The 144,179-nt window shown below is 35.7% G+C and overlaps 7 protein-coding genes, 1 long non-coding RNA gene and 1 pseudogene across 14 annotated transcripts; 6 read left to right on the forward strand and 3 right to left on the reverse strand.

Annotated features, from left to right (window-relative positions):
- Nucleotides 1–254: 254 nt before the first annotated feature.
- LOC125664025 (uncharacterized) lies at nucleotides 255–2,675 on the reverse strand. Its single transcript, XM_048896515.2, has one exon. The coding sequence runs from the start codon at nucleotides 2,673–2,675 to the stop codon at nucleotides 660–662; it is 2,016 nt and encodes a 671-aa protein (XP_048752472.2). The 3' UTR covers nucleotides 255–659.
- Nucleotides 2,676–5,666: 2,991 nt separating this feature from the next.
- LOC125663850 (uncharacterized) lies at nucleotides 5,667–27,047 on the forward strand. Of its 4 annotated transcripts, XM_056154658.1 has the most exons (4): nucleotides 5,667–5,711; nucleotides 19,286–19,364; nucleotides 23,599–23,647; nucleotides 25,308–27,047. In XM_056154658.1, exon 4 carries the CDS (start codon nucleotides 25,338–25,340, stop codon nucleotides 26,886–26,888), a length of 1,551 nt encoding a protein of 516 aa, XP_056010633.1. In that variant the 5' UTR covers nucleotides 5,667–5,711; nucleotides 19,286–19,364; nucleotides 23,599–23,647; nucleotides 25,308–25,337; the 3' UTR covers nucleotides 26,889–27,047. The 4 variants fall into 4 exon arrangements, with proteins under 4 accessions (XP_056010633.1, XP_056010594.1, XP_048752213.1 ...); XM_056154619.1 differs by lacking the exon at nucleotides 19,286–19,364; XM_056154578.1 differs by lacking the exons at nucleotides 5,667–5,711; nucleotides 19,286–19,364 and adding an exon at nucleotides 25,121–25,192 and having other exon boundaries at nucleotides 20,377–23,647.
- A 4,240-nt stretch (nucleotides 27,048–31,287) lies between these two features.
- Nucleotides 31,288–39,376, reverse strand: LOC130052048 (uncharacterized). The gene is made up of 2 exons (XR_008800408.1): nucleotides 38,908–39,376; nucleotides 31,288–34,497 (listed from the first exon to the last, which is right to left on the reverse strand). It is a non-coding gene; the product is annotated as an uncharacterized LOC130052048 (long non-coding RNA).
- A 4,245-nt stretch (nucleotides 39,377–43,621) lies between these two features.
- On the forward strand, nucleotides 43,622–70,028 carry LOC125663853 (uncharacterized). Of its 4 annotated transcripts, none has more exons than XM_048896257.2 (31): nucleotides 43,659–43,808; nucleotides 45,557–45,634; nucleotides 46,295–46,494; nucleotides 46,788–46,834; nucleotides 47,599–47,756; nucleotides 48,295–48,411; nucleotides 48,554–48,623; nucleotides 50,838–50,911; nucleotides 51,158–51,327; nucleotides 51,570–51,682; nucleotides 52,019–52,082; nucleotides 52,171–52,263; nucleotides 53,470–53,593; nucleotides 54,733–54,812; nucleotides 56,296–56,386; nucleotides 56,651–56,743; nucleotides 57,223–57,309; nucleotides 57,608–57,686; nucleotides 59,392–59,459; nucleotides 60,023–60,147; nucleotides 61,316–61,452; nucleotides 62,369–62,478; nucleotides 62,604–62,751; nucleotides 65,052–65,230; nucleotides 66,312–66,391; nucleotides 66,562–66,628; nucleotides 67,703–67,864; nucleotides 68,008–68,070; nucleotides 68,396–68,833; nucleotides 69,045–69,230; nucleotides 69,481–70,028. In XM_048896257.2, exons 1-31 carry the CDS (start codon nucleotides 43,782–43,784, stop codon nucleotides 69,610–69,612), a joined length of 3,660 nt encoding a protein of 1,219 aa, XP_048752214.2. In that variant the 5' UTR covers nucleotides 43,659–43,781; the 3' UTR covers nucleotides 69,613–70,028. The 4 variants fall into 4 exon arrangements, with proteins under 4 accessions (XP_048752216.2, XP_048752214.2, XP_048752215.2 ...); XM_048896258.2 differs by having other exon boundaries at nucleotides 43,695–43,722; XM_048896259.2 differs by lacking the exon at nucleotides 69,481–70,028 and having other exon boundaries at nucleotides 43,622–43,808; nucleotides 69,029–69,206.
- A 14,831-nt stretch (nucleotides 70,029–84,859) lies between these two features.
- On the reverse strand, nucleotides 84,860–86,927 carry LOC125665268 (uncharacterized). Its single transcript, XM_048897923.2, has 2 exons — nucleotides 86,805–86,927; nucleotides 84,860–86,495 (listed from the first exon to the last, which is right to left on the reverse strand). Exons 1-2 carry the CDS (start codon nucleotides 86,819–86,821, stop codon nucleotides 85,601–85,603), a joined length of 912 nt encoding a protein of 303 aa, XP_048753880.2. The 5' UTR covers nucleotides 86,822–86,927; the 3' UTR covers nucleotides 84,860–85,600.
- Nucleotides 86,928–90,602: 3,675 nt separating this feature from the next.
- On the forward strand, nucleotides 90,603–99,900 carry LOC125663854 (mucin-2-like). Its single transcript, XM_048896261.2, has 8 exons — nucleotides 90,603–90,756; nucleotides 91,172–97,388; nucleotides 97,517–97,708; nucleotides 97,864–98,064; nucleotides 98,156–98,317; nucleotides 98,511–98,863; nucleotides 99,257–99,430; nucleotides 99,598–99,900. Exons 2-8 carry the CDS (start codon nucleotides 91,178–91,180, stop codon nucleotides 99,658–99,660), a joined length of 7,356 nt encoding a protein of 2,451 aa, XP_048752218.2. The 5' UTR covers nucleotides 90,603–90,756; nucleotides 91,172–91,177; the 3' UTR covers nucleotides 99,661–99,900.
- A 7,512-nt stretch (nucleotides 99,901–107,412) lies between these two features.
- LOC125664031 (G-protein coupled receptor 157-like) lies at nucleotides 107,413–112,202 on the forward strand. The gene is made up of 4 exons (XM_048896530.2): nucleotides 107,413–107,900; nucleotides 107,988–108,202; nucleotides 109,640–109,870; nucleotides 112,197–112,202. Exons 1-4 carry the CDS (start codon nucleotides 107,465–107,467, stop codon nucleotides 112,200–112,202), a joined length of 888 nt encoding a protein of 295 aa, XP_048752487.2. The 5' UTR covers nucleotides 107,413–107,464.
- Nucleotides 112,203–120,891: 8,689 nt separating this feature from the next.
- Nucleotides 120,892–123,856, forward strand: LOC130052173 (G-protein coupled receptor 157-like). Its single transcript, XM_056156434.1, has 4 exons — nucleotides 120,892–121,366; nucleotides 121,449–121,663; nucleotides 121,919–122,008; nucleotides 122,854–123,856. Exons 1-4 carry the CDS (start codon nucleotides 120,940–120,942, stop codon nucleotides 123,166–123,168), a joined length of 1,047 nt encoding a protein of 348 aa, XP_056012409.1. The 5' UTR covers nucleotides 120,892–120,939; the 3' UTR covers nucleotides 123,169–123,856.
- Nucleotides 123,857–141,809: 17,953 nt separating this feature from the next.
- LOC130052152 (uncharacterized) lies at nucleotides 141,810–143,719 on the forward strand (annotated as a pseudogene).
- Nucleotides 143,720–144,179: the final 460 nt, after the last annotated feature.

Consider the following 144,179-nt stretch of genomic DNA (forward strand, 5'->3'; position numbering starts at 1 on the left):
GTTTTAATTAATAATTTAAAGTGTTTTCTTGTATTTTTAAAGAAAAGCAATGAATTTCATTTTTGAGAATACATGATGGTATGAACTGCGACGCTACATGAAGGCATACTTCTGGTTATCCTCGTGCACTGCGGAGTGATGCTTCTCGCAATTAATAACTACATGTAAATTTGAAAATCATTAGAAGAATATTTGTGCAGGTTTGGTGACTAAGTACAGATGTTCTTGAGTCAAAATGAGAAAAAACGCGAACAGACAGATGAGTCAGGACTTTTAATCAGAAAGGTTCTTTTCAGAAAAAATTATTTTAAAAAAAAACCAATACATGTAACAAAATGACTTGTTGACCAGGTTCATATTTTTCTAAACGCAGTGATTTGATTTTAAAAACTAGCAAGACAAATAAATGAGTTTTAAAATATGTTCAGAATGTAAGTACATATGTTCTGCACAGTCTCGCTTTTATCACCAGATTGCAGATCTACATTCGAAAATTTCCTGCAAAGTGATTGCTTTAACATGCGTTTCACACACTAAATCTAAACAGTAGGAGGGAAAATGGCAAATATTCCTTTCCAGAAAAATGTAGACAATGGAGTTGTGCCATTTGGCTACACTGGGTTCTTCTGGTGTAATTTTCCCCCAATTCGCATAACTTCTCAATCGAATTCCTTCCTGGACTTTTGACGAGCCCTGGGAACATAACGCCGCTTGGGAAGAAATGATTCTTCCCCGATATGTACGGGTATTCCAGTCGGGATCCTGCAAGCCCTGACACGATCATTCGTGTCAAACCCGGCTTCAATACTCCCATTACACAGGATAAGATCAAATTTATTAGCTCTCATGACATTTCTGCCATGATTAATCCACATGCTCCAGTCGGATTCGATTCCCATTTCAATATTTTTGCTACTCAGTAGAACATCTTCTCGTGTTGGGGAGAGTCTCAACAACTTGTCTGGACACACGACCTTAACACCCCCCTTTCCGTTCTGAATGACTTTCATATCATTTATATGAATTACGTATCCTCCAGATATGTGCCCGAGTGAATGGTATTGGGCACAGGCGACTACTTCCATGCAAGACTGAACAAGATCCTTATTGGAAGACTTGTTTGACGTAAATAGAATGCTGACGGAACTATTTTTGGAAAGTTTTGCGAAGTCCGGTGTCGCCTCAACATCAATTTTGTTGTCGTTGAATTTGTAACTTTTATCAGAATTACCAAAGATAATGTCTTCCTCCGCCATTTTGATACGTCGTTTCAAATATATGTCAGCCTCAACAACAGACGACTTATGTGATATGATTCCTGCTGAGTGAATTAAAAAGTTATTATCCCCCATTGCGCTAGACGCAACAACAAGATTCTTTTGATGACTAACCAATCTGATAGCCCGGTCTAAGGTCATCTCGACAGATATGTCACACTTCAGTAGAATAGTTACCAATCCATTCTGAGATATATACATCGCTGGATACTGAAAGTTGGTGTTGGTGCCTTCAGAGATCGTAAATGGATGACAATTGTCGGCAACAAGTAACGGTTGTTGCACAGACAATGCCTGGTAATTGGGATTACATCTCGCCGCTTCATTTGATTCGCTATATTGCGGAAAATGACAACTATCGTTATGCTGTTGTTTTGATAAATCAATAACTTTTTCGCAAGATGTTGATTTGTGGTCTTCATCAATGGTCTTTACTCCATTTTCTTCATTTTCACTGCCTTCCAATATATACGAACGAGAATCAACAGAGGGGGTGTTTGGGTGATTTTCTGTTTGATATGGCTCACAGGAATTGTAATTATTTGTAGTATTGTCAGTGTTTTCAGTCACCACATCTGGGTATCCGTGAGAAACATATTGATAACTTCCATCTATATAATTTGCAGCATTATAACATGGCATCTGGTAATAAATCTGATTTCCGAACGATTCGGTATTTAAGTTTTGAACAGGCTGGTAGACATAACACGTGGTACCCGATTCAAAATAGTATCCGGTGCAAGCTGATGGCATAGGTTGCTTGTTTTCCATGGAATCAACGAAGTCTGGATAACTGTTCTGATTAAATGTTCCATTTGGGATTTCTCTGTTATCTGATGATTCATTAGGTGCTAGATTGTTGTCGTAAACAACACACGTCTGAGCAGGGGCGTGTTCCTGATCAGCACCGTCCTCGAGTTCGTCTGTGACTTCTGGATTCACCGTCTCATGATTTTGAACTGTTGATTTTTTGTCTGCAACAACACTATCCTCTTCATCACTGGAACTCGAATATGGATTTATAATAAACTTGGTGGAAGAAATATTGTCCCAATAATTATTTGACAAGTTAATTTCTTTGTATGGCATATGATTGGAGTCGTCTGTTGGGGTCGGATGTTCCCGAAAAGTTGGCTTGACAAACTGTTGTGACTTGAGTTTCTCGTCGAGCATCGGGTCGTAATTCATATCCTTTCCAGTTGTACAGTATGAGTTGGAAATGTCTCTCTTCTCTTCGAAAACATTGTATAAAGCATTGCTCGTTACTTCCAAACTGTCATCGACTCTAGAAAATACACCCTCTTCACTCTGTTGCTTTGGTTCATCTTCAAAAATTCCCGAAGCTATTTGACTCGCCACAACATTCAAATTTGACAAGTTAAAGTTACCCTCCGCCATTGTTTTCTTTTCTCTAAGACTGTAAAGTTAAAAAAAAATTAGACGTCGTTGCCTGGCAATATCATACAATCACATTTTTACAAGTAAAACGCACCTTCAATGTACATGTTGTCAATAGTGACGTCATAATCACATTACCAGCGTCTGTTTCCTGTAGTTTTATCTAGCAGAATCGTCGGTTACCCAGTGGTGCTTCTAATCGGTTATATCATATACCTAGTAGTGTATCAGCCCTGATACACCTATCTTGGCTAGGGTGAGACAGCTGCAAGTAGGTAGGGCTATCTCGCCCTAAGGGCCGAGATATCTCTGTCTCGGCCCGTTGTCAAGGGGCTGTCTCGCCCTCAAATTTCAAATGGCTATTTCTTCTTTAATCTTTTGAAATCTAACATAACTACATGAAAAAATGATGTTAGACACAATTTTTTTCAAATACAATACTTTCTTCCACGACAAAATTTAAATTTAAGCAGAAAAATTAAATAAAAACGTTTTCAAAAACGGCGCTAAATTGTAGCGAGTATCTAAGCAAAGGGGGGTAACCCAAGTAACAATTGTTTATTTAGAACAATAACACGTTTAACTTCATTTAAAAGCAATCAACGTTCTAGGCGACAGAAAACAGTAGGAGGATTATGGAGGGTGATACTAAAGCATTTTTAGAAATTTAGAAATTTCCGGTCCTAATGGAGATCAAAATGTTAATTTATGGTAATTTTGATGTAGAAAACTGCTTTAAAACGATTTCTGAAATCTAAAATCCCGAGGACTTGGCAATAAAACGAGAAAAGCAGAACCAATATCTTCCGACGTTTTTCAACGACTTATAGATGCTAAACAGATGGGAAACGGTAAAAAAAAAAAAAAAAAAAACTTACTTCACAGGGCCGTAACTGCCGATGAGGCAGACGAGGCAACTGCCTCGTCTGATTTTTTGGCAAAAAAGAAAATAAAATTATATAAATGTTATATTATAGGATATATGTTTAAAATGAAGACAAGCACCTTTGTCTTTGACACCATATTACGATTCTTTACATAGTACAAATGAAACACAAACATGATAAATTGGGATTTAAAAAGTGTCATTTTCAGTCGTAAAGTCAATCGGCGGCCCCCAATCCCCTGCCTCCCCTGATTTAGAACCCTACTTACGGCCCTGCTTCAGTATAAGGTAACATTCCCTAAGCAAATAAATAGCAGCATCAGATCTGTAAACATTTCCGTTCATACGATGACGCCACGTATACAAAGTTCTACAACTCTTACAAATTATATAAAATAATGAAAACGGGCGAGTTTGGTAAATCCGAAAAAAGAAATAAAAATAATTCACTTAATTCACTTAGCATGTTTCACAATGCCAATAGTACTGGAAACATAACCATTAAAGTAAACTCACTGAAGGATAAAATAGTCAAATATCGTTGTATAGTATACCATGTATTTATGTTTGGGTCAATACCTCCCCCCCCCCCCAATTTTTAAAAAAATGTTTATCAACTTGTTGTGTTTTAGGTATATGATATAAACAATATCACACTCTAATGTTGATCTCGGACCTGGGATTGCCCCTCGAGTGATCTCGGCCCTCGCCCGATCAACTCTCGGGGCCAATCCCAGGTCCGAGATCAACATTTATTTAGAGTGTGATATTCTATATATATCATATACCTAGTAGTGTATCAGCCCTGATACACCTATCTTGGCTAGGGTGAGACAGCTGCAAGTAGGTAGGGCTGTCTCGCCCTAAGGGCCGAGATATCTCTGTCTCGGCCCGTTGTCAAGGGGCTGTCTCGCCCTCAAATTTCAAATGGCTATTTCTTCTTTAATCTTTTGAAATCTAACATAACTACATGAAAAAATGATGTTAGACACAATTTTTTTCATATATAATACTTTCTTTCACGACAAAATTTAATTTAAGCAGAAAAATTAAATAAAAACGTTTTTGAAAACAGCGCTAAATTGTAGCGAGTATCTAAGCAAAGGGGGGTAACCCAAGTAACAATTGTTTATTTAGAACAATAACACGTTTAACTTCATTTCAAAACAATCAACGTTCTAGGTGACAGAAAACAGTAGGAGGATTATGGAGGGTGATACTGAAGCATTTTCAGAAATCCCCGGTCCTAATGGAGATAAAATGTTAATTTACAGCAATTTTGATGTAGAAAACTGTTTTAAAACGATTTCTGAAATCTAAAATCCCGAGGACTTGGCAATAAAACGAGAAAAGTAGAACCATTATCTTCCGACGTATTTCAACGACTTATAGATGCTAAACAGATGGGAAACGGTAAAAAAAAAAAACTTACTTCAGTATAAGGTAACATTCCTTAAGCAAAGAAATAGCAGCATCAGATCTGTAAACATTCCCGTTCATACGATGACGCCACGTAAACAAAGTTCTACAACTCTTACAAATTATATGAAATATTGAAAACGGGCGAGTTTGGTAAATCCGAAAAAATAAATAAAAATCAGCAATGGAATAAAGCTACAAAACCCAGACTTTAGCATGTTTCACAATGTCAATAGTACTGGAAACGCAACCATTAAAGTAAACTCTCTGAAGGAATGAAATAGTCAAATATCGTTGTACAGTATACCATGTATTTATGTTTGGGTCAATGACCCCCCCCCCCCCCCCCCCCCCACCCCCACCCAATTTAAAAAAAAATGTTTATCAACTCTCGGGGCCAATCCCAGGTCCGAGATCAACATTAGAGTGTGATATTCTATATTTCTCCATCGCCACTCATCCGTCATCTGAGGGGGCGTGTATTGTATGGACTCAAAACCGTGGTTTGCGACGATTATCTAGCAGATCTGTATCTATAACTTATTGAACTACGATTAAGCATAATCGTATAAAAATGAATGATTTCATTTACTCTTGAAATTGAGATTTTTTAAAATATGTGTAAATACAATAGACTACTCTCTTCATGGGGTACTAGAAAAACTATAATTATAATATAGCATGTCACAAAGGACAAGCCATATCTGAAAGTGAAAGTAGGTCTTAAAAAAGTAAGTACATCTATTTATCCATAAACCTAAAGCTTTACGTCTATGATAATGATTTATCTAACGATTTATATATATGTTGTATATAGTTCTTAAATATATAAAACTCGTGATTGTATACTGCCATTTCAATGCATTTATACATATGTATTTATAAAGGCCTATTTCGCAGTTAGACCGTGTCATCAAAATTTCTAAAACGAGCTTTGAATCAGCTTCCGGGAGGGTCTGATCTTGTGATATCAATTCCATGTCTGTTCTATACTCGTAAAATGTATTTTCAAAAGGATAATCTTGGATAGGTCTACATGTACACCGTTAGATTAATAGCACAGATACATAGAACCTTTTGTAAGGTGGACCATGATTGCGAAAATAATAAGAATTTATAGAGCACCATAAACATAAACTCAAATAATTGAATTTGAAGATATCGTCAATTCATTTGATGCGTGCAACAATTAAATTAAAAATTTCTTCAAATAATTAATGATATTTTCAATTCTGAAGCATATTACATGTGTAACAGGAAGGGGGAAAGCTCCTGGACTTCACAGATTTTATAGGGCTTCAAATAGTCTCCTACGTACCTATTTTTTGTCATTTTAAATAAGGTGAAATTAATAAATGACGCAAATTTTAAGGGTTTTGGAAAGAAATGTAAGTTCTCTAAATAAAAGTAATTCAATAAATGAAAAGATTTTGTCATTATTTCTCCAAGAGTGGAGGGAATTAGTGCCTCTTTTATCGTTTACATTTTGTAAAAACAAGAGACCACGATTTCCCTTAAATTTGAAAATTTTAGGGGGAGTCGGCGCCCCCTTCAATCCACCACTGGTGAGCAACTATATAATAATAATATCCTTTATTTATACATGATTGCACAATTAGTTATATTAACTAGTTTACATCGTGGTTCTGTCTGAGCTATATACTTAGATAGATCTTCAATTCAACATATCCATAACTGAATTGTTGCACTCATTAAAAGAACTGATGCGTGCATTGATTCCTTATGAAAAAGTGTTGTAAATAATTAAAGATATTTTCAATTGAATCAAAGAGATCATCAAATCATTTACATGTATACCGAGCTCCAAATAGCATGGAAAAAATGTTACAATATACTCTGGCTACATAATCCTAATACAAAACGTAGGCCAAGGTTTAAAGACAGCTTTTTCATGTAATGTACTAAATTGTGTACGTGACAATATTCATACATATAGCATTATAAATTCATAAAATTTTAGTATTGTATTCTAATTATAAGTTGCTCGAATAACTTCCATTTTATTCAAAATAGTTGTTTCTGTTTCTTATAGCTAATTTCAATTCTATATTGTGTACATTTGACAAAGTCAGCTATATATACTGTATATTGATTTAAACTATATTTAAATTATAAAATTGTATTTCTCTTCGCTCTTTTTACATAGAAATCGTTATTCTTTAGTTATTATAACTACAGTGTATAATTATGACACGCACTATCATTTTACACCTCGTTTTAAAACTTTGCGTATCTTTATGTCATAATTACTTTTAAGACGCCTTAGTGTAGGATAATCCTAAGACAGCTTTGATTTACATCCAAAGTTTGTCTAAAAATGACCTTAAAATTTCCCTAGATTTCAGATATGTCCTATAGGAACTTTTTGAAGAAGAATCTTAGGAACTTTGGTAAACAAGGCTGCTGAGGCATCGTAGTGTGCAAGACGTGAATTACCTATATACAGTTCCCAAAAATTTCATGTATACTTTATACGATTACCGAACCAGAAGAAACACATTCTTTATTACATATACTAGTAAACACTTTTGTTACATTGTTTCATTGTTTACAATGTGAAAAAAAAAAAACGTGCATGCAGGCTACACATAACTTGAAGGTTTATGTCAGTTCATGTAAACTTCCGGTGATTTTCAAGCTAAAATTATCAATATCAACCGTTTATGCAGAATCCGTATGGCTTCAATTTATCATAAGAGTCTACGTGCTATACAAAATCTGGTCCACTGCATAAGTATTTTCGCCTCTGAAGTTTGTTTCGCTGTCTTGTTTCAACACTCTCTGGATCAATAACTTGAAGCAACAATCGAACACTCTCCTGATTCACAACAAAACCATTCTTGATACTCTTCAAGTGTAACAGTTTATATCCCTGTAACTGACCCGATTTGTCAACTTATAAACATAGCCACAGCAAGAATATTCGAATAACCCTTGCGGCGAAACAAACCCATTTTTGCTAAAAGACGTCTCAAGCTTCTAATGCTAATTACGATCCGATTATAAAAAGCTAGCGACTGCAAAATTTCTTTGTGGTTAAAGGGACTGATTCACGATTTTACCCAAAATTTTGTTTTTCACTTTTAATGATCAAAATCTACTGTCTAATGTGTTTGAAAGATTTCAAATGAAAATTAAGGTTATGCATTATCACAGAAGCTCATTTCAGAGAGTTTATTATTTGTTTTGTAAACAAAGATTGCGGTATGCTATTGTTTACGAAATTTTCAAAAGAACTGGATATCGATCTAAGTTTATTATATCTTTCACATTTCAGGCATTTTGGGGGTAAAATGTGTCATCTAAAAATTAAAATTTAAGACTATGCAAAATTAAGATGCTTTATATTACAAATTCAATATTTCACTTGTTTGTTTGTTTACATAAAAAGACTCGAGTCTTTGTTTATATAACACAGATTTAAGGCTAAAATATTGCTTTCATACTTGCATTCAGAAGGTCAAAATTTTGGCTGTCAACATTAAATGAGTTATATTTTTAATGTTTAACATCAAAAATGAAAAAATATTTTCATCAAAAATCGTGAACCAGTCCCTTTAAATCCTATCTTGAAATAAAACTTCACAAGCACGTCAACTATTTCTACGCCGTCCATATTTGTTGTTTGGTGAAATTATGTCATTTATAAGGCTTAATTATATCGTAATAACGACTTATTATCTCGTTATTACGACTTAGTAACTCGTTCGTACGACTTATTATCTCGTTATTACGACTTATTATGTCGTACGTACAACTTAGTATCTCGTTATTACGACTTAGTGTATGTCGTTCGTACGACTTATTATCTCGTTATTACGACTTTAAGTTAGTATCTCGTTATTACGACATATTATCTCGTTATTACGACTTAGTATCTCGTAATAACGACTTATTATGTCGTTCGTACGACTTAGTGTTTTTAGTACGTACAAGTTATTATCTCGTTCGTACGAGTTAGTATCTCGTTCGTACGAGTTATTATCTCGTCATTACAACTTAATATCTCGTTATTACGACTTATTATGTCGTACGTACGACTTATTATATCGTAATTACGACTTATTATATCGTACGTACGACATATTATCTCGTAATAACGACTTATTATCTCGTACGTACGATTTAGTATCTGCCTTGGAGCTGTCTTAACTTTCTAAGACTATCGCTAAGTTCGTTCAAAATGGCCGTGCTGGTTGCATTTTTGAGGCGAGTAAGAAAATTAACGTGATGTCCGTTGTTGAAGATGTCTGTCCCTACCATGAAGCGGACAAATCATTTATTTAAGAAACAATAGACTGTCGGTAGATCGAAAACAGGATCTTGAACGTTGAAAATCATATAATGAAAAAAAATGTTTTTCTTTTTAAAGCAGAGTATTGACATAAAAAGTTTGCTTACAGGAAAAGAAGTCAAATCCATGTAATCGAAAAGTAACACCGCTAGCCCGGAAAAATTGAGAGCGGGTGTTTTCAAATATATAGGCATAAATATGATTTCTTATGTGATCAAAATATCGCAGGATTGATCGCCCTATTGTCCGTTTCACTGCCTCAACGTAGTTCGTAAAGTAGATGTAATTTACATTGTAAATGTGAAAGTAGCACGTACACATACGACCGTTTCACTAAAAAGTTACGACTACAAAAGTACATGTATTTACCTGACTGAGTTTGTTGACAATGTGGAAGAAGAAAACAATCATTACTTGCAGTCTGCATTTGCACACGAATAATGTGCAGTCCGAGCCCGAATTTGAAATTAATTAGAGTTATCCTTCTTTGCTACATGTATGCACATAGTCGACAAAATAAATAAAGGCATTGAATTTAATAAAATTATCGCTTCAGTCACTCTTACATTTCCACTTTCATTCATTACTACTTTTAGAAATAGGGAGGCGACGGGGTCAATACATCAAAAGTTGTATGTAATAACGAAAATTAGTTTCTTTTTAATAAAGGGGGGGGGGGGTACATGTATGTGCCTGCGTCAGCATTAGTGATCATAAACTAGACGTTTTACACCCAAAGTCAATAAAAGCGTGCAATTGAGGGTTTCAAAATCATGGTTTATCGACCATTCAAAATATATATGGTAACATGCCTTTATTAATGGTAAATATCTGTTGAACACTCACCTCAAATTGTTTCAAGTTAAGTATGACAGATTTTTTTTTTACAGTAGGTCAAAGTATGGTATATTTTTCGAGATTTTTCTCACATGTAACCATCGTTACCGAGTCCTTGACATGATAATATGTAAGATAAACATTGATTTTCCATGTATTATTCCATAACTTGTATTGGAATTGACTGAGCATATATTTTTCTAATTTGCGAAATACAATAAATACAGGTTTTCAAAGAAAATATTTAATCAACACAACAAGAAATTATCTGCTGTAAAAGTCAGCAATAAGATTTTAAGAGCGCAAAATAAACGACTAGATATCACTTTCAATATCTTTGAAATGGCGGAAAATAAAATTGATTAACAAATATTCTCGAACAGTTCAATATGTATGAAACATGAAAACAAAAGACTAGCAATAGATATAGAACGATAGCTTTTATGTATGTAAATGAAGTAGCGCTATAATTATGTAACGTATGTTTCAACACTTACACAACAGTACATCCATGAAAGTATTATGCCAAAACGATGTCATCATCAGTTATTCTTTACGATTGATGTTGCAAAATCATAACGACATCACTTAATTCAATGGAAATACCAATTTTAATAGAAATATAACGTAGACAAGCAAAAAAATTTACCAAATGTGTCTTTTCTTCTGAATTTGTTAATTTGCAATAAATATGCTATTAAAACAAAAGTAAAAGATTGATGTTTCGCTATTCAAATGCTTATGATTCTTATAGAAATAACAGACACATGTTTTGAAACCTGGATTGCTCTTTGTTATAATAAACAATGAAAGTAAGGTATGTTTCTTATTTTTCCTTTCATTACTGTAAACACATCATTTCCATTCAAAAAATGGAAAGAAACATATTTACCCATTTCTAACAATCTGTTTACTATAATAATATAAAGAAAATGTTTAATTTCCCAACATTTTGATTAAATGTATACCGAATCTTATGTTTTTGTTGGTTATTTTGGAATACCTTTCCATAGAAACTGTCAGTATAATCCACCACGCGGTGTTATGAATGAATATTTAACGTGAACCTTAAGACATAGATGTCCCCTATTGATTTTGAGGTCAAAAGGACAACGGTTAAACTACTCTGGACATACGCTATTGTCCGTTGAGAAGTCTTTCCTTGATAGACATCAAACTTGAAACACTGGTGCCCCCTTATGAATAGATGACCCCCATTGGATTTCAAGTCACAAGGTCAAAGGTCGTACAAAATTACTCAAATGACCAGTTGCTTATAAGTATTTTGAGAGACAAAACTTACATGTATCATTATGGTAGCCTTTGACCGGTAGTTAAACCTTTATTTTCACTGTCTATACAGACATTCTACCTTTTCAGTATTGCCACAAGGGGAGCATATAATATTATTTCTAAAACATTTTTTCATGGTTGTTCTTATGTTTTAATGCATTTTTTTTTCATGGTAGTTATTCTGTACTTCTGCTCTCACAAGCGCCATTTCTGAAAAAATAAATAAAAAATTAAGAACAAGTAGAATAATATTACGTAACGGAATTCCTGGTAACATACGTTACACTCAGATAAAATATTTTTTAATGATTTCTCTATAAGATTGCATAGAACAATCATCAGAGATTAATCGCTTCATTTCTAAGGTATATTATGAAAAGATGCTGAATTCTAGCAAATTGATAAATGTACAGTTGCATAGTTACATGTATCATAAATAGGACAGTAGCAGAGAAAAACATGGTCTGTATTTCTTGCAGAGGATATCTGTATATGCTGGTGAATACGGGAACAATAACACATTTGTTTCTTCATAACATAGTTGATATTCAACAAACATATCGTTAATGATGATATTTTGTCAATATGTAGTTCAATATTTGATGTCTAATCAAGCATTTCATTAAGTAGCATACGTTACTTTGAAAAACGTATGTTACCAGCGTTCTACTCAATGTAATTCTTACACCAGAGGAATTTCGAGATATTTGGAATACGATATACATTCTTTGATATCAAAAGAACAAATTCAGACCAAAACATTCCATCTGCTTAATCAATATTGTATATCAAACATTGCAGTTGTTGTAACAGTACTTACCGTATGAGAAAATTAATCCCAATTCTCAAAGTTTAACACGTATTGACTTTCAAACTCAAATGTTCATAGTAGACATTCATGTCGTATACCACATCATGCAGACAGAGAGCAAAAATACGCGGGAAATTGTGATATCATTCCTTTTAATTAATTTCTCGGTAACGAATGTTACATCACGAATGTTACATCTTGACACGTTTGTCAAATTTCAGACCAACCAATGACTTCTGCAAAAGAAATGTTTATATTTTCATTCTCTGTACACTACGAGATTTTCATAAAAGGGGTAACATTTGCTCTGCAAATACGTTTTCATAAAAAAAATTATTGTATCGTATGTTACATTTCTAAAATCAGAATGCAAAATTTTGAGAATAATGATGACTTCTTCTCAATGCCACATCCAAATATCGCTTGATGAATATTTTCCCAAAGTTTTTGAATATTTTAGCGCCAAAATAGATCAAAAACATAAAGATAATACGAAATCTTTGTTCATACATTGGGTGTTTAATTGACCCTATGATCACATAATATAATCTGGCGACATGGAGTAATATATACACCACTGCTTAAAATCATACGCAAAAGGTGTTAAACTTTTATCGAATGAAAATTTAGGAAATACAAATGATATAAACGCAAAGAAAATTAAAAAACACGCTCTCAGATTTTTATATTTGCTTGTTCAATTTTATAAATTGAGTCGGCGACAGTCACGTATGTTACAAAATTAGGGTATCTACGCTTCCTACCAAGTTTATAAGTAAAGGGGAAATAAAAAGTATACCATGCCTAGGGAGGCTATGGGTCCATGAATGTATAGCACACAAAATATATGATTTGATATAGCTTATTTTCTAATAAAGTGCCGGCGACATCGATTGCACGCTTTTATTGACTTTGAGTGTTTAGACACTGACTATGTTGTTTAAGTCATTTATTTTTTTATATCTTTTTGTTACCTCTACGCAAAAGAGTTCCTTGTTGCTATAGCAATTTAAGATTCTAGACTTAATCTTAAGTTAAGACACATTTTCGGGATCTTTGTACAAAAGGGAATACTAGTGGTATAAAAACTACACGAGGCAAACTTATGCGGTAAAAAGCTGGTAGAATTTTTAAAAAAAAATATTATCTATAAGATTATACTAATTGGTAGAAAATTTTTATTTTAATTCAAAACACAAAAATAGCACTTTTTATATCTTGAATACAATTTAAATTGGTTGCCATGGCAACAAAAAATGCATATTGAGCAGCTTTACAAGGTCTAAGTCAGAAAAATTTCACTTTAAACATAATATTTGGACCATAAACATTTAAGAAAGCATATAAAATTACTACCCACCGGGCTTTGTTTCCATGGTAACACAGATCAAAAAGAATTATTTCATTTATGCGATTTGTCACTTTGTTTTATTGTACAACTTTTGAAGAGTGCATTGAGCATTTTCATGAATAAGATACAATTCTAGCCCAAAAATGATAAATGATATTTATTTGTCAAGTATTGTAGTATCACATCTATTAGATGTTGAGGTTTTGTTTTCTTCTTCTTCTAAATTCAATACAATATTTTCAATATCCCGGCGGGGTTTCCACGGTCCTGCTTCGTCATAAACTCATTGTCACATTAGCCCGAACCTATCTTATATATACATGTATACTACATGTACATCTATGAAATAAAATCCCTCTTCTTGTTCCATTGTTTGTTTACATAGTTGAACATATATACAACTGTAACCTTCGCGACAATATAAAACCCGGTCAGTGGTGGATCTAGAAAGGGGGGGGGGGGGGGGTAACGTAAAGTTAGTAAAAATGACACTAATATGAATCTGTTTTATGTCGACGTTATGCAGATGTTCCTCAGACAAAATTTAAGACTATTTTAAGATATACTAGAGAAGAACCCTTTTTTATTCTCTACATTTTTCAAAAATCATGCGATAAACCGCTCTATCAGCGCAAGTAGATGTTATATAGCATTGAAATATAAAGTGTATGTAATTAGGGAGCATTGTCAGGTTTATTTTTAAAAATGCTTGTGAATGTCATAAAAAATTCTAGCTTCGTTGATGTCGAATAACCTTGTCTTTGAGGATACTATTCACAAACAATGATCGGTTGAGAAACATTAATATTATTTTGTCAGAGATTTACACATACGCCGCTGGGCCCGAACTCTATCTCGTGTTTGTAAGCTTAGAGTGATTGGTGGTATCCGAAATGAAGGTCTTTTTAAGTTTACATGATGGAATTAAGTAGCCATGGTATAAACTTTGGGTACTATATACTGATATAATTTCCTGGATTTTGGCTTTGTATACTTACATATTTTATATACATTGCCAATGTCAGAAAACCTTCAGAACATCAATGTGTCACATTTGTATCTCTATTTTATGCTCATGAGAAATGAGTAAAAAAAAATATTGGTTTACAATTTATTATTAGTCTCATAAGCACTTACACAATAACATTAATAGTATAGCACAATTTATGCACATAAAATTATCCTAACTGTTCAGATTAAATTAATAAAACTCAGTAGAATTAAAGTGTTACACAAAAAATATACAACGTATTCCACTTTTGATTATGTTCAGTGAGTTTTCACAGCATGATTCAGAGTCGAATGCATCCCAACAAGACACAACTATCGCTGTCAAATATCAAACAAGTACTGCAAACACAGATCACTCTAACTGGCCCTAGAGAAACTACACTGGGCAGCAACTTGTGCCTGATGATACTTATAGGGTTGTATCCTCTCGTTGTGGAAGTTTGCCGTGTTTGTCACGAAGTTAGGGGGATCGCAGTCTCTATCCAGGGCGTGCGCGATTTCCCAGGAATGAATCTGCGCCTGTAGCCAGCTGCGGAAGTAGTATTGCTTGTAGAAGTACTTCACAGTATGGACCACGGTCTCGCATCCCATGTAGTGAAGAGCTCGTCCTTTTCGGCCTAGCTGGAGAGACCTTTCAATCCGACGTTGGTGTTTCTTAATCAACTTATCTGAAAAGCAAAAACAGAAATTGCATCAATCACATTAAAGTATCCTGTGTCTTACATTAGAATGTTATGAAAGTACATTACACATCATCATGTTTATTGTTGATATGGACTGAACTAAACATCGGTACAAGACATCTAACAATTTTACATTATATTGTTGTCAGATAGAGATAACAAATAATAGATATATACCATATTCTCAAATTCCCAATTATCCCTCAAATTAAGATATGGCTACAATTAAGCAGCTGTAATAATTATTTTTGTTCCTAAGTTGTGAAATATTTTTTTAAGACAAATGTACAGATGATGCAAGTACAAGTAATCCTCTGAATATTTTTTGATAAAATGATATACATGTCGAGTTACACTGTAAATGATAGGAATTGGGGTTGGGTGTAAAGAATCCCGTGTTTCTTATATAAGGTTAATTATACCTTGTATCATTTAACACAATAGCATGTTCAATAAAAGCTTACCTAACAGAGCAATCTCTTGCCTGGCTCTTTCATGGTATCTAAGTTGTCTCAGCAGACTGTGGGTAATATCAATATTTTCCATTTTGGTTCCAGAGGAGAGAGATCAGGACAATATCAGTGTGTGAAGCAAGGTTCAGTTTTGATGCAACTTTAAAAAACACCCCTCTTATATAGGTACGGTGTTTATTTAGAGTTACTCATGGACTCTCATCAATCAAACTCTGGAGGCCACTCCAAACTATCAAAGTTATCAAAACTGGGTAATTAGCCAACTGAGATCAAAGGAGGACTCCCCTGTGTGAACACTGTTCTATAGTCCACAGCTTGGTTGCTTAATTACAGAACCTAATGAGTATATTCTTGTAACTTGTTTGTTACACGGGAAGTTAATGATGGTCAATTTCATACAATTATGTTCCTGCAATTTCAACACGTTAAAGGATTTAATGTGGAGATATGCTTAGTTATTTTTATAAGTGTTAAAAATATAGCTTCTGGGTTGTTTGTTTTTTTTTTTAATTATTATTATAGGATTAAACATTCTTTTTGAAGAATTTATCGATGTGTCCCATACCAAAATTCGCTCACAAAGTGCACATGAGCCACTCACGTGAGAACTAACATAAATTTCTTCATGTGCAATTTAACATGCAAATTAGGGAAAATGCTCACGTGAGCAAAATTATGCACATGTGCAAACAAATTCTCTAAAATTTTGCTCACAAAATGCTCATATGCAAAAAATGTTTGCTCACTTGACACATGAGCCACATGAGAAGGAATTGGTCACTTCATACATTGTAACATAACAAGAACAATGAATATCATTTTTATATTTATTGACATTATTCAAGATTCATGCACTCCAAACAGAACTCACAAATGTTCAGATCAATATTTAAATTAATTAATCAATGTCATAATAATTTGACGTCATTTTTGGATCGTTTGACATCAAGGCACTTCCTGTTAATTATCGCGTTCATCACAGCTTGGTCAGTCTTGAAAATCTGCTGGATATAATCTGTTGAAATAAATATTTTGAAACTTATAATTACAATGACATATATACTCTTTTCTACAATTGAAGCATATGTACAATACATAATAATTAATGCATACCAATATGGCTGGAACAGACATGCACATTTCATGTTAAGGAAACCTGGCTTAATTTTAACTTCTAAAGGAATTGGTATTTAAAAATCAATACAATTGACAATTTAATCACGAAATATTGACACATCAAATCACTTTTTTTCCCCCATACTTGCCTTTAATGGGGCTTATGGTCTCCTCTGGAAGTGGAGGTTTTAGTGATTTCTCTCCAGTAGCTGAGTGGGTTGCTTGAAACTTTGGAGAGAAGTAATAATCTATGAGGGCCTTTAATGTCTTCCTCTCATTTCTTTTACATTTCCTCCTAATGATTGCCAATTTGGTAGAATCTATAAATAGATTATGACCCTCTACCAGCTTGACCTATACAAATAAAAAAGAAAGAAACATTCAAGTTCAGTTTGTATTTAAAGCTGTCAGATTATTAAAGTTTATAATATATGAAATCGTAAATACAGATCTATGTTTACATAGTTATATGACATAATTTGATATGTTAAAATCTATAACCGAGCACCTCCCGTACTGCATGCAATCACCTTGCAGAAAATCAATCAAACATATCACAATGATGCAAGTATATTTTTAAGAAAAAAAAGGAAGGAATAAGTACTAATTGCAGACATGTTTACCGCAACATTATGTTTTCGGGTAACTAATAAAAATTTGGGGCCTTTATCTGAATTTTCCTCCTAGTACCAGGAAATGGAAGAATTTTGAAAATCCAAATTGTACCAGTGTATTGTGTCTGACATTTTATATAGAGTTTAAACTTTTTAACTTACTTAGGGGTGAGATCAAAAGTTTAATGTCTGACAAAAAACTTAAATCACATAGTTTTCACCAAGACCCCCCCCCCCCCCTCTAAAACTAAATATGAATGTTGAGATTAATTGATCAACAAGTAAAAACATAAGATTATGAATAACACTGTATACCCTTTCTACTGAAAGAGTACATTAAAAGTATTTAAATGTTTATTTAAAAAATGTAAATATTATTTTATGTGATTTTTAACAGCCGCTTATCTTTTTTTAAATGAAAGTGTAATTGATGTTGGATGACGGAAACCTACAGGAGATTACCCCCCCCCCCCTTCCTATTAGTGAAATATTATTTGAACTTCAATTTTTATCCGACATCGATCGTTTGATCCTGCTCCTAAACGAATAGATTTGTAACTTTTATTGTGTACAAATATTGTCAAAATATGGATTGTAAATAGGTCTGCAGTTTTATACCATTTTAATTAGATATGTAGTTTTATTTTTTTGTTTTGGTCATTACATTACCTATAAGATTATGCAGTTTTCACAATATATAGAAAATAATACATTAGTTAAAATAGTCACTTTTCCATCTGCAGGCTGGAAATACTTATTTGAATCAAAATATTGAGAATCAGCAGTGGGTTGAGACATTGACAGGGGTATACAGGAAGTAGTTTTGGGAGGAATTTCTTCAATGTCCTGTTCATAATTGTCTACCCCTGTCCATGACACTGGTGCTTGATTGAAAATCAGGGTTTCCCAATTGTTAAGGAGCTCTCTTAGCTCTCTCACAAGTGTATTTGCACTTTGAGCTGTAAAATAAAGGTTGCCTAAAGTAAATTGTAAAACATGTCAAATGGTTCCTATCTGACTATCATTCATAGTGTTATATTTCCTACATTTAATGAAACTTTTGCAGTTTATTTATATATTTTTTACTATTATAAATTAATGATAGTAGGTAATTAATTAAATATCCTTTAATTATAATTAATTAAATCAGAATGCTGAATATTGAAAAAAGTGGTTGATGATTCCTTCATACCATTTCCCCTTTGCGAATTTGAAGTTGATGCCTCAACAGTTGATTTTCTTCTTCCAATCGAGATATCTTGTTCCTACATTCCTCACTAGTACATGTGTTATTGAGTGTATATAAACCCTGTCCAAGGACCTCAGCTAGGAAAAAAATTTATGAAGAAACTGTCACTCAGTTATTTTAAGTTTCCAAATAAAGGTTTAAATTCACATTTTTTAATTTATTTTTTTTGATGAATAAAGTATGTATTCATTATCTTACCTGTGCTCATTATACCCAGGTCATATAATCTGGGTAGGTCAGCTGAACATTGCTTGCAAAATATCCTGGAGCGGGAGCATGATTCTGCACATCATAGTTCATTGTATTCAAATGAATTGATGTTGTGGCCTTGAAACAAATATAAGGACACATTAAAGAATGAAATATTTAATATTATACAATCATTTACTTTTGCCGAGGTAAACACAATGGTTTAGCTCCCCGAGAGGACAATATTCACTGAGCCCGAAGGTCGAGGTGAATATTCTCAAGGGGTAAAAGTAAGATAAAATTGTTTTATTACATGAAGTTTTTAAATCCTTGATAAAAAATATATATAATCATTATTTTCAGACTACAGAAAGCCTCAGTCTCTGTTCCATTTTTAACACCCTGTTGGAATGTTATATTTACCTCGGATGACGTCACTCGGGTAGATATAATGTCTGAGTGTTTTACCGAAATGCCAATGGGAGAGAGAAAACTCTTCCATTCTTGTAATATGATGATTACTTAAAAAAGATCACTTGATTTCAAATTTGGTCTTTTCACAATTGATAAATATATGTATAGTAATTGCTTTAATTAACATGATGGTGAAGGAATGTATAGATACTAAAGTTGGTTGATTATGTAAACTTGCATTATCCAGAACTATGAAGACTCAAGAGTAAAGAACTTTAATAGTACCTTCAAGGTATAATATTGGCAACTGGAAATGTGTCATAATTGACTGTCCTAGTCTAAAATTATGATTTGATCTGTATTTATTTTGTTAATGAGCTCCACGGACAGACACACCACACCATACTATAATACAGTTGTCTACCAATCAAGGAAAAAAGGAGGAAACCAAACAAAAGCTCTTACATGGTTCTCCATCAGTTGGGGAGATCTTCTGAGAGGTGACAGCTGTCTCAAGTTAGAAAATGGATTTGATATTTTGACAGGTGTGGAGTCGCAATGAAGTGATCTTGTGGATTCTGCTGTAGATAGGATCAAACAAAACATTAATTTGGATGATTAACTACTGCTACCAAATAGAATAATTAATTAATTTAAGTGATACATATATTATTCTTAATTATCTTCAAATTTATAGGAGGTTAGCATCCTTGCACCATCCCTCCAATAGTTTTGGCCACAAATTCATTTCAAATATGATACCGTTCAGACCCTATATACAATATTTGGAGCCATTGAATAATTTAATCTTCTAACATGAAGATCTGGTGCACTGAATAAGACAATTTTTGTCCAGCAGGCTGCTCTCTGGCAGCAGAGTTGGGACTCTTCATTTTTCTTATATATATATATATATATATATATATATATATATATAGACAAATCTGTATTTAATAATTAATTCAACAGATTATGCAAATGTTCATATATCACAAATGAGTAAATGTTTATACCTGTACTTGTATACCCAATGTTATAGCTTCCATTATCAGGGTAGGTAGAGATACAAGTTTTTGTTTGTTCGTGATCGTCATCATTGTATGTTGAAACCTAAAATCCAGAAAATAGCAGCAAATTTTGAATATTATGCATTATAATCACATTTTAGTACAGTCATGGCATAAAATGGCTTTTATTGTAACACAATTGTTAAGAATTGAGCTTACATAAGACTGATTCTCCTCTTTAGAGTTTCTCTCTCCGTGTGTTTCTGTTGTTTGTTTTTCTTGAGGAGTTTCTGTTGCTGTTGTTTGTTGTTCTACACTGGCTTTCGTTGGTGTGCTTTTTCGTAAATGAGCTGTACTTGTTTGTTTCTTAGAATGAGCTCCAGTAGGTATGCTCTCTTCTATAATAGCTCCTGCTGTAGAACTTGGTTCATTTTGACCTTCGGGTTTCTCTGCATCATGGTCACTCTGTAACATAAACAAACATTTGGAAACTCTAATATGATTTTAATTTACAGAAAATAATATTTCAAGAGGCCTAAGTAGGCCTATATCACTAAACTAAGGCAAAAATGTGGGTTTCCACTTTCACATTAAAATTTTTAAGGGTCGGTAGGTAGGTAGTTGGTTGGGTTTTTTTTTTTTTTTTTTTTAATTTTATAGGTTGAATAATTTTCTAATGATTTATTCTACTATGCATAAAATACAGTGATCATTTAGTAATCAAATAAAATTTATATGATGAATCAATACATTTCTTCACTTTACTGTAAACAAAAACTGTTTCTGTGTTTTGGAATCTGTCTAGTATAAGTGCATAATAAATAATTTGATAAATAAGTCAATAGATATACTCTTATGAGACGCATACCAGGTAGATACCCCTTTTATTTTACTGGTAACTTAACAAAATGGATGGATCTGACAATCATGATAATAGAAACTCCTATAAACCACCGAAGAAAAGAGTGAGAAAATCGGGATTAGTATATCGTACTTATTTAACGAACAGGGCGCACCTTGAACATGCACCCCTCTCTTTTAAAAACTCTGGTTTGTCTTCTACATCGAACTCCGTCGAGACTGCGAACTCTGGCGACATTGCAAACAACGGCGACACTGCGAATTCCGGTGACACTGTTCATAATCAATCTGTCCCGGCGACTCAGGGTGCTGACGGATCTGAAGGCGATGAGCGAATTTGCACAAACAACGAATTTAATTTGGATCACGAGAACAATTATGATTCAGTAAATTTGGGGTTCTATGATTCTTCAGATGAAAGCGAAGAATCGTCTTTCTCGGATGGCTTAACCGAACCCATTTCTTCTTCATCTGCTGAAGAGGAATTTGATGAAAATGACAAAAATCTCAATCTTCCTGATATGCCTATACATGTATTTGAGGGTGCCCAACTGAAAACTGCAGCGAGTATGTTACTGATTATGTCATATATTCTAGAGCATAATCTGACCGACGAAGCATTCTCGGATCTCTTGGATTTGATAGCTCTACACTGCAAGCAGAATAATACAATTCCAACATCAGTTCATCTTTTTAAGCAATGGTTCCATGATTTGAAAGTTCAACCTAGGAAACATCTATATTGTTGATCATGTCTTTTTACCATTGATGAATCTACAGATGACAGATGTCGAAATCCAGCGTGCGCCAAACCTTTCTACAAAAAGTCAGATAAATTTTTTTTTGTGGAAGTGCCCTTAATCGAGCAAATAAAAAGGTTGATGTATGACAAAGAATTCAGAACCAAGTTGAACTTTCGACTTGGCAGAAAAAAGAAAAGTGAGGACAACATCGAAGATATCTACGACGGAAAGCTTTACAAACAATATGACGAAATTTTGTTCAATAGAAACAATGTTTCGTTCATTTGGAATACAGATGGTGTTCCGCTATTCAAAAGCTCGAAAACCTCGATGTGGCCTCTCTATTACGTTATTAACGAGTTACCTTTCAAAATGAGACGTGAACCAGGAAACATGCTGTTAGCTAGTTTATGGATAGGACCCAAAATATATGAATAGCAAAATTATCAAATATGAATGACATGATTGTCGAATATAAATAACATAATTATCGAATATAAATGACATGATTATCGAATATGAATGATAAGATTATCGAATATGAATCACATGTTTTTGAATATGAATGATATGATTATCGAATATGAATCGCATGTTTTTGAATATGAATGATAAGATTATCGAATATGAATCACATGTTTTTGAATATGAATGATAAAATTATCGAATATGAATCACATGTTTTTGAATATGAATGAAAAGTTTAGAATATGAATAACAATTTATTGAATAAAAATGACATGTTTTTAAATATGAATAACAATTTATTAAATAAGAATAACATGTTTTTGAATATGAATGATAAAATTATCGAATATGAATAACAACTTTTCGAATATGAATGATATGCTTTAGAATATAAATTACAAGTTTTCAAATATGAATAACAAGATTAATATAATAGTGCAACATTTTACACGCCATATTCTCAGACCAAAAACTTCAACATTTAATGAAGCAGGCATTTTTTCCCAGCTGTAGCATTAGTTACCTTTTCTTTCTTTCAACATAAACATTTTATATAGGAATACCAACTGAATATTACTTTTTGTATGCTTTTAAATCGCTCACTATAAAAGTAAACAATGTTCAATGATTGTTCATTATTCATTAAGATAATGATTTTTACCAAAAATTGAATTTCACGAAAAAGTAAATAGAAAATTGAGTGCCTGAGAAGTTATTAAAGATAGGGGATGGGGTGGGCATCAGATATGTAAACATGTATTTAGGTTTTGTATAAAATAATTGATGCATTACTATCCAATGATTCCCCATGTATTTAAGCAAGAAAATCAGTGCGAGTCTTAAAATGTGTTTGTATTTATGATGAATGTCTATTTCAAAATTACATTTTATTCAAACAACAATGCTGAACATGAAGGTGGGTTTTTTTTTTTTTTTTGTTTTTTTTTTTTTTTTGTTGAGATTCCGTAAGATAGATCGAGTTATTTCTTTTTTGGACTAGAAGAAAACAACATGACTGAGATGAACATAGTGTCTGTCTGTAACAACTCGGGATATATTTGGCATTACTGTACTTGGATAAGACGTCTCCATGATTGTACCTCTTCTCTCGTCTTTATCTGTAAAAGGGACTCATTTCAATAAAGAATGACTAAAATAAAGTTGTGTCAATATTTATTTATAGGGTACAAGATGTCTCATTCAAGAATAGTTCCCAAGTGAAAAAAATCATCGTAAGTCAATGTATAATTATAGTATTTTTCTAATAACATGTGCATCTCATAATGTGATTACATGTATATTATTTTATATTTGTAATTTCTTTTCCTCCTATCTTCTCCTGTCCACTCACCTGTTGTTTATCTTATACAATTAGATATATTATGTATACACATGTACATGTACTAGATGTATTCCGATGAATTGTATAATTCGAGGACAATAAAGAATTGAACAAACTGAAATCTAAACCTTACTGTGATGGGCCTATGGGAAACAACTTCCAACCCCCACTTTTCAGAAATTATTTCAAAATTCACATAGAAATTGTTTAATACCATCACTTTTTATTGGAACCCCTTCCCCTTTTGATGTTACATTGCCATACCATATATCACAGTTCTCCAAATATAAGATTCAATTTGTATGGAACTCCAAATTCACATAAACTCAAATAATTGAAGATATCTTCAAATATTTGCAATCTGATTAAAACCAGATCCTGAAATCCGCTCACTTAGATCGCTAAAAAAAACCCACCTGACACTCTAGGATATAATAATATTCATCAGCTATTTGACCCTTGTTACAGATATGGCAACTACTTTCATCTTTTGGAGTACCACGCCATCTTTCAGTCTCGACTGGGAGACGGTGATTTGCAGTTCTGAAAATAATAGATATTGTTCTAGCTTTTTTAGGTAGTACACTTAAATATTTTTCAAATCCAAATTCACTTTTGAAAATACCGTAGATATCACTTTGCCATTTCTGTATATAATGATCTCTAAGACGTTGTTGCTTACATACGTTGGAATACCCACAAAGATCAAAAATATTTTAAATAAACGACAGCCAAGAGTTCACAAAGCTCGTTTTACAAAACTGATCATATAAATACTTATTAAAAATACTAACAACCTTACTCTCTGGACTTTAAAGTAATTTGCCCAGTGATATATCATTCTTGTGTGTGTGTGTGTGTGTGTGTGTATATATATATATATATATATATATATATATAGGTAAAAAATAAAAAAGATACACGAATACGTTTAGTAAAGCTTTAGCTATATATAATACTTAAAGTGGTAATTCATAATATCACTACATGTAATTTTATTCTCAGCACAGGGGTTAAGCCCGTTTTGGGCCCGAACTCTGTGATACCATAAATCTATATTTATGGTATCACAGAGTTCGAGCCCCAAAATGGGCTTAGCCCTTGTGATTCTCAGCACATCCAAGAATATATTATTTTTTAAAAGTTACAACATAAAAAAGCGCATGGTACTGATCCATCCATATACGTTCCTTAAAAACATTTGAACTAGTTCACATTCATACAATAGATGTTCAATACTTTATTTTATCATTTTAGTTCTAGTTATGCGAATTACTCATCAAATTTGTTTATTTTGGACATACATGTAACATCATGACAAGTTGCGATGTTTAACATATCCCAATTTTATACATGAATACAGGGGCGGGCTCAAACATGTTTTTAAAGGGATGCAGGCTGAAGAGCCAGAAATGTTCAACCAAAGGGGACGAGGGTGAAACGATTAACTATATTTAAATCCATTTAACTGAACCAGAACGTGAATGAATAGAAAACAATTTTATCGTGAATAAATATTTATCATAATGATGTACTTTTTATGATTTTAGAAATTGATATAGATCTCAAATTCTGTCATCATGGCTTCGAACTTCAACAACAGAAATGAGCCACAGGCATCTAACAATGTAGAGAAATACGAGATAATAACCCCAGAGTGGCCATACGACCACTGGAAAACTGTAAAGATATCCGACGCTACAAAGAGCATCACAGCTGGAAATGAACAGGGCATTCAAATACCACGCCATCTGCAAAGTGTGCCAAATATCCACGCCAATTCTGCATTAAAAGAACTTTTAGAAAAACTTTCCTCTCAAACAAGCGTCTTGGAAGACGAGAAAAACGCGAGGGTTCACGAAGACGTGAAGAAACTGATGAAATGTTTTGGGAAGAATCTAAAGGCGGCCGGGGTTTTATTTGAAGGATGTAGGTTAGTGGAGGCCGGAAGCGTCGCTGAGGAAACGAAGATAGGGAAATCGGATGAATTTGACTATTTATTAGTTCTGGATGTCTTGTCTGACAGAAAAACATTTCAGTTACATCTTTCTAACCAGTACTTCAAATTTTCATTAAATCAAGGGTCACAAGACTTGTACGAGAAGTTGCAGTCAGAGACCCCACACTTGTTCCATGTTGATGAGGATAGAGTTTTCTTACACTACACCATGAAAAATATCATTCTGAAATCTATCATGGACGTGTTTGATTCGTCTCTGTTTCCGGGCTGGAAAAGGTTTTCTACGAAAATAGGAGATGTTTGCTCATCACACATCGCCACAACACTTCATCTTTTCACGGAGACACACAATATGGACGTCGACATTGACATTTGCATGTGTTTTCCAATATCGCCAAACGATTTAAAAAGTGTTGCAGAAAAAGAGCGAGCAACGCAGACGAAGGAAAACCCGAGCACATTATTCTCCTACTTGCACATCCTCAACCAAGTGAGCCCATTCGAATTGTTTGCCATCATTGGGGATGGGGAGCATGCGTTCTGTGTGAGTAATACCCGTATAACGGCCCCCTTGCTGGAACTCTCGCGGTTTCGTTATTATGGTCAATGCGATGGAAGAGTGAAAACATACAAACTGGCAAAATGCTTGGTCAGTAACTTTTTGCCGAAATATACGAACGTCTTCGGTTGCAAAAGGTGTTGCCATTCACTAGTGAAAAGTTACTATTTGAAAAATATCATTCTTTTTATGATGAAAAGGTACACTGAAGATTCTCTTTGGGTAGAAGACAAAATATGTACTCGTGTTTTGGAAATATTTGCCATACTAAAGCAATGCATTGTGGGACGCCAAGATGAGGTAGCATCAGTATCTGTTTGCTGCCTTCCTGGTCGATTGCGATTGGATGACATTTCTACCAATAATCCTTTCATTAAAGGAGAACCTAACAAAAGATCCGATGTCTTATTCACACCGGATTCCCACAAACCTCTGCACGAAATAAGCAGTTCTCCTTCCTATACGGAACAACTGTCCATCCAAAGCAATGGCGCCAATCAGAAAATTAAGGAATGGTTTCAACACTTAAACGAAGAACATTGGAGTATGTACAAACTTATAGCAGACTTTGAAGGTCTATTATTGTCTCTTGCTTCAATGGAAATGCAGTAGATTTTTTTCTTCTTCAAAATTACGTATGATAATTAATAGCATGCGACATTTGATTCCGGACACGTTTTTTTTTTTTTTTTTTTTGGTGTTATCCATGATAATTATAGCGGTGTTTTAAAAAAAATTAAAACGCAAAATAAAGAAAGTTTTTCCCCTGTATATTACATCTCAATGTTGAACGCTTGTGGAGTCATAAATACAAAAGGAGGATGGATAACGTTTTAGTCCTACCCCAATCCCAGCATTATCCTGTTGGAGACCCCCCCCCCCCCCCAAATATTGTTTCTTATAAGATGGTGTTTCCTAGGAGAAGTTCTCCATGTCTGGTTTCCAGAGCTTTTTATTTAGGATCATAAAAGCAGAATGAACGAAAAATTGATAAAACCGCCAAGCTTTGCTTGAAAAGACATACATGTACAAAACATCAAGCTTATCGCTTTTACATGTAGTAGTGCAAACGTTGTACGGGCGGTAATATTATCTTCTGTTTGCCTTGGTAAAGAGGATACTAATAAAATCCTCGGTCCATGAATTTACTATGTTTCTATACACATTCAACAGTGAAGGCTAACTGAATACTCCCTACACTTTTTACAAAAGAACTTACGACTTACGACAAACTTTACATACTGGAATTTTCAACTTTATTGTAAATCATTCTCTCCGAAAAGAAAATATTGAAAATTTTAAGACTTGCGACTTTGCCTTTAAAGAAAATGTCTTAATTCTTGCAACATGATGTCATCAGGTGCTCACTAAGATTTTTTTTCTGTAAAACCAACATTGTAGGCCCAAACATAATGTTTTGAAACTATTCTTGATTGGTAGGACAAAGTTACAATCTGTTTCATACAAGATTAGAATTTGTAAGTGGTTGATTGGAAAGAATTGACTAGATCTTTAGTAAGGTTGTAAAATGAAATACGCATTTTTTGTGGACTGTACATGTATACATCATGCAATACAATGAAACACCTTATTTCTCAAAGTTGTAAAAAGAAAAAAAGTATCCTGAATCAGTTAATTCAAACTGAATTGCGACAGTTTAATGCGAAATAATATGTTGATTAGTTTGCTAATTAATGTTATTGCTCCTTTCACATGAGTGTGCATCACATTAGTATAAAGCAATAATAGGCCACTGTAGGTGTCTTTAAGTTGTATTTTTAAGCCAAACATACGTCACGAGTTCCTCTTTCTCTCTCTCATGAACAAAAAAAATCAATTTATCGTGTATGTTCTAGAACACGTGTCCTATGTTATGACTTAAATTAAAGCCACTACCATTGGTTACTATTTTTATCGTTCAACCTGTTAAACCGGTATTCAAACAAAGCACGATCTTCCTCATTCGAAGGCTTTTCTTTGCCGCATTTACAGACACACACACACACACACACACACACATACGTGTAACGCGTGTCAAATGAACACCTTAACTCCCCACCTGCAACTGAACACTTCTACAGTTATTGGTATTTTAGTACGAAAATTTACTATTTGGTACTAAAAACAACATAGAAGACATTGCTGCGGTCGAAATTTGTGAAATATAGTTTTATTCACTCCTTGAATTTTTGCTTATCAAGTGAACACTTTCCTTTACACACTGTCAATTGAACACTTTCCTTTACACACAGGCAATTGAACACTTTTCTTTACACACGGTCAATTGAACACTTTCCTTTACACACAGGCAATTGAACACTTTCCTTTACACACGGTCAATTGAACACTTTCCTTTACACACAGGCAATTGAACACTTTCCTTTACACACAGGGGATTGAACACTTTCTTTTACACACGGTCAATTGAACACTTTCCTTTACACACGGTCAATTGAACACTTTCCTTTACACACAGGCAATTGAACACTCTGAAACACGCGGCCAGTTAAACACTCTGATACACACGGGCAATCAAACACTTTGAAACATCCAAACAATCATTCTCACCACGCTAAATACATAAGGCCAATCTCTAAAACTTACAAAAAAGTGTGAAACGATTACATAAATGGAAATTGGGATGGGATAGACAGGGAATCCACACATTTCGTTGAAATTATCGCCTTAAGAAAATCAACAACAAAAAAGGGGGGGGGGATAGTATTGATTGGATGATTGATTGCTTATATAATTTACGTCCCGTCGAGAATATTTTATTCATATTGAGACGTAACCAGCTTTAAGCGGAGTACCTATCCAATGTATCCATAGGGTTCAAGGTCGTAGCAGTGAGGGTTCTTTGAAATATCGTGCGAACACCTACTACATGTACGACCAGGGATCTACGTTTATAAGGTCACATCTAAAAGATCCGTGATTCTCACTTCTAAATGTCGAGCGTTTGGCGAAGGAGCAATCACTACCAATTTCAACGTCTTAAAATTGGGTTTGCGAATGAACGGTGCTTGAACTCACGACCTCCCGGTTACGAAGCGAACTCTCTACCATTGAGCTACCGCGACCGGTCGGGGGAGGGGTAGTAGTGTCCATAATGATAACTTTAATTGTAATAATAACTTATAATAATTATCATTATATATATATATATATAATATATATATAAAACACTAAATAATCACAACTAGGTACTGAAAATTTTCGCCCCAGCCCGGGGTCGAACCAGCGACGTACGGCACCCACCGCCAAGCAAGATTGTCAAACCAGTGCGTAAGTCCACTCGGCCACAACGATTTCCCTGATATATATATATATATATATATATATATATATATATATATATATATATATATATATATATATATATATACTTCTATGATTATAGACTCCCTCGTTTGTCAATACATGCTGTACGAGCCAGACTCGGTAGTAATTCAACCAAAAAGTATGATAAATAAAATCAAAATTCTGTATAATGCAGTGCCTAAAAGATCTAAAAACAAGTATTAATAATTATATACATTTTTTGTATTACTTTTAAGTTTTTTGTTGACTTTTGATATAGATAAACATTAGATATCTTTGTAAAAAAAAAAAATGTTACGCGATATCTTAATTCCACTCCAAAAGGTAACATTTTCATGAACATTCTGTGTAAATGTAACTACATAGATGTGGCCTTACAGAAAACTTTAATCAAACGTTGCAAAAACCATAAATTGTTTGAAAATCCGGTGTATAACACCAGTTTATATAACTTCAGAATCAGGATTTGCTCCAGATTCCTTCATATACTGTTACAAAAATATCTACATGTTTATGATATGTACATGGAAATTATGTCAATTTTGACTATCATCTCACTTTGAAATATGAGGACAAAATTGTAATAGAAAACCCCCAAAAATCACGATTTTCCTTCATCTTAGATATTTTTGTTTAGAGATTTCGTGCTTTAGGCACTCATTACGTCCTCCCCTTGGATAATTCCTGGTTTCGCTCCCGCCACATGCCAACAACTAAATATCCGCTAAACGTGTTGGACCCCCCCCCCCCTCCCACTAAACACGTCTGAAACACACTGAGGACAGGGATGACCAAATTCAAGGGAATACATTACTTTCTGTTTTTGTTCAAAAACTGGACGTGTCCTCTCATGACTTTTGTAATACAAATTCACCAGGATGATTTTTAAAATCTTAATGTTTTACATAAGCTCAAATAATTGAAGTCCAATAATATCCATGTGGTGGAAATATTGCTTGCAAAAATTAATTTAGAGCTCTGTATGAATGACTTGATTATCTCTTTTAATTCAATAGATCTTTTTAATTATATATACAGGGCTATTTCATAAGTAATTAATGCGCACATCGTTGTTTTGTTTTTAAAAAGAGAGCAACAATTCAATTAAAGAAATCATTCATTCAGTTGTGGATATGTCGAATTAATTAAGGATTATATCTCAATTAGATAATTACTCTCACTAACATAATTATTGCACGCATCAATTTAATTAATGATATCATTAATTCAATAGAAGAGAGCAATAATCCATTTATTGCGCACATTAAGTGATGTTAGCATTAATGAATTATTGCTCTCTTCAATTGAATTGTAGCATGCATTAATTCTATTGTTGGTATCATTAAATTATAATTCATTTGAGGAGAGCAACAATTAAGTTATTGTGTGCATCAATTCAGCGGAATAAATAATGATATCAATAATTCAATTCAAATGAAGATATCATTAATTATTTGAAGAGATCTTTGATTGCAATGTTGCGTGCATGAAATGAATTAATAATATCTTCAAATAATTAAAGATATCTTCAAATATCTGAGTTTGTTATTTTGGCGCTCCATAGATCTAAAACTATTCCTAGTGGATTCCAGTGCTTTCTGACTCAAGACATCATACCAGTTCTTGCCACAAATGAATCTCACCATACAAGTGATCTAGCCACCTCTCTTTTAATCTCTTCATAGTATTCATATACGTAAGAGGATTTTTCTCCTTGAAAAGGTGATATTTAAAAATTTGTCACTCTTTAAGGAATTTTATGATCCCCTAATAGTATGTACATGTACCATGATAATTTCTGAACTGTTCGGTGAAAATGTTGACAATCAAGAATCAGTCACTGGTTATTCATGTGAAATTTAGCTATCTCATATGAATAAACTCTTGATTATTTTACTACAATGTACCATATTAACCAATTTCGGAAATAATTCCTTATTTGTCTTAAATTTTAATTTGATATAAAGATCAGAGCAAACTGAAACAATAAACCAAAGTTCACATTGAACACCAGTGAGGCAATTGTATACAAATATCAAATTCATATATTATAGAATTCATTAAGATATTTGAATTATTCTAATCTTTTAATGTTTCATGGTAGCAATGAAAACAGCAGGTCTTTTATTCTCAGTCATATATTTTATTATATAACAGGGGATATTACATGTACAATTAGTAAATATATATGCATCATATATGTAATTGCATGTGCGAGAAAAATGTATACATACATACATAAGTAATTCAACCACAGACATATCCATAAATTTACATTTAATACATTGAATGAATTGAATATGTCCTTTGATTAAATAATCAACAAAGATGGATCCATATGATAATACATGTATTTGTAAAAGAAAAAAAGGAGTTCCATTTCTCATACAAATGATATAGGTAGAAATATCAAAATCAACAAGAGGCCCATGGGCCACATCGCTCGCCTGAGTCATCTTGGCCCTGCTGTTTTGATTTTTAAATGCTATTTTATCAATCTTTATTCTCATGAATAATGTGACCCAAACCTAGCTCTAAAGAACACAACATTACTAAAATGAAATCATATAAGACAAAGATATGACTAGCATGATATTGCTGTTCTGGATAAGACCAAGGTAAAAAGTCGTAGGTCTTGGTATGATATGAAAGACCTTGCCATAAGTAATCAATATACAAAACATAAAAGCCCTATCTAAAATAGTCCTGGATATACTTAATACGTTATACTTTCTTAAAAGTATGTCAAACTCAGAGTTCAGGGTCACAAGGTCAAATAACATAATATGATTGATTGTTTTAACTGTTTTCCGCCACACTCAACAATTTTTCAGTTATCTGGTGGTGCCCAGTTTTTATTGGTGGAAGAGAGAACCCAGATACAATGTACCTGGGAAGAGACCACCGACCTTCCGAGAGTAAACTGGGAAACTTTCTCAATTACCGGTGCGAGCAGGATTCAAACCCGCGCCAACCAGAGGTGAGAGGCTCCTCAACAAGATGAAAGGTTTTATCATAAGAAATTCATAATATATAATATATATGAAAGATCTACCTTAAACACAATGTAGTTCAGGACATACTGAATAGGTCAGATTTGTTTTGCCATAAAAATTGTATATACAAGATATGAAAGACCTAGCTTAAATAGTTCAAGAGATATCTTTAAAGAATTTTCCTTTATATCAGCTAGCATATAAAACTTTGACCCCCTATTGTTACCACACCATAACTCCCGGGGAAATGATTTGAACAAACTTGAATATGCACTATGTCAAGAAGGTTTAATGTAAATTTGTGTGCTTCATACTAAATTTGAAAAGAATTCCGTTATTTGAATCGTAGATTGATCGCTGTGCGGTATCTTCATCTTTCAGTTATAGAATTTAGTTAAAAATGTTCAATTGTTAATGTCGACGGACTACAACAGATGCAGATCAATAGCAATATGTCATCTGAGTTTACTCAAGTGACCTAAAATTGTATAATTTTTCTAAAGCTTTTGAAAATTGATAATGCTATAAAAGCCTAGTCTGATCCCTTACACCCCATTTCAATAGTTAAGCGTAAAAACAGACTGGTGGGGATGGGGACCAAACTTAAGAAAGCTGTGAGATTAGTTCAATATTCAAACCTACAGTATTTGAATAATAAGTATTTAACCCAACTGGGATGATTTCATCCTAAATATTTCACTAAAAATATTTGTGAGGATATTAGTTCACACAGACATTATGTTTCAAAATGAGTATGAGTATGGAAATGAACTGGGGTTCAAATTGACTGGCTACTTAACATGGCTACATCAACAAAGAAATTGAAATCACTTGAAGCTGTTTTGGGGTTATATGTGGGTTTAGAAAATATTTGAAAGTATGTTTGGAAACAAGTATAGTGGGAAAATATGTTGGGAATTATTTAATATTAAATTCATGAGACAGCGATGCAGGAATGCAGTGATAGAGGGACTTAAACATGCACTTTTTTTCTCTGCCATAAATTGAAGTTTTTTTTATAAGGGGTTCATCTGAAGCTCTCTTTTCAAAGAGCTACGGTTCTGCATCTAGTTTTTGAGGAGACGATTTTAAAAGATTTTCCTTGTATATATTTCACATGTAAAACTTAAATCCCCTATTGTGACCCCCACCCTACCCCTGTGAGCTTTTTACAAACTTGAATATGCACTATATATGAATGTAAAACTTTGATTCTCTATTGTGACCCCACCCTACCCCCAGAGACCATGATTTGCACAAAACAGGAACCTTTCGTGTGAATTCAACTTTCCTGGTCCAGTGGTTCTTGAAAAGGTTTTTTAAATGACCCCACCCTATTTTTGCATTTCCATGATTATTTCCTTTTTGAAGGGTGCATGACCCTTTATATGAACAAACTTGAATACCCTTTATCTATTGATGATGCATACCAAGTTTGATTGAAACTGGCCCAGTGGTTCACTCTGGAGAAGAAAATGAAAATGTGAAAAGTTTATAAACAGACAGACGACAGGCAAAGGTGATCAGAAAAGCTCACTTGAGCCTTTGGCTCAGGTGAGCCAAAAAAGTATACAAACATGTTTAATGTTAAACTTGTTTGTTTTATTGCTAAACAGCTCCATTGCCAGCATCTACCCTTACTGAGCTTCCAGTGTCAGACCTTGATATCAATCATCATCACTCATTTTGACTATCCAGGCCAAATTAATCTTTTTGCAAGGGTGAGGCCTGGCTGTCCTGTCGAGGTTGAAGTTTGTACTTCCACACTTGGCGACCCAGTGGATTGATCCTATCCAATCCTGTAAACTCTAGGTCTTGTTCTAGGATCTCATCCCATGTCAGCTTTGGTCTACCTATGAAGTTCTTTTCTGTTGATAATGATGCATAACATTCTGACAAATCTGCAAAAATATTTAGAGAAGTGATTAGTAAAAGGTCTTCATAGAAATAGCAATAAATGTATAAATAGATAAAAATCATAATTTCTATTTCTACAAAGTAAGTGTTTATCAAATGATCAGCTGTAAATTACCTAGGCTGTGTCAAGCTGAATGAGCTAGTTTGTGCAGAACGAACAAAAATTACACCAAACACAGCGACACCTTTTGGAAATTTTATTTTTACAAACTTGAATCTGCACTACAGAGCTGTATGTCAGGAAGCTTTCATGTAAATGTAAACTGCTCTGGCCTAATGGTTCTTGAAAATTCTCTATACTTATTTGAATGTAAAACTTTGATCTCCTATTGTGGCCTCGGCCAACCTTCCCTGGGAGGCATGATTATGACAAACTTGAATCTGCACTATTTCAGGAAGCCTTTACGTAAATTTGTATTTTACTGGCCTTGTTATTTTCCTACTTCTTGTGAAGATTTTCCCTATATATTTGTACATGTAAAACTTTGATCACCTAGTGTGGCCCTATTCTACTCCAGGGGGTCATGATTTGAACAAACTTCAATCTACACTTCTCCGGAAGCTTTCATGTAACTTTCACATCATCTGGCCCAGTGGTTCTTTAGAAGAAGATTTTTAAATGACCCCACCCTATTTTTGCAATTTTGTAATTAGATCTTCCCTTTGAAAGGGGGTGTGGCCCTTTATTTGAACAAACTTGAAAGCCCTTCACCAAGGATGCTTTTTGTCAAGTTAGGTTGAAATTGGCCCAGTGGTTCTTGAGAAGAAGTCAGAAATGTGAAAGTTTACAGACAGACGGACAACAGGGAAAAAGAATGTTCAACTTAAGTGTTACATGAAAATGTACTTCAAAATCACTCAACAACAATTATAATATTGCTGTATGGAAATTTTCTGTCCAAAGAAAACAATGTAAAAAAAATGATGTAATCTACACTCTACAGCAACATGTGAGAATAATGAACGTGAAATATATATTCTGAAAAAAAAAAACAAGAGATGTTTGTAAAACACATATGCCCCCCATGGTGCAAAATTGAAAAGGGTTATACACACACCTCATTTAATTGATAGTATTATCATCAATTCAAAATATTGAGCAGACAATATCTTCCTATGTCAAGAGTGAATTGACCATGTGACCTAAAATTCAATAGGGGTCACCTACTCCTTATGCTGTACCAGTGTACCAAGTTTGGTACGTGTCAATCAAACAAATAATTCTTAAAATATAGGAGACAATATATTACTATGTCCAGTTCAACTTTTGACTTTTGACCTCAAAATCAATATGGGTCATCCTCTCCTAAAGATGTACCAGTGTACTAAGTTTGATGTCTGTCAAGTAAAAGGGTTATCAAGATATTGAGTGGACAGTATATTACTATGTCCAGTTTGACCCTTGACCTTTGACCATGTGACCTTAAAATCAATAGGAGTCATCTTCTCCTGAATATACACCAGTGTACTATTTAAAGTTTGATGTCTGTCAAGCAAAGGGTTCTGAAGATATTGAGCAGACAGTATATTCCAATGTCCAGGTTGACCCTTGATCTTTAAACATGTGACCTCAAAATCAATAGGGATCATCTTCTCCTGAAGATGTACCAGTGTACCAAGTTTGATGTCTGTCAAGCAAAGGGTTCTCAAGATATTGAACGGACAGTATATTCCTATGTCCAGTTTGACCCTTGACCTTTGCTCATGTGACCTCAAAATCATTAAGGGTCATCTTCTCCTGAAGATGTACCAGTGTAACAAGTTTGATGTCTGTCAGGCAAAGGGTTCTCAAGATATTAAACGGACAATATATTCCTATGTCCAGTGTGACCCTTGACCTTTGACCATGTGACCTCAAAATCAATAGGGGTCATCTTCTTCTGAAGATGTACTGGTGTACCAAGTTTGATGTCTGTCAAGCAAAGGGTTCTCTAGACATTGAATGGTCAGTATATTCCCATGCGCAGTTTGACCCTTGACCTTTGACCATATGACCTTAAAATCAATAGGGGTCATCTACTTCTTAGGATGTACCAGTGTGCCAAGTTTGATGTCTTTCAAGCAAAGGGTTCTCAAGATATTGAGCGGACATTATATTCCTATGTCCAGAGTAGATTGACCCTTGACCTTTGACCTTTTGACCTGAAAAACAATAAGGATCCTCTTCTACTCATAACTAACCAGGGTTTGACACTAAGGCACGTCCGACCGACCGAGTCTACTAAATGATAGGTCCGGTCGGGTAAAATGTCGATTTACTAGTCCGACTGGTCATGTTGATAAAATAAACAAGAAACTTTATTTTAAACCATAAGATATCTTATTTTTAACTTTAAAAAATAACTGTAAAGAGTTTGCGAGCAATTTTGAACCGCGTGATGACAAAATCTCTATTTTTAGTTCGAATACATAGTCGTTGTCGGAAGTGATGTTTTACGACATTTACTCTGTTAATGGGTGTCAAGTTATATTTCGGATAAATATATATAAACTGAATTTATTTTCATTTGAAAAAAAACCCAGTTTATTTTAATTGAATATAAGAAAGTGTCTATCACAGGGATCGAAATTAACTTTTTTCACCACTAGCAAATTTTAGCTAGTGGATTATTTTCCAACTAGCAAAATTGAGCTTTTACTAGCATTTTTCAATCGATTACTGTTTTACATGAATTTAAGAAAACAAGCATGTCTCTTTATCAAAATTTTGGGAAAATCTTTTAAAATCTCCTTTAAAGTGCAATAATAAAAATAAGATTGCGAATTCTTTCATTTAAAATTCAATGAATTATCAGACAACATACATGGTGCGGGTCATATGGTACACTTGTGCGGCGTACTCGCTGTCCAGAGATCTACCACCTATTAATAGCATCATGTGGATTGAAATCTTGAAGACTGTTTGCGCCAATTTAAACTATATGTTCAAAACTTTTGGAAATTTCATCTAAAAAAATTCTAGTTGAAAAGAAAACCCCGCGAACTCGAAGTGTTTGACTATAGAGTACAGAAGGACACCGCGTGAAATGGTGACACACTGTCATGTGTTGTTTTATATAGACACGGACGAGATCAATATGCTTGCTATTTAAATCAGACGTCTCTGAGACATCCGAAGTGTGTATGAAGTAGGCCATCGACTGAGATGACCTTGGCCTTAGTTATTTATTCGATCCACGTTTACTTTTTCAATACTTGTATATTCATTCTGTAAAGAGTTTCTATGCACAAGACAAGATTATTGTAAACTTCAAAGTACAGCCAATAAACCGAGGAAATCCGGGAAAAAGATTGGGGTTTTTTCACTCGCAAAAAGTTGCGATCACTTGTGATTTTTTACTTGCAAATTCAATTTTTAACTCGCATTTAGCGAGTATTTCCCCTTAATTTCGTTGCCTGTATCAAATGAATAAATTAAATCGTAAATAGCCATTTTTCGTTGTTGACACATGTGCGGGAATGTCTCGACTTCTCGTCCTCAAGGAAGGATGTTCCGAGAAAAAAAAAGGAGTAGATTGGGAAGTTTGAAAATAAAAGCACCAAATTGAATGACGAGACTAAAGATGTTTTTGAGACAATTAAGTATGTTTTAGTTTAAACTTAACGTTTGTCATTTGAATTAAGTACTTAAATATGGAGAAACCATCAGGGTTTCTTTTCTCTGGAAAGTTGGTCAGGGCTAGTGGATGTAAGGTCAGGTCTAGTAAATATTATTTGAAGTAGCCCGACTGGTCTAGTGCTCAAGAAAGTAAATGTCAAACCCTGCTAACCCACATATGAAATATCATTATCATCAAGTGAATGGTTCTCAAGATATTGAGCGGACAACACATGGTCTACAGACCGACCGACAGACCGACCAACAGGTGCAAAACAATATGCCCCCTCTTTTTCAAAGGGGGGCATAAAAATAAACTCCAACCACCTGTCCATTTTTATTTCCAAACAAAGATGAAAATCTAAAAAATAATTTTATGACTAGGCCAAAATAAAAAATGTGTTTGTTTCAGGTCGCTTGCCCGACCCTAAATATATCCACCGACCCTATTAATTTTTTTCAATTTTCCGATTTCAATTCATCGATATACGAACTATTACCCGAAATGCCAAGACATCTATAATTGTAATATTAAAACTCCATCACATACTGTGTATTTTGTCAATTAAACATTGTGCTCTGAACCCATTTTTTATCTGTTAAACACATTATATTACAACTTTAACTATAAAATTTTCATTGATTCGAAGGCACTTATTTATTTTTATAAAAAAAAATATTTAAAAAAAAAATAAAATAAACCTACCTACCAACCCTTTTTTTAAAAATCAGAGGCGACCTAAAACAAACATTTTTTTTTTGGCCCTATGTGGCCTAAAATATTTTGTATACTTACTAATTTCAAAACTCGAAAGGAAATGTTATCCATGTGAAGCCATCTTGCTCTGTTCATCCTCTGGGGAAGACAATTAATTCTTTGATTTTGCAGTTTGTGTCATGACTACACCATGATATCTTCTAATCTCGTCATACTATCAGAAAGTAATTTTGGCAGTTGGCAAGTGTATCAATGGTGTTACTTCTTCATGATCAGATCTTCTATACTGTGTCATATTCAGCATAAAGTAACAATTAAGGGCTATCATCTAGTTCTGAGGTACTGAGGAAGGGCTGTTTTTCTCAACACATAGCCTTTCTTCTGGTATTCTTAGGGATACTTTATTCATCTTTTAATTACATTTCCTTCTTGGAGATTAAAAGTTGAAGACCACTGAAAGAAAAAGAAGTGATTTAATGAATTCCATGTAGTTTATCGAATGTGCTGACCAGAATATTATCTAACTGTAGCCCCCCCCCCCCCCCCCACCCCCCCAAGCATGCAATGTCATACATGTATCTGAAATCAATACTTATAAAAATTAATTAAAATTAAAATCTTCAAATATACAATCTTGTTACACATCTCCTATATTTTTCACTTACGATAACTCTGAATTTTTAATAAGTGCGTCCTTTTGTCCACAAACTTTTAATAACCCCTCATAAACAATTTACAAATATGATATCAGAAATAATAATCTAAAAAATTATCCTGTTGTTCATAGATGCATGCCATCAACATTAAGAGTATAACAAATAACAAAAGCTCTCCTGACATTGTGCCATTCTGAAAGAAATGAGGTGCTTATACCCCCAAAGGCAGGGGGGTAACCCAGAATTGTGTCTAGAGAGCGGAATAATATATTTATGGAATTAACCAAAAAATTAGTAATAATTTTTTTTTAGCTATGAATTCATGTTAAATAAAGTGCACTGCCATGGCACATGATACGCCCGTCACATATTGTTAACAGTATAGATAGTACCCATTAAAACATTTTTTTTTTATATCACCTTAATTAAATGTCACAGTGACCTTAAAGTAGGATGCGACACACCTTCTACCTAAGATGCATTAGTTGACCAATTTTGGTGATTCTAGGTCTAATAGTTTTCAAGTTATGAGCCGGACAAGTTTTTGCCATATATTGCCATATCTTCTTAATGAAAAGTCACAGTGACCTGGTTTTAATGTGCGACACACCTTCTACCCAAGATGTATCTACAGACAAAGTTTGATGATTCTAGGCCTTGTAGTATTTAAGTTACGAGTCAGACACGAAAAAGCTAACAGACGGACGGACAGACACGCCATACCATAATACGTCCCGTCTTAAGACGGGCGTATAAAAATTGGTCATGGTAGCTCAGTGGTAACACAGTCTTCGACATTAACCAGTGGCCTGATGCCCGAGGCCAGTAAAATCGGGATCGGGCTTCTTAAAATATTAAACCCTGGAGTCCGATGGGCCTGTAAATGTTTTCTTATATGTTCTGTATATATTACAAATAAAGCGTGAGATTGACTCAGACTAAATGTCATGACTTAGTAGTCAAATTTCGCATAGAAAAATTATCAACCATGCTGCCTTTTCTGAAGTATAGGGAGGGGGCTCGTCCGGGAAATTCAAAACCACCCAAGCGTATTTCACAATCACAACCATCCGATAAAAAAACCCCAAAAAAACTGTCGTACGAGGAGAAAAAAACGAAAATTCATGCCCCATTGGACCGAGGGCAGTGTTCAAAATTAACCATAGACCGAGTCTATGTCAAATGGCACTGGTCTATGCCAACTGTAATTGAGATAGACCAAATTGTCTATGCCAATTTTCTAGATTTAAAGCAATAAAGTTATCCAAGAGGGCCTTGCATGGTCAGTCGACGTCTGATAAACATTATGAGGAAAGGATGATATTACAGAAATGGAAAGAAAATACACTTTCTAAGTATATTAGAAGTAAATGAAAATGTTTTAAATTTGTGTTATTATTTTTTCAATGTTGTGGTCTATGCCAATTCGATGAGGTCTAAGTCATCTTATTTTGGCATAGACCTGTGGTCTATACCAAGTTTTAAACCAATTTCGAACACTGCGAGGGTAGGCCTTGGCTAACATTTAAAAAATGTTTTGTACGTGGTGTATACAAAACAGAGTTGAACATGAGCTGCTGATGTATCTGCGAGATTAATCAGTCTATGCGAAAGACATCGGACCGTCGGACCTGACCGATGTGCAGTGCCTCAGGTCCGATGCATCATTTTTTACACCGGATCGGAATGTCAGATGTCTCAATGTCCGGTTTTGAGCTTTACTATCTTGATGCGGAGTTTGTTATAAGTAAAAAAAATAGCACACATCCAAATACGTAAATGAATTGATTAAAACCGCATGGACTGTCTAAAGTATTATACGGGAAGGATTCCTGGAATAGTATTACTAGTATAATAAATAAGATTCCCTTGGTTTTGCATTTTCACGTGTTTCACTTTTTTACATTAGGTTTTTCGGTCTGACAAAATTTGGTTCGGTCCGGTGTGTTCATTGATTACAGTGGACCGAATGTCCTGTGTGGTCCAAAAACTTTCGCATATACTGGATTAATATGTTGAAAAATAATATAATCCTTTTAATGTCAGTTGTTCTTTAACTATGATCATCTTGACCTGTATTTTCCTACAGTAAAAGAACTGTGCATAGAGTAGAATCAGCAAATAACAAGAGATCAAATTAGAAAATAAACATTTTGGGCCTGCAAAATATTGTTCGGGCTTGCACAATTATTATACTGGGAGGCCCGAAGGGCCTGTGCTTTACAAAGTTTTTCGTGAAGACTGGTAACAGGATCAAGAAATCATGGTTTCGAGCCATGCTTGTACTTTATTTAGGGTGAAAATGTAGATAGTGAGGTGAATGCTCCATCATCATATTTAGCATTCAAAAGAGAAAGTTGCTGGTCTTTCAGATGAGACCTTTAAACACCACATGCATGCGTCTAAATGTGTGGCACTTCATACTACTGAAATATTCTCTACAGGTATTATACTAAAATCAAACATACACATACATGTATATTCATATATATGTTAAAAATCTTAATTATCATTTTAGAATTTTCTTCTTCTGACAAAATGATGCGCAAGTACATAAATGGAAGCTATGCCACTATATGTCATGACACTGTACAGCTTGATCAGCTGATACATCACATAAACAGTCACAGATGTAAACAATCAAGAAAAACTCAGTACACAACATCACCCCTTAATTTTGAATTGTAGCTGAAGATCATTCTGCCAAGATCGAAATGCAGCTTGGCAATGATTAGCGAGGGTTATATTATTCTTAAAAAGTAGATTGAAATCAAAAGTTAACTGCCAAAGTTATCAGGAGACAATAATCCATACATGGTTCGAATTTCCTCCACTGCCACCTAAAGTGCACGTGTAAACAACGCGTGTGACATGCACCACACCCCGACAGGCTACATTGTAAACAAGTAAAATGCATTCAGAGTAATAGTTTTACATATGATATTCTGTTTGGTTTATAGTCTTAGTAGCTACATACCTATGTGGTACACCTGTACCATGTGCGTACTGCAAACAGTGCGGCGTAATGTACATTTGCATCCTCGGGGATTTCAACCCGGACAAAGTGGAACATGCCAATCCGAATACATATATATCTTTCGTTTTTATTTTTGCATTTTATTTATTTATCTATTTATGTCATGGCGTTGGGAAAAAAAACTTCAAAGTAGGGAGACAGATGAAAAGGGGGATACGGTCCAATCATCCAAAAAAAAGTCCCGTGTGGAGGGGTGGGGGTGGGGTTGATTCCTAAGGACTTGGCGCATATCTATTTGTTTTTAAATGTGAAATTCTATCCAAAATCAATATGAATTTTTAGTATACAGAGTACATTAACTGCAAAGATTAAATTTTAGAAAAAACCCCAAACAGTTCACGTACTAGATATATCACTTTCATCATCGGAATTTTCAGTAACTCGGGTACTCTGTCGCTTGTACATAACACGATCGGTATGAAACACCATTTAATCAGTCTATCTAATAAAAAACTCATTGTTAATATGCAAACATTTTCTTTCAACCATGTTTACTTACCTCAGATGGGCCAACTTCTTTCCCTGGAAAACTCCATTATGATGACATCACAAATTACGTCATTCAAAACAGAGCATGCGCACTTCGAAAGTGTGTAAGCCATGCTCGCAAGGAAAAAAGATGGACGAGTGCTAAATCTTTACACACCTGTTACACACATCTCATAAATCCTGTTAAGTAAACACTTCAGGATTTTGATGGTAGATGAACTATTTAATGATTTTATGCTGATTTTTATAAAAATCCAACTGAACACCACCATTTTCGTGTTCCTTTGACCGACCCCGTGTTGATTTACACGTGTGCCTTCTTATTCACTGGTTCAATTGACAGGGCTTACAAACACACACACACACACACCTCCCACCCACAGTTTGCACAACGTTACGATATTGTTTTAGTTATGAACGTATCATGTGCTACAATGTAGCTTCTACTAATATGTATTACAGATGAAGTTGAAATGAAAACTGTAATATATTTGTACGTTTAATAAATGCAAGCATATAAGCGCTTCTTTCCCCTAACATGTGTGTTGTTATATTGTAAATAATTTATGTTCGTTTGAGTGGAACGAATTAGAACATAGCATAAATTCTGTTTAGCGCTGAATAGAAATACGAATATTTTATGTACGTCTTAACAAAGGAGAATGTAAACAACAAAGCGAAGACGGCACTTCAACTGCCACTTGATTTTTGGTGTGTGTATCTATAGAAGTGTATCTATAGATCTAATTTAATTTAAGAAGTGTTGAGACATGTCTAGACCATCAACAAACCAAACGGTTGGTTTCAATTTATTTTCATAATGCAACTGAACATGCATTAGAATATTTAGAACTTAGAAGTACTACCAGTTAATTTTATGAGAGATGTATATCTGTAGCTTATAGATAGACATGTCTCAAATTCCGTGAAGGGCTATGATGAGACGGGGGAGGACCCGCTAACTAGGCCTAGTCGTGATGATTGGCGAGCGCTGAAGTAAAATGATCCAAGATCCGTGGCAGTAACAATTACACTGTCGTGACTATGGTGCAGGTAATCTCAGCGAGATTCGTCGAGGCTGGATATTTGGACTGACGCTTCTTCCGAGGCGTCAGTCCAAATATCCAGCCTCGACGAATCTCGCTGAGATTATGGTGCAGGTGGTTCCATTCGATTGATGTTTTGACGAATATTAAGGAGTTCTTATATTGTGCTGATGTTGTCGGGGTAGCTGCATGTAGAGAGCATAGACACTCCATTTAATTTTGTGAATGTCGAATGGCAATCTATGTGACATAGGTCTTCCTCTCTATGCTATAAAATCTCGAATGGTGGGTAGTTGTTTATAGTATGAATTAAGGGGTATACCTATGCAGACTTATCATTTGTCATTTACGATATGAAATGGGGAGTGTCTATGGTAGAGGCTGGCTCGTCTGGTGTACCCCTTTCATTGTTGGAGATAATATTGGTGGTGATACAATTTTAAAAATTTCGCACTGGAATTTGCCTTTTAGGTTGCTTTAGCCAGAATCTGCCCCTCAACCACTTCATAAAAAGATATGAGTCACTGTTGTTGTCTCTTTGATTTCAGTGATGTTAGGTCAAGATCTTGTGACATTGTGATAATACAGCGATTTTTTTCCTTATATAACTGGTACCGATAAACGGTACCATTCCCAATGCCAAAAAACATTGATTTTTCCCAATTTTGAGACTAAAAATTCCCAGTTTACTTGCCGAAAAATAGACCGCCGACATCGTAATTTTCTTAGTCTAAAACGCTGTACAAGTTAACTAAAATGTTCACTTCCAGTGTTAATCGAAAGTACAGATCATGGCAGTGCGCGTGTTTTGTAGAGCTACGACGATTCTAAAATGAAGCTACGATGATTCCTTATGTATCACAATAGCAAATATTACCGTAAAAAGGTTTATAAAGGGATGACTACTTCTTGTTTTGTTCTCTTTTTTCTTTTCTTTTAGTTGAAATTATTTGCCGATACATTGGTAGAAAATTCCCAATTTGTTCGATTTTGACGCTATTTTTCCCAATTGAATGGGTACCGGTACCAGTACCAGTGGGTAGAAAAAAATCGCTGTAATACTTCCTTCTCTGGAGGTGTAGTCTTTGGGGGATGAAACATAACCTTCTTCTTTAGATGTTCTCAATCTTATTTATTTCTGTTGCTGCATAGGGTCCCATATGATGGAACCATGTTTCATTATGGATCTAACTTGTGTTACGTATAGGCCATTTTCCGTCATTCCTGTGGGTAGTGTTGTAAGTCTGGCCTCAGGAATCCTAATTATGGGAAGTGTGTAGTCCTACTTATACAAACTTTCTGTATATCTAATTTATGTTGTGTTTTTCTAATAGGCCTTGTTATCAAATTTTCTTTATTTCAAGGTCAAATGTTAGAAACACAAGTTTATACATCATGCAAACTTTGTTATACAATGGCATACATTGAATTAAAATGTAAATATTTTGCCAAATGCAGAACCTACCACTTCTTGGTTTGTTTTCTTTGTTTTTATTCAGAATCCTGACAGGAGAAGAAATAGGAAAATCAGACGACCTGTCCACCAAGAGACCTTGGAGGAAGAAAATGAGGAGGATGTAAATAAACCACTAGCTTTTATTCTACACTATGATAAATTCATGTACCTATCAGTACTTTGGAAAATTAGTGAATTTTTAAGGGAAATGGTTTTGGTGTATAAATGTTCATTTTGAAACTGATTGCCAACATTTTGACTATAGAATTTTTTGTCTACCTTTTAAATTTTCCAAAACTTGAACCATAGTTTATAAGAGTTCTGAAGTAAATTGATTTATGTAGTTGCTTGTGTATGTGCTGTAAATTCTGTGCCAAAATGTCACTCTACTTATGTACTGATGTACCTATATGATTTTATAAAGATGTAGAGATATGAGTGGACAGAAGATGCAGTGAACACTATCATGAAATTATCAAAGATGCAGTGAACACTATCATGAAATTATCAAAGATGCAGTGAACACTATCATGAAATTATCAAAGATGCAGTGAACACTATCATGAAATTATCAAAGATGCAGTGAACACTATCATGAAATTATCAAAGATGCAGTGAACACTATCACAAAATTATCTAAGATGCAGTGAACACTATCATGAAATTATCTAAGATGCAGTGAACACTATCATGAAATTATCAAAGATGCAGTGAACACTATCACGAAATTATCTAAAATGTTGTAAGCTGTCTGTATGTACATTATACATTTTATTTTTAGGAAATTGATAGACCTCGAGGCTACAAGCCTCCTGCACCAGACTTTAACACTGACCACATGAGGGTCTTTATGGCGTACCTAGAGGAAACAGAGGTGGACCAAAAGTTTCGAGACTTGGTAAAGCAGCTGTTTAGTCTGCAGAGACTGCCATACAATCCTTATCCGGGATTTGTCATGCGCTTTTCTGGGTTAGAGGAGAAGTAAGTAAAGAAGCGAATCTGTCCAATCAGTCAAACAAACTAAAAAGTCTTCAATGGATATCCAAATATTCATATATATTGTAGTGAATGGAATTTCATGACTCTTCACTTCACATGAATGGATTTTTCATACAGTTTGCAATATGCATGTACATTGCTAATGGGATATTTTACATGTATATTACTGAATTTGAGTGATTTAATGACACAAAAACAATCAAAGTAAAAAAAAATTAATTAAAAGTACATTTATTTTCACTGTTACTTCAGTAGAACAAATTTCTTCCTTTCAGATTTCTTCTCAATCTCACTGATGGAACATTAATTCATTCCTTACTGAGTAATGATTACAAGCTCATTTAATAACAAATGGCTCATGCTTAACTAAAATGTGTGTGTCAACATAACTTTTATAATGTAAACATGATTGAAATTATATCAAATGCAGTGTTTTCGATTGAAATGATGCTAAAAACATCATATAAAAACACCGTTGTTATGACTGTTTGTCGGAGAAGAGTTCTGAATGAGAGTCTCTAAGCCCTGTATCAGTTCATGTGTAGCCATTTGCATCAATACCAGATTCATCGTAGCTGACCAAGGGTTGTTTAGATGTGCAGTTCTCATCTACCAGATTGAAAATAAATTCTTAAATGGTCTCTAACATTTTAAGTTGGTGTTATTAATACATTAGGCTTTTACTGCTTTTAATAAGGTTGTGAAACATAAAAAAGACTAGGCTTCAACATGTATGATTAAATGTGATATGAATTACATCACAGATGCTTGATGTTTTAGATATAATGAAAAAAAGTTTTATTTCTGTAAACAAACTATTTAGTGAATTGTGAATAGATTGTTTACAGAAAGACATTTTTTATTACATACATGTATATTTAAAACATCAAGCACCTTTGAATTACATGTACATGTATTGTTGTGTGAAATTTGACTTGTGTGAAGTTTATTATGATTAAGCTAACTCTAATAAAAGTCATTTTGAGTAATTTAAAGGATCATTTTGTTGAAAGTTTTTGAGCAATTTTTCTTGAAATCAGTGCTGTTGATAATTAGCTTGTTTGAGTTTTATTGTCATGGTTACAGACACGGACTTTGACAGCTCGTATCTGGATGGTTTGGTGTCTGTGCGGGGCTGTAACAATGTGTGGGGACTGAGTAATATCATCAGCGCAGTGTCCCCTGCTCATTTACAGAAGTACTCCTGGCTGGTGGCTGACCTCAGTAACTTCCCAGGACTGTCAGTGAGTGCTGTTAAAAACCAACTTATCTAGTTAAAGACCTGTTTAGTGTATACAGTAAAACACACTTACATAACAAACATGCTTAAAATGAATTCACTTATTGTGAAGCAATATTCATTCCCGAGGGAATGGGCCTCTTGTTTTATGATAGAATTTAAAAGAATGGTTTCAATTTACAATGTATAAATCAAGATTAAGATTTTAGACAAAATTCACTGTATTTGTATCCAATTTTCCATTTAAAGTTTCTAGAGTGATCTTGGTTCAAGTTCAGTGAAAACTGCCATTAGGCATTACTGTAACTGACGCCTTTGCAATCCATTACACTGAACATTCCAATCCTTATTTTCATTTTGAATTTCATATTTTTATTGTATCTTTTTTACTTTTTATTCCGACACACTGTGTATTCCAACAAATAAATTTGTCTCCTTATGCATGTCAGATTAGACAAGTTTCAATGTATGTGTAACTATACTAAGTTTAAATGAGGTGTTGCAGCACAGTACGACATTTACTTTCTTGATTCTGTTTATAGAGATCGATGTCACTATCACTAGTAGGACCAGCTGTCTTTGAAGGAACATATTACTCAGAGATTCATGTGCCACAGTTTAGACTGGAAATGACCATCAATCAAACAGATTTAACTTTGGTAAATACATGTAGCTTATTTTGCATTCTGTAACATACATGGTAACGTGTAGATAAACCAAGTGCTGTTTTATTGTTAATGGTGTTGCACATCTTCGGGTGATTTACCAAAGGCTTGTTGAAAATGATTTCTACACAAACAGGGCATTGAGGAATTTGCTGATGGGATCATAAGTCACATGAAGGACCTGGATAAAAGACACTATGTTATGGGTATGATGTTAGATACTGAACGTATACTAATATGTCTTATTATTTAGTCTCCCAAACAAAGTTTTGAGACTTATTGTGTTTGCTCCATTCTTTATTCCCATCCTTTCTTGAAGCTGAACTTGTCCAGAGTAGATCTCGGAAAAGGTAAGGTGCAAGTTCACAATATTTTGTGGGATGGTAGGCTTATGTTCACAGATGATCTTTCAAATTTTGCAATATCTGGGGGGGGGGGAGTATATTTTTGGGGTATCAAAAGGGGATGTTGCTTCAATTTTTTTTTCTATATAACTTGTAAAATACAATTTTTAATACCTCAAACTTTTGCATTGTCCACTGTCAAAGAAATTTGGTATATATAGGGGTAGTTTAAGATGGTGATTAAAATTATGAACTGTACTTGAAATTTGCAAAATATCTGACATTTTGAAAATGGTTGACAAAAATGTGACAAATCTTTAATGTATTCCAATCTCAATGAAATTTGGGCTAGTTAAAGGTGGCAATAGAATTATAGTAAACACAAAATTTTAAAATGGTGGAAATTTTTAAAAACAATGATTCCAAAAATGAATCAATTTTTTAACGTCCAATCTCAACAACAAAAAAAGGTTCTGTTTTGGCATAAATTGGCCCCAAGTAATTATCGAAAACTTAAACCTGCAGTTGGAAGGATTTTTTTGTATGATTTATTATTATGTTACACCTAAATACCAAAACATGTGAGATGTTCAGTACACGTGCTTGCATATTATGTGATATTTAGTGTTTAAAACGGCCACAGTAGGCCCTTACCTTGTTCTTGAGGTAGCTGAGGATGGCACATAAAACTCAAAAATTATTATTTCAAAATGGTCACTGAAAACACATCAGTTTTTATACGCCTGTCATTAGACGGGACATATTATGTTATGGCGCTGTCCGTCCGGCTGGCTGTCCGTCCGTCCGCCCCTCCTGGGTCATGTTTTATGAACTTTTTTCCGTAACGGATGCATGTACAACTTTGAAATTTGGAAATTTTCCTCAAGAATTGTAAGAGTGAGTTTGCATTTCAGCTGGATTGGTACATCTTTGACCTACTTTTGGACTTTTTTCATTATGGATACAGATATGCCCTGATATTTAGTCAAAGGCTCACTGTCTGATGGGCGTATATTGTACCGTTTACGGTACTCTTGTTTAAAAATATTATATGATCTCTACAAAGTTTGGTATGTAGTGGTTGTTGAGGATGGCAAATAAAATTGTAATCTCAAAATTTTGAAAATTGTAAGGGATTCACTCTCGGGGTTTTGCAAGAGGAGTACTAGTCTAAATACAATGTGCAGTTTGTTTATTTTGCAGAAATTAGATCAATAGCAATTTCATTTTTGGGGTAAAGATTCAATTGGTGTTTGTTTGGGAAGCTTTGGTAACAGCATCATCTTACAGTTATTACTTTGTTATTATTGATATTTGTGAACTAGAGGGTCAACAAGGAAAAGACGACAGGTGTTCACTTTGATTAAATTTGCCAACCCTCATCACAATGTCTTATAGAATGGCTTTGATGGTTACTTAGTTTTAAATTATTTTCTGTGAAATATGTTACATGTGTAGATCTATGAAGTGGAGATGTAATCTTTCATATAATATACATGCATAGTAATAACCTTCTTGCAATTGCATTTTTTCATGACAAAAACAATCATTAAAAAAATGTTGATAGCAAACTTGTACAAAGAAACATATATAAAGGAGATTAGCATCTTTTCCAATTCCCATATCTCACAGCACCGAGCACTTTGTGAAAATGCACATTGTGAATTTAATTATGCAAACCTAAATTCTATCAACAAAACATTTGAAATATTATATTTACATAGGATATACATGTATACCACTTCGATAAAAGTGTAGTTTCAAAAGGCAACACATGACCTAAAATTGGCCGGATTGGGAAGATTTCAACTATTGCTAAGAATTTGCTTATTTTTAAGTAATAGTGTATTTGTTAATCACCAAATCATTTCAAAACTTGTTATTTAATTTAATTATTTTACGATAGGAATAAGATAAACTAGATTTAACTTCAGTTTATTGAACCAATGAATAGAAATGAAGAATGTGAAATTGTGGCCATCACATAAAAGTGGTAAACAAGCTCCCAAAGAAGTTGTTCTTTGTTGTATACAGTCTATGTCTCTGATGTAAATGACACTATTAAATTCATTATAGATATACATATTCCACACCTGGAGAAAATGCAGTTTGTGGATAAGTGGGATCTTGAGAGCTTACAAAAAGATAAGGTATATTGTTAGAAAAGAATTATTTAATTAATATCAGCTGAAATAATGTAAATTGTTTCATTAATGAGCAAGTATCGTTTGACCTAATTTTCATATTGAGATGTTATATACAAGTCCCATTGACTGCAAAAGTAAAGATCAGTAACATCAAAACACAATTCTGTATTTTGCTGATTAATTACAGTAGCAGTAACATGATTTTGTGTCCTGCTCTGTATGAAATTTGTAAGCTCTCTCTCTCTGCAGAAGGAGTTTGTCCAAGCAGTGAATCGTGCCGTGTTAAATCATCTGTACCCTATGGTGGACTGTGTGTTCAGTCTGGACCGTGCAGGAGAGAGGTCCACTGCTGGTCAAGTACAATATGCTGTTAACTTTCAACATCCACTAGAGGGCGCTGATAGTCAGGAGGGTGTCAGGTACAGTGGGTTTTTGTCATAATTAATTTTGCATTCAGTGCACCATCACCAATGCTACTCAAGCTAATTATAATGCCCAAGGGCCTCTTGTTTGTGAATACAATGTACAATGTGAATTATCAAATCATACCTACATTGTAGATCCTGAACTAATGCTATAAGTATTAACAAAATCCAGATGTGTATTGGAAATATAAGAATTTTATTTATAAATTTCTATTTGATCATGATCTGTTTGGCAGATTGCCAGAAGCTGGGACACCGATGCTATCAATGTATGACGGGGTGTATTTGGAGAAACGTCAGGCAGAGTATTATCTCGGTCTTTTTACACAGGACCAGAGAGATAAAGCCGGTAATCATTCATTACAGAAATGTAGTACTGCATGTACATGTATATAAGTTCTTCCATTGAATTCCTGTCTTCTAACTTGAACAGCTGTTGTTGTTTTTTTCCCAATCGATGTGGTGAAATATTGCTATAAACAGTAAAACATTGATTATAGTGAAGTGCTTGGAATGAACAATTTTGATTTGCTATAAACATAATTTGTTATATTCATTGAGTTCATGATCTGATTTAAAAGTACAGGATATGAAAATCCCTTCACTGTAAAAGTGAATTCATTATAAGCGTGTTTGCTGTAACAATGTTTTACTGTACTATAGCAGAACTAATGTTATTTTACAGGTTACAGTGGAGTTAAAGACGCTGGGGGTTTCACATCAACCAACGAGGTGGTGGAAGGGGTCCGGTAAGTTGTGGCGTACAAAGCGCTTCATGTTGAGAAGTTTTTTTTCACATTACTGGTTATGTCAATTCCTTATTGTTGATTTTATCAGAAACTACCTGAACAAGAAGATAGCAGGGTGCCTGATGTATGCGGAGTTCTCTGAGGCAATCTACTGGTCCATCGTGCTGTTCCAGATGGACAGGTAAGTCGTTCTGCAAATCGCACTGCTTCCACAAACATACTGAATGCTAGATATATCGCATAATTTTGCGAGAAGTATCACTTGCAAAGTAAGGTTACTGTAATGTTCAGAAATAGAGTTGTTGTGGAGTATAGGGGAAAACGCTTATTTTTAGTCATTTTCTGAGAAAAATCCTGTCTATTTGGCAGATAAGTTGATGTGTGTAAATTATATTAGTATTAATCTAACAGAAAGCATTGATAAAGGCCATTCATTATGAAGATATGTTAAATGAAATTACCACTTTGCCAATCAAACTTTAAGCATTAATTGCGCCTTCAGATTTTGTTTTATACTGATTATTATCCACCATGTTGGATTTTATATATCAGCTATTTTCAGCAATCCCAGTAAAATCGATTGAGAGTAATTATACAGTTTGTTGTGTTTCATTTCTTTTAAATGATTTGCATGTAACATATTAATCTTTCTTCCCCCTTATTTTAATCTTATCTGCTTCCTTTTGGACCATTTAGATGGTCTTTAAAAGTGATTTTTTTATTTTCAGATGCAATTTTTATAAACATCTACATAGGTCAGTTCGGTATATCTGGCAAGGCTAGAGAGCTAACAAGCAAACAAAAATATCAACCCATATTTCTACAGCATATTGCTGAAATACATGTAAAAATTCTTGATCGTCATGAATTGACATCTACGAGTCATTTTGCGATATTAAGTACTTGCATGAAATAAGAAATCTACATGTACAGAACCTAAAAATTGTATGTACATGTACGTACTGTTTGATTAATGCTGCATACAGAAACCGTGTAACATGTGATTGCACAAAGCGGACTCTAATTTTATATAAAGTGTCATTGATCTAACTACAGGTTGTACCATGTTTCAGTTTCTCTCACTGTAACTTTCAACATTTGACATGTGGTGTGTCATATCTTTAAATACGTGTTAAAAGTAGAATTCTGATTTATGAGGTACATTGTACTGGAAAGATTTGAATGTTTGCGACAGTTTATATCCCAGAGAGAGCGTTGTTTTTTATATACATTTAGTCCAGTTTTACCTACCATGTTAAGTGTGGTATAGTTCTTGATATAGATTACACATGTATCAGTAATGTGTCGATTTACTGTATAGATTCACAGCCTAATGGAACACAAGAAAAGCTGTTGCATTAATGATCTGATTTTCCGATTTTCCTAGAGCTTCATATCCTATTGAGATAGCTGAAGAATTGCTCAAGTTGTGTAACTCATCTCTCGGCAAAATCTGTGTTTTATGGGACCAGTGCAAAAGTCTGGTGTTGTTGACTAAAGCCCAGGATGCGGTAAGTCTCTCATGTTTTATTTGATCTGACAGTGCAAGAGTCTGGTATTGTTAACTAAAGCCCAGGATGCGGTAAGTCTCTCATGTTTTATTTGATCTGACAGTGCAAGAGTCTGGTATTGTTAACTAAAGCCCAGGATGCAGTATTAAAGTCTCTATATGTTTTATTTGACCAGTGCAAGAATCTAGTGTTACTAACCAAACGCTAGGATTAGGTAAGTCACTGTGTTTTATTTGACCAGTTCAGGAGTTTGGTCCTATTGTCCAAAGCCCAGGATGGAGTAAGTCTGTGTTTTATTTGGTCAGATTCATTTTCTGAAGGTTTTTGTACATTGTAAACTTGATCATCAAATCAATAATTGATTAATTTTCATATACATGTAGTGTACATACAATATGTATTTCATCTGTATTGCACTTAGATTTAGAGAATCTAATCTTGATTCAATTCTACATATCATCAACATAGAGAGGGAACACTTAGAGACCATTATTATTTACATCTGTAGAAGACAGGTGTTGGATTATGGGATACTAACCATTGATTAATAAGTCCTAAGGGCTAAATCTGCTTTGAACAACAGAAATTTGACCAGTGGTTAGTTACCCAGTGGATACTAAATTTAACGAGTGGTTAGCTTAACCACTGGTCAAATTTATCCAAGGTTTAGAGCAACCCAGTCCTGTTCTCTGTGTGTATTACGTGCCATGTACATTGCTCAGGAGTCGTATGATACAGAGTGCACTTCTGTTCTCTGTGTGTATCACGTGCCGTGTACATTGCTCAGGAGTCGTATGATACAGGGTATACTTCTGTTCTCTGTGTGTATTACGTGCCGTGTTCATTGCTCAGGAGTCGTATGATACAGGGTGTATTACGTGTCGTGTTCATTGCTCAGGAGTCGTATGATACAGGGTGTATTACGTGCCGTGTACATTGCTCAGGAGTCGTATGATACAGGGTACACTTCTGTTCTCTGTGTGTATTACGTGCCGTGTTCATTGCTCAGGAGTGCACTTCTGTTTTGAAGGTGTATGTACATGTTTCTTATACTGACTGTTGTGGAGCCATGTATGTAGTATCTGAAAGGGGGGAACAGTATTTATTCAATCATTATTTTTTGAGTATTTTTTTGATAGGAGGGAAAATTCACCAAAGAAATTGGAAGGCAGTTGGAGGATTATAGAAAGACAACAGCACTAATGTTTGACACCAGTCTGTAAGCTTTGTTTGAAGTCATTGGGATTTCTTAAATCATTGCTCAAACATACTTTCTAAGCTATCATATGAAGTTACCCTTCAGTATCTCAAACTTGAATGATATGTTATTAAACTAATAGAATTCTTCAGTGACACTATTGTCATCGTCGCAAACCACGGGTTATTGTTTCATGCCATTTCACAAACCCCGTGGTTTGTGACGATGTACTAATGTGGGATTGGGAAAGACAGGATTTACATTCTTTGTCAGCAGTTTTGTGCATTAATTCAGGAGCTCAGAAAATTCAAAATCAACAAACCCTCTATTTGAATTTAAATGTAAAATCTAATTAGACAGTCAGAAAGAGCATTATTATACCCCCCGCAACAAGTTGTTGGGGGGGTATACTGGAATCAGGTTGTCCGTCTGTCTGTCCGTCCGTCCGTCCGTCTGTAGACGCAATGGTTTCCGGACTCTAAAGCATTATCCTTTCCACCTACCGTCACCATATCATATATATGGACTACTCATGGGATGAAGATGTTCCCTATCGATTTTGGGGTCAAAAGGTCAAAGGTCAAGCGCACTGGACATCGAAGTAGCAATATGGTTTCCGGGCTTTAAAGCGTTATCCTTTCCACCTACAGTCACCATATCATACATATGGACTACCCATGGGATGAAGATGTTCCCTATCGATTTTGGGGTCAAAAGGTCAAAGGTCACGCGCACTGGACATCGAAGTAGCAATATGGTTTCCGGGCTCTAAAGCGTTATACTTTCCACCTACAGTCACCATATCATACATATGGACTACCCATGAGATGAAGATGTTCCCTATCGATTTTGGGGTCAAAAGGTCAAAGGTCACGCGCACTGGACATCGAAGTAGCAATATGGTTTCCGGGCTTTAAAGCGTTATCCTTTCCACCTACAGTCACCATATCATACATATGGACTACCCATGGGATGAAGATGTTCCCTATCGATTTTGGGGTCAAAAGGTCAAAGGTCACGCGCACTGGACATCGAAGTAGCAATATGGTTTCCGGGCTCTAAAGCGTTATCCTTTCCACCTACAGTCACCATATCATACATATGGACTACCCATGGGATGAAGATGTTCCCTATCGATTTTGGGGTCAAAAGGTCAAAGGTCACGTGCACTGGACATCGAAGTAGCAATATGGTTCGGTTTGTCATGCCATTTGTTTTTTACACTCAGAAAAGAGGTAGTTTATACCTATTACCAACACCCTTTGGGAGATTGGGGTAAGCGGGGGGTATTCTTAGTGAGCATTGCTCACAGTACCTCTTGTTTTCACCATTAACTCATCATCGGAAACCCACGGTCGGTCACTCTCAGTTAGAGCAGCCGACCGTGGATTTCCGACGATGCCATTAACTATGAGAAAAGGTATGACAATAAAAGTTTGCATATTTTACAATAATTATTACTTGTAATGTTATATGGAGCTTAGCATTAGTAAATTATTTACAGGATTGAAAGGAATCATTCCATGAAATGTTTTGGTGATATACTGGTGTCCAGAATCACTCAGTTTATTTCTGGTGACTACACTGCAATAGAGGTCAGTACAATGTCAGGAAAGCAGTGAAGCAGAAAAAGTAAAGCACAGAGGAATATATGTTTATGTAGTAAATTTTTACTGATATAGGAAAATAATTTCTTTTATATATTTTCTTGTTTTATTGTCATCTATGAAAAATGTTCCGTTGAATGTAAGAGTTGGCTGACATGTCTTTAGTTTCTTGTTATATTGTACATTATATGTATTACATGTAGAAAATAGAACAATTAGTAGGTAAGATGATACCAATTTAATTTGTTTTAGTTACACAGAGGTCTATATGCCATGTACTTCTACATCCAAGGAATGGTGATTCAAGTCTCGGAGAATCTCAAAGACTGTTGCCCAGTTTTAACCGTAGGTGTTTAATCTGATGTGATACTGTATAGCGTTTTTTTCACGGGTCTAAAATTTGGCGATTTGCTGGCTCAAAGATGTTATTATTTTTAGTGGAATGAATTTTGGCGGACACGGAAGAGTTATCTCTCTTGCAAATACTAAAGTCACAATTGGGTGCATATTTGGCAAGTGAAATTTTGGCAGAAAGCTGTCTCATTGCTAAAATAAGCCAAATTTATCACCCCGCGGAAAAAAACCCCTGCTAAATGGTTTGTGAATTTTTTTTGTAAATTAAATTGAGTACTGGTTTTAAAAATGTGTGTGAATCTGCCATCTGTATAAAGAATCTATATAAATGTGATAGGAGGAATTTGAAATTGAGTGGGGTATTGAGGTAATACCAGATAATAATAAAACATTAAATGCATTTTAAAAGATTTTAGAATATGTGAAGTGAAATAAAAAAATGTTACCATGTATTTCATTTTTTCATGCAGGCAAAGATATTTATTGTGGCTGTGGGGGAACATCGTGATGCCCAACCCAAACCAATCTTTACAGTGCGACAGAGACCCGATGCTAATGTAAGCTCTTTCTCACATCTACAGAATAAAAATTTATATTCATAAAGTAACTTTTACTATACAGTAAAACATGCTTATAGCGAACCTGCATATAACAAATTCACACATTTTATGAAGTGATATTTATTCCCCTATGAGAGGAATGGATATAACAAAGTTTGAGTATAACGAACTGTTTTTGGCTGGCCCTGGAGGATTGCTGTTACTGTGATTTACTGTATCTTGTAAAAACTGATCAAGGTTTGAAAATTACAAAACAAGCCAATAGATTAGTAGGCTCTTCTTTTGAACATGTCAGGGAGGTGTGAAACACGAAGCCGATGTCGTCCACGGCATGGAAGACGAGAAAATGAAAGATCTGGAGCATGAACGCATGAGTGAGTACAGTTATTATAATACTTAATCCTCGAGTCGTGCAATACAAAGGTAACGCAAAATAGAAATAATGCTACACAAACATGTAGCTTGACTTTTAAACAGTGAAACACAAATACAGTTTGTACACTGCACACTTATATTTACATTAAATTTTCCAATGTTTTTGCCCTGGCTTCGATACCAATTGAAATGGTAGCCATTTCCTCATGAATATGAATAATGTGCATATGAATCTTGGTAAATGTAGTAGGAATTTTCTTAACGACAGGGTATTCTAACATATGAAGGTAAAAAGTTAATGTAAAAAAAAATTCATTTTCGAACATACATGAGGGTTGAATAGAAATGTTTTATTCCACCCTACTTTTCATAAAGTGCTAATGCACTTAATGAAGCATGCTGGCATAAAGCATTACAGTTCATGCCTTCATGTATTTTCAAAAATGAAATTTTTAGATAAGAAAAGTCCAGCTTGAATATGATCGTTTCCTTCCTTGGTAAAAGTGCAATCATTTTCTCATTTACATTATTTAAGTTGAATATAAAGGAATTGAATCATGATATTCCCAACATGCCAGTTTCAAGATAAGAGCTCTTCTTTATAGGAGGTGCATTTAGTGGTATTTTGAATGCTCAAGTGGGACAAAGTGGACCTACAGTCAGTGAGGAAGATGATAAAATGTATTAAAAGCACCTTCTGTTTATATTTATGTAAATGTAAGAAATACAAAATACTATTGATAGAAATGTTTTACTAAAGTGAAAATGTAAAAAGAATATCATATTTGCAAGTATTATCCCAGATATGATAAAATGTATTAAAAGCACCTTCTGTTTATATTTATGTAAATGTAAGAAATACAAAATACTATTGATAGAAATGTTTTACTAAAGTGAAAATGTAAAAAGAATATCATATTTGCAAGTATTATCCCAGATATGGTATGTACATGTAGGAGCAATGAAATAGTGTGATATGATAAGACTTTCATGTATTTAATTAATCTCTGAATACTTTAAAAAGTGTTTCACTTATTTAGTTTGTGTATCAATCGAATTCAGGTGATGAAACAGCATATGAAAACTTTCTGAGCACATTCACTTGTGCAGTTATGGGTGTTTTGTCTCATTCCTTCATGTAAACAAATTGTTTCGCACCTGACTGTATACAAGAGTTCTCTAAAGGGAAATAACTCGGACACATTTGGAAATTGTGTATTACTTTATCCTGGGACACTAAGACTGCAAGTGAAAGACTCTTATATAATGCATGTACAACATAGAATGAATCATGCATGTTCAAAAGATGTTACAATAAACTACCTGTACATTATAACAGAGTTAGGTCTTCAGCACGTTGAAGGAAGTACTGTATGTGTTGTTATTTTAGCTTATGTTGCAGTTCGAGCTGATACACTGTTTGGTGTAATCATGATTTCGGGCTTTTTCTACGTATAAGAATAGAACAGAGATTTTAGTATTTTAGTGCAACTAATAATTAGCACTCTTGCTTCACCACCAAAGTCACTAAAATTTGAATCCTGCTATAAGTTCCTGCACATTTCCCTGCATTCATTGGTGCCTCTCTGGGAATTTCAGTTAACCATTGTTGATTGTCTTGTTAATGGTGACAAATATCACAATAGTTAATGTATATTCAATAATAGACATACATGTTGAGTAATGAAATAAATTTTTTTTTAGTTGTGGATGTTGAAGCTAATGGCAGTGATTATAACCAGCTGATTAAAGTGGAGGGAGTTCTGATGCAGGTAAGTAAATAGGACAATCTAGGTCACAGGTCTCAATTGAGTGCAAGTAGTACACAACACTTACAAGTTTGGCAGAAAAACATATAGGATAATTTAAAAAATCTTAGATTGTAAAAACATGGCATTGTATGTCAGCTTTGTGGTTGATGGTCCACTGGTTCATTAAAGAAATTCTGTCCCCCTTATGAAAGCAGGAAAAAACGAAATTCTAAACAGGTTATTATTTACAGTGGCATATATTTTCATCTTTAATTCACAAAATTTTTTTTTACAGTAAAATTGTTTCAGAGACATATGTGTATAACATTAATACAAATGGAACATGCATCAGCATGCAGATTATTTAAACATTGTACATGACTTTAAATTCACTCATCGCCATTTTCGTTTCTATCTCATTACATTTCATACAATATGAAGTTCATGGTTTTAATATCCATTCTTTATACAACTAGTGTTGCTGGTGATGTGTGGGTTAAACAATAATGAAAATAAGACTGAAAAGAATCCATACGATAAAACCATTGTCTCTGTTGTCTGTCAGATCCTTGTTCTATTTTCAGTATGCCATTGATTCACATTTAGATGAGACGTGGCACAGCTTTCTGACAATCCTGCAGAATAAGGAGTCTCTTCCGCCCAATCCCTACCCTACACTGATCTCACTGCTTAGAAAGCAGGCCATGAAGTAAAGTTAACTCTTGTTGTACAGTAATGTTGTTAGGGCAGGATCTCATTCATGTATTGATAAATACAGTCTACTCCACTTATATTGAAATTGCTGATATTGAACTATCTGTTCTATTGAAGTTAAAATAAATTCCTAGTAACATGATTTATGTAGATCAACATTGGTTTTATCGAACTTTGGATATAATGAACAATTCTGGTTGGTCCCCTTAATTTCAATACATATGTATATCCGTAGTGGACTGTACCAGTTAGAAGAAGTTGTTACAGTAATATTCATTGCTGAACAGTTCATGTGTGAATGGAAGTTCAACTGTTTATCTCTCCTAATCAAAGGATAAAGTGAATTTTTTCTGATCAAAGTTTTTGTGTCACAGTGGTATTTATTTTTAAATTTTTTTTTTTTTTTTTTTTATAAATTTGCAAAAATACAAGTTCTCTAAAATAAATGGATCTTTTTTATTGAAACTTGACACAAACAATTCATGTTTAATGAAATATCGTTAAATGATGTAGTCATACATGCATCTTGTTCAACAGGATCGCTACTTGTATCAAAATATAATACTTAAAATAGAGGGATTTGAATATCCTCAAGAACCACTGTGTGTATCTTGGCTGAGTCAAACTTAAGACATAAAAAAATAGGTAGTGACTTTTCCTTTGCCAAACACATGGCATGTAGAGGTGAGGGTCATAGATCTTTTGGATGAGACGTTTGAAATAACATTGGGACAAAACAGAACTTTCACTGCTACAACCCTGAACATCAGGCAGAAGTCAAAATTTGTAGCACTTCGCACAAAAAGCTGATAACTTCTTTATATGAGTGAAAAATTTGTGAATGTGTTGTAAAATGGCATAAACAAACAAGCATATAAATTGTATTTACAGAGCTAAATATAGGGTTTCAAGTGAAAAAATCCAATGTCATCTGGTTCATTAATAAACACAGAGACTTCAGTCTCCAGTTTAGTATTTCATCATACTGTATACATTGTATGTACAATTTACAAATAGATGATTTAAATATACTTTGTAAAAATTTTTGAAGACTCTCTTTGCTCGGGAGGGAAAGTTCATAATCATTGTATGTAAATTTGGTCTATTGAGAATTATCATTACAATTTCCAAAGTTTTAACTATGAAAACCTCTCTGTTTCCAGGATGGATCTTATTTACCAACCAAAGTCTCATATCATGAAGTCCTTGTTTCAAACTAGTCCATCCTCTGAGGAAAAAAAGGGCAGACAGGAAGATAAGCAGTCAGATGTGTATATTGTGAATGGAGTGGATGCTCACGGTAAATCATAATTCAGTGAAATGATGTAAGATATTCCACAGAATCATCTTAAGATACAAGTACCTTTGAAATATCATTTCAAAGACATCATAGCTGAGTTAGTCAAAATGAATGGATGATAATATTCATTTTTGGTTGGAAGATTGTTCTTTCATTTCTTGATCGAGCATGAACGACATTTTTGTACAAATGTATATTGAATGAAATATGTTTCTTCACGTATTCCTGAATTTGTTCACCTTTAACTAACAGATATGCTTCCTATATGTATTTTATAATTTTCAATAGTGATTCAAACATTCATGATTTGGAAGCAGCATCTGATGAACTTTTTTCGGTTAAATAACTCGGTTACAGTTTTTGCAGCAGGGCCATCCCTCAGTAACAATATCTTTAATGTGGTTCAGACTTGCACAGATAATTCATTGATGAATTCACACAACCATTCATGATTCGGATGTTCCTTCTGACCTGTGTTTTTGTAGCAAGCAGATGTTGTTTTTGCAGCAGGCTTATTTCTCGTTAACTATACATTTTCAGTAGTTTAGACTAGCATGGATGATTCTTATTAATATGAGAGTTCTTGTTCATTTATTAAATGAAATGTATGATTCCATTGTGATTTACATGAACTTTTTTAATGAAGCTCATTCTGGGAACCTCCTTACATTACACTGAAATGTGAACTACTGCTTAAGGTTCACAAATTTGAACCAGCATGTTAAGCTCTGTTGCCTTCTGACGCCTTAGTATGAAAAAGGGGAGATAACCCCAAAGAAAGGTTCAAAGTCCACTGAAATAGGCTTACAGTTTCAATACACAATAAGCCACATTTAAAACAATGTTGCTTGAGAAAACCTCTCAGAATACCTGTTCATTGCTGAAGTCATTCTAAACATTTTCCTACTTTCTTTAGGTCTTTTAAGTTCTGTGTATGTTTTGGACACTGGGGGGTTTGCACCAATTTATGAAGCCATCCAACCATTGATTTATGACAAGACAGCAGAAAGAAGGAAGCAATTCACGGTAGTACAGGATACTCTAAACATCTTTACATTTACAAAAATTAAATTTGAACCGCATACATTTTGGGAAATGGTAGATCATTATAAATGAACCTAATTCTGCACCAAGTTGTTTGTTTTCTTAAGATAAGTGTCAGTACTGCTATGAGTGGTCCAGGCATACTGTATGGAAAAACCCAGCCTTATCTGAAGAAGGTAGACCTTCATGAGCATTACTATATCCAGGGACCAGCTGATCAAAGAGACAATGCCATACAAATATTTGCCAGTATGGGTGAGTAATGCATGTGTTTATTAATTCTCGGGGGGGTTGGGGGGGGGGGGTTGGGGGGGTTGTCATTTTCTTATTTTATCTTCAAATATTTTCCTTGTTGTGCTCACTCTAATATTAGGCTGTTAAGGATAACAACATTAATTATTACACCTCAGTATGAGAATTCTATGCAACGCATAATCTGATTGGTCTAGACAGTCATGTGCCAGGGATGATAAACTTCGTATCTCCCTCTCAAACATCAAATCTCCCCATCATATTTTACCCCTTGGGCAGCCTCGTGCACTTTCCATAAATGTAACATCAAAGTAGACAAAGTTTATTGTGACGTCACAATAAATCCGAGCCAAGTCATTGTACTTTCATAGTTTGTAAGGCATAAAATATGCGGGTCTCTGTCTCTGATACACACTAAAAATCGCCAGAATTTGTTCGATACAAAAAATACAAGTAAATCAGCATGGAAATACAAAAACTGGTTATCATATCACTGTATTTCGTTGTTTGCACCTTCTAATACATTGCCGGCATGGTGTAACAGTTACCGATAGGGCAATCTCAGCTTTATACAGGGTGTCCCAAAACATGCGTTACACTTTTAATCATCTATAACGTTATCAAAACAAAAGCAATTACAAAGATATTTTGTCAACATCTAGTGTATTAATATAAATTTTATTTGACAAAATTTCAGGAAATTCTGTTAAATAGTCAGTTAATTATGACGTCATAATGACGTCATCCCATTTTCAAGATGGAACCTTCATGTGAACAGCTGGCAGAAATTGTCAAACTTTACTATGAGTGTAAATCTGCTACTTTAGTCATTAGAACCATGAGAAAACAACATCCTGGAATAAAAGTGCTCAACAGAATGCTAATTTACAGACTTGTGAGGAAGTTTGAATTTAAAGGCACCACAAATGACACAAGACGCAATTCTGGTATTGGGAGACCAAGGAGTGCCCGTACCAAAGAGAACATTGATGCCATTGATAGAGTTATTACTGAAACTCCACAAAAATCAGTTAGACGGGTATTTCATGAACTGAATGGCACCGTTAGCAAATCTAGTATTCATAGAATGCTCAAATTTGATTTAAAATTGATTCCATACAAGATAAGTGTGATGCAGCATTTAAAAGAAGTCGTTTAGAGTTTGTCCATTGGATTTTAAGTAGACCTGACTCTGAAAATTTTACAGATGCCATATGGTTTTCCGATGAGGCCCACTTCCATCTTAATAATGTTGTCAATAAACAGAATTTTAGATTCTGGGGTTCGGCGAAACCCAATTTTTATGTGGAAAAACCTCTTCACTGTGAGAAAGTTACTGTATGGGCTGCATTAAATTCAAGCGGAATAATTGGCCCTTTTTTCTTCGAAGACACCGAAGGCGATGCAGTGACGGTAAATTCTGAACGATACTTAAAGTTAATGAAATCAAAATTTCTACCAGCTCTTAGACGAAAAGTTGTAAATTTCGATAATGTGTGGTTTCAACAGGACGGTGCTACGCCACACACTGCAGGTTGTGTTCTTCAGTGGCTTGACAACACGTTTGGGGATCAATACATTTCTTATCGTACCGCAAATGTTTGGCCACCGCACTCCCCCGATCTGAACCCCCTTGATTTCTTCTTGTGGGGTTATCTAAATGACAGAGTGTATTCTCCTTCCCCACAAACAACAAAAGACTTAAAAACAGCAATTACACGAGAAATAAGATCAATCCCTGTTGATACATGTAGAGCTGTGGTAAAAAACTTCAGAAATCGTGTTCAAATAATGTTAAAGACAAAGGGACATCATTTGGAACATATGTTGTAAAATGACATATATTATTCCGAAGAAAGTTTTTGTTGATTAACAAGGAAGCTGTGACAAATGTATGCATTGACAAAAAATTTAAATCCTTTTTTATATATGTTGTAAATTTCATAATTGTAACTTAAGGTATTAAAATTTTATAACAGTTTAAAAGTGTAACATATGTTTTGGATCACCCTGTACAATGTATAGATGAGTGGACTCCAATATCAAATGCATTTTTGTAGTCTTGCTTTGTTGTGGTATAATAAATAATTTATTGCATGAATGTTCGGGAGATATGAAGATTTATCACCCAAGAAAAATCATATTTTATTTATTTATTGGCATTGCCCTCGGGGAATAAGATTTTTCTTGGGTGAATAAATCTTCATATCTCCCTCACTATCATGCAATAAATGTATAATACATGTAGCTGATAGGGAATGTTTTCATACAGATGTTGTATTGAATTTTAATACTTTTTCCAGTGGAGACCCACATACTTGAGTTGATAAAGAAGAACACGGTGCCTGTTTTGGGCATGTACTTCCCCACTGAGCGCTGGTCTTGGGAAACCATTTTGAACAGATATGAGAAGGGAGGCTTTTCAGCATTTGCTTCGACGATTTGCCGCCATGCTCAACAGAAAAAAACATTCTATATGAAGGTACATGTACTGAAGCCAAGCATTTTAAATCATCATCCTTTAGAATAAGGCAATTGTTTTATAGGTTGAATACTGAATGTGTTTAGGGAAATGATAATGATGTATCTCGCTGTAATTCTCATTGAGAAATCATCGATCTTTTGTGGAATTATTTCAGGGGAAGTAACTGTGATGTTTTCTTTTAGGATTTTCAACAATGAGTAATAATAACAGTAGACAATGTCAAGAGAGATAACACAGGGAACTCAAGTTGTCTGAGTAGGGTTACATTGTATATCCTGAGGGCACAGACTTAGCATTCAGCTGTACCTTCTAATTTTATTCATACACAGACCTGACAATTCAGATGTGCCCTTGGAATACATTGCTACTCAGACCTGAGAACTTGGTGTGCAATCAGAATACATTCTTATACAAATCTGACACTCACATTCTCACACAGACATTACAACTTAAGCTTGCTTTCAGATCACATCCTTACTCAGACCTTACAGCTCAGGTGTGCTCTCAGAACACATCCTTACATCTCAGTTGTGCTCTCAGAACACATCCTTACAACTCAGGTGTGCTCTCAGAACACATTCTGACAACTCAGGTGTGCTCTCAGAACACATCCTTAACTCAAAACTCTTCCTTACAACTCAGTTGTGCTCTCAGAACAAATTCTTACATCTCAGGTGTGCTCTCAGAACACATTCTTACAACTCAGGTGTGCTCTCAGAACACTTCCTTACAACTCAGAAAACTTCCTTACAACTCAGTTGTGCTCTCAGAACAAATTCTTACATCTCAGTTGTGCTCTCAGAACACATCCTTACATCTCAGGTGTGCTCTCAGAACACTTCCTTCATCTCAGGTGTGCTCTCAGAACAAATTCTTACTTGGCTTGTTGTTCCCTGACACATTTAACAATAGTTAACCTGTAAATATTTTAAGATATAGACTGGGGAATTTACACATGATAAATGTATATGAAGTAGGAAAATGGGGATGTACAGGTGAAAGTGAATTAAACTAGCCTCTTGCTTGGTAAAATTATCCACTTAAAGCTGTTTAATTTCCTTCAAAATGTGTTTTTCAGGCTTTGGTTATGATAGATTGGAGATATGTAACAGCTGAAAAATACTTCTTGTTGCATTACCTCACTGACAAGTTTATCAAGTAAGTTGTGGATATCTCCTAATTTGTGCCAAATAAAAGCTGAAAAAGAGATAATTCTTAATGAACTGAAGGAAAAGAAAGTACAGGAATAATGTATTTCATCATTTCTTGTTTGTTTTCAATTATCAAATGTTGCAAAATCATTAAGTAATCCATTATTTTGTAAACAGACCAGAACTGTCTTACCCTGAGAGTGGAATAACCATCTACCAGACCGTTTTCTTTTCAAAAGCAAATGTAAGTTTTATTTATTTTTTTCTATTTATTTTTTTCTCCTACTTAGAAAGTTTGACTACAATATACAGTAAAACATGATTGAAATAAACACACTTATAATGAATTCACTCTAATTGCGGAGTGATATTTACTTTTTATGCCCCCAAGATTGAAGATCGGAGGGCATATTGTTTTTGTCCTTTCTGTCATTCTATAATTCTGTCATTCTGTCTGAAACTTTAACCTTGCTAATAACTTTTGAACAGTAATTGCTAGAGCTTTGATATTTCACATGATTATTCCTTGTGATGAGAACTTTCTGTGGGTACCAACATTTTTGACCCGTAAACTTGACCTAGGAGTTTGACCTACTTTTTGAAAATTTTGACCTTGCTAATAACAGTAAAACATTTGACATTGGTCATAACTTCTAAATGGTAAATATTAGAACTTTCATATTGCACATGAGTATTTCTTGTGACAAGATCTATTTACTGGCACCAAGATATTTGTCCTTGTGACATTGGCCATCTTTGGAATTGGCCATTATCGTGACATTTGTGTTTCACAAACACATCATATTTCACTTACACTGATCGCCGCAGTGGTCTAGAAGTAGAGCGTTCGTCCCGCATGCGGAAGGTTGGGGTACGAATCTCAGTCGCACCAGACCTAAGTCATTAAAACAGGTAGTGACAGTTCTATCGCCAAATGCTCGGCATCAAGGTGTGAATGTCACGGGTCCTCGGTGAGGACCTTAAAAACTGATGTCCAGTGTCACAGTATGTGTGGCACACTAAAGAACCCTCACTGCTCAATGGCCATAAGCGCCAAGTATGGGCCTAAATTTTGCAGCCCTTCACTGGGATCATTGACGTCTCCATATGAGTGAAAAATTCTCAAGAGGGGTGTTAAACAAGATACAATCAATCAATCACTTGCACTGAAAGTTTGTTATAACTGTGTTTTACTATAATTGAATATAGATGCTTTGATACATTTAATCTCACATCCAATACTCTGTTTAATGTTTGAAAAATGTATGTGTTAAATCTGATCCATAGTTAGGTGTAATGGTGACTGTTTATTGTGTAGGCTCAGTTTCATCGTCGGAATGGACAGTTGGAGTACAGCGACATACAACAGGATGTGGTGACGGTGGAGGAGTGTGTGGATCAGCTGATCGTGATTGGAGCACAGCAGAATGAATGGCTGGAGGTCCACAGGGGGCTACTGCTGAAAAATCTACTACGAATGGTTAGAATTAACTCTAGTTATGTCACTTGCAGGGCAAATGTTTAAAAAAAACACCAAAATAAAATTATATTAAGGATACATCATATGAAGTATAGCAAGTTAAATGTAATAGATACTACTAACAACTACTTGATGTTCTTCAGGTAAGGGATGATGAACCTTTGGAGCTAGTGGCAGATTTGGACGAGTTTGAAGTTTTAACTCAGGTATAGAGATAACCTGCTTGTGCTCTTCATTTTTCACACTAAAGAAAGTTTCAAGTCTTACTATGTCGATAAGAATAAATCATACAGTGTTTTGCTACATGTACTCCAAATCATGTATATTTAAAAAAAAGTTATTTATGAAACTGTCTTACCAGATTATTGGGACATAATTTTCGTGAACATTGAATTTCTTCATCACTATGTATACAAAATTATGCATGAGTCTTGTTTTTGAGTTATTTACATGAAGTAAAGTGCTCATGAATAAAAGGTGATTTATGGTACATTTATAAGTATTCAGAACGGTGGTGCTCCTTTTTTACAGGAAGAAAAACACATTGTTGAAGCCTGGTATGTTCTACACAGTATGGCAGCTCAGATGGAGTATGTGATTGCATTTACAAGCACTTTGCAGGATCTTACTCAGCTATTTATAGAAATGGAAAAGTTCAAAGTGAAAAACGACAAATATCTGGCTACAATTACCAAGGAAGAAAAACCACCGACTCCAATCAAAGAGAGAAAGAAGAAGGAAAAGGAGAGAAAGAAGCAGGAAAAGTTAGTGAAAGAAATGAGAGAGAAAGAGAAGGCAAAGAAGATAAACCTGCTGGAGAAGCGAAAGATGACAGTGAATGAGGAGAAGTCAAAGGAGGGCCATGCTGGGGAGGAAGAGCTTTGGGAGGAGGAGTTTGAGAAGATGGACATTTCTGACAGAACAGTGCCTAGCAAGCAGACAGGATTTGTCCCTATTGAAGAATTTAAGGTTCATGTTTTACAGATAATATACTTGCTTTTCATAATAGTGTGGGATAAAGTATCATTCAGACCTCAAGCAAAATGTATTTCCTATCAATACTACATGTATAAATTTTTATATTACTTCAAGATATATTATATTCATGTATATATACAAGTTGTTCACAGGCGAAAATTGTGTATATTATCTCAAAATTTTTAGTTTACTTGCTATTCAGATTTCCATAGATGAGGCCATGTTCAGCAGAATGGTTATGATATATTGGAGGAAATTAATGCAGGTCCTGTCTGCCAAGATCTTCATGGTCTCGCCCAGTCTGAGAAATTACCTAGAACTCCGTCTTTCTCCCTGTCTGGAGGATGACCCCCAGTCTGGCAACTTCTACTTGTCTTACACGCAGCAGGTAAAAATAGCACACCATCAATGTAGAGTTATGTGTCCAACATTGTCAGTTCTATTGAAGAAGTTCAACTTTAGCACTTTATGTAGGACATGACAACATTTTCCCCATTTTCTTTTGCATTTTTTGTGTCTGATTCTGAGTCCTGTTGAGACTAGTTTGGATTTCAAGAAATCACTGCCTGTTACAAAATGTGTGTGATGAAACTCATGCCTGTCTCTTAATCTCATTGTTCTGGTGCATTTCCTTTCAGACTGTTGAGCGACTGGAAGAGATCAAACACATCCTGCATTCAGTACAAGATATTCTAGCATGTGATGTCCACATGATTTGTCCGGAAGCACAATCACTGATCCAGGAACTGAAATCTAAATATCCAAACTAAAGAAACAGGGGGGGGGGGGGGGGGTGTCTTTAAAATTTGAGATTATCCAGTTGATTTAAATATGTCTATAACACGATACACTGAAGTAAATGATGGTTTGCTAGAAATAAGATAAGGAACAATCCTTTAATTGCGTTGCAGTAGACAGTGGTTTGGACATTCCAGTGTTTTTATAGCGCTTTCTGTATAACTCTTCAGATTACTGTGGAATGGTGAAAATCGCATGCCAGTCCTTTTATGTACGCATCTGGTACAGGAGAACAATTGCATTTCAGATTTGAATATCTATCAATTTTAGATGCTTGATGGTGAAGTAGTAAATGATTAGATTGTTTTCTTCTTTGTCAGCATTCATATCTATTTATCACATTGTAATTTAATACATGTAATTGACAATAAAATGATTTAATAAGACATTAATGAAATAGAATACTATCTTAAGAAATGAATTTCATTTTTGGAAATACATGTACATAATGATATGACTTGCATCACATTAGCGTTCCATGGAAAGCATGCTAGCGTGAAGTGTTGCAGTTCATACCCTCATGTGTTTTCAAAAATGTAATTTATTTCTTATATTTAAATTTTTCTTTCATTTTTGTGAGAATTCCCAGTCTTTTGAATAGACAAACTCTATAAAATAAAGATTCTTTCGCGTATTGTTGACATCTGCATCGCTTTCATGAGGAAATGGCTATCCTAACAGTTGTTGTTGTCGGTTCCTTTATATTTACGTGCAGATGTACGGATATTGTCCACACTAGTGGGCCCCCGTCTAGGTATCTGGCTAGCTGCACGCATGACAGATCTCGCCTCAGATCTCCATTTTTCCCGTTCATGAGTCTCGGCAGTAGAGAGCTTCCATTCTCTTCGATCTTTCTCCGTCAGCTCTCTCCATGATAGCATTGGCCGACCAACTGTACGCCTAACAAGAATTTGTATATTGAGAGCGTACTGTATCTTACAACGTGGCCATACCAGCGGAGTCTCCTTTCCCTTAAGATGAGGTCAAAGTCATCCATACCAAGCCACCCCAGCAATTCAATTGAACCTACAGTGGCCATATCTTCTGGCTTGATGTTGCAGATCTGTCTTATCATGGCCCTGTCATTGTAATGTAGGCGATGAAGATTTGACTTGGTCATTGCCCAGGTCTCACTTTTGGTAAAGACATTGACGGCAGAAACGTTGGTAATGTAATATTAGTGTGGTAGTGTGAGTGATATGGCATTCCTACTAGCTCTGGCTAGCTCGATTGGTAGAGTGCTGGACTTGAGTGCCAGAGACCCGGGTTCAAATCCCATCAGAGGCATACAAATGTATCTGTTACATTAGATGAATTACACTGTACGCCTTACCATTCTCCCGGTCGTCGTCTAATACATGTAATTTGTATCCCGAGACATATGCGATGGGAGATGCACTTCTTTACAAAACAGACTCGCCGTGGAAGTGTTTGTCTGATTTTAATTGAGACGTTTTAAAAGACAATTTTTATCGCATACGTTACATATTCCCCCACCGTGTATACATGTAGGTAGAGGGATACTCCCAGGAAGTTCAGTTCGTGTAAGTTTCATGTCATTTACGACCTTTGTACATAGTATTACTTGCCTGACAGCTCATAAGTTGAAGTATACTGATATTCAATTATGCTAATAATCTGTTTAATTAATATCGTTTGATGATAAACTTGTTTGAATGCCAATGCAATAACGGTCATTATTAAATCATGATCTAACGTCAGACTGAAATGCGTTTCGTTTAATCGCACGATGAGATAAATATTTGAGGGAAATTGGTTAATGTCAGTTTGGAGGAATTTTTCAGTAAACTTATCGGTATGTTAATAAACAATAGTACTTATATTATGCAGTGTCAAGCGAAAGGTCTGAATACAGACAAGTTATCGTCACGCTCAGCATAGCCGATTAAGTATGATATATACATGTAAATGTTCAATTTTCCCAGATATAAACAGCGTGTTTTTGTTTGGTAGGGATCTTCGTGGCTCAATCAGTCTTAGCATACTAGTACTTACGAAGTTAAACTGCAAATATTTGTTGATAAAAGTGAAACAGGTTGAATGGTCTTTGGACATTATTAATTTGGAAAACGATTCTCGGTAATGATTTATTAACATTATTAGGGTAATTTGTATGCATTCATCAACAAACTGCTCTTCATATTTTGATTTATCGCTGTGTTATTGAAATATATAACCTAAATTAAAATTTAAAAGAATTATATGCAACCATTTTCTATTTACGTTTATTCATTTGAAGATACCAAAAAAAACAACAACAAAAATGAAAGGAGGGATGAGATGGAACCTATGATTAATTGGTTCTTGCTTAATAAGATACCGTGCATTTGAAATATCCAATAAGAATGGGTACTAACCCTGTCTTGAAAGAAAGAAAAACTTGTCGAAGTTCATAGTTGTGGAACATTGTGTGCTTTTTATTTATTGCACAGTATGGTACTTGAATCGGTGTTGTGTTGAATTTGAAGTATACTTTTCGAACATGCTGCAACGGTGAAATTTGCTATCACTTGATATCAATTCTGGTATATTTTATGATTATTTCGTATAACCCATGACGAAAATAGCACAAACCAATGATTTTAAGGAACCTACATAGAAAAATGATGGTTTAGAGGGATCTAATAGTATTCATTGCAGGAGACTGATTTTGCATATTAGCCCCACAAAAAGTTTAGCTGTGAGAAATGAGTCTTGTCTATATTGTCGCATAATTATTAAAAAAGAAGTCCCTGTCCTATACCGTATTAAAAATCATCCCAGCATAATAAGTGCTACTTATCATTTTAAACGCATGAAGATGTGTTGCTTCCTTTTGTTTTTTGAAAATATGTAATAATATGCATAAAATTCAATATTGTAAGTGCGAAATATACGAGGATTTGTGCGATTTGCATAGGGCATCTGAAACATTTTAAAGAATCTCTTTAAATTTCATTCATTGTTTTAGGGAAATTTATTTTTCAAGGAAATTGGTTTATTTTCATCTTTCATCACAAATAGTATGCTCTGTGTGGATAGAAATTGCGTATCATTCTGCGAGTTGCATGATTTTTTGAAAATAATTTCCGGGTATTATGATTGTAGTCCCCTAAAACAGAGGGAAATGGGTGTATGTTAGATGTACGAGTGTCAAACAAAATACATGTACATGATGACAATGCACGCTTCGAAAACAAATTGGAAATGCTTCTTTATTATGAAGCCAAATGTAATACTTATTAAAATGATAATATTGTTTTATATAAATGGGAGTAATCAGGGGTGTATGGTATAATTCAGGATGAGAGGACGGACAGGGGCGGAAGTTAATGTTTGATGAAATATTGCATATTCACAATATGAACTATAGAAACCCCCATATACTATAGGTAAAGGCTTCCTTATTCATATGTGTCAAGTTTGATTTTTTGATGTCTTGAAGCAAAGAAGACGATTCCAAAATAATGTATTATCACAACATGAGTCATAATACATGTAATTTAGCATCGCGTGGTCAACATAATCTCTGACCCAAGGGGTCATGGATTTTACAATTTACATAGAGGACTCCCTCATCATTATTACCTTGTACTCGGCGCGTCAAGGATCTCGGTTTGACTGTATTGGCCATAAAGCCCCGCCCTAGTGCCAGAACCACCGACCCGGGGACCATGAATTTCACAGTTTTGGTAGAGCCATCCTTGCTCATCGTGATAATATGTCCCCGAGTATAGAGGGTTTTCAAAGGTTGCATAATTTTTAAAAAGAATTTGATCCACCCATAGATTTTGTGACCCTGACCTTTAACATCTTGTTCCTCCTCTCCAATAGATGCTCCCTGCCAAATATGATGAAAAACAGTCACGTAGTTTTAAAGAAGTTGATCATGTTCCAATTTATGTTCCGTTAGCCTCAGCTTTACCTTGCCAAGTAGACTAGGCTTGTTTTTAGGCATGACAGGCAGAACCAGTAACACAGTGTTGAATTGAAAAAATATCATTTATTAATAAAATGACGAAAATGAAACTTGACAAAATAATGGGGTTCAGAAAAGACTAGAAAACATTGGTAAACGTCTTTGGATAAGTATTATGCAATCTGACCCCCAGCAAAATCTAACATAAAAATATATGGGGGCCAAAAACATGACCCCCAACAAACATCACATCAAATTATATGAGAATCAACTAATCTGTTATCTAAACAACACAACCTGCCTGTCCACAAAAAAAGGTGAGTAATGTAAAAACTACAGGCCACAAATCCAATAGCATATTGGATCCACCCACCAGGGTTTTCAAAGGTTGCATATTTTTTAAATAAAATTTGATCCACCCATAAATTTTGTGACCCTGACCTTTAACATCTTGTTCCTCCTCTCCAATAGATGCCCCCTGCCAAATATGATGAAAAACAGTCACGTAGTTTTAAAGAAGCTGAGCATGTTCCAATGCTAACGGATAAAGCGACTCGGGTGTGACCAAAAATAATAAAAACAAAAATAGATCATACTCCTTCTAAAATCTCATCTTCCACAAATTTCGGAATCTTGGGAGATATATGATTTTGTGTGTGTGTGTGTGTGTTTACAACAGGACAATTGTCTTGTATATGCTTGTTTTAAGTGCAATGCCTTTTGAGGCATTGATAAAGGAAACTCGTCGATAAGGATTAAAATAAATTCGTAATACATATAGGTCGGGGCACGCACTATCAATTTCACGTAAATGTCAATAATTCAATATTAAAGCATTCATAGATTTGTTTTCACTTACTTCGATCTTGCAAAAATGCTAAAAATGAGAATAAAAGTGTGCAGGTATTTCAAATAATGAAAGATCTGTTTAAGAATATGGAAACATGATTAATGCTACATGCGCGGTGTTGGTACTGCATGGTGACTCGCTGTGATCATTTTCGAATATCTATAGGCACCTATTGAATTGTAATTACAGAATTTCCTACAAGATGTCACGATTGATGCTATTTTTATTGATAAAATCTGTTGTGAAGGTCACGTTATTTAGACCTCGACTAATGACATGCATGATTGTACTTATTTAATTAAACAACATTTGTTTATGCGAATAGTCCGGGACATATAACTTGCATGTGAAATAATTCTTTATCATTCAGAACATGCTGTTAAGTACTTATTTTTCATTTAATAAACAGACTATCGTACAATCCGTAATTTTCAAACTTGGGTCATACAAATGCAAAATTACTATGTATATGTATTTGTGTGTATACTTTTGATCCCAGAAATCTTCCCTTTAAAAACCTCCAACTTCCACAAAAATTGTAGAAGTTTGACAGGGACGAGGAACTAGAAAATATATGAATTTTAAACTTTAGTAAATTTATCCTGATTTATTTTCCATCAATTAAATATGTGTCACACAAGCTCTTTCAGATAACCTTTAAATAGGATATTTAAATGTTAATGGTTTGATAATTATTAACTTAAAAAACACTTTTGACATTTTAATGAACGAAGATCATAACATCTGTGCTTTTTGTGACGTTTGATAATTTACTGTAGCAGACTACATCATCAGAACTCTACACAAACTGCTACCTGTCCTCGGTTTCTATTTTTAAGACATGATTAATTTACTAGCGTCCTGATCCACATGTTCGTCCTCCTACAGTTTTTATCAGTTATATTTATTTTCGGGCGTGCTAATTTTTTAAAGTTGGAAATATTTTTTTTATCAGTTAGAAAGTTTCGAAATAGTGTTTTCATTTTAAACACTTGAGACATGACTCATAGCCCAGCCTGGTGATGGACAGCTGCCTGTCCTCCAGGATTATCCTATATATTGTCCGACCCTCTCCCTGGACCAGTTCTTTGATAACCGTCTCTGCTGAATTTGGGTAGAGGTTAGAAGGTGAAGCTTTTAAGTTAATTTTGTGACGATTTACAAACACGTTCTACATCGCTCGTCGGCTCTGGTACTGGATGTGAAGAAACCGTGGTGCTTGGAGGATATCCACGTGTCCGAGTGTGCGACCACATTACCCTCTCACATACAACCACTGCCGACCCCGAAGAACTGACAACCTAAGATGGATGTAGTCAACAAATGAATTCATTTGAAGCTGCAAGTTTTGTCTTTTCGGATATTTTCGCAAAGCATTTCGTCGATATGGAGAATACGGGAGTACCTGGAGGAAACCCAAGTGTTCGAGTGCGCGACCACAATACTCTCTCACACGCATGTACCTGGGGGCATGCATGAGGATCGCACACTGATATGCGTTCATGTTGTGCAGTAACAGTTTATTGTTAGATGTAACCATAGTCCGCACCCCTGATTCCCGCCCAATTTTCTCTATGGCAGACATATTTTTAACTTTAACACTGTTTAACCTGTTTTAATCTACACTGTTAACAGACCTATAAGGATAACCCTTAAACCTACGTGTACTCCAACTCACCCTGATAAAAGACAGATTCCTATACTATCTTTAACCCTTAATTCTACTCCAGCCCACCCTGATAACAGACAGCCTTAAACCTACTCCAGCCCACCCTGATAACAGACAGCCTTAAACCTACTCCAGCCCACCCTGATAACAGACAGCCTTAAACCTACTCCAGCCCACCCTGATAACAGACAGTCTTAAACCTACTCCAGCCCACCCTGATAACAGACAGCCTTAAACTTACTCCAACCCACCCTGATAAAAGACAGCCTTAAACCTACTCCAGCCCACCCTGATAACAGACAGCCTTAAACTTACTCCAGCCCACCCTGATAACAGACAGCCTTAAACTTACTCCAGCCCACCCTGATAACAGACAGCCTTAAACTTACTCCAGTCCACCCTGATAACAGACAGCCTTAAACCTACTCCAGCCCACCCTGATAACAGACAGCCTTAAACTTACTCCAGCCCACCCTGATAACAGACAGCCTTAAACTTACTCCAGTCCACCCTGATAACAGACAGCCTTAAACCTACTCCAGCCCACCCTGATAACAGACAGCCTTAAACCTACTCCAGCCCACCCTGATAACAGACAGCCTTAAACCTACTCCAGCCCACCCTGATAACAGATAGCTCCCTAAAGAATTTTTACACATAGATATACTCTCAACCCTAACCTGACGGTAATGAGCATGTCCCTCCAGTGTCAATTTACCATGGTGTGTTTTATGTTGAACGATGCGCCCTGCCCGTCTGTTAAATGTTAGGACCAACCCTAGCACACTTTGTCGCTTTAATGTTCGGGAAAGGTTTAACTTAAGTCCCAATCTTCAGCATTTGATTTATCATATCTTTCGCCCTCAACATTAGATCTAGTTCAGTACAACCCTGACTATGCAAGGCTTATCGAGCACCTGCAGAGGGAGCCCCAACTCTAGCCTTCTCAGCAGCCAGCCACCACCGTCACGACAAATTTTACCCTCGGTTTGTAATAGAAATTGGGGAGGGTGTAGTCGGACGATCCCTCGACGCTCTATACGTAAGTCCAGTGAAACCCACACTAAGGGTGCAGTGGGTCGCTGTGTTTTGAGTCGGGGCTGGCGATAAGGCTAGCTCTGTATACGCACAGGACAATTGTTCATCCCAATATATCTGTGTCTCGGTCTGAGAGGAGGTTAAGGGTAGGGTTACAGTGGTGGATTTAGAAGGGGTGGGGAATTTGACATATATATCCTCGTATACACACAAAAGTGCATAAAGATTAACAAATCAATTATCTGTTATTGCTTATTGATTTTATTTTGTGTAAAGTATAGCTAGAATAACCCATAAAAGTAACTTAGATAGTCTCAAAATCCTGGGGCCCCCTTTTTAGCATAGCGTGGATCCGTCACCGCTGGGTTAAACCGAGACGGATACTTGCCTGGACACTGTCCAATCAGTCAACTGAGGCACTGAGCTGTCCAATCCCGCAACACTTGACCCTTTCCCAAATGACAACAATATCCATGCAGACTCAGAGTGAATATGGACTTGTTTGAATGTTAATGGTGCAATGAGATACGCCTGGCGTCCAAAACCCCTCCGTAGCCAAAGGTACTTGACACTCTGCATGGGTCAGATGAAAGGTTAAAGCATTGCTGTCTGGCCTCTAACCCTCTGTATATTTCGACCGTGTTACCGGTATTCTTCAGTCGTGTTTCAGAAATTAACACGACCGAAGAAGACCGTTAACACGGTTGAAATATTTCAATATAAAACGTTTACAGTTTTTATTACTCCGATTATATATATATATATATATATATATATATATATATATATATATATATATATATATACAGTATTAATTAATGTTTGTTAATATTACGAATTTTCATATCAAGTACATAAGCAAACTTTCAAGGAAGGAAGGTCTTTGTTCCTTAACAGCAATAATCTTTCTATTTTTAAAGTAATAACTGCAGACGAGGCGTGACATATATAAAACAAATTTAATATTTTTCTCCTTCTTCGGATTTGGTGGGAAACTCAATAATCAGTTAATTATGACAGAACGTGATGCACTATTTTAAAGTTTTGTCTAGAATCAAATCTATTGTGTAATTAGCTAGACATTTAAAATTTACATGGCGTTTTTATTTTCTTCTAGATTTAACATTTTGATTTAAAATTGATTGAACAAAATGTTTGCCTTTAATGTCACTGAGGTAAATGCATGACATTTTGGTAAGACAGAAGTGAACAGTAAATGTTATTCGCAAGGTGGACGTTAAATTTTGTTGATTTTCTTTCCATATCAGGGGGGCAATATATAATAATTATGTAACATATTCGCAACAGATTGACACAAAACTGCTAATTATCACGATAACCTTATCAATGCAAATGGTGTTTTTTTTATATCTTATTTTAAAAATCAGCGATTGGGGCCTATAAAATCGCACACCACTCTATGCCAGCGTTTTATGGATGAATTGTCAATTTTACATTTTGCATAAAATCATAATAAATTGACACTACTCTCGGACGTTAATTTCAGCCTTCGCCACGTGAGGTTAATTATGTCGCGATCTTACAACTTTGATGATAAGAAAGGAATACGCCCATGCATAGACATAAAATACAGGAACTGAAAAGACTCCGATATTCCGTGTCCATGAAATCCAGGTCCTACATAAATCTAATAGGTGGATAATAAAGTTTAGAGTACAAATATTAGTATTATTTGTTCGGCTTCGGTCGCTAGCCATGTACTCACCTGAATAATATAATACATAATCATAAAACTACAATCAGGACGTATCTTTTATGATGCTTAACGTATTTGCCTTTTTTAAACAAATCTTCATTTTTCAAAGTTTTACATTGCTTCTAGTAGGCATGATATCGTGGCAGACGAGCGTACTGAAGGCTGATTGAGATGTTGTCGAAGTCTTTGTGGTAAGATGCATAACAATATATGAAGAGAATGGGACTGGATCGCATTAATTTATTTGTACGTACAATTTGATAAGGTAAAAAGATTAATTTACTAACAGAAGTATCTTTTACATCATTTCATCGAAATAAAATCAAATCATTTCTTTAAAACGCGTACATTTGACATCACGTTCCCGAGGGTTTGGAAGTGGACATTTTCAGGTGCACGGTATTTAGCACGTATTCTATTGGTGTGATTTATATGATATCCCAAGTGTTTCTTTTGCTACTCTCGGACGTGTCTCTCAAAATTTTATTAAGGGTAAAATGTTCATATGCTGCATCACCTTTTCAATGAAACTTACTTGTACAGAAGTATATTTAAGAAATAAATTTTCAATTTTGAAAATATAGGAAAGTGCGACTCCTTAGTTCACACCGGCAATCTTCAAAAAGCGCGTGTTAGCGCTCATATAAAGCATGCTGGCGTGAGGTGTGTCAGTTCATACCCTCGTGTATTTTAAAAATTGAAATTTCTATTTCGTTAGACATATTCTACTTTCATTTTCGTCAAAGTTCCCAGCCGTTAAAATTGACGTACTATCTGGGTCCCCTTTGGAAACATGACTATAAAATTGGGAAACCCTGCAGATACCCACAGTGAAAGGTTTTATGAATCCCGCAAGGACAATGGTATCTTGATCTGGAACAACCATAATTTTTTTTTTTTTACAAGTTCATTATATAGTTATTAGTTGTAGACTGAAAGGTACTGATATGCATATTCTGTTTCCCAGCCCTATTCACTCTGATTGCATAAATTATATTTGATATGCTGTATGATTCATAGCATCAGATGGTGTCGGTACTTGTGATAAGATTTATGTTGTGTACATATTTACGTTTCTTCCATGTTAGATTCTTTTTACCCTCAAAGTTTAGAAATTACCTGGATTTTGCCACCACCGTGCACCTCAGAAATTTACATAGAATGTATGACAGTGCAACCTTAAATGATTTTCATATTTCTATAATTAGGAAATAAACTTTATAACTTTTCCCTTTCAGTGCATATTGTCTGTAGAAGACCGTGATGGCCTGTCATTTATGTTTTTGTTTGCAGAAACTGGGGTCGTAGCCGATTGTATTTTCATATCATTATTTCATGAAGATTATTTACTCTCTATCATATCATATCTATCTATCTATCTACATGTAGCTAGCCAGCGTCTTTTTCTATAGCTAGCGTCTTTTCCCATATCTATATTTTTCCGTTTTCATTCATACTCTATCTAAATGTTGAACATTTTTCTCACATGGTATATGCAGTACAGTACAATAGTTCTATTTTCAATCAAGGACAAATAAAGGACAGAGTCACTACAGTATATGATTATAATCATTATGAAAATTTGTAGGTTGGAATTTAGATTTTGAACTTCTAGATTAACCAAAGCGAACCCCTTTTCATAATACTCATTGTCAATAATTCACTTCATATGTTGATTCGATGTATCCCAGTGAACTCAAAATAAAAGACACTACAAAGTTTTCCACATCTGCTTCATATTTGGATATTTTATTGAACATTGATACCAACAGCAAGTTAACAATTCAACTTGATGACAAAAGCGATGACTTCAGCTTCTCCATCGTCAACTTCCCATATTTGTGTAACGATATTCCATTATCATCTGTATGGTTATGGTGTTTATGTTTCTCAACTGATTCGATACACACGAGCATGTTCTGCGTCAGATAAAGTTTTCATTCTAAATCGCATACTGGTTTTAAACAGTCTCATTTAAAGTCAGCATTTCGCAAATTCTATGGTCTTTATAATCTAATTTGCAAATACAAGCTATTACTGGATATAATGTCTGACGCGTTTCATTATAGTTATATAACAAGAAATCTATATATTACAATAAACTATACCGCAAACTTTCGGATACCTTTTCAATGATTTTGAGAGATATCGGATATTGAATTAGGTATTTATTTCTAAAATATTGGAGCGGGCAGGGAAAGGGGTGTAGGGGAATAAGAAGAACGGAGAGGGAGGCATAAGAAAATGGAGAGTTAAAGGAAGGGGAGAGGGAGGGGCGAGAGGGAGGGGAGATAAACATGTACGTAGACTGCCACCTTCCTGTATTATTTGTTTTCGACTTATATTCTCATTAACTTCCGCAAATAGGGGAAAACACGACGACGTTAATTCAAAACTTTTAGCTACGATATTGTAAGTGAGTACGATAAAAAAAAAAACCAACCCCACAACAACACAATACACTGTCCTCTGACACTATGTGAATAAATATGTCAGGGTGTCTGCTGTTTGAATGTAATATTTTTCTAGATAAAAGTACTGATATTTTAACTTGGTATAAAATCCTATAAATTACAAATATGAATACAAACAATACATGTCTACACTTTGTGTATTATAAGGATATTATCACGATACACAGGTAAATGAAATGAATATCTTGACTAAATCCTCCATATGCGTGCTTCCGTCTATTTGGTTTTGATTTGAAATCAATTTTGTTTTCAATGTGAAAGAATTTTTTTTTTTACAGCAAGCCATATCTAAAAGATGATGATGTTTTTCAGTGAACGTAACTTTATGAACTGCATTTCTTCTGGCGGGATACAACATCGAAAATGTTGAAGAGTAAACCTTTCTGTTTGTAGATATTGTTGGGCGGGATTGTGTTGAAAAATCTCAGCCTTGAGGATTATTCTCGAAGATACCCCTCATGTGCACTCATTTTTATTTACAAGGAAAACGAGCACAACTAGGAAGGAGATAATATTGCCAAGAGAGAGAGAGAGAGAGAGAGAGAGAGAGAGAGAGAGAGAGAGAGAGAGAGAGAGAGAGAGAGAGAGAGCAATGTTCACTGTTCACATGATTTCAGACATAAACCTCTCCTAATTTGTGGATACACACTGTATTATGCCCCATGACTAACTTTAACGGAAGTCTTACACACGCCACCACAAACCAAAAATCCCACTCAAATCAAAAGACAGGGATTTATAATTAATATAAGATTAATACACTGACATAATTTTATAAGAATGCCACAATATGAAAATGAATTCTAAACAAAACATGATTCATTACGAAAACTATGTATTGTTATTGTCATTCATTTATATATTGACCTATATCAGGGTCATCTGCGTCAACTTTCTGAGATCCAGGTGCCTTAATCAGCAGTCTGCGGCTATTTATGTTGAAGGAACCAAACACTCGGTGCACGGGAGCTATGTCCCGCGTTCACATCGCCAACCATACCATATTTGGTATCGTATCCAAAAATAAACCATGAAGTAAAATTTGTAAAATATTTTCTAATGAGATCTCAGCTTCTTACATAGTTTCGTTGTTTTTAACTGGGAAAAATATAGATGCACAGAATGTACCTGACATCACGGAGCTAATATCGTAACTTTACATTGTGTAGAATTTTAGATATAGAAGATAAGATATATAATTTCCACGAGATATAGTTAGTATAGAGTATTGGAAAATAGAAATATTCAAACGTCGTTGATTTAGATATCGGTAGAAGTTGAATTCAGGGCATGGATATTACATTGTATATCTAAATCTTTAAATTCACACACACACACACACACACACACACACACACACACACACACACACACACACACACACACACACACACACACACACACACACACATATATATATATATATAATCCAAATAGAAAGAGTTGATATCACACAGTCAAAATAATTCAATAAAAAAAGCAGGAAAATATACAGTTCCAAAATATATTTAAATCACTAGCGCTTTCTGGATTTTAACATCCATCCTCAGGTGAATACAAATTTTAAATAATGAATATTTAAAATTTGTATTCACCTGAGGATGGATGTTAAAATCCAGAAAGCGCTAGTGATTTAAATATATTTTGGAACTGTATATTTTCCTGCTCTTTTTTTTATTGAATTATATATATATATATATATATATATATATATATATATATATACACACACATGTACATGTGTTTTAAAATTGAGTAAATAAATATCTTCAAATGTCTCAGGGCATAGATGAATATTCACATTTCCAATGTTTTTGTTTTTGATATCTTTACAAATTGCAATGAAAGGCATTTTCTCGTGAATGCACTGCAATATAGTCTCGAGGGGATCCGGGTTAAAATAGGTCCTCATTACCCCTTCCATGTCGTAAGAGGTGATTAAATGGGGCGGTCCTTCGGATGAGAACGCAAAAACCGAGGCCTCGTGTCACAGTAGGTGTGGCACGATAAAGATCCCTCCCCCCTGCTCAAAGGCCGTAAGCGCCGAACATAGGCCTAAATTTTGCAACTCTTCACCGGAAATGGTGACGTCTCTATATGAGTGAAAAATTCACGGGAGTGACGTTAAACAATACACAAGGAATCAATCAATCATAGACACAGTACAAAATGTTGTTTTATTTTAATGGCTCTGGATTCCGACAGAAATAGAAGTAGAATGTGAATATAAGAAATGATTTTAGTTTTGGGACTACATGATTAAGGTGTGAACTGTGCCGTTTCACGCCGGAATACTTCATGAAGCGCGAACGTTTTAAATACACCTATCATTAGTTTCAAATTTGGTATAGTGTCTTCACATCTGTTTTATACCTAGACATTGTATTAATCACTGTTCGTTATCTTCGCCTTTCATTGAATATAAATGTTAACGGCAAACTTATAAATCAACTTTATGAAAACGGAATGACTTCAACGTCTCTGGGATCATCAACAGCCATAGGCGTAGCTTGGGTTCGAATATTACCGAGGCAGGGGGTCTGGGGGGCTAAGCCCCCCAGAAGCTATCGACATTTTAACAACGTAAAAGGTGTTTTTTTTAACCGAGGCAGCTGCCTCGGTTGCCTCAATGGAAGCTACGCCACTGACAGCAGTATACTATAATCATCAGCATATGGTGTTTGTGTCTCTCAACTGATTCGATACACACGAGCATGTTTTGCGTATGATAAGTTTAAAAAAAAATCAAAGTAGGCTAATGACAAATACGTCGACGTTTCAGGAGTTTCATTAGCCTCGTTTGAAGTCAGCATTTCTCAAATTCTATGGTCGTTATGACTACCTAATTTAGAATTACAATCTGTCATTAGGTCGAATGCTGTCTGGCGTGTTCCGTTCTTTACATGCTGATTATGAGTACCGATTACTCCGTTTACCTGGTCAAGCTATAGGGCTCATGGCAGGTGTGACCGGTCAACTGGAGGTGCTTACTCCTAATCGGCACCTGATCCCACCTCTGGTATGTCCAAAGATCCATGTTTGTTTTGCTTTTGACTTGTATTCTACATAGAAATTGTGTGATAGATCACTGTTCGTTATGGATCTTCACTTTTTCATAAACGCCTAAAAAGCAGTCTATATGCATTACAAGTTCTGGAGCAAAATAGATCTAAGGTCTAAACTGCTGACCAGAGATAGATATTCTCTATTTTTTAAAAACATAAATTGCAACCTCTATGAACGTATAGAGTTTTGGGAGATACACATAGGTGTACTATTACACACACCGAGGCCTGAAAACAATTATCGATTGATTTGGTCTATTCAGATTTTACAGTCTTGCTTGTAGAGATTCTAAACAATGACTATCCTCTATAAGGTTTTATAAGTTCCATCCAGAGTTATACTGGCTTGCTTTCTCTCTATAAGGTAATGAGCGTACTTCGTTTATACTCTACGCTGAATACGTTTGTCTGTGGGAAACCTCTTACTATACTCTTGCCAGGCACTACATAATTCACCTCACAGTAAACTGACGTTTTCAGAATCTTTATTACATCATATGACAATTTATACCACGAATAAGCCAATGTACATGCAATATACATGTATATGAAAATATGGTACACGATCACATATTTATATGTTGCAATAAAAATCTCTGGTGAGGAAAGAAAACACATGGCTATCTATATGTTATAACTTGTATGTCTCTGAACTCCTAGCTGGTCGCTGAAATTATTTTATATCTTAGCTGCAGAATGTTTGTGAGAAGGATCTCTAGACTTCAAAAATCATTGGGGCATCACCAGAAACACAATTACAGCAATACACGCCGCTAATGGTAATTAAATGTCATTTGCGGGTAATTTTGATTTTTTTAAACTAACAGTTCTTAAGTCTGAGATTTTATGCTGTTGGAAAAACGGAAAACAATGACAATTAATATATTAATAGCAGCACAGAATCATCCGAAAATACACAATTGTAAAACGTTAAAGATAGGAGCAGCGTTGTTAGAGTCCATAAAAGTGTTAAAAATAAACATTTCATTGCTCTATTTGTCATATCTCATTATATACATTATACAAAATTAACGAAAAAAGCGGAGTTGACATGGCGCTAACGGTTTTTCATTATAGCTTTTAAAAATAAATAATACATGAAGTTAGTTTTATATCTAAGCACTTTCGGCGAATTTGAAAATATATCCAAAGTTGAAATGAATGAATCATAATTGAAAAACCATTGCATTCATAACCAAATCTACCGCCATTCTATAGAACAATTCAGCTACTGCATTTTCACCAATACATCTACTGAATTCACCAATTTTTGAATATCGCCTTGCATTGTTGAAAATATATGCTTCATTTTGTCGATAGATTTCTGTAGCAGTCCAATCATACCACGCTGATTGTGTACTTCGTTTTTAATGTGAACCAGGGCAGACTGAATCTTATCGTACGGAGAAAACTTCTTTCTAATTCTCTGAAGGGGATGGAAAGCATTCATTTGAAGATTACTCCTTTGGTGCATTTTGAAGGGGGCGCTGCCGTGAGCGTGTCTGTGCTCGGTGTTTGATGTTTTGGGTGGTCGTATCTCTTTTTTAGGTGTATTTCGAGATCTTCCTTGAGCAGGTTTGATCATGCTAACAATATTCTGATTACGCCTGAAGAAGCGGTTGATGTTTCTACTGATCCCTGTATTTTTGTTATGTTGCAGTTGTTCTCCATGGTTTATAACAACCCATCCCGTCTCTGCGTGTCTTTCATTGGGTATTACGTGGTTTTTACTAGTATTTATTCTATTCGACAATACTGTCTTCTGAGACTGCACAGCCTTTCTAAACGAAACGGGGTGTTCAGACATCACAACTTCGGGAGTTTTGCTTTGAGACTTAAAAAACGGATACACAGAGTTGCGCATGGCATTTGGTGCTTGTGTCCTGGCCTGTGCGTGCGATGAGGCAGGTACGTGCGGTGAGGGTGTAGTAAACATAATTCTGCCTGTTTGTAGTGTTATGGGATGCGTGGGTTTTACAGTGTGATCCACGAAATGATTCATTCCCAGCGACTTCCGGTGCGTGAACCCGCCCTTCGCCTGTAGGTGGCTCTGTATCCCTGAGTTCCACGGCTTCTGACAATCCGACATCTTAACCAAAAGTGTTAGCAGAAGCAAAAACATCCTATCAAAATGCAAATATGGGATTCGTAATACGCCCGCATATTAAAAAGAAATCAGTTAATTAGTTTTGAATATCTTCACAACATATTTTACAATATATGTAATTTTGTTTAGATATAATGAACCAGTTTACGTCAAACATCATTAGCTCCGATGTATTGTTTAAGCTCATTGTCATTTAAGAGGGCAATGAAAAACGATCGTTTTCGAAAACATGATTTTAAAGCATGTTGTGTGCAGATGATTAAGTATATTATGTTTATTGCAGTAAATTCTTATTAACGAGGTATAAAACTTTTAAATGGCTTACCTTACTGGCGAGAACATTAATGATTTTCCCAGGGGGGCGATATATTCCCTCGTTCTCTAGCAGTCGGTTCAATTTCCGGATGAGACTCTTTCAGAGGCAGGGTTCTACTCCAGCAGTGACGACAAAAACATGAAATTACATGATAGGTCTCCTCACTTGTCGCAGCTATGACATATATCTCCAATATTTCTCTTTTGTGGTGGTTTTCAAGTAGAAACAAATCGTGATAAACTGTGATGTTCCTAAACACAGATATTGCCTTATCTTGGCAATGTACGAATGTGGAGATATTCGTTGTAGAATGAAATTAAGTGTAACAATCTCTTACAGTTTAATTTGAAGCTTGTCCTGTCGCCTATGCGCTGGTTATTTAAATGTTTTCTTTTTATATTCCAACTTAAAAAGTAATATTACTTTGACATACACAATATTAAATAACAATTAAGGACAGTGCTCGTTGCAACCGTAGAGCTGTGACCTTATTATTCATGGTACATCACTATACGTACGAATATAGATATTCTAAAACGTCCATTGAAAATATGCATCGGTCCTACACATAAAATGCATGGAACATTCCCAAGATGAAATTCAATTATTGCATCATAATGTCATCTTCTTACTTAGCATGGTGAATCATTGTGGACTCCATATCATATTCAAAGTTTTATTTTGAAATGAAGACTACGGTAGTTAATCATCTGGATATCTATTGTCTGTAATGCAGATTTCAGGAAAACCAGCCTTCTTTTACATTTCTTATATGCTAATATTTATATGATCACACCATACAGACTACTTCAAGCATAATCACTCACTATTACAAGCAAACGTACTCACAGTACCAACCAAACAATTGTACTCACTGCCAACCAAGCAAACATACTCCTGTGCCAACCAAACAAACGTACTCACTGTGCCAACCAAACAAATGTACTCACTGTGCCAACCAAACAAACGTACTCACTGTGCCAACCAAACAATTGTACTCACTGCCAACCAAGCAAACGTACTCACTGTGCCAACCAAGCAAATGTACTCACTGTGCCAACCAAACAAACGTACTCACTGTGCCAACCACGCAAACGTACTCACTGTGTTAACCAAGCAAACGTACTCACTGTGCCAACCAAACAATTGTACTCACTGCCAACCAAGCAAACGTACTCACTGTGCCAACCAAGCAAATGTACTCACTGTGCCAACCAAACAAACGTACTCACTGTGCCAACCACGCAAACGTACTCACTGTGTCAACCAAGCAAACGTACTCACTGTGTCAACCAAACAAACGTACTCACTGTGTCAACCAAGCAAACGTACTCACTGTGCTAACCACGCAAACGTACTCACTGTGCCAACCAAGCAAAAGTACTCACTGTGTCAACCAAACAAACGTACTCACTGTGTCAACCAAACAAACGTACTCACTGTGCTAACCACGCAAACGTACTCACTGTGCCAACCAAGCAAAAGTACTCACTGTGTCAACCAAGCAAATGTACTCACTGTGTCAACCACGTAAACGTACTCACTGTGCCAACCAAGCAAAAGTACTCACTGTGCCAACCAAACAAACGTACTCACTGTGTCAACCAAGCAAAAGTACTCACTTTACCAATCAAGCAAAAGTACTTACTCCCCTTGCTAAGTATTCACTGACGATAATAAGTGAAAGTATTCACTTACTAGTACCATACCAAGCGAAAGTATTCACTTACTAGTACCATACCAAGCGAAAGTATTCACTTACTAGTACCACAATAAGTGAAACTATTCACTCACCATAGCAAGCAAGAATATAGAATACTTGATTTGCCATAAAAAGTACGTATTCAATTGTCATGATACAAGGAACAAAATTATTCAAAATTACTTACTATAACAGATAAAATTATTCACCGTAAGAGGCGAACTCACTCACTTAACCATAACAGTCTAAAGTGCCTCAGTGCCGTAAGGAAAAAAAACCTCAAACACATAATTATATCTTACGACTTCGTTACAAATACAAAGTGTATCATTTATGTAATATACTCTTCTTTATTCAAATAAATAAACAGTATTAGACAAAGGTAAATCATCTATGCATTCGTTTTGAAAAGAAGATGGGCTATTCGGATTCACATTCGAAATGTTGTAAAAAAAGATATATCAATACACGTTTCAGCAGAACCGCCCGCGTCGTTCTCTACACATGTTTATAGTGCATTCTGTCATCAGTTTTGGATTAAATTAAGAAATGAGACAGTAAAATCAATCAGTGTATTACTAGCATCCATTGACGAAGGGGGTTTTCAGAACCACGTGACCGATTATTTGATATACTGTACATGTATTGTGAAAATCATAATCCAAAAACTCCGTCCCATTTGACTTAATGCTACTACAACGCACTGTGGTCTGAACACGCTCGCTGTTGCTTAACTGCTGGCGTGATTAACAGGGAGACTCCATCACATCGCTAGAAAAGTTAGCACACTATTGATGTACATGTAGTTGAAGTTCCTTAAATATACTGTCCGCTACATTACTGCTTTAATAGAATCATTGTCCTTAAGAAGTGGGCAGTTAGACGTCTCTGATTTTCTTAATACAATGTATGAGTTCGAATCCCACTGTGAATTTCATTATATTTTCAGTGATAATGCAAAACGTGATATTCATCCATTTTTTATGCATTACTTTTTTTGGCATTTTTCTGATCAATGCTGAAGAGCAAGAGAACCTTAAGGCAGACACTATAGATTGTAGCATGTGCAAAATTATTGTTAAACCAGAAATTGCGCTAATCTGATAATTAATCCATGAAAATTGGCATATACACTTCACGCTGTAGGTTTATATTTTCCACTAGAAGTATCCTTATACAGGTATATTCCACTTAAAATTCAGAAGGTAAAGAGGACAATTAAATCTATTATGCAATACTCCACAAATTTCAAGGCTATCTTAGACAATTATGCTACACATCTTAAATTATCGCTTGTCAATGAGAGACACCATCGTAGTTGTAAAGAAACATACACTCACCGACCGCCCAACATTCATTCCTAATCGAGATCTTTATGTTGTTTTCTTCAGTGATTAAAATCATCTGCGTTACAAGAACACCAGAGGTTGTTCAAGATAATCGGTTACATCGGTCAATTGGGGGCGCTTACTCCTAGACACCAGAACCCACCTCTGGTGTGTCCAGGGACCTGTGTATTTGTCCTATTGTTAAAGTATTTTTGATAGGAATTATGAGATTGATTACTGCTCGTTATCTTAACTTTTTCGTCTTACAACATAAATATACGTATCGTAAAGAATAGTAACTGCTGTAATTTTTGACTGATTTGAACCCCGGGTTTCAGTACACGATTGCACTCTTGTATAGAGCTAAAATTGATGACAGTCTGCTACATTACATTTCTAAAAAGTAAATTGTTTACTTAAAAAGGCCTATCTTGTGTGTATTTTTAGACTTTTTCAAATAAACCTGAATTCTTCAATGGTTGAAATACGAATTCCATAAATATTAGTATGTGACCATATCTTACTATGTACGGTAAGAACCGAAGATTTACGGTGTAGCGATGAAAAAAAGTACTTCATTTAAATACTCATAATGAAATGTCGAATATACGAATTCCAAAACGTTGAATTTTAATTATAGCGGAACCGCGACTCCATGTTAAGGTTTTATGAACGAATTAATTAGCCTCGCTAATGATGTGCAGCTCATTATCATAAATGTCTGAACTGATGGATTTCGTTTTTTTCGGCAGTGATTATGGGACTGTCAGTCTTTCATGAAATACGTGCTGGTACCATTACGAATATTTTAGTCATAATCTCCGTGGAGGTGGGTTCCGAACGAGTTATAAACTTCGGATCGGAGGCGTGTGACTATATATTCCCGATTAGGCTGAAGGTGGTGGCCGTGTGTTAGTTTTCTTTGGTTATAGTAAGTCATTTCAATTTCAATATTATCATTTTTTAGTTAATAGAATTTTTTTTTTCAATCTCTTCAACATTTTGTATTGTGTTTCTGATCTTTAAGGATATTTACAATATTGGTTTAGATTGTTTACAGTACAGCGCAATACATATGACATAATTTAAGATATTACGTTATTTGAAAGCATATTTAACTTGAATTTAATTGATTTTTGAATTAAATAGAATTTACAAAAAAAAAAAAAAAAAAAAAAAAAAATATTTATGCATATCAAAATATAATTTGTATAAAAATGTTGTGATTTTGTTAAAAAATTTTGAAATTTTAAAACTGACACTTATGCAATTCTTAGTTAGTTGGTCTTTTTGCATCCTTTAATTGAATTTCAAATGATATGATAAATGTCATTGTACTATTGCAGTCCACCATGACAAGCATGGATCGCTGTCTAATTATTTTGGTGGTTGGATTAATTCACGCTGAACATGATCCGATATTTCGAGCTAATGGAATGATACTCTGGAAAAGTGACGGTTTTAATTTCGAGGAAAACACTTCTTCCACGGTCGGTGGAACGGCCTCAAAATTTACATCACCGGTACCGGAGTCACCGGTCGTGCGGGAAAGTACGTATTCTATATCGCTGGATAAAGGGACTGCACCCAGAAAGTTTGTGACAAATTTCGAAAATATTCATCTGGAATCCATTGATAACAAGCTTCAGGACAGAAATCCACGAGCGGATGATACATTGAATAAGTCTGTTGATTCTGCAAACACTACAAATGATACAGAAGATACCCAATTCTTAGACCACTTCTCTCAGACTGCGGAGAGTTCTGCAGCAGGGACTCTAGAACAATTGAGTACAGACGTCCGAAAAATTGGAAACATAACAGTCCCAGTTGGTGTAATCATCGAAGATGCAAATATTCTTTTAAAAAGGAATCACTCCGTAAGTGATAAAGGGAGCATGGAAAAATCAACAAGTTCGTTTGAATCATCTACTACCAGTTCTACACGCAACAGTGACATAGAGACTCCTGCACACAATTCAACCAGAACTACAGGCACAACTTCTGCAACGATAACAAAAAGCGATGGCGGCTTCAACATGTTATCTGCAAGTCCGGGAGTAAACGATATCAGTACAACAACAATCACTTACATTCCTGAGGAGAAAATAACACCAGAGACTACTGACGGAAAGGCAATACAGACCACAGATCCTGTTCACCCAACTTCTCCAGGATCCATTTCGGTAGACTCATTTATTGACATGATGTTGCCAAATGAATTTCAAGATCAGGTAACGAATGAAAAAGAAAAAATGGTAAGACCGTCGGAATATTATCAAAGAACAATGCAACCAACGACACAAGAGTCAACAGATTCTGTTGAACCAATAACTCAGGTGACAACCCAAAAACCAAGAACTCCTGAACAAAACGTACAGGAGACAACAACTTCTGAATCCACAACCGAAAATTCTTCAGCACAAAAACCAGGCACTTCAAATCCAACACCTGTAGCCATTACGACACAAAAATCAACAACTCCTGCACCAACTATAGAGGAAGGAAAAACTTATGAACCAACAATGCAAGAAGCAACAACTCCGGTATCAACTACTCCAAAGTCAACTACACAAGAACAAACAATTGAAAATCTAACATCTCCTGAAGCTGAACAAAAATTAGAGGAGACAAAGAATTCTGAACCAACAACACAGATGACAACAACTCCAGAATCCGTAACACTGGAAGAAAAAAATGCTGAACCAACACCACGGGAGACAACAACTCCAGAAACAGTAATACTGAAAGAAAAAATTGCTGAACCAACAACGCAGAAGACAACAACCCCAGAATCGGTAACAATGGAAGAAAAAATTGCTGTACCAACAACGCAGGAGACAACAACCCCAGAATCAGTAACACAGAAAGAAAAAAATGCTGAACCAACAACGCAGGAGACAACAACCCCAGAATCAGTAACACAGAAAGAAAAAAATGCTGAACCAACACCACGGGAGACAACAAATCCAGAACCAGTAACACCGGAAGAAATAATTGCTGAACCAACAACACAGGAGATAACAACTCCAGAATCGGTAAAAATGGAAGAAAAAATTGCTGTACCAACACCAAAGGAGACAACAACTCCAGACTACGTAACACTGGAAGAAAAAATTGCTGAACCAACACCACAGGAGGCAAAAACTCCTGAACCAACACCACAGGAGACAAAAACTCCTGAACCTGCAACACAGGAGACAACAACTCCCGAACCAGCAACACAGGAGGACAAAAAGCCTGAACCAACACCAAAGGAGACAACAACCCCAGAATCGGTAACAATGGAAGAAAATATTGCTGTACCAACACCAAAGGAGACAACAACTCCAGACTACGTAACACTGGAAGAAAAAATTGCTGAACCAACACCACGGGAGACAACAAATCCAGAACCAGTAACACCGGAAGAAATAATTGCTGAACCAACAACACAGGAATCAACAACTTCCATTCCAACAACAACAGACGCAACAACTCATGCACCAACAAAGCAGAAGGCGACAGCTCTTGAACCAACAACATCTGAACCAATAACTCAAGAACCCAAAACTCCTGAACCAACTACTCAAAAACCAACAACTACCCCAAAAACAACAACCCCTAAATCAAAAACTCAAAAGCCAACAACTCCTGAACCAACACAAATACCAACAACTCCTGAACCAATAACTCCTGAACCAACAACTCAAAAGTCAACAACATCTCAACAAAGAATGCAAAAGCCAACAACTTCTGATCCAACAACTGAAAAACTAACAACCCCTGAACCAACAGTTCAAAAGACAATGACCCCTGAACCAACAACCCCAAAACCAGCAACTTCACGAACAACTACTCAAACACCAACAACTCCTAAACCAACTACTCAAACACCAACAACTCCTGAACCATCAACTCAAAAACAAACAAATCCTGAACCAACAACTCAAATACCAACAACTCCTGAACCAACAACTCAAAAACCAACAACTCCTGAACCAACAACTCAAAAACCAACAACTCCTGAACCAATTACTCAAACACCAACAACCTCTAAACCAACAACTCAAAAGCCAACAACTCCTGAACCAACTACTCCAAAACCAACAACTCCTGAACCAACTACTCAAAAACCAACAACTCCTGAACCAACAACTCAAAAACCAACAATTCTCGAACAAACTACTGAAAAACCAATAACTTCTGAACCAGCACCTTCTGAACCATCTACTCAAAGGCCAACAACTCCAGCACCAACTACTGAAAACCCAGCAACCCCTGAACCAACTACTCAAAAACCAACAACTCCTGAACCAACTACTCAAAAACCAACAACTCCTGAACCAACTACTCCAAAACCAACAACTCAAAAACCAACAACTCCTGAACCAACAACTTCTGAACCAACAACTCCTGAACCAACCACTCAAAAAACAACCCATGAACCAACTACTCAAAAACCAACAACTCCCGAACCAACTACTCAAAAACCAACAACTCCTGAACCAACAACTTCTGAACCAACAACTCCTGAACCAACTACTCAAAAACCAACAACTCCTGAACCAACTACTCAAAAACCAACAACTCCTGAACCAACTACTAAAAAACCAACAACTCCTGAACCAACTACTCAAAAACCAACAACTCCTGAACCAACTACTCAAAAACCAACAACTCCAGAACCAACAACTCCCGAACCAACAACTCCCGAACCAACAACTCAAAAACCAACAACTCCTGAACCAACAACTCCTAAACCAACCACTCAAAAACCAACAACTCAAAAACCAACAACTCCTGAACCAACTCCTCAAAAACCAACAACTCAAAAACCAACAACTCCTGAACCAACAACTCAAAAACCAACAACTCCCGAACCAACAACTCAAAGACCAACAACTCAAAGACCAACAACTCCTGAACCAACAATGTCTGAACCAACTACTCAAAAGCCAACAACTCCCGAGCCAACAGCTCAAAAACCAACAACTCCTGAACTAACAACTCCTGAACCTGCAACTTCTGAACCAACAACTAAAAAGCGAACAACTCCTAAACCAACACCTAAAAAACCAACAACACCTGAACCAACTACTCAAAAAGCATCAAGTCAAAAGCCAACTACTCAAAAACCAACAACTTCAAAGCCAACTACGCAAAGGCCAACAACTCCTGAACCAACAACTCAAAAACCATCAACTCCCGAACCAACAACTCAAAAACCAACAACCCCTGAACGAACAACTCAAAAACCAACAACTCCTGAACCAACAACTCCAAAACCAACAACTCCTGAACCAACAACTCTTGAACCAACAACTTCAAAACCAACAACTCCTGAACCAACTACTCAAAAACCAACAACTCCTGAATCAACAACTCAAAAACCAACAACTCCAAAACCAACTACTCAAAAACCAACAACTCCTGAATCAACTACTCAAAAACCAACAACTCCCGAACCAGCAACTCCAAAACCAACTACTCAAAAACCAACAACTCCTGAACCAACTACTCAAAAACTAACAACTCCTGAACCAACAACTAAAAAACCAACAACTCCCGAACCAACAACTCAAAAACCAACAACTCCTGAACCAACAACTCAAAAACCAACTACTCAAAAACCAACAACTCCTGAACCAACTACTCAAAAACCAACAACTCCTGAACCAACTACTCCAAAACCAACAACTCAAAAACCAATAACTCCTGAACCAACAACTTCTGAACCAACAACTCCTGAACCAACCACTCAAAAATCAACCCATGAACCAACTACTCAAAAACCAACAACTCCAAAACCAACTACTCAAAAACCAACAACTCCTGAACCAACAACTTCTGAACCAACAACTCCCGAACCAACTACTCAAAAACCAACAACTCCGAAACCAACAACTCCAAAACCAACTACTCAAAAACCAACAACTCCTGAACCAACAACTCCTGAACCAACTACTCAAAAACCAACAACTCCTGAACCAACAACTCAAAAACCAACAACTCCCGAACCAACAACTCAAAAACCAACAACTCCTGAACCAACAACTCCTGAACCAACAACTCAAAAACCAACAACTCCCGAATCAACAACTCCTGAACCAACAACTCCAAAACCAACAACTCCTGAAGCAACAACTCCAAAACCAACTACTCAAAAACCAACAACTCCTGAACCAACTACTCAAAAACCAACAACTCCCGAACCAACAACTCTTGAACCAACAACTCCAAAACCAACAACTCCTGAACCAACTACTCAAAAACCAACAACTCCTGAATCAACAACTCAAAAACCAACAACTCCAAAACCAACTACTCAAAAACCAACAACTCCTGAATCAACTACTCAAAAACCAACAACTCCCGAACCAGCAACTCCAAAACCAACTACTCAAATACCAACAACTCCTGAACCAACTACTCAAAAACCAACAACTCCTGAATCAACTACTCAAAAACCAACAACTCCCGAACCAACTACTCAAAAACCAATAACTCCTGAACCAACTACTCAAAAACCAACAACTCCTGAACCAACAACTCAAAAACCAACAACTCCCGAACCAACAACTCAAAAACCAACAACTCCTGAACCAACAACTCCAAAACCAACTACTCAAAAACCAACAACTCCTGAACCAACTACTCAAAAACCAACAACTCCTGAACCAACTACTCAAAAACCAACAACTCCTGAACCAACTACTCAAAAACCAACAACTCCTGAACCAACTACTCAAAAACCAACAACTCCCGAACCAACTACTCAAAAACCAACAACTCCGGAACCAACAACTCAAAAACCAACAACTCCGGAACCAACAACTCCTGAACCAACAACTCAAAAACCAACAACTCCCGAACCAACAACTCAAAAACCAACAACTCTTGAACCAACAACTCCAAAACCAACAACTCCTGAACCAACTACTCAAAAACCAACAACTCCCGAACCAGCAACTCCAAAACCAACTACTCAAATACCAACAACTCCTGAACCAACTACTCAAAAACCAACAACTCCTGAATCAACTACTCAAAAACCAACAACTCCCGAACCAACTACTCAAAAACCAATAACTCCTGAACCAACTACTCAAAAAGCAACAACTCCTGAACCAACAACTCAAAAACCAACAACTCCTGAACCAACTACTCAAAAACCAACAACTCCTGAACCAACTACTCAAAAACCAACAACTCCTGAACCAACTACTCAAAAACCAACAACTCCCGAACCAACTACTCAAAAACCAACAACTCCGGAACCAACAACTCAAAAACCAACTACTCAAAAACCAACAACTCCTGAACCAACAACTCAAAAACCAACAACTCCCGAACCAACAACTCAAAAACCAACAACTCCTGAACCAACAACTCCAAAACCAACAACTCCCGAACCAACAACTCCTGCACCAACAACTCCAAAACCAACAACTCCTGAAGCAACAACTCCCGAACCAACTACTCAAAAACCAACAACTCCCGAACCAACTACTCAAAAACCAACAACTCCCGAACCCACATTAGAGAGTGTGAAGACGACTACAAAAGCACCACCTCTTGAAAGTATGTGAAAGAATGAGAATGAAATTTACATTTGTTTAATACAAATATCATGTTTGTTGGTAAGAAAAGATATATGTACCGTAAAATGATTCCTATGAAAAGGAGATAATCATGATTAATCTTTACAGGTTTATGTGTAAACAGTGCTTACATCGATGGTATCGGATACAATAAATATCCGGGACATTGTAACAAAGTTGTTCAATGCTTCAACAATTACGACCGAACAGAAGCCGTGCTTAGGGAATGCCCAGCTGGTTTGTTCTGGCATCAAAATCACGTCATTTGTAAACCGCCGGAGAAGGTACCTTGTTTCGAAGGTATGGTCCAATATAGCTTCAATTTTACTAGTAGTCATAATACGGGTGTACAAATTTATCACGATAAAATATAATCATTATGTATTACGCATTCTTTTCTAAACATCGTGGCTAACGAAAAAATATTAAGAGTTTTCTCACCTCTTTTATTTCAGACCAATGTCTTAGAATTGGGGTATTTGCCTACCACCGATCCGGAGGCTGTAGATCACATTATTACTGCAAGGCGGGTATTTCGGTCCCGGCCTGTTGTAAAAAGGGATACCGTTTTGATGGACAGACGTGTGTTCAAGATAGTGCTTGTGAAGATTCATGCGAAACACCCGAAGAATTGATACGTCGAGTAGATAACCAAAGTAAGACTTCACCATTCAAAGTTTTTATTACACTTTTGGAATTCAAAAACAACATTTCTAATCATGTACGGTAATTTCTTTCTGATTACAGTGTGTAGGTTCCTGCCCGATAAAGGCAATCGGTATGGATATTTATTCTTAGAGCACAGCGGTCTTCGCTTTAGGGCGTGTCCCTACGGAACAGAATTTAACGCCCAACAGTGTGGATGCACTTGGGTCCCGAAGGAATCTTTGACACACCCAAGAAATGAAGGTAACCTTGACAATAAATGTAAACAAACTCATTCAAATTCAATGGCACTTTTTTTTGACCAGTGGAACGGAAATATAACAGAAAAAAGACAGTTTCTAATATATATTTTTTTAAATTGAAAAATACTAATTATGAAATTATAAAGGTGATATGTGCATGTACCTTTCTCATTCGATTAATATTTATTTCATAGTTTGCAAACCTGACTTCAAAATGAATTTCAACACAAGAAGATTCAGGGAACTCTCTGGGTCAAATATGGCTTTTTACGAGGAAAACGTTGCTATAAAAGACGGTGCAGCAAAGTTTAGCGGAAATGGAAAGATTACACTGTGGGGCTTCATGAACAAGGAGCTTGGAGATGAATTTGCCGTTAGAGTTAGATTTCAGCCCTTTGAAACCGAGGGAGGTTATGGAATGGTAGTATCCAACTGTGGACTTAGGGGTTTACCAACCGTGGAAATTTCAATGCAGGATAAAAAGGCGAGACTTATTGCCAAAAGCGTAATGTCCAACTCGCCATCTGTTCTGGAATACCACATTGTTGTAAGTACCTTTACTGTAAATTCATTTTTACAATTACATAATTTCTTCATACATTAGAAAGGTAGACTTGACGCAAAGAATGGATTCTTGTGAACAATATTTTATTCTATCTAATTATATAAATGCGTTTTGCTAATACATGTACGTCTAAAAAGACAAGACACCCCCCATCCCCGAAATAATGCTTCGCAAAGTAAAAATGATTCATAGTATTTCATTGTAAATAAATGATATCATTTTAAAGTTTTATTGTATATCTTAAAGTCTTGTTTATTCCTTTGAAATCGTAGCATGCAAAGTTACTTTTAACTTTCGGTTTGAAATTTGTTAACTAATTCGTTACTTTAAAGGATAATAACTACATATGTATACATCGCTTTCATTTTTTTCCAGCCGTATGAATGGAATGAAATTTCATATCATTATGATGGCAGCACGTTTACAGCGGAAGTCAACGGCAACACTATTTCGGAGAGACTTATAGGAGGTATTGAAACGAGCTCAAACCCGATGTTTATTGGAGGATGCCCACAGCCTGGATCAGGATTTAATGGTTTAATAGACGATGTAAGTATATACTTGTAAATAGACGCTCCATTCTGAATTCATATTTGAATTCTTTCGGAGTTCCAATATTACAACTTCTATTCTGAGACATTTTGGTAGTTTGTCCAGGTAGAATTTTACGTTCGATATCACAACTTCGATTCTAAAACGTTTGATATTTTTTCCAGGTTGAAATATACAGTAATTGTGTTCCGCCAGACTTCCTGCAAGGCCTACAAGACGGAAGATAAAAAGAAATCCTAGTTCATCAGTAGTTGTTGTTTACGTCATTCACCCTCAACAACAAACATCTACGTCACTATTTATTGCATCATTTTTATTTATTGTCATCCTCATTACGTGTTTTTCACACAAATCATGCGAAACAATCAAGTCCTTTAAAGATACTTGTTTATATGTACCAGATGTACAACACTTTTATTTCAATCTATGGTATTTTATATTTATGAATAAAAAATGATAAAACACGAGTATTGTTATTTTAGAACAGAAATCCTGACTACATATACGTTGTAGATTATACTATATGATTTCTAAAATCTGAGATGTTCAATAAAAAGTATATGTATTCAAATATATAAAAAGAATGAGAAATAAGATTAACACGAAAATTCGCGTATCCCAACGGTCAATTTTGACAAAAACATCGTTTTATTTATCTGGAAAGTAATTTTCTTTTAGAGTCTTCTCAGACAATATTAGCAAGTTGTAAATTGTAAAGGAACATATGTCAATATATCCGAAGGGCACTTGCAAGATGAATGTCATTCTTGGTTTCTCATCTTGCATCTGTTGATGGTTGTAGGGAAACAGGACTAGGTTATCTGCAAAGTCCGAGTCGTCCAATTGTGTCCACAAAGTTCACTGAACGTAATTTTTTGTCCCATATGTATGGCGAGCAGGAAGATAAATGGCAAAAAGGAGACATCTTTGACGGACACCAGTTTTCACATTGAATCCTGTTAACATATGTATAACGAGGCGTTCCACTCCAGCGAAAGTTCAAAATTAATCCTCAAGGTAGCTATCTTTCCGGTACAGGATCTGTTGCGTCAAAAGATCGCCTGATTGTCTTGGGCATTAAACATCAACTATAGCTGTCATATGCTCCAGGAGAATCATGTTGAAAAAATCCCCAGGGACCAATAGGAGCGCAATGCTTCGGTTGTTTTCATAGTTGCAAATGCCTCGGTTGTTTTCATAGTTGCCGAGGCCTCCTTTCTTTGGTAACTTTGTTATGTGTCCTTCCTTCCAGTCTGTAGGTATTCCTCCATGTTTAATATGTTTAATATTTTCTCATAAGGAGGGCCGTCTTACTGTTCTTCATCCTCTTGATTGCATTTCTTCCTTTGTTCTTTGTTGGTTCAATGCTGGTATGTTTATAAGTTTTTTTCCTCAAACTATTCAGCACATCTGTCTAATTTTGCTCTAATTCAATGACGGACTTCCTTTGTTTGTCGCTGATGGAGCTTTCCGTCGGTTTTATTTGCCTGCTACAGTGCATCTTTCTGACCGTGTCATAGAGTTCTTTTACGTTTCCGCTCTGGGACGCTTGTTCTACCTTGTCATCCTAGTGCTCGTATTGCTCTCTTTGTCTTTCTTAACACTACGTGAAACTACGCTGTGGAATTCGGTGTTCTCCGCCTTTCTTTTCCAGTTTCTTAATTCCGTATCCTTGTCTGAATTTTCTGTAGAGTATTCAACGATATCCAGTCCTTTCTGTTGATTCTTTTTGATCACATTCCTTGTCTCTTACCTCGAATCTCTCCGCATTGTCATTCATTTCCCCCACGTACATGTTGACGTATCACTCCTTCATATCCCCGGTTGTCTGATCCCACTTTCGGAGTAAAATTAGCTATGACGATGTTCACGGCTTTGCCCTATAGATTGTTGAGAACTGTTTGTAATTAGATGCAGAACATTCTTTAACTTCTTCTCACGATCGTTGGCAGGGGTCTAAGACTTAGTCAAGTTCATGCATATCTTTTCAATCCTGAAGCTTGATGTAATCATCATAGACCTATAGGCTTCTCATCATTAGTCTGGGCTCCTCTAGACCAGATTGCTACACCCTTTGTGTACGTTGCATTTTCATGTCCTGCGTAGAGCAGAAGTTCCCATGTAGCAATCTGGTCTCACTCAGTCCAAGCAGCGTGGTGTTATAGCTGTATATCTCTTGTTTTACCAGCTATGTACATGGTGATTGATGTTACATGTACCTATAATGATGACAGTGGACAGAGGTTGGGTGGTACTGACGCTTGATATGATGGTCCTGGTGGACAGAGGGTGGGTGGTACTGACGCTTGATGATGATGGTCCTGGTGGACAGAGGGTGGATGGTACTGGCACTTTCTTTCGACTTTGATTCCTGTTACCACATTTACTTCTTCCAGGACTGAAGTGTCTTGAACAATTGTTGACTAATTACGTAAGTGGATATATTACTCTAGAATGTGATAGATGACCCTATCCACTCTGTTGTACATGTACTCAGAATCTGGTAAAATGTGAAAATTCCACATCTTAATCAAAAAGGTCTAACAGAAGAGGCTTCATATGACAGATAATTACGCAAACCGCTCGCCAGGGATGGAGCTAAAAGCACATACACAACGAACACACCAACTGTGCACACCACACAGTTATTTAGCATGATCTTCAGATGTATGAAAACTAGCCTTAATGCCAAGATTAATACCGATAAACCCTTTTGACATACAAATGACATACATGTCCAAGACCGAGTGTAATGTCGATATCGACGACATCGACAATGTCGTGTCGATATCAACCATATGGAGTTTTTGTAATTGACTGAGATTTGTGAAATAATTAATATTGAAAATTTACCACAGACTAACTATCATGTCGATATCGACGATATTGGCAATATCAGTTCGATATCATATCGATATCGATAGTTGTATGGATTTTGTTGTTTAAGTCAATCATCATAAATGACGCTGGGTGCTTTGTCGATATCGTCGATATCGACAAAACTGTTCCGATATTGTATCGATATCGATCGTGTTTCGTGAATTTATTAAGAATTCTGCCCGAGGTTCATGCAGATTTTTAGATTTAACTCCAAACAATGTATTCATTGTCCTAAACTTTTTTGAAATTAAATTTAACCTAAATTTATCGACTGGTGTGCGAGACTAAGCTGTTAGGTGTGTGAGATTAAACTTAAATACTATGACATTCGAAATTAACCCTAATCAATCGATTGAAGTCAGCATTTCGCAAATTCTATGGTCGTTATAACGATCTAGTTTGTCAATACAACCTCGCATTGGGTCAAATGCTGTCTGACGTGTTTCATACCGATTGTTAAGCCGTTCTTGGCACATTGATTTTGACTGCGGATAACTCCGTTTACCTGATCAGGATATGGGGCTCACGGCGGGTGTGACCGGTCAATAGGGGATGCTTACTCCTCCTAGGCACCTGATCTCACCTCTGGTGTGTCCAGGGGTCCGTGTTTGCCCAACTATCTATTTTGTATTGCTTGTAGGAGTTATGAGATTGATCACTGTTCGTTATCTTCACCTTGCATTGGCGTGCGATATTTTTAATCATAAGCACAAGTTTAAAGAAGGACAGTAGCAAAAAACTTCGCAACCAACTGCTTACCAATCCTGATTCGATATCGACATGATATCGTCGATATCGACAGTACTAGAAACGTAATCAATTTAGAATGCTTAAACACATGCACATCTATAAAAAAAAACACAGTGGCAAGGATGGTCACAAAAACTTATAAATATCATGGTTCGATATCGACATGATATAGTCGATATCGACGATATCGACAGCAAGGGATACTTTGTTAATGTAAATTACCTAAACATCTGCACAATTATAAGAATGATGCAGGCAAGGACATGCACAACCATTTGTTTTACAATCATGATTCGATATCGACACGATATCGTCGATATCGACAACAAGGGAATCTTAGTCAGTGTTAAATTTATAAACATACAAACAACAATTAAGAAATATAGTTGGTAGAATGTCACAAAATCTTGAAACGGTAACGATTCGATATCGATACGATATCGTCGATATCGACGATATCGACAGTAAGGGAAACTCATTTAGTGCAACATAGCAAATTTATACACAATTGTAAAGAAATATAGTAGCTAGGACAGTCATAACGAATTGTTTAACAATATTGATGCGATATCGATACGATATCATCGATGTCGTCGATATCGACATAACACCATGTCTTGGACATAACTCACAAATGATTTAGCTATATGAAAACTACTAGAAGTTGTATAAACACGAACACCAAGATATTTATGATTTGTAACTCAATCTATTTTCAAACAAAAAATTACACCTCATTTTTGTCAATCACCCCCACCACCAAGTTTTGTATAGCGACCTACATGTATACATCTAATTTCATCAAATAGATATATCTGTTTGTTTTAAACATACAACTCAAATGAGTGTTGTGACCAACGAATCCCTTTACTAACTTGTGTATACAAATCGATAAATTTCAGCTACGGATTAGTTAATTTGTGTTTCAAAAGTTTTGTTTTCCAATCATTTGAAATCACGAATAAAATGGTTCTGATTTTGTCACAACAGCGTAAGACGCCAAATAATCAATTAGTCATAAGAAACTAATGATTATAAAATTACAAAATCGAAACTTCTCTTTTTTCAAATATTTCTGTACAAACTGTGAATAGCTATGCAAAAGTTGTAAAGGTAGCAAAATTACAATCTGAATTAAGTCAAGTTACTTAAATCATTAAACTTTACTGGATATTTGTTTTCAAACCTTTTCTGTATTTAGATACTCTGTTATCCATTAAACTATGATCACACATTGATAAAAAAAAAATATCTAGGAGCATCATGTTGGTAAATACATGCAAATATCAATAAATACTCTACAGTAGGGGAACGTTCAAACATGCCCCAATTTTATAAACAAAAAATCCAACAACAACAACAACAGCAACAACCAAACTGTAAATGTAAAAAAGGAACTATTCAAAATGAGGTAAGAAAGTTTGTAGCAAGTGCCTTTACGTATGTTTTAAAGTGTATGATCAGTTTTGAAATCGAAGCAAAATACTGACAAATAAGGTGATGTTACAAGAGGTTCAACGCTCTGGTTTAAAGTCACATATAGCAAATTCTATGGTCGTTATGATGATGAAGAGGTTTAGATAGCGAACAGTGATCAGTCTCATAAATCCTATAAAGAATACCATATTAAGAGTTGGGCAAACATGAACCCTTGAATATACCAGAGGTGGGATCAGGTGCCTAGGGGAGTAACCATCCCCTGTCGAGCCCTACGAGCCCTATTGTCTTCATCAGGTAAACGGAGTAATCCGTAGTTAACATTAGTGTGTAAATAACGGCCTAACAATTGGCATGAAGCACGTCAGACAGCATTTAACATATTGATTGATTGTTTATGATTTTACGCCGTTTTGACAATATTTCAGGCATTGTACGACGGTTAACAAACTGAAATATGTTTGATTGTGAATGCTGAATGACAGGTTGTATCGAGGACTTAGATCGTTATAACGACCATGCAAGCTATCGCTTAGTCGAATGCTGTCATACAAATCGGGAGGCCGTTTATTACATACTAATTTTGACTACGGGTTCTCCATCTATATGACTCACGTTTACTATGTCATAAAATGACTAAAAGCTGTCATCAGATATCACTGGGATGGACTGAGTACATCAAGAAGTTAATTTCGAAATGTCTATTCTTGATGTATCTGGTGATGCACAATGTCAGTGTTTTTGTTCACAACTTTGTATGTAAAATGTGGTCCCTTCATGATTTACATGATCTTATTCGTTAAGCCAAGTTTGTGAAAGAAACATTGGAACACATCCTCTGGGAATGTATACATGTTTAACCCTTTTTAGATATTTTGGGAGCATGATGACGAACAGTGATCAATTTAATCACTTCCATAAGGAATACAAAATAGAGAGTTTGGTTTAGGTGCATAGAAGGAGTAAGCATCATCTGTCAACTGGTCACAGCCGCTATGAACCTTACAGCGATCACAACCAGTGTGTAACGAACGGCCTAAAAATCGGTATGAAACACGTCAGACAGCATTTCACCCAATGGCAGATTGCACTGGCAAACTAGATCGTTATAATGACCATGAAAGGTGAAGATAATGAACAGTGATCAATCTCATAACTCATATAATGTAAAACATATGGTACCAATTTTGAAGCACCCAATGAGCATTTCGACAAATAATGTCTCTTCAGTGATGCTCAAACCGAAATGTTTGGAAATTCGAAATAACAATAAACTTGTAAGAACTAAAAGGAAAACTAGAATGCAAAATACTGGAGCCAAATTCGTCCAGGGATAGAGCTATGCTACAAGCAATACAAAATAGATAGAATTTGCGAAATGTTGAATTTAAACGAGAGTGTTGAACCCCCGCACTACCAACTTGTATATCAGTACATGTCCCCATTGAAAAAGCTGATCATACGCAGAACAAACTCTTGCATATCGAATCAGTTGAGAGATAAAGACACCGCATGCAGGTGATTATGGAATATTGTTACATAAATAAAACTGTTATAGACCTGATCACTAAAGACTATGAAGATATTGTCAAGGGGGAACTCCAGTATATTTTTCATATCAACTTAGAGTACGTAGAATCAGAGTGGTGTTTATCAAAGTAAGGTTTTCAATGAGCGAACACTAGATTTGAATATTTGCTTTCGTCCATTTTGTTTAAGAAGCAACTGTCTATGATGTAAAAAAGTATAGTCTTTAATTTAGCACAAGGAATGGTTGTGCAAAGTGTTAAGAAGTCGTCGTCGATATATCTAAATGTTGCGTTAAAGACAGCAACAGTAGCTTTTCTGATCCCACTTTTGATATATCCAGGAGACCGTGTTTGCATCACTTATAGGAATAATGAAATTGATCACTGTTCGTTATCTTCACCTTTCATACAAGTATAAAATATTATAGGGAATAAAATATATAATTGTGGTACTGATATACTCAGGGGGCACATGCTTATATTATGAGACGACATTCCTGGGTCTTTTGTTATTATCTTGGTCACCCAATTTGTGTAAATATTTACCGATACAAGTTCAATAACCCAACATCATATTTTAACGATAATAATTGTAAAGGTTATATGATGACGTAAACAAGTTCGTATGATACATGCTATTTATCCTTTTTAATTCGCATCTACATGTATATCGATTTCTAAACCCATATTACAGACTTTCATTCATTCTGACCATGATGTAAACGTCTCGTCGTAGACCCTAAACTGATATCCTTATTCATAATGTATTCAGGTACCCACTTGTAAATTGAAAGCAAAAGGTTGTGCAACTAGCATGCTTAATCTATAAGAATACATTTATCATTTCTGAATGAAAATTATCTACTACTGAAGTCTGTGGAATCATCATTGTTCATGGGGATTGATGTTCGTGCACTCTTGCCCACAAATTAACGTCCTCGATTTTTAAAAACCAATTAGAGTTGTCTTTCCTAGTAACAACGTATCGCTAACCCACGAAATTACGTCCCCACAAACCAGTAAAGTTTTGCTTAACCACGGACATCCCCCATGAAATAAAATGATTCCACAGTATAATAAAGAATGTGTAAATCCAGACAATGGTAGCTCTGATAGGACAAATGATATTTGTGTCCTAAAATGTGACGATTAGATGGCTGAGGTTGCGTGCCTTGAGCGCTGTTGTTTAGTTCAGTTTCTATTTCAGTTTTCGTATCTTATCTTACAATTGTATACATGCATGATTTAATTCATCTATAGTTACAGGCAAACAATGATTGGATAATGAGAAAATAATTCAACTTCCCGGTTATTATCTGATATAAGTTAGATTCAGAGCCAGAATTAGTACTACTAACTAATAATTACAAAAGTGATCTTCAGCTGAGAGGTATTGCATTTCAATTAAATGCACTGATTTCTACATATACTGATCATGGAACTTCTGTGGCGTGCAGCAATTCTCAATCTTGTGAGCAGTGGTCTGTCAGTTGTCGGTGGAATTCTTATTTTCATCGAATACAACATTAATTTCCAACACAATCGACTAGCCACGATGTTCGTGTTCATGACGATTGTTGACGTTATGTATGCCGCTGGTTACATTGTGGGAAATATGAGATATTATGACCTTTATGTGGAAACCAACGCCTATGTGATTGGTACTGATTGCAAATGCAATACAGTGTCAGATGATGCCAGCAGCGGCCTGCTCTGCAAGGGTCAAAGCTTTGTTACGACGTACGCAAGTCTGGTGTCTTTTGCTTGGACCTGTAATTTACTTATCATTTTATATTTATACTACAGAGGCCATGACAGACCATCACGGTTAAGGGAGTGGACTATGCACATTGTCGGATGGATTTTGCCAGGTCTCTCTCTCTCTCTCTCTCTCGTTTTAACCATAACCAATCGGTACATGAAATGATCAAATAAATGAATGGAGTAACTGTTTACAGGTGTAGTTGTCATTATCGCTGTATCAGTCGGAGCCCTGGGTGAAGATAGAGACGATTATGGCGTTCCATGGTGCTGGGTGCGGAAAGTTCCATCCAAAGGCGAAAAAATTTTGTGGATGCTTTTGGCGGGGAAATTCTGGGAAATTTTGACCTACATCATTACGTTCGTCATATTTGTCCTCTGCATGAAACATACAAGTTGTAACAGAATTAAAGTAGGTATATAAATTACAAAATGAATAAAAATAAATTGGTATATGTGGGATACATTTATTCAGTACATGTAGTTAGGGTATATGTATTCTGCGACAAATCACTGTTAATTTGGATTGCCTGTCGAAAGTATCGACCCGAGCACGCATGAATCAAACTTTGTTGTACAATAATATCTATGTAGAAACACATCTATTATCTAAAGTTTTGAAATTTATTCAAATCCGAATAACAACAAAATAAACATGAATTTCACAAAGTCAGGTTTTAGTATATCTGAGTTTAACAAGGATAAAAAAAAGTTCATAAAGAAAAAGTTAACCTTAATTTCACCAAGAATTCTGGTAGAATATTCTCAAGCAAACTCAGATATTTCAACTTTGACAGACCCTCCTACTTACATTTTAAATTAACGTGAAATAAACTAAAGATAGTTGCAAATTCAAGTTTAAGCTCTATGACATTAATTTACAACAGTAAAATGAGTACGAGATAAGCATAACCAAATCAAAGAAAATACAACCCTAAAATCTTATCTTAGATTTGGAGCATCAAAATTGGTACCTTATAAGTTTTACATTTGATAGATTGTAAATACCAATTACCACTATGGAAGGTGAAGATAACGAACAGTGATCAATCTCATAAATCCTATTAGCAATACAAAATAGAGAGTTGGGCAAACACGGACCCCTAGATATAGAAGAAGTGGGATCAGGTGCCTAGGAGGAGTAAATATTCCCTGTCGAACGGTCACACCCGTTGTGAGCCCTATATATTGATAAGATAAACGGAGTTATCCGAAGTCAAAATCAGTGTGTCAAGAACGGCCTAACAATTCGTATGAAACAGCATTTGACCAAATGATAGGTCGTATTGGCAAACTAATTAGAAAAGAGGTGTCAAAGTTGAGAATTGCGAACACGTGTGAATATGCGCTTCCTCGAGATCAAACATGAAGTAAAACAATTAATTTTCAACAATGGATTTGTAAACACAATGCAAAAAGTAAAGAAAATTCACAATTATAAAATCACAATTTTAAATGATTTATCATCTATAAACCCTATATGAAACACATGTACATGTCAGTTGATTTTAGGGAGAATTTGAAGCATTTCGAATATTTCAATACTTTAAAGTAGTATTCACATTTCAAAATTGACAAACATTTGATGTACCAGTTTTATCTATTGCTGGTTAGGGCGCTCGCTTCGCAAAAGATATTTCCAAGCAAAGATGTTTTCCGAGATTAGTATACAATTACACTTGTATTGATTAACTGTTTTACAGTAAGAAGAAATGGAGACACGGCATAAAAGTGTACATTACTTATTATGCCAAATACCACAACCTCCATATCTTCATACTGATTAGATATGATTGTTTTGAATCTGACGGTCACTTACTTTAAAAGGAATCCCCGTTTTACATTTTAGGCAGATAAGGAACATGTAGATGACCAGTCATTGAGGATCCGGAGATTTCCCTATGCGTGTATAATTTTGTTGAGCGTCCGTTGCTTCGGCACAGTCCGTTTTTTCTTGTATGTGTTTGATGCGCAAGTTAGCGATACATCACATGAATGGTTGTTGAATTTACAAAGTATTGGAGATGGCAGTTTGGCGTTTGTGAATTTTGTATTCTATTTGTTCACTAACCCCTCTGTCGTACGAGAATATTGGGGGGGGGGGGGGGGAATCCGATGCTGCAAAAGGGAAAGGTCTGGTTCACTAATTAATCCTAATATAATAGAGGATAATTCAAAATGATTAGTTATATCATAAAAATAGACATATGAAAATTATTAGAATTGAATAGAAAGTAAAAGAAATAAAGGAATTCGACTCTCAGCTTTCAGCTATGGTAACAAAACCACAAACGTAATATTGTACCTGAATACATAGTATATCGATAAAAATTCAGCTGGTTACCCGCATGAACCTGAACTTTTGTTCAGAAGTAGAGGCTATTGCTGTTTTCCAAAAATAAACTGTTACGTGATATTCAACCGACGTCATGGGAAATTATTATAAGGATAATTTACGGTAATTTATGGTAGCTCAGTCACAGTTAACATATAAGTAGTATCGTTTCGGTGTTTAACCGTAACAAGTGTAATGATACCTGTGAATTTGAGGTGTAATTTCACCCCATTATTATAGTGCATTTCAGTATGGAAGCCCTTACCTAGTTGCGTGGTGCATCATTCGGAAGATTAACTAAAGTTTCACTGTAGTATGTACATGGTGGCGTCACAAAATGAGTTATTATAGTCATTTTTTGAAATTTGGATTCAAAACAGCTGGAATTGTAAATGCAGATTTTTTTTTTTCAAAATGGTAAATATAGAGTACAGCCTGTAATTTGAAATTTTACATTGAATGGTATTTGTTGTGTAATACATTGCACTTGATTCACACTTGTAACCTAGACAGGATCCTATACGTTCTATTTTTAGAACTGTTTGTCAGAGTTGAATAGAAAGATGGCATACCATTTCTTTTGCCATAACGCCGTATGTTATAGAAAGGAAAGACTGAAATTTTCGGGTATCAAGCGCCCGTTAAGCACCCCCTGGAATTACATTTGGACTGGGGATTGATTGAATTTAACATTCGATCTGTGATAGTTTATATTCTCGGGCGGTAATCCGCATCGGACACTGTTTTTGTGAACTTTGGTTAAACGTACATGTATTGTAAATTATTGGTTATATCAATTTATTTGTCTATAAATAATTGTAAATAAATTGGTAAATCTTTGAATTCTTTGTGCAGAGATTAAAAGTGTATTCTGATTCATCACGAAATTGTGGGCTCGTCCGGGATAAAGAGTTATTGTATTTTTCAAGATATGTATCTATTTCATTTGTTGGATTCCATAATCAACAGAAATGAGGCATATAGGGCTGATGACGTGTGTGACCGGTCGTCAAGGGATGCTTACTCCTCCTCGGCACTCGATCCCACCTCTGGTGTGTTCAGGGGTCCATGTTTGCCCAACTATCTATTTTGTATTGCTCATAGGAGTTGTGAGATTGATCACTGTTCGTTATCTTCACCTTTCACATTAAGCCACACATTTTCTTGTCTCGCTGAACATTCAGGTATTTGATGCCTTGAATAAAAGATAAGTTGATTAGATTAACTGTGCATTTTGGGTTATAGATTAAAACGTTTACAAAAAAACAAGGGATTGCCAAAAAAGTTTTGGAGAAAGAAATTTTAAAATCATATGCTTTTCCAAAACAAATGAGTGAACTTGCTAAAATAACGACAGAACAGACCTACCAGGACTGAATGTAGCTACTAAATTATTAAGCTAGTGTCCGAAATATTTTTCGACACGTTGAGAAAATCGCAGAAAATTTGAAATGGTCTCGATATATTTGGTCCACAGTGTTACAAAGTGCATTGATTGGCAAAGAGCCTGAGGTATTCTCAACGCTGGTCATATCTGAGAGTTCAGGTTATGACAAGGTCAAGGCCACGCTCTTAAAAGCTTATGAATTAGTGCCGGACGTGTAAAGAAAAAATTCAGAAAGTACAAAATATATTGTAAAGACCATAATTAAGACCCTTACATGTACCAAGCTTTTCAGTAAAGGATAAAGTACGGAAACTGTCCATTGTTTGATAGAAAGAACAGTTTGAGGCCCGAAGGGCATAGCGTCTATCTTTTATCTCAAACATGACGTTACAATATTTTGCAAGAACTCCAAAAAACAAATTTGTAGTATTAATTATGAGTTATCTATAGCCGCAGCGCTTTGAAATTGAAGTCATTTTGAAGTTTTAGCCCTTTATAAAATGTTTGTCTGGAGGACAATATATTAAACTGGTACCCCGCTGATTGGTGGCTACGCATAAACATAAGGGATGCGACGTCAACTGGGTACCAGTTTAGGCAAATGAGAACAGGGAATTATTTTGTAATTATTATCGTATTCGATGTGATTGTAAACATTCTGAAGAACTTTTTGTGATTTTCTAGTTATGATCTTTAATTTCGCCACCATTTTGGAACATGCAAAATTTTACCAATATCTTAGACCCTATACCTTAATTAACAAACTGTCCTAGGTGATGTTTGCGTCTTTTCTATTACTATTTAACACACTTGACAGTGGCGGATTTATAGGGGGCGCAGCCGGCGCGCGCACCTTCCCCCTAAAATTTTCAAATTTAAGTTAAATCGAAAATGTACTAAACGATAAAAGAAGCAATATTTTCTTCCACTCTCGGAGAAATGAATGAGAAAATCTTTTGATTTCTTGAATTACTTTATTGGGGAAACTTATTTTTTTCCGAAAAACCCTTAAAATGTGGGTTATTTGAATAATTTCACCTTATCAAAATGATGGAAAATAGTACAAATGACTAAATAGGAGAGATATTCCAAGCCCCATAAAATCTGTAAAATCCAGGAGCTTACGGGGGCTTCACCCCCTGGACCCCAACCAAGGCTTCGTCCTGGACCCACTGCCTCATAAAGTGGCGCCCCCGTAACCGCAATTCCTGGATCCGCCCCTGCTTGATAGTCTGGAGACTGAGTGGCATTTCAAAACAAAACAACAAAAGGGCAACGATAACTCGCTTAATTTCTGATTACTTCCCATGTTAACTGTCATGAATGAAGATGTCCTCACCCGATGGAGAAAATACATTTCTAACTCAAAATCAAAATACAGAGATCCAGAGGAAAAAACCAACACAGATGACATTTTGAGTGGCATACTAGATATGGAAAAAGAAAGTAGCAGACCACGGTCAAAATTTGATCTAAACCTGGATCTGAGGATCGTGGAAGCTTGCAAGTACATCGTAAACTTCCCATATTTGTGTAGTAATCTTCCATTATCACCTGCATATGGTGTTTATATATCTCAACTGATTCGATATGCAAGAGCTTGTTCTGGATATAGTCAGTTTTTAAATCGAGGTAAGCTACTGACAAAGAAGTTGATGGTACAGGGATTTCAACAGTCTCGATTGAAGTCAGCATTTTGCAAATTCTATGGTCGTTATAACGATCTAGTTCGTCAATACAACCTCGCATTGGGTCAAATGCTGTCTGACGTGTTTCATACCGATTGTTAAGCCATTCTTGGCACACTGATTTTGACTGAGGATAACTCCGTTTACCTGATCAGGATATAGGGCTGACGGCGGGTGTGACCGGTCAACAGGGGATGCTTACTCCTCCTAGGCACCTGATCCCACCTCTGGTGTGTCATGGGGTCCGTGTTTGCCCAACTATCTATTTTGTATTGCTTGTAGGAGTTATGAGATTGATCACTGTTCGTTATCTTCACCTTGCATAAATAGGTTATGGCTCCTGTTTTAAAAAATGATTCCGCTTGAAGCATATTTAGTGAGATGAACATCAAAAGATGCGTTATTCTCATTTGAATTTTAATCCAAAAAGAGGATATGTTGTTCAATAGATTTTCATACATTTCATGAATTGCATCTATCATGGGCAAATGTGATGTGCAAACTATGTGAAAAGGATGAAACGTTTTGATTATTGTTAAAGAAAACTTCTTGATGTGCATGTTGTGAAATTATCATGCATCAGGATATGTGTCATTTCGCATTGGATATTTCTCATATCCAAGGATGATATATGTTTGAAACTTACAAATGTTTGATATTTATGTGCAAATGTGTATTAAATTGAAAATTTGCTTCATCATTACTGTTGACTTCCAGGAAAAAATGCTTTTTATGTACATGTATTTTACATGCATTCAACATTTAAAATCTGTAAATTAAGTTACCTGTAATAGTACATTTAAAAGTTGAAAAAAGTCCATTAAGTTAATAATCGACAGTATTGTCAACTTACGTACAATTACAGGTGCTGTTAAATAACCAAATATATTTATTTATTATGCTATATTATTATCGAAATGCGCACCTGGTGCATCAAGATTGGTACAGTATAAATTTTACATTATGACCCCTGGGTCGAGGCCTCTGCTGGTGGACTGTTAGTCCCCGAGGGTCTCTATAGCCCAGTAGCTAAGTACTTCGTTACTAGCTTGAAAATACGGATGTATATTTAATTGCTGTTATAAAATTTAGAAATTCATTTCAAAATTAAGGATTATCCCCCTCACGCATAGCTCTTATCTTTAGACGATTTTGACTCCACTTTTTTTGACACACTGTTTTTGGCTATAATAGCTCTAAAACTTCATTGTTATTTCGAATTTCAAACATTTCGGTTGAGCATCACTGAAGAGACATTATTTGTCGAAATGCGCATCTGGTGCATCAAAATTGGTACCGTATAAGTTTTACATAATGTACAAAATCACAAACCATTACGTAACAAAAATGTTTTAAGTTTTATAGGAGTGCTAAGGTTAGTCATACAGTTTAAAATTCGAATTTTGTGTAGGAGTTCTTTCAACAGGCTACAGTTTATCATCTTGAGTATCATGAGGCTCTTGAACGTTTTCATCAAATCCTTAAAACTATGATAAAGACCAATTGTTACCAGTATGATAAAGACTGAGATGAAGGGCTACACCGTGTTTTAATTTCTGCACGATAAGCAGTTCAGGAGTATCTTGGATTCAGTCCCTTTGAACTAGTGTTTGGTAATACAGAAAGAAATCGTTTGAAATTATTGAAGGAGAAGTGGCGAACTTAATACTTTTTATATACAAATTTATTGGGATCCATGTCACATAAATGTACAAATAAGTGTACAAATGCATACACATATAAACTTATGCATATGATATATAGATAAAAGAGGAGTTGAGAGAGAATAAGAGAGGTGGGTAGAGAGAAAGACTGGTGGAAATAGAAAGAGAGGGATGGTGAGAGAGAAAGAAATGTGATGTCATTTTGATACAAGTATATAAGTATGGTAAAATCAATCAATTTTTGAAATAAAGTATTATAATTATATAATCATAGCTAGGTTGTGTTGATATAAAATGCAAGATCAAATGTGAAATACAAATAATGATAAGTATAATTTTTAATCAGAGTCTGTCCAAGAAGAAAAAAAAAGGTTTGCCAGATTCAAAAATTCATTATATTTGCATTGCTGAGTTCCAGTTTACTCAAGTTTAGTTATATGTGTTTTAAGGCCAACAGCAGTTCCTGGATTGGCAGTGGCGTAGCTTCCATTGAGGCTACCGAGGCAGCTGCCTCGGTAAAAAAAACCCACCTTTTACGTTGTTAAAATGTCGATAGCTTCTGGGGGGCACAGCCCCCCCCCCCAGACCCCCTGCCTCGGTAATATTCGAACCCAAGCTACGCCTATGATTGGTGTAGGCGTTGTTGCTAATATATTTTCATTATATATATATATATATATATATATATATATATATATATATAAGCACAAAAAACCCAACAACTCCCTACTTTCTTAAAGTGTCGGATCTGAAAAGATACAAGACAAGTCAAGAAATTTATAAAAGCACTGAAACGGCCACGACACTGTTGGTTAACCATATATACATGTATATCCATTTAAAAAAAATCACAATGTCCGGTACAAGATATTAAAAGAAATAGAATAAACAGTACACAAAGTTAAATATGACGTCAGAGATAATAACAGTAAACATATTTCACAGTAAGCTATTGAGGGCCGGTTTTAAAGTCTTAATAAAATGTCTTTCTTTTTCTCGTCGGGAAATAGTATTTTCTGTATAAAGTTTATAAAACGGAAATACACTGAATTGTCCATGGCGTCATAATATGCCTAACGTAAAAACTGTTTCCCTTCATTCGTTTATGACTTTTTTTGTAATACTGTTAACAAATGTATTCGTTACAACATTTTACTATCCATTAATGTTAACGTCGAATAACATCAATTTCAGCACACTTGAAAGACACTGGTATTCGAACTTGAATTAACAAAATTGATAACGCGTGTGACCACCACTTGCATTCACGCATGCTTGACAACAGCGCCTCATTGATGTCACTAAAGTGTTCAGAAATGCTTTAGGGATGTTATTCCAGATGTTGGTTAAAGCCTGGCCTAAATCACCTAATGTCACTGGCTGATTTGGTAAACGGCGTAGACTTCGTTCCATTTCATACCAGACGTGGTCGATCGGCGATAAATCGGGGGAAACAGCTGGCCAAGAGAAGACATCGACATTCTGTTGAAAACAAATTCCCTGACTACACGTGCAACATGTGGCCTTGCGTTGTCTTGCTGCAGAGTGATGTGATTTTTCTGTCTCTGTATGAAGGGTATCACATGGCGCTGAATAATTTCGTCTCGATAGCGTACGCCGGTGAGATTTCCATTGACAATTTGTAGAGTGGTCCTTCCATGTACTGATATTCCACCCCACACCATAAAGCTACCTCCACCTAATTGGTCGTCGTTGCACAACACTAGTGTCCTCGTACTGCTCCCCAACGCGAAGATACACTCTACAACGACCGTAACTGCTATCCAAATGAAATCTGGATTAATCAGTGAACAGATTATTGGCTCAGTCCTGTATTCTGAATCGCAGATGTCGTCTGCACCACGCTTGTCTAACGATACAATGACGTTGAAGCAGTATTGGGCGCACCACTGGACGTCTTGATGTTGTGCTCGCGCAGACGATTACGCACATGCAGTTCTTGGACTGATTGGTCAAAGTCTAGGAATGCTACGAGCAGTCAAACTTTCTGTCTGGAAACGATTTCTCGGGTGCACAAGTCTAATGTGGTTGTCCCGTCGACGCGACGTCACACGAGGACGCACAGAACGTGGTTTATCCCGAGTGTTACCAGATTGTTGGAAACGTCTCCATAATGACTGGATGGTGTTCCGATGAACTCCAAAGTGTCTTGCTACGATATTTTGTGCCATTCCAACTTGAAGCATCCCAACAGCACGATTACGTTGGTTTTCGCTGAGTCGTGACATGACAGAAGGCTAAATGTTGTCAAAACTAAAGTGCTTTCCTTAACGCATAGTGTCCAAACAAACCTTTTACACTTCTTACTCCAAACAGTATTGACCAGTAAAACTCGTGCTTACGAACATTTCAATAAACAACATGTGTTCACTAACAATGCAAAAGTCCGTGCATCTGAGCCGCGTACTATCCGATATTGTTAAAAAACATCACCTTTATAAATTGTTTAAATTTTATAAATATAAACAATAAATATAGAAAAATTATACTAAATTTTATAATGCACAGGTTCTGTTTTCCGCTCTTATATATATATATATATATATATATATATATATATATATATATATATGATAATTAAGATAACAATGCTTATACTGAATGCTGAACACTGAACACATAAAATGACTGGTCTAGCAGTGAATCAAATTCGAAAGGCAATATTGATTTTCAATTAGGACCCCAAAAAATTGATAAAGAAATACTTGAATGATTTACTAACAACCCTATTTGTTAGTTTGAATTTGATATATAGTACGGCCTCTTTAATCAGGATGCCAACTATACGAACGCTCCACCTTAAGTTATTTTTTAATGATATTTTACATGTTATTTTGCATCATTAACACGAAAATTCGTGTATCCAGAAGGTACACATTTGCACTTCAAAACGTTTAAATTGAATAATAATCGTTTCATTTATCTGGTAGGTAATTTTCTGTCTTGGACAATTTTAGCAAGGTGTAAATTGCTAAGGAACATATACTAATACATCTGAAGGGTACTTGCAAGGATATGGATGCCCTTCTTGGTTTCTCATTTTGCATCTGTTTTCGGTTGGGAAAGCAATATCCGAGTCGTTCAGTTGTGTTACTTGGATGTCGATTTTTGTCTTGTCTGTTGTCGTTTTTATTACTCTATTAATGGTAAGCGGAAGATAGATGGCGACAGGTGAAATTCTTGACGGATACCAATTTTCACGTCGAATCCTAGTGATTAACATACATGTACATGCAAGGTGAAGATAACGAACAGTGATCAATCTCATAACTCCTACAAGCAATACAAAATAGATAGTTGGGCAAACACGGACCCCATGACACACCAGAGGTGGGATCAGGTGCCTAGGAGGAGTAAGCATCCCCTGTTGACCGGTCACACCCGCCGTCAGCCCTATATCCTGATCAGGTAATGTATGAGGAGACAATTGACTCCAAGGATTGTTCAAGAATAATGTTCAGAGTACTGATCTTATCCGCGTAGGATCTGTTGCGTCTAAAGAACGCCTTGTTGTTTGGGACATTGTCATCAACTATACATCTCACATAATCCAGGAGAATCTTGTTGAGAAAATATTCCAAGGTACCGGTAGGAGTGTAATGTCTCGGTAGTTCACAGTTGTTGAGGTCTCCATTCTTTGGTAACTTTATCATATGTTCCTCCGCTTAGTCTGCAGGTATTCGCTAATGTTTCATATCTTCTCAAACAGAGAAAGCAGCATCTCTACTGCCTCCAATTGGATTCCATGCGGGCTCGCAGTGCTCTCTGTTGTCTTTCTTAACACTACCCCTAACTACCTTGTGTGCTTCAATAACTCTGCATGTGTTGCAGCTTTGCTCGCTCTTGTCTGGTATCCATTAAGTGCTTCTTTCTTATATGTCCTTGTCTGGATTTTCTGTAGAGTATCCTCTGATATCCGATCATTTCCGTTAACTCTTTCTAGGGGCCAGTAATTCTTTAGATGTTGTTTTGATCATATTTCCTGTTTATGGCCATGATCTGTGGAAATCAATTTTTTCACTCACTAACACATCATCGTCGGAAACCATTCCTTATTGTGATATTCAACCAATGAAAAAGCCCCTTATTTCCAGTCCTCGGTAGTATAGAAAAGCATGCTTTTGACTACGTTTAAGTAACTTTCAGCGAGATGCTTTATCTGCATTATTGAAGCGGAGGGTGTATTTGTGTTTATAAAGACAGGGGAGGTAACGGGGTTGTAAGACCATATCTTAATTCAAATTTGCATCTAATTTTTAAATTGTATCCTGCATGACTGATTTTATTCACGTGCCATGAAGCAGTGTTGATAATAAACATACCAGAGGCGGATCCAGGATTTCCATGGGGGGGGGGGGGGAGGCACATGTAAAAGTGAAGTATTAGATAAAATAATCAGCCAAATCTTGAGTTTTCATCTATATATCTTTGATAATGGCAGAACAAAACACACACTTTCATGGGTGCCGCCATTAAAGCAGACACTTTGAGTACCGGGAATATTTACGGCGATTCCCATTGGTCCTCGATAGGTCACGCAAGATCACACATTTTCATGAGTTATGCGAAAATATCGGTCTTGTGACCCACGGTAGGTAATCGTAGAGCGACCGACCGTGGGTTTCCGACGATGCTAACACATGTACAACTTGGAACCTGTTCTTGTTTGTGTCTACTAGTCTTTGAGAAATCTCAAATTAAACTTCTATCTGTCTGATGTCTCCACAGGATTAATCTGCGACTTTCATCCTAGAAGTCACAAGGTGGTAGTCTATTGCCACAACTGTTCCCTTTCACACTCGGATGTCCTGAAACGATCTTTAGAATTTCTTGGATATCCACACGTTGTCAATGTGGTTCCCCGTAGTGTTGTCTGGTGACACCCACGTCGCTTTGTATTTTCTCTTGTGTGAGGTAAATCTTGTTTCCTCTGACATTATATCTCTTAACTGATTCGATACGCAAGAGCTTGTTCTGCTTATGGCCTGTTTTTAAATCGAAGCAGGCTACTGACAAACAAGTTGATGGTGCAGGAGTTCCAAGAAAGGTGAATATAACGAACAGTGATCAATATCATAACTCCTATAAGCAATACAAAAAGATAGTTGGACAAACACGGACCCCCTGGAAACACCATTTTCGTTTAAAGTCAGCATTTCGCAAATTCTATGGTCGTTATAAAGATTTAGTTTGCCAATACAACTTCACATTGGGTCAAATATGTGTTTCATACCGATTGTTAGACCGTTCTTGGCATACTGATTTTGACTGCCGATAACTCCGTTTACCTGATCAAGATATAGAGCTCACGACGGGTGTAACCGGTCGGCAGGGGCTGCTTACTCCTCATAGGCATCTGCTCCCACCTCTGGTGTGTCCAGGGGTCCGTGTCTGCCCAACTCTATTTTGTATAATTGCTTATAGGAGTTATGATATTGATCACCGTTCGTTATCTTCATCTTTCACCCTTATCTATATTCATGATTAATGGGGATCACATTAACAATGCAAAATGGTATTTCAATATGCTGATCTCCTAAAATTACAGATGTACAATATATATGCACAAAAATACAAACTACATAAAGTATACAGCAAAAAGATGACACATAAAAATAAATATGCCGATTCATGTACCCACTTGTACATTGAGAGCAAAATGTTGTGCAACTAACTTATACTTAATCTGTAAGAATGTGTCCACCATTTCTGAATGAAATGTATCTACTGTTACTAAAGGATGTTGAAATCCAGACAATGGTAGCTCTAATAGGCCAAATGATATTTGCTTCCTAAAAATGTGATGATTAGATGACTGAGGTTGCGTGCCTTGAGCGCTGTTGTTAATTCCAGCTACAATGTACTACTTTAATTTTCATATCTTATCTTATGACCTTATGCATGCATACTATTAATCAATCTGCGTCTAGAACCGAGCAATGATTGGATAATGAGAAAATAATTCAACTTCCCGGTTATTATCTGATAACTAATACTGTGATCTTCAGCTGGGATACACGGCATCTCAATTAAAGGCAATAAGATTTACTAAACATGCATTGTCTGTTACGTGCAACAATTATCACATTTGTGAGCAGTGGCCTATCGGTTATCAGCGGAATTCTTATATTCATTGAATACAGCCTAAACCTCCACCATGATCGACTAGCCACGATGTTCGTGTTCATGACGATAGGTGATTTTATGTATGCCGTTGGTTACATTGTGGGGGATATGCGGTACTATGACCTGTACGAGGAAATTGACAATGTGACCAGTACTAACTGCAGTATAGTGTCAGATGATGCCAGCAATGACCTGCTTTGCAAGGGTCAAAGCTTTGTTACGACGTACGGAAGTCTGGTGTCGTTTGCTTGGACCTGTAATTTACTGATCACGTTATATCTATACTACAGAGGTCATGACAGACCATCACGGTTAAGGGAGGGGATTTTGCACTTTGTCGGATGGATTTTACCAGGTATATCTCTTTCTTTCTCTCTCTCAATATGTATCTCTCTCTCTTGTTTCAACCACAGTACATGAAATGTGACCATTTACAGGTATAATTGTCATTAGCGCGGTATCAGCCGGAGCTCTGGGTGAAGATAGTGCGGAATACAGCGGACCTTGGTGCTGGGTGCGGGACTTTCCATCCAAAGGCGAAAGAATTCTGTGGATGCTTTTTGCGGGGAAATTCTGGGAAATTTTGACCTACATCATTACGTTCGTTATGTTTGTACTCTGCATGAAACTTACAAGTTGTGGCAGAAAGGAAGTACGTATATATATATATATATATAAAATGAATAAAAATAAATTGGTATATATGGGATACATTTATTCAGTACATGTAGTTAGGGTATATGTATACTGCGGCAAATCACTGTTAATTTGGATTGCCTGACGAAAGTATAGACCCGAGCGCGCATGATCTTAGGGAGAATTTGAAGCATTTCAATGCTTTACAGTAGTATTCACATTGCAAAAATGACAAACATTTGATATACCAGTTTTATTTATTGCTGGTTAGGGCGCTCGCTTCCCAGAAGATGTTACCAATCAAAGACGTTTTGTGAGAATGGAAGATAATGAAGATGTAGATGACCAGTCACAGAACAGAGTGAGTATAAATCATAAATCAATACAAGATACTGTAAACCAACTTTGATTCGCGTCTACTTTATTTCGCGATTAACCTGGGGTAAACGGGTTTGTGGCGAATAACTTTCTCGATCGAGTCTTTTTCATTACAGATTTCAGACATTCAAGGACTGGTTCACGACGAGAATTATTCGTGATGATGAGATTCTCACGAATCTCGCGAAATTTTCTCGCACGCGAATAAAGGTTGGTTTACAGGAAGTGGGTATACGTTAGGTATATTTATTCTGTAGTTAGAACTTAAGGGCATATGTCTCATGCAGCCTATTGCTGTTGATTTTATTTGGGATGTCTGGTGTGTGTATATCGACCTAAGCAAGCATTGCCCACATTATTTTGTTCAATTATAAACAATATTTGAGGGAAAATATGCAGCATTTTGATACTTAAATATTCACATTGCAGACATTATAAACATTTGATGTACCTGTTTTATCTATTACTGGCCCTCGCTTCACAAGAGATGTTTCAAAGCAAAAATGTTTTTCGAGAATGGTATTAATGCAATCATGCAATTACACTTGTTCAAATCAAAACTTGTATTAATTGAATGTTTAACTGTAAGACGAAATGCAGACAAGACATAAAAGTGACCATAACCTCAATATCTTTATTTTTGTACATGTTGTTTATTGGCAAGGTTTTACAAACCCCTACATTCCAACCTAACCAGTGGATATGGAGTATTTTATAGGTAAAACAATATGACAATAACCTCAATATCTCAGTAGATATTGATTGTAAAGGATTGTTCTGAACCTGTCGTTCACTTGCTTTAAAATGATTCCTCGTTTTTCATTTTAGGAAGATCAGAAACATTATGAAGATCAGTCGTTAATGATGTGGAGATTTTGCTTTGCGTGGATAATTTTGGTGGTCACTCGTTGCTTCGGCACAACCCGTTTCTTCTTGTATGTGTTTGATGTACAAGTTAGCGATAAGGCAAATGAATGGCTGTTGAATCTACAAAGTTTTGGAGATGGCAGTTTGGCGTTTGTGAATTTTGTATTCTATCTGATCACTAACCCCGCTGTCGTACGAAAGTATTGGAAGCAAATCAGGGCCCGGAGCGGAAATGATGAAATGTCAAATAATGAAAATTTAAATGTAAATGAATAAACAAACATTAAAAAAGAAATAAAGCAATTAAACTTTTAGCTAGAGTAACAAAACCACAAATATAAACGGATGCCCGCATTATAACCTTGAACGAGTTTAAAATTATGTAAATAAAACCTATGCTGATAAATGCATGAAGCTTAAATCTTTCTCTGGATTACAATGTGTAAATATTAGTAGACTATTAGGTGGGAAAGTTTATCGAGGATAATGCGCACGATATCGTAGAATACAGTAATAAAACTATTGTATCTAAAACCGACAGTATATGTCGAAATAGTAAATTTACTGGCCTAAAAATCGTGGGTGGCCAAGAGAAAGTGAAAATTATCTAAAAAGACTTGCATGTATAAGAATATCTACGGATTTCACCATTTCTACAAGTTTTGAAAATCAGTAGAATGCTTTATTGTTTCAAAATATACATAACAAGACTTTTTAACATGAGTCATTTTTGCAATTGGTCATGGGAATTAAAAGAATCGTAGTTTTCATTTTTTGCTAAGAAAATCTATAGGGGGTGCATCATTATAAGAATAACATAATTTTCACAGTAGTACATGTATGTACATTATGCAATCACAAAATGAGTCATAATTGCTATTTTGTGAAACAGCTGAATTTATCAAGGTGATATATTCCAAAATGGTATGAAGAACAAAACCTGGAAATTAAATTTTTCATTTGATTTAGCTTATTGATAGTACTGTTATCATTGATATATGATTTAGTTTTTGTTAGGTATATGCAAGGTGAAGATAACGAACAGTGATCAATCTCATAACTCCTACAAGCAATACAAAATAGATAGTTGGGCAAACACGGACCCCATGACACACCAGAGGTGGGATCAGGTGCCTAGGAGGAGTAATCATCCCCTGTTGACCGGTCACACCCGCTGTGTGCCCTATATCCTGATCAGGTAAACGGAGTTATCCGCAGTCAAAATCAGTATGCCAAGAACGGCTTAACAATCGGTATGAAACACGTGAGACAGCATTTGACCAAATGATAGGTTGTATTGACGAACTAGATCGTTATAATATATATGTATCATTATGACGTCACAAAATGAGTCATAATTGCTCTTTTGTGAAACAGATGAATTTGTAAAGGTGATAATTTCCAAAATGGTATGAAGAACAAAAGCTGGAATTTAAATTTTGCATATAATTTAGCTTTTTTGATAGAACTGTTATCATTGATATCTGATTTAGTTTTTGTCAGTTATATGTATCAATAGATAGCATTTTCTTTAAAAATCTTAAGCTTTACACATATGCACATGAGCCGTTATTCCATAAATGAATTCATTTAAAGAAATGCTTTTATTTTAGGTACTAATAAAAGTATGAAGTCTCCACTTTTTATCTACATGTGTGCTAAAAATTAGACACAGACAAGTTGTGTCTTTTATTATGGAGTTAAAGTTATGCATAATGGGAAAACCCAGGTTTGGAATTCATTAAAGGGGCACAGACACGATTGATCTGAAAATTTTATTTTTCCATTTTTTAACGAAAATATTTCTAATGGTCAACTAAACTTTTTATAGGTTACAAGTAAGTTACAGCACTCACAATTCTTTGTTATGTAAACAAGGCTCGTGCCATGTTTTTATTAGCTCTTCTGAGCCGAAGGCTCAAAGAGCTAATCATATGGCCATATGTCTGGCGTGCGGTGTGCGTCAACTTTTTGGAAAAAGGGCTATATCTCAAGAACCCCTTGGCCAATTTTTGTCAAATTTGTCACAGGGTATCCTTGGCCCAAGGACTTTCATTTGTACTAAAACTAGAGTTGTGACCCTTTAACAAGGGGAGATAATTAGGAAAATGCAAACAAAAGTAGTGGTTGCTAAAATATCTTCTTCTCAAGAATCACTAGGCAAATTATCACCAAACTTATGCATAAGGATGAGGAGAGGTTGTAGATAAAAATTGTTCAAGGCATCATCCTGGGGCAAAGGGTGTGGTCTCAAGTTCACTTCAAAGTTGACCTTAAATTTTGTTTTGTTAAAACTTTGATATTTTGCTTAGTATAAGGACTAGAATCATCAAATTTTGTCAGGTGATGCATCTTAGGACCTGATATCATGTTGTTTCAAAAGTAGGTCATGGTGACCTACTTTTTGAATTTCGCAGGTTATTATCAAATGGATTTTGATGCATATCTTGGACTCTTTCGAGCCTATGATCATCAAAAGTTGTCAGTTGATGGATCATGGGACCTTAAACTGCGTCATATGAAAAGTATGTGACCATGGCCTACTTTCTGAATTTTATGGCTAATCATTTATGAATACATTTTAGGTTGTCATTTCAGATACCGAGAGGTTTAGAATCATCAAACATTGTAAGTTGATGCGTATAGAGGCCTCGAAACATATTTATAGAAAAAGTAGGTGACAATGACCTACTTTTTGAATTTTGCAGACATTCAAATTTCACATTTTCAATTTTAGAAGCATATTTTGGACACTATGAAAGCTAGGATCATCAAACTTTGTCAGTTGATGCATCTTGAGTCTTCAGAGTGTGTTGATTAAAAAGTAGGTCACCGTGACCTATTTTTGGAATTTGACGGCTATATTTGAATATTTCAGATACTATTTGACTTACAACCATCAAACTTTGTCAGTTGATGGATCTTGAGTCTCAGAGTGTGTCGACCAAAATGTAGGTCACTGTGACCTACTTTTGGAATTTGACGTTTATATCTGAATATTTCAGATACTATTTGACTTCAATTATCAAACATTGGCAGTTGATGCACCTTGAGTCTTTGGAGTGTGTCGACCAAAAAGCAGGTCACTGTGGCCTTCTTTTGGAATTTGACGGCTATATTTGAATACTATTTGACTTGTCAGTTGATGCATCTTGAGTCTTCAGTGTGTCGACCAAAAGTAGGTCACCGTGACCTACTTTTGGACAGTTACATTTAAATTTTTAGGTACTATTTGACTTAACATCATCAAACTTTAATAATTGATGAATCTTGGTTAGTGAGAATTTTTGCCTGTTCCACAATGTATCAAAAGAGCGATTCTAGGCCCATGGGCCTCTTGTTTACATATAGATCGCCATCGTCGGAAACCCACGGTCGGTCGGTCTCCGTTTACCTCCCATGGGACACAACGCCGATATTTTCGCATAACTCATTAAAATGCATGACCTTACGTGACCTATCGAGGACCAATGGGAATCGCCGAAAGTGCCACTATCAAAGATATATGAATGAAAACTCCAGATTTGGTACCCAAAATAGCTGATTATTTTGGCTAATACTTCACTTTCACATGTGCCCCCTTTTGGAAATCCTGGATCCGCCTCTGCTATGTTAATTATCATCATTGCTACATGGCACGTGAATAAAATCAGTCATACATGGTACAATTTAAAAATTAGATGCAAATTTGAACTAAAATATGGTCTTACAATCCCGTTCACATGTCGTTTTGTAATTAGAGTAGGTGAGATATCAATTGTGTTTACACAATGTAAAGAAGGTCGCAATTACTGGTTCAAATTGTGCCGACAATATAACTGGAACAAATTACGGCAGTACGTAATACGCAAGTAAGTGTAACATACCTATATAAACTGATGAAATACCAAGTCCGTTAAAATACACATTGCTCCCGTATGGTGGATAAAAATGGCGAGAACATGTAGACCTGTACATAGACTCGTACATAGTAATACACGCTTAGTAACACAGGCGTTTCGCTCCCCTGTCTTTATAGACACAAATACACCCTCCGCTCCAATAATGCAGATAAAGCATCTCGCTGAAAGTTTTGCAACTTGTCTAACTTAAACGTAGTCAAAATCTTCGCTTCGAAAGCATGTTTTTCTATGCTCCCGAGGACTGGAAATAAGGGACTTTGTCATTGGTTGAATATCGCAATGAGGAATGGTAAAGCGACCAATCGCATATAGAAGCTAAGACACACTCTACAGCGAAAATATTGGCGTTGTGTCCCACGGTAGGTAAACGGAGAGCGACCGACCGTGGGATTCCGACGATGATAGATCGCTTGATAGAAAATAGCATGTTTAAAACAAAATGATTTGTGCTATGCATTAGAAACTATTTATCTGTGTTTAGAATTAACTTGTAAATTGAAAACTATTCTTTAAACGAACGTTTAGTAGTATATCTAACCTATGTAAACAAGAACATGGCACGAACCTTGTTTACATAAAAAGAATTGTGCGTTCGGTATCTCCAATGTACCTCAACAACTGACATTCAAATGTTTGCTGACCATTAGAAATATCGAAGTTAAGCATTCTGAACATTAAAAATGGAAAAATAAAGTTTGAAAGTTTTCAGTTCAAATCGTGTCCCTGCTCCTTTAAGTGAACGTGAAAACGCAAATGAATGTAAGTTTTGAAAACAATAATTGTTGGATTCGACACACACGACCAGCATACACGACAACATTTAAAAATCCAATAGGGGATTTTGTGCATGACTGCCTTTTCGCTACATTTTGTCATGAGAATAAATATTATTTATCATTATCATTATTACTGTTGTTTTACATTTATATAACGCCTTATCTAATCAACACAATTACCCAAAACGTTTAAAAACAAAGAACAATACATACATAAAAAAGATAGAATAATACTAAACTGAGTTTAACATAGTTATCTGATGCTAAATTTACACCATTTCAAAGAGAATATCATGCTATCATCAATGCATGTTTCACACCTTGAACAAAATAACTGAAAAAACGTTGAGTGTGGCGGAAAACATAAATCAATCAATCAATTGAACAAAAAAAAAAAAGATTTTTGCACGTACCAAATAGCTTGATACGCCCCAATTCCAAGCTTCAAGGTTGGGTAACCGTGCCATCGTATTATCATAGCAAAATTGCAATGTATAAAACAGATTATAGAATTCTGAATTATGGAAGAATGATAATGAATGAATGGACATTGGCAAAATAATGGGAAACAAAAACAACAGTAAGATGCTGAACAAGAGTGTACGGACCCTTCATCGTGAGGTTGTTTATAGCTTGTTTACAAGGTCATGAGGGTGAAAGTGATTTTGGCCAGGGGAAACGTATAACCAATTGGAGCATAAGAAATCAGTGACCAGAGGTCATTTGTATATATTATTTACGAGAAATAAGAAATTAAAGATTATGCAAAAACTAAAGAAGTGTCGTTGAGTATACAACGCTAAATTACAAGTTTTTCGTGGAAAAAAATTGTACGTATTAGTTTTGAGTTTGAATTAAAAGCCAAAGTTTATAGTGCTGATTGTTAAGATGTAACAAATATGGTAAGGAATGTTGGAGGATGTACGAGGGTATAAATGCGAGGAACAGAGTTCTTCAGTAGACGATACAGAACTTTGTCTCTGCCCTTTCAGTTGTACAGGTAATGTATTGAGTATATTTGCGCATTTCTGAAATAATTTTTCAATTTTTCAGATGGCCTGGTTAATATTTGTATGAATGTTTATAATAATGTTTGTAATTATATTGTATATTGTGTACTATGGATTGTAATCAATAATCATAATGATGAAATGTTTCTTTCATGAAAGAGTAACTAATACAGAGCTTTGTCTTTGCCCTTTCATTTGTTTAGGTTGAACGAGATAGGGCTACTCTGTTCAGTCTGAGAACAAAGATCCCGAGGTTTACTGGTACTTATCGAGTATTTCCATATCACGCTTTGCACATAAAGCACTTCTTCCCCAAACTTGTTATATGAGCAATTATGAAGTTGAAGTCAGTTACCGGTATGGGGTGAAATTTTATATGATAAGTGGTGGAGATCCGGATTTCGGTTTAAATCGTCAAACTCTGTTATGAAAACCACCATTTCGTTTTAATCAACAGGCTTGATATGATAAATGGTGAGAGAATCCTAACTTTGTGTTCATGGAAAAGTTGTCATCGTTCCAGCGATTGAAAAGCTGTTGTTTTTCAAACCTTTCCTCTCCGTCATCTAAACAATGACTACAGCCTGATTTGAGTGACTCAGAAATTCTGTTTAATCCCGTATCGTATCAACCAGTCTGATACTTTATTTCGACTCCATTCTCAAAGGCGACTTCGGAACAACCAAATTTGGTGTCAACAACTCCGCCGCCCTTTTTATACAGAAACAACGATCACTGACGACGAATCGCCGGTACAGAGGTCACCTCACATTGGGATAAATAACAACAGTGCGGACGTACAATTCGATATTAATCCAACAGCTCCGTTGTATAAATTTCCGCAGCTACCTTCGACGGTAAACAACAATCGGTAACCTTGGAATTCCAAAAACGCCCACCACCCACTCTATGCACGTGATTCGGACACCACCCAGGATCAGCACAACGCTCGGGGCTTAAATAACGCTCCGAACGAACACAAAGGGCAGGACTTAAACAACGTCCAGAGCATGGATAGATGAGGATTTCAGGACAGTCGTTCTGAAATTGGAGCAGTTTAATACAGCTAACAATTTCTCAACTTTTAAAATGTCATCTCATATCAAACTTGATAAATTCAAAGGCGATGACACTCAAGATGTTAATGCATGGTTAACAATTTTTTGTCAGTGGGCTAAGCTTCATGACTTGCCTGATTCTAAATCAATTGATGCTTTTCCATTTTATTTAGAAGGGCATGCTAAAGTGTGGTATGATTCATTGTCTGGTGAACAAAAAATCTAATTCTACAACTATTACACGGGCATTTCAAGAACGTTTTAATGAGTTTGATAATTTGTTTTTAGATCGTTCTGTATTACAAATGAAACAAAGTGTAATAGAACCTGTTAGGGAATATTTGACCAGGCTTTTTAAGATCGCATCTATTAAAAATGTGCCTGAAAAAGTTTTGTTGTCTGTAGCGATGAATGGTTTAAAACCTGACATAAAAACATATGTGGTAACTCAAAATCCCAAAACTATGTAACAATTGAGACAAATCGCCATTTTAGCAGAAAAATCTCAACCCATTCATGTTACAACACCAAAAACGTATGGGAATCTTTTGTCTGAAATTAGGAATATTAAAAGCAAGATGGGATCTCAACCGGGAATAAATGAATTGGGTCATTATGGATCCCAAGGCTCTTGTTTACCCTCACAATATGTATCACATTATAGGGATTAACCACAGGGTTTCCCGGCAGGGGTAAAGTTCACATCGCTATATAATGGAAAGCAGTCACAAAATTTTAAAGATTAAAATCAAACCAATCAAACCAATAAGTATCAATGGTTGGTATATGGTAACAATGAAGGAAGAGCATCGCCCTTTCTTAATACGATGTTTCAGTTACCAGAATTGATATGGAAAGTGACGATAACGAACAGTGATCAATCTCATAACTCCTATAAGCAATACAAAATAGATATTTGGGTAAACACGGACCCCTGGACACACCAGAGGTGGGATCAGGTGCCTAGGAGGAGTGAGCATACCCTGTTGACCGGTCACACACGCCGTGAGCCCTATATCCTGATCAGGTAAACGGAGTTATCCGTAGTCAAAATCAGTGTGCCAAGAACGGTCTAACAATCGGTATGAAATATGTCAGACAGCATTTGACCCAATGATAGGTTGTATTGACGAACTATATCGTTATAACGACCAGAGAATTTACAAAATGCTGACTTCAATCGAGACTGTTGAAACCCCTGTACCATCAACGTGTTTGTCAGCAGCTTAAAATCTTAAATCTTAAAAAAACAAAACCACAAAAGTTTGGGTGGCTTGGTCAACCATCAGAAACAAGGGATCAGATACACGAATGCTCATAGAGCGATATAAATCTTCTCTCTCTCTCTCTCTCTCTCTCTCTCTCTCTCTCTCTCTCTCTCTCTGAGGTATATGTTATTCTCCATCACTAACACTTCCTGAAAAATAGTATAAGATGTGTACTCGCCATCTTGTGTTCGGGCTTCGGTCAGAAAGCGATACATCCAGCAAATTTAAGACACAACATCTTCACAAGTCAAGGGCTATTGATTCGTTAACTCGCACTAACCCTTGACTTGTGAAGATGAAAACACAAGGGCAGTTTTATATCACTCTATCAGCATATCTGATTCGGTTTTTGTTGGCCACCCAAATAGTATGTTTTCAAGATCATTTTTAGAAATGATATCTAGGAAACGCATGGAAGTGTTTTTTGTCATGCCCGAAAATTTTCAGATTTCGTGGTTGCAATCTTTGAGATTTGTTTTCTGTGCTTCTCTTCTTCTTAAATCTTACAATCACATCATAAACTGTCCCACGACAAATGTGCAGTGTATCAGCAATATGCTGCAACTTATATCCCTTGTTCCTTATTGATACAAATATATCTTTAACACCAGGTGCAATTCTTTCAGAGCTTAATTTACCCTACCGGTATCGTCGCAAACCACACCCATTGTATCCGTTTACACTACGTCAAATACCGTGGCTGTATGAGAAAAAAAAATCCTCGACTTAATGAATATTTATGTTGATTAATCGACCAATCGGTTAGCTTCCATGATTCTTTTTTGGTGGAAAGAAAATCATTCAGAGGTCATTGCCTGCTCCTAGCCATCAGAGTCTGTTGCCATGTACAAAAATGCAATTATGACGTCACAGTCGTACGTTACAATATGAAACGCGAGTTTTCAAATGTATCCAAGATATCATACATACATGTATCTAAGGTATTCTAATACTATAAATTTTCACTTATATGTTTATGTATTAGAGTGAATAAGATGTTAACGATACCAAAACTGAATCTGTGGTGAAAATCTAAATAACACATTATACAGGGATTCGGTTTTGGCCTTTTAACCTCATCCACAGGCGCGCTTCCGGTGAAGAAATGCATCAATTTGATTAGTCTGGTACAACCAGCCATCGGCTATCTTCGTAAATTTCCGACAAGCTTGTCGGAGATTTACGGAGATAGCCGAGTGTCTGGTTGCACGAAACTACGATTTGATGCAATTCTTGCGCCGATCCAAGTCCGAGTCTTCTTACCGGTTACGGAAAAGGACAAGCGCGTGATCCGATTGCATACGAGGTTCATTTGCATTTACGGAAATAGTTGAATAGTTGCAATTGGTGTGATATGCAATGGATAAAGGAGTAAACATAGGACAAAAAGAAATATCACATTGTTTAATAAGCAATATACATGCAGATAATACATGTATATTATATATGTCTCTATAAGTTAGTATTTTTATTGATTTATTTTCTGTAAATAATTGTAAATGAATTGTTAGAACTTTTAAATAGCGTGTCTCAGTTGTGCTGAACTTTTAATCCATAACATAGACAATGATTGTAAACATTTGTATAAGTCTGAAGTGTAAAATACATGTACTATATACCTAGTAAGGCATATATTTATGTAATCGGTTTGTCACATCTAGGCTATTATGTCAGGGTTAGAATAACTAACAAACGAAATCGATGTAAACACATTGTAAATAATACAAAATCCACCAGACACCATACAAATGAAAAACCATGCAATACAAAGGAAATTATACATGTGCAATACAAAATTGTGATAAAAAAAAAACCCAATGCAAATGAAAATTATACACGTACAATACAAAATTAATATACAATGCATATGAAAATTATACATGCGCAATACAAAATACATGTAGTGATACAATTACACAATCCAAATGAAAATTATAGAATATAATAAGAAAATACACAATACAAATGTAAACAAATGCACAGTATACAATTTATATAAGGAATATGTACAGTACAAGATTCAAATGGAAAAGATTATGCAATACTAATAGAAGATGAAATGTTGTGCACGTTGGACATACATTGTCTAATTCAGGACAGATGAATTGAAACCAGCTCAGTTGACGTATATCGAGTCAATTTGACAAAAAAGTACTTCCGGTCACTAGTTATCAACGATTGTAAAATGAATAAAAGGAAGCTCCATGTATATACCAGTGCATTCTAACAATATTTACCTTTCTGTATTGCTACCCTGTACTTTGGTCTTGTTGCTTTTTCACAATGTTTACTCTACCCCCCCCCCTTCATTTAAACCCGACGTACAAAAATACATGTACTAATGTAAACATGCGGCGTTGTTATCTTCATACTTTTCGTTAATTCAAATGCAAATTGGCGACTTTCGCTGGTATTGAATAATTTCCCCTTTTTTTTAGAAGTTTATAAGTTTATACTAGAGGTAAACTTGTTAATTATTTGGAAGTACCAGTGAAGCCATTTGTGTTTTCACGTGTGATTTAATACTTTCGTGTCGATTCAATCAACTCAGATTACGAGTACTTCAAACATGCACCACGATGACTACTACGTTTACATCATCATTGATATATAAACAGTTTATGCCAGTAAAACGTTTATGTAAGCTGCCTCTCTTTTATTTTGTGAACACATGGTTAGCTGTAGAAGACGGTACAGGGATTTCAACAGTCTCGATTGAAGTCAGCATTTCGCAAATTCTATGGTAGTTATAACGATCTAGTTCGTCAATACAACCTCGCATTGGGTCAAATGATGTCTGACGTGTTTCATACCGATTGTTAAGCCGTTCTTGGCACACTGATTTGACTGCGGATAACTCCGTTTACCTGATCAGGATATGGGGCTCACGGCGGGTGTGACCGGTCAACAGGGGATGCTCACTCCTCCTAGGCACCTGATCCCACCTCTGGTGTGTCCAGGGGTCCGTGTTTGCCCAACTATCTATTTTGTATTGCTTGTAGGAGTTATGAGATTGATCACTGTTCGTTATCTTCACCTTGCATACGTAATAGAGCCTTATGCTAATTCCGTCTCTAGCGCATGCGCATGCACATTACACGATCGTTGGCAGGGGTCTAAGACTTAGTTAAGTTCATGCAGATCTTCTCAATCCTGAAGCTTGATGCAATCACCATAGACCTATAGGCTTCTCATCATTAGTCTGGGCTCCTCTAGACCAGATTGCTACACCCTTTGTGTACGTTGCGTTTTCATGTCCTGAGTAGAGCAGAAGTTCCCATGTAGCCAGTTTTGCTTGACTTTCTGTAGCAATCTGGTCTCACTCAGTCCAAGCAGCGTGGTGTTATAGCTGCATATCTCTTGTTTTACCAGCTATGTACATGGTGCTTGCTGTTACATGTATCGATGATGATGATGGTCCTGGTGGACAGAGGTTGGGTGGTACGGACGCTTGATATGATCATCCTGGTGGACAGAGGGTGGATGGTACTGGCGCTTTCTTTCGACTTTGATTCCAGTTACCACATTTACTTCTTCCAGGACTGAAGTGTCTTGAACAATTGTTGACTAATTACGTAAGTGGATATATTACTCTAGAATGTGATAGATGACCCTATCCACTCTGTCGTACATGTACTCAGAATCTGGTAAAACGTGAAAATTCCACATCTTAATCAAAAAGGTCTAACAGAAGAGGCTTCATATGACAGATAATTACGCAAACCGCTCGCCAGGGATGGAGCTAAAAGCACATACACAACGAACACACCAACTGTGCACACCACACAGTTATTTAGCATGGTCTTCAGATGTATGAAAACTAGCCTTAATGCCAAGATTAATACCAATAAACCCTTTTGACATACAAATGACATACATGTCCAAGACCGAGTGTAATGTCGATATCGACGACATCGACAATGTCGTGTCGATATCAACCATATGGAGTTTTTGTAATTGACTGAGATTTGTGAAATAATTAATATTGAAAATTTACCACAGACTAACTATCATGTCGATATCGACGATATTGGCAATATCAGTTCGATATCGCATCGATATCGATAGTTGTATGGATTTTGTTGTTTAAGTCAATCATCATAAATGACGCTGGGTGCTTTGTCGATATCGTCGATATCGACAAAACTGTTCCGATATTGTATCGATATCGATCGTGTTTCGTGAATTTATTAAGAATTCTGCTCGAGGTTCATGCAGATTTTTAGATTTAACTCCAAACAATGTATTCATTGTCCTAAACTTTTTTAAAATTAAATTTAACCTAAATTTATCGACTGGTGTGCGAAACTAAACTGTTTGGTGTGCGAGATTAAACGTAAATACTATGACATTCGAAATTAACCCTAATCAATCGATTGAAGTCAGCATTTCGCAAATTCTATGGTCGTTATAACGATCTAGTTCGTCAATACAACCTCGCATTGGGTAAATGCTGTCTGACGTGTTTCATACCGATTGTTAAGCCGTTCTTGGCACATTGATTTTGACTGCGGATAACTCCGTTTACCTGATCAGGATATGGGGCTCACGGCGGGTGTGACCGGTAAACAGGGGATGCTTACTCCTCCTAGGCACCTGATCTCACCTCTGGTGTGTCCAGGGGTCCGTGTTTGCCCAACTATCTATTTTGTATTGCTTGTAGGAGTTATGAGATTGATCACTGTTCGTTATCTTCACCTTGCATTGGCGTGCGATATTTCTAATCATGAGCACAAGTTTAAAGAAGGACAGTAGCAAAAAACTTCACAACCAACTGCTTACCAGTCCTGATTCGATATCGACATGATATCGTCGATATCGACGATATCGACAGTACTAGAAACGTAATCAATTTAGAATACTTAAACACATGCACATCTATAAAAAAAAAAACAGTGGCAAGGATGGTCACAAAAACTTATAAATATCATGGTTCGATATCGACATGATATCGTCGATATCGACGATATCGACAGCAAGGGATACTTTGTTAATGCAAATTACCTAAACATCTGCACAATTATAAGAATGATGCAGGCAAGGACATGCACAACCATTTGTTTTACAATCATGATTCGATATCGACACGATATCGTCGATATCGACAACAAGGGAATCTCAGTCAGTGTTACATTTATAAACAGACAAACAACAATGAAGAAATATAGTTGGTAGAATGTCACAAAATCTTCAAACGGTAACGATTCGATATCGATACGATATAGTCGATATCGACGATATCGACAGTAAGGGGAACTCATTTAGTGCAACATAACAAATTTATACACAATTGTAAAGAAATATAGTAGCTAGGACAGTCATAACGAATTGTTTAACAATATTGATTCGATATCGATACGATATCATCGATGTCGTCGATATCGACATAACACCACGTCTTGGACATAACTCACAAATGATTTAGCTAAATGAAAACTACTAGAAGTTGTATAAACACGAACACCAAGATATTTATGATTTATAACTCAATCTATTTTCAAAAAAAAAAATTACACCTCATTTTTGTCAATCACCCCCACCACCAAGCTTTGTATAGCGACCTACATGTATACATCTAATTTCATCAAATAGATATATCTGTTTGTTTTAAACATACAACTCAGATGAGTGTTGTGACCAACGAATCCCTTTCCTAACTTGTGTATACAAATCGATAAATTTCAGCTACAGATTAGTTAATTTGTGTTTCAAAAGTTTTGTTTTCCAATCATTTGAAATCACGAATAAAATGGTTCTGATTTTGTCACAACAGCGTAAAAAGCCAAATAATCAATTAGTCATAAGAAACTAATGATTATAAAATTACAAAATCGAAACTTCTCTTTTTTCAAATATTTCTGTACAAACTGTGAATAGCTATGCAAAAGTTGTAAAAGTAGCAAAATTACAATCTGAATTAAGTCAAGTTACTTAAATCATTAAACTTTACTGGATATTTGTTTTCAAACCTTTTCTGTATTTAGATACTCTGTTATCCATTAAACTATGATCACACATTGATAAAAAAAAATCTCTAGGAGCATCATGTTGGTAAATACATGCAAATATCAATAAATACTCTACAGTAGGGGAACGTTCAAACATGCCCCAATTTTGTAAACAAAAAATCCAACAACAACAACAGCAGCAACAACCAAACTGTAAATGTAAAAAAGGAACTATTCAAAATGAGGTAAGAAAGTTTGTAGCAAGTGCCTTTACGTATGTTTTAAAGTGTATGATCAGTTTTGAAATCGAAGCAAAATACTGACAAATAAGGTGATGTTACAAGAGGTTCAACGCTCTGGTTTAAAGTCACATATAGCAAATTCTATGGTCGTTATGATGATGAAGAGGTTTAGATAGCGAACAGTGACCAGTCTCATAAATCCTATAAAGAATACCATATTAAGAGTTGGGCAAACATGAACCCTTGAATATACCAGAGGTGGGATCAGGTGCCTAGGGGAGTAACCATCCCCTGTCGAGCCCTACGAGCCCTATTGTCTTCATCAGGTAAACGGAGTAATCCGTAGTTAACATTAGTGTGTAAATAACGGCCTAACAATTGGCATGAAGCACGTCAGACAGCATTTAACATATTGATTGATTGTTTATGATTTTACGCCGTTTTGACAATATTTCAGGCATTGTACGACGGTTAACAAACTGAAATATGTTTGATTGTGAATGCTGAATGACAGGTTGTATCGAGGACCTAGATCGTTATAACGACCATGCAAGCTATCGCTTAGTCGAATGCTGTCATACAAATCGGGAGGCCGTTTATTACATACTGATTTTGACTACGGGTTCTCCATTTATATGACTCACGTTTACTATGTCATAAAAATGACTAAAAGCTGCCATCAGATATCACTGGGATGGACTGAGTACATCAAGAAGTTAATTTCGAAATGTCTATTCTTGATGTATCTGGTGATGCACAATGTCAGTGTTTTTGTTCACAACTTTGTATGTAAAATGTGGTCCCTACATGATTTACATGCTCTTATTCGTTAAGCCAAGTTTGTGAAAGAAACATTGGAACACATCCTCTGGGAATGTATACATGTTTAACCCTTTTTAGATATTTTGGGAGCATGATGACGAACAGTGATCAATCTAATCACTTCCATAAGGAATACAAAATAGAGAGTTTGGTTTAGGTGCCTAGAAGGAGTAAGCATCCTCTGTCAACCGGTCAAAGCCGCCGTGAACCTTACAGCGATCACAACCAGTGTGTAACGAACGGCCTAACAATCGGTATGAAACACGTCAGACAGCATTTCACCCAATGGCAGATTGCACTGGCAAACTAGATCGTTATAATGACCATGAAAGGTGAAGATAATGAACAGTGATCAATCTCATAACTCATATAATGTAAAACATATGGTACCAATTTCGAAGCACCCATTGAGCATTTCGACAAATAATGTCTCTTCAGTGATGCTCAAACCGAAATGTTTGGAAATTCGAAATAACAATAAACTTGCAAGAACTAAAAGAAAAACTAGAATGCAAAATACTGGAGCCAAATTCCTCCAGGGATAAAGCTATGCTATAAGCAATACAAAATAGATAGAATTTGCGAAATGTTGAATTTAAACGAGAGTGTTGAACCCCCGCACTACCAACTTGTATATCAGTACATGTCTCCATTGAAAAAGCTGATCATACGCAGAACAAACTCTTGCATATCGAATCAGTTGAGAGATAAAGACACCGCATGCAGGTGATTATGGAATATTGTTACATAAATAAAACTGTTATAGACCTGATCACTAAAGACTATGACGATATTGTCAAGGAGGAGCTCCAGTATATTTTTCATATCAACTTAGAGTACGTAGAATCAGAGTGGTGTTTACCAAAGTAAGGTTTTCAATGAGCGAACACTAGATTTGAATATTTGCTTTCGTCCATTTTGTTTAAGGAGCAACTGTCTATGATGTAAAAAAAAAAAAAAAAAAGTATAGTCTTTAATTTAGCGCAAGGAATGGTTGTGCAAAGTGTTAAGAAGTCGTCGTCGATATATCTAAATGTTGCGTTAAAGACAGCAACAGTAGCTTTTCTGATCCCACTTTTGATATATCCAGGAGACCGTGTTTGCATCACTTATAGGAATAATGAAATTGATCACTGTTCGTTTTCTTCACCTTTTATTTCTTCTCATGTAGAAGCTTTCAATACATTCTGCCTTATGAAATTGATCACTGTTCGTTATCTTCACCTTTCATACGAGTATAAAATATTATAGGGAATAAAATATATAAGTGTGGTACTGATATACTCAGGGGGCACATGCTTATATTATGAGACGACATCCCTGGGTCTTTTGTTATTATCTTGGTCACCCAATTTGTGTAAATATTTACCGATACAAGTTCAATAAACCAACATCATATTACAACGATAATAATTGTAAAGGTTATATGATGACGTAAACAAGTTCGTATGATACATGCTATTTATCCGTTTTAATTCGTATCTACATGTATATCGATTTCTAAACCCATATTACAGACTTTCATTCATTCTGACCATGATTTAAACGTCTCGTCGTGGACCCTAAACTGATATCCTTATTCATAATGTATTCAGGTACCCACTTGTAAATTGAAAGCAAAATGTTGTGCAACTAGCATGCTTAATCTATAAGAATACATTTATCATTTCTGAATGAAAATTATCTGCTACTGAAGTCTGTGGAATCATCATTGTTCATGGGGATTGATGTTCGTGCACTCTTGCCCACAAATTAACGTCCTCGATTTTTTAAAAACCAATTAGAGTTGTCTTTCCTAGTAACAACGTATCGCTAACCCACGAAATTACGTCCCCACGAACCAGTAAAGTTTTGCTTAACCACGAACATCCCCCATGAAATAAAATGATTCCACAGTATAATAAAGAATGTGCAAATCCAGACAATGGTAGCTCTGATAGGACAAATGATATTTGTGTCCTAAAATGTGACGATTAGATGGCTGAGGTTGCGTGCCTAGAGCACTGTTGTTTAGTTCAGTTTCTATTTCAGTTTTCGTATCTTATCTTACAATTGTATATATGCATGATTTAATTCATCTATAGTTATAGGCAAACAATGATTGGACAATGAGAAAAGAATTCAACTTCCCGGTTATTATCTGATATAAGTTAGATTCAGAGCCAGAATTAGTACTAACTAATAATTACAAATGTGATCTTCAGCTGAGAGGTATTGCATTTCGATTAAATGCACTGATTTCTACATATACTGATCATGGATCTTCTGTGGCGTGCAGCAATTCTCAATCTTGTGAGCAGTGGTCTGTCAGTCATCGGCGGAATTCTTATTTTTATCGAATACAGCATTAATTTCCAACACAATGGCATTCATTTTTGCAGTTGTTTCCCTTGCGGCGGAAGTAGGTGGCGCCTTTACCGATGGGGTCCTAGCTCAGAATAGATTCCATTAGCAAAGCAAACGAATACGTAAACATTTCATACAGTTAAAGTATTGTAGCATGCCCTCGTCATGTTGTTGTGTGCCTGGGTGCGCAAACAGGGGAGGACATCGTTTTCCAAAAGACGATGCCCTTCGGAAGCTCTGGATTATTGCTATTAAGCGTGATCAGAAGCCAGGAAAGTTGTGGCAACCTTCACCTTCCAGTGTTGTGTGTTTTCAACATTTCGAAAGTACCGACTATATCAAGGAAACAACTCACGGTAACATCGCAGTTTTTTTAAAGTCTGTTTCTTTAATATTACCAATGTTTTCTTTTTATTTGTTATTTTGTTAATTTGCAAATTACGCAATATACATCGAACGATACTATAGGAAAGCTGTAGTACCAGGAACGTGTAATCGTGTATCTGTCCCTGTCAATTAAATCATATCAATGCATTACTGAAGTAGTTAAATAATCCATAACATTGCTATGATGACATATTCTACACTTGTTTAGTCATGGATGTCCAAGGTACGAGTCTACTACAAGATGGGACAAACTTTGCAACACCCTTCAACAGCTCACAAGGAAACCAGGGAGTTAATTCATTAATTCTATTTTTACATTTAATAATATGAAATGATGTCCAACTACTATTTGAGTATCAGTGTGCGAAACTTGCTTTTGAAGAATCTACCACAATTTCAAATTTTATAGGCCCAACTGATTATTATAGGCTAACATAGAAGTATCAAGTTCTAATTGTACTCATTATTTGTATTCGCTTTTGTTTTGCAACATACTTTATCACTTAATATTGAATATGCATAGGTCATTTACAATACTGTTTATTTCTTGGTGATAATATCTAGTGTCTAATTTGTGCAAGTAGTACTAATAGGGAAATAAAATTGAACTACAGAATGCCCAAAATGTGTAAATGTCTTAAAACTGCATTAATTCTCTCTATAAACATATTAGTTCAAAATACTCGTCTCGCTACAACAGACTGTGGGGTGGGGGTGGGGGGTAATTCAAGTAGATTTTGTCTACCGTTGATTTCGCACACTGAAAAAAGTTTTTCTACTGGTTTTATACTGCAACATAAAATGTTCACACTTTGGTATGTGGGTTCGATTCCCACCCAGGGTTTACTATTGCAAACTACATTAACTTATCTGAATAATTTTATAACATGTATTACATATAAAAACAATAAATATTCAAGTTTGAACCTCGCCACCTCAAATGTTCACAAATTGCATAATGAAATATATTGAGTTTTTGTTTACTTTTTGTCAAAATTATCTGCTTTTCTTAATTGTTGGATTTCTTGTGTTAAAACAAATTCTATGTTAGTGTAGTTTGCTGTTGCTGGTGCTAAAGGAGGATATACTGCCCTGTGCCTCCACCAAAGTGTTCCTTATCAATAAAATTCATCCAATTCAAGTTGTAATTTTCATTTTAATTGTAGATTCAGATATTATAAAGTAAACTATGATCAAGAACACTACTATAAACATTATCAATTGAATGTACATTTAATGCTTAAACTTCAGAATTGTTAAGATTTCCATCCCTATAATAGGCACTACACCAAGAAAGAAACAGCTAAAAGACCATGCTGTCCCAAGTATCTTTCCATGGCGACAATGTAAGCAGTCATTCAAAGAATCTGAAGATGGCACATTGAGGTCTGGAAGGGGGTACATCAACACTGGCACAGCAGTTGAGGACATGGGCGGTGAAGCTGATGGTGCATCTTTCCTTCCAAATGAAGATTCTGTGTGTAATGTGGAGAGTGAAGTCACCATTGAGACAGATGTTCATCCTAATGCACTACTCTCCTCTTTTGCACCAAGTAACTCCAATTTCCCCCCATCATTTCCGGTGAACTCCAGCACACAGACGCCACAAAGACCCATTTTTAGTATTGAAAACTTTGTCAATGACAATGCTGGTATTATGTTTTATACTGGTCTTTCTTCATATCAAGATTTTTTATTTGTCCTGTGGACACTTGGTGAAGCTGCATACAATCTTAATTATCTATATTCTCAGGTTGATAATGTGAGTGTTCCTGATCAGTTTTTTTTAAACACTGATCAAGCTTAGACAGCATAAGATTAACTTTGAACTGAGTAGGCTTTTTAGCATTTCAGAGTCCTCTGTATCCAATATCTGGATTACATGGGTGAATTTTATGTTTCACCAGTGGAGAGAAGTTGACTTGTGGCCAGAGAGAGATCTCGTCAGGTATTATACACCAACTGACTTCAACAGGCAGTTTCCTACTACTAGGGTGATCATCGATGGGACTGAATGTCCTGTGATGAAGCCAAAACCACCCAGAGCACAGCAGAGCACCTTTTCCACCTATAAAAATAGAAACACAGTTAAAGTTTTAGCTGGAGCAACACCGGGTGGTTTAGTTTCTTACCTTTCCCCAGCATATGGGGGTTCAACTTCTGATAGGCAAATAGTTGAAAGATCAAGACTTACAACATTATGTGACAAGGGGGACAGCATAATGGCTGACAAAGGGTTTAATGTTCAAGACCTTTTTGCACCCTATGATGTTACTGTAAATATGCCTACTTTTTTTAAGAACAGAAACAGAATGTGTGGGAAAACTATTCAAAGAGACCGCAAAATTTCAAGTAAACGTGTACATATTGAACGAATTATTGGTTTGGCAAAGACTTACAAAATTCTTACTCAACCTCTAAATACAACTGAAACAAAACTTGCCTCTGAAATCATATTCAATTGTTTCATGCTTTGTAATTTCAGGCAGTGTATTATTCCAAAAAATGCTTAAGAACATGTACCAACAAGTTCACTGGTAATCTCAGTTGAGATTCCACTCAGCTGATATTTGGACTGATGCCTTCGTCAAATCGTGGAACAGCCCTTCGTAATTTATGTCTGGAAATAATTCCCCAACATCTATACATTATTGCAATTTAATTAACAATTTTTTAAGGACTTGCCTAGGTATTCCCAATTCAGTTCTCATTTCATGTGTTTCTTACCCTTGCAAAATTCAAAACTAAACAGGTTTCAAAACTTGATATGAATTTGGCAGCTATTGCATTCATTTCCAGTGTCAGACTGGAAAGCTTTGCATCAGGGTGCATTCACTGCATAGCACCTTTAAACACTGTTTTCATTATTGTCAAATAACTGCCAAATTCATATACAAATTTTGCATCATATATACATCAGCTGAGTCAAATCTCAACTAAGATTACAACAAGCGACACTTTACAGTAACCACAATGTCTGTCAGTCAGTTGACTACTACTAGTGTACCTATGTGGGAAATACTAACCTTTGAGAAGTATCATTGTTTTGATATAGTACTTGTTTGTTATTTTTTTTAACACGGAACTTTTGTATTTTGTGAGTAAGTATTTTACAGCCCTCTAGATACTGTACACGAAAAGTTTGAATTTTATGCATTCTCTTCCAATGTAATATTTCCATCAATATTCTCTGAGTAAGTATTTGATAGTTGTTATCCAAAGTGAAGCAGATATTTTAAATTTTTAGTTCTATCGATTTTAATTGTAGATTTATCTGATCCAGTACATGGAATTTGTACATAGGGTATTCCATTAGTAAATATTCTATTGCTTACTGCCTGTTCCTTTTTACTGACTTACACAACAGTTCATCCAGAAACTTTGTTTTAAAAAGTCTCCTTATCACTATTGGATGCTTTCCACAGGTCGACATACAAAACTTTCAGATTTCTGAAGTTATCAACTGAGAGACAAGAAAAATATGGATTTCATTTAAACTATATATTTAAGTCATAAGATAAGTAGGTT

Source organism: Ostrea edulis, chromosome 1 (assembly GCF_947568905.1).
Source record: "Ostrea edulis chromosome 1, xbOstEdul1.1, whole genome shotgun sequence".
Lineage (NCBI taxonomy): Eukaryota > Metazoa > Mollusca > Bivalvia > Ostreida > Ostreidae > Ostrea > Ostrea edulis.

Excerpts from the sequence above, each read along its gene's own strand:
- LOC125664025 (XM_048896515.2), bottom strand. The coding sequence starts at position 2,675 with ATGGCGGAGGGTAACTTTAACTTGTCAAATTTGAATGTTGTGGCGAGT.
- LOC125664031 (XM_048896530.2), top strand. The coding sequence starts at position 107,465 with ATGGAACTTCTGTGGCGTGCAGCAATTCTCAATCTTGTGAGCAGTGGT. Across the intron at positions 107,901-107,987 it reads TGTCGGATGGATTTTGCCAG|GTGTAGTTGTCATTATCGCT; the intron begins GTCTCTCTCTCT and ends AACTGTTTACAG. Across the intron at positions 108,203-109,639 it reads CAAGTTGTAACAGAATTAAA|GCAGATAAGGAACATGTAGA; the intron begins GTAGGTATATAA and ends TTTACATTTTAG.
- LOC125663850 (XM_056154658.1), top strand. The coding sequence starts at position 25,338 with ATGGCTTCGAACTTCAACAACAGAAATGAGCCACAGGCATCTAACAAT.
- LOC125663854 (XM_048896261.2), top strand. The coding sequence starts at position 91,178 with ATGACAAGCATGGATCGCTGTCTAATTATTTTGGTGGTTGGATTAATT. Across the intron at positions 97,389-97,516 it reads AAAAGCACCACCTCTTGAAA|GTTTATGTGTAAACAGTGCT; the intron begins GTATGTGAAAGA and ends TAATCTTTACAG. Across the intron at positions 99,431-99,597 it reads TTAATGGTTTAATAGACGAT|GTTGAAATATACAGTAATTG; the intron begins GTAAGTATATAC and ends TATTTTTTCCAG.
- LOC130052173 (XM_056156434.1), top strand. The coding sequence starts at position 120,940 with ATGCATTGTCTGTTACGTGCAACAATTATCACATTTGTGAGCAGTGGC. Across the intron at positions 121,367-121,448 it reads TGTCGGATGGATTTTACCAG|GTATAATTGTCATTAGCGCG; the intron begins GTATATCTCTTT and ends GACCATTTACAG. Across the intron at positions 121,664-121,918 it reads CAAGTTGTGGCAGAAAGGAA|GGCGCTCGCTTCCCAGAAGA; the intron begins GTACGTATATAT and ends ATTGCTGGTTAG.
- LOC125663853 (XM_048896257.2), top strand. The coding sequence starts at position 43,782 with ATGTCTAGACCATCAACAAACCAAACG. Across the intron at positions 47,757-48,294 it reads GTAACTTCCCAGGACTGTCA|AGATCGATGTCACTATCACT; the intron begins GTGAGTGCTGTT and ends TTCTGTTTATAG. Across the intron at positions 57,310-57,607 it reads GACAGAGACCCGATGCTAAT|GGAGGTGTGAAACACGAAGC; the intron begins GTAAGCTCTTTC and ends TGAACATGTCAG.